This window comes from Botryllus schlosseri, chromosome 1 (assembly GCF_051294905.1).
Source record: "Botryllus schlosseri isolate E-star chromosome 1, Bs_hap1, whole genome shotgun sequence".
NCBI lineage: Eukaryota > Metazoa > Chordata > Ascidiacea > Stolidobranchia > Styelidae > Botryllus > Botryllus schlosseri.
The window spans coordinates 17,296,352-17,418,247 of record NC_137236.1 but is presented as its reverse complement, the minus strand read 5'-3'; the positions used below and the strand labels follow the sequence as shown (position 1 = coordinate 17,418,247).

Genomic DNA, 121,896 nt, shown 5'->3' with positions numbered 1-121,896 from the left:
GTTCTCTCTATTACTAATATCTGTATAGGCATATAATAATATGGGCATATAGACGGGGCTCACATACACAGTCATTATTTTTCAGATTTGTCCATATTTTGTTAGGCGATGTCTGATAAAGCTGCACATTTCCTATTTCTCATATAATCCCTAATTTGACCCATGTCCTCATTTGCGGCATGTTCGACTTTAATTGTGTGGGCCACGAGGCCGTGATGTGAACTGTTGGACAAAATAGTCGACTCCGTTCAGTAATCAGTTTACTAGTTTCGTGTTTTCTTCGGATTACCTTATTTTTTCCGCCATGTCGATGGGGAACCCTGCACTGGAGCATCCCAATTGCTACTTGCCGCTTGAGAGTGCATATTTTATACCACAGCAAAAAAAGTGTAAGGCTCCGTGGGGAGTCGTACGGTAATCTTGCGATAAACATAACTTCACCTGACATTTCTTCGATGAAAACATCAGAAAGTTAACAAGTATATTCCGAAATACTCGATGTCATATTGATTTACGTACTAGATGGGAGACCCTTTTGGGCTTGGTCCTTCCCAGTGGAGAGCAATGGGTTGCGGCTGTTACAACCCTGGTTAGAAACATATCGAAAGCCCAATACAACTAATTTCATATAACATATGTTCGAACAAAGCGAGAGAACATAACAGTCGTTTTAGGCCTTAGTCGGGGCTTATATTCCATTTAACGCTTCATTGTGGTGGACACTGGAGCACTCCAATACAAAATGCACAGCGCACATGCTTGCATACAGTCATAGGCATATATCTAGGGTTGCATTTAAAACAAAAATGTTCAAAACAAGGTCCTAATTTAAAACATTTTTTTAAGCCAGGACGTCACGAATGTTCAATTGTGACGTCATAGTGGATTGACATTAACAATTGAAAATATAGGGTAAATATAGCTCTTTTGACGAAATATCTGTATAGGCTATTATGGGTGTTGAACCGACTATTATGAGGGTTCCAACCATCCCATATCGACATACGTCGGCTATATCGGGTAGTAATTTTCCGTAGGCTCATAAAACATGTTTTTTGGAAACTATTTACTCGATTATGGCATAATTTTACAGCTGAAAAAAAACAATTTTGTTTTAAAAGGTTTTAGTTTAAAACACCGTTTAAAACATTGCGTTATTTCATACCTTTGGCTCAAAAGTCATACCAGTTCTTATTCCGAAATTGGATGCTCCATCCCCTCTGGCAGCGATGTACGGTCTCAAATAACGCATGATATCATCGTATTGATCCTCCGAATAAATGTTGCCAAGCTCAGCACCTCGTTTTTTGCAGCCTAATCTTGCAGCTTCTTGATTTACCTTGCCCGCATGATAGAACAGGGCAAAGAAGCAGATACCATTCCATTCAAGTGCACACTTATCTAGACACAAAATGTACGAGGTAATGGAACGTATTAGGTTCAACTTCTTTTTCAGTACTGCTGATACCTGATTAATATTTTTCGTATTTACGGGAGTTCAAGACAGCATTAGCGATAATTCCTTTTAATACAGAGATTACTTACTTCCTATTGCATGGAATTGGAATTTTAAAACTACAAAGTTTGGCGTGAGTTAGTACCAAAATATTATGATAGTACTGGGGTGGAAGGGGTTAAAGTAGTCCTCGTTGGTACTCAAGTGGAAGTTGAAAATTGAAAGATACGCGACTAGTACATTGATCACTAGGGCAAGTTTTTGTAGCTTTTACAACTTTTTACACCGCTTGCGGCAGCTTCCTAAATATTCAGAATTTATATGACATCATGTTATAAGCTGTTCGTACGAATTTTATAATGCAACATTTTGCAGCTTTTTTAATTTTTCATGCTTATTCTTACTGCAACTTTTATCAATTATTCCGAGATACAGAAAGCAGCGATTCAAAAACACAATGGTAATCCATATTCCTAGTATGGTTCTATTCTTTTTGATTTGTGTGATAAAGAGGTACATGATGGGTCACTGCATCTCAATGTGATTACATGCATGTGTACGTATTATCGATGATGCAACAGTTGGCTTGCAAGCTAGACGTTAAGCAATTTAAGCCCAACGTGAAAGTATGACTTGGCTTTGGGCAAAGCCCGCGTAAACTGAAACATATTGTGTATACAGTCTCTCGAGGTCAAGTTTTGCTGAGAAAGCTTTGATTGATATTCAAACTGTGTGTTTATAAAAGTTCAATGGTTATTTTTCAAGTAAAAGGCGATAACCTTGATATCATGTAATATGACAGTCTAAGGCAGAGAGGTCTATCCTATCGACCGCCTTAGATTTTTGTGCCACCCGTTGGTAATTTTCCCTGCAAGTTGTATGTTGAATCGTATAGCTATATTAGCTTAAGTGGTATCGCCATATCGTCCGTGAATAGACGGGAAGGTAAAAAAATTGATAGCTCTGCAGGGTCTTGCCCACGGGAGTCTGGACTACAGATTCCTAATATTCTGAACACGCTACAATCCTCGTTAACTGAAATATCTGTATGGTGCCGAAAATGGGGCCTGAGGGGGAATGTTAACAAATCGGCGGCTATCATCTTTACCAGACGGCGTAAGGTGCCGGAAGTGTGTCTAACAATCGATAACGCGTGTCTCTCAGTACAAAAGAAACATAAATATTTAGGTATTACATTTGACTCTCGACTCAGTTACAACACGCATTCGCGTTTGGTATTAGCACGTCGCGCAAAACGACTAAACGTATCTCGAGAACGACGTGGGGTGCCTCAACGACAGGTCTACTTTCACTGTACAGAGCTCAAATACGTCCTGTTATCGAGTATAGTGTCGAAACATATTTTATGTCCATGAAGTCTCTGGCGCAGACTATCCAGAAGATACAAAATAAACCCGTCAGGATATGCGCGGGAGCTATGGCTACGACACCCGTATACGCGCTTCAGCACATGTGCTGCGAAGCTCTAATACAGTTACGACATTACCAGGCATGCGTGAATTTCCGCGCATCAATACTGTCGCAAAATGAAAACCCTTGGCAGCCCTGGTCGAAGAAGCCGGCCAAGAAATCTTCCCAGATTCTACGAACTTTATTACACTTGATATACTTACCAGAAACGGAGTCGTAGATCTCCACTTTGAGTAAATAGCGCTATTGGCCATCGCCCCTTGGGAAAATCACGGATGTACAATAGACATAGGCCTTTCACGAGAGATCAAGAAATCAGATCACCCGGAGATCATTAAACAAACTGACGAAGAATATATATACGCTAACTACCGGAATAGATTGCACGTTTATACGGACGGTTCAAAGACTTTAAATGATTGTGGCGTCGGTTAAAATATTTCGCACTCCGCGCCATTCACCTACGGCAGTGGTCGGGAACCTTTTTCGTCTGAAGAGCCATGTTAGCCCTGTATTTTCGACTTGAACTCCCAAAGGGCAATACATGTCAATCAAGTGTCACGTCGCAATTGAAAATTCGTGACGTCGTGGTAGTACAAATTTGAAGTCACAAAATAGGAATAGTCATGAGTGCCATATTTTCTCTGTAGAAACAGGTAGGCTACTAATCATTCTGTGATAGCGCAATTCATCGTAGATAGCTCAGAATTTATAATAATTGAAATTAATCTAATATGACTGTAGCGCTGATCCCGAAAATCCATATATTATTCGACTTCTCAATTCGGCGGTCACAAAAACGTTGCACTATACACGCCTACATTTTAACGTTGTTTGTAATTTGGATTTGTAATTGGAATGTCACTTCCAAGGCAGTTTTTGGCTCAGATCAGGAAGACAAAGTGTTTCAGAAAACTAGATTGCCGTGTTGGCGTCCCCATGTCTGCTAAACACTTTGAACAACCAAAGCACGGTGCAATCCAAGATCACGCTGCGCGCGATGCCGGGTACATCGCATTCACGAGGGATATTGGCCGCTGGCGTTACAGCAACTTAAATTTGAGGATTCTGAAAAGGGCTCCGAGCCCTTAACGCTGGACACGCCACTGTCTTGACATCTCGAATACATATTTATGCTGCCACGAGAATAATTATTCTGGCCGTTAAGAAAATTTACTAAGAAGTTGCTGCAATATCGATAGAATTATGAACAAAATTAAAAATATGTCAAAGAGCCATATCTTATACCCAAAAGAATCACATATGGCTCGCGAGCCATAGGTTCCCGACCACTGTCCTACGGTGTCTCGTTCTTGCTCTGTGTATAGTCCGAATTTCATATTGGTAAATTCTCTGATCAACAGTCATAACCTTCAATGCCATCAAACTAGCTATTCATTGGCATTACCAGCTTTCTGGTTGCATGTTGTCATATGACGATAAGGGGGCGTGTCTGAAACAGTTTGAGAACTACTTCCCTTGGAAATGACGGTTAATATCTAAGTTGTTTACCAAAACGTTTGAAGTTTCAACTTGAATGCAACAGACCAGTTTTGTGGTGGTGAAGGTAGGCTACCAACTGATAATCCAAAGCCACGCACGGAAGCGGAGAGAGTTATTTTTCCGACTTGCACTGGAATTGTAAAAAATTGTTTGCGACCAAAGCTTCAGATGAATTGAAAACGATTTTCATGCCAAATGATACCATTCGTAGACGTATCTGGGACATGTACAATTGTACAGAGATATTAGCATATTTGGTAGATATCTTTGACCACCTATAAGACAAACTCCAGTATGCAAGCAAGAATGAAATCTTTTATCTTCAACGGACAAAATAGAGATTATAAGAGAAATTTAAAGTGTGGTCAGTACGAGCAGAAGCAGGAATTTGTAGCATGTTCTCCCATTTCTCAAAAACGAATAACAAGGAACTCGCGCCATTAGTTGTTCGGCATCTCAAATGTTTGAATACAAATATAAACGCTTAATTTCCAACACACCAAAAACTATGCATGGGTAAGAAACCCATGTTTGCCGCAGGAAACCAATTTCATTTTAAATCTCAAAGAGGAGGTATATAGCTTATTGACATCCGTAATGACGGAAGCTTGAAATTATGGTGCAATGAGGTGGCTGTCGACGAATTTTGGATGACAAATCAGGAGGTATATCATTGCATTGGAGAAAAGGCAATTGTGATTTTACTTAAATTTTCCACGTCGTATCTGGGCGAAACAGGATTTCCGTTCTGGTCAACATGAAACCCCAAAACTAGAGCGGTTACTTTCTATTGAAGATGCGCATCGAGACATCGGAAGGATATTCGCTAGAAGTCAAGCGCAAATTTCGCACAGACTTTGTTTGTGATGAAATTAAACATATTGTTTTGTTTTCGGTAAAACTGTTCGATTTAATACAGATACATTTCGGATTGACTGCCGAGGTTGTCACGTTAGTCGTCTTTACTACTGGAATGGGTACTGCTAAGTATTCTATAGTAGTTTACAGGTGCCATAATCTGAAAAAATCCACAATCACTGTGCTGGTGTGCCGCGAACTATTTTTCGTTTCCAAAGGTGTAGTATTATCACCGAGCTTCTAGCTCTAAGACTGACTACTTAGACAGATACCTTTACAAGCCGAACTCCAAGTGTATTGCCAGCAGACCACATGCTTTTCTGTCATCAAAACAATACCGAACCCATCGCTATGATCAATCAAGCATATCATAATACCACATCTCCCTTTTTTAGTGGAAGAGACATCGACACTACTTACATTATATACAATTGACAATACAGCAGTGATAACAATATATACAAGGTGACACTACCCCTGCAAGGTTAGCAAGAGCAGGGCATTTAAACTTAACAGACAGAGTCACCAGGGAGGTAGACTACTCCCGAGGTGTACAACAGGTTAGGGGATTATTCTGCCCCTGATCTTGAAACCTGTGTATGATTAATATTGCTCTATAAATCGTTGAGGCGGATTTCTAATTCTCGACGATCGTCTCGCGGGATTCTCTCCGGCAAGTTCAGTTGAACCGTTGGCTTCTTGATGGTGTCCTGGTTTCTTCGGCGCTACAAGACAATATTCAACCGGTTTATTCTGATGCGGAACAGATGGTTTTGGTTCCTCCGGAGGGTTGTACTTCCGTAAGTGTTTTCGGTTACGCCTCATTAGTCCATTGTTCGTTTCAACGATGATCGCTCTAGGATTTTCATGCATCTACTTGATGGTACCCATTCTTTCGCAATCAGGAATGTATACATGGTCTCCAATTCCGAATCTATCATTCTCAACCACACGATGTCTTTTATTGTAACTCGCAGCCATTTTCTGTCCATACTCCGTCTCCCTTTTTCGAAGATCTTCGGCATCAACAGTCTGTGGTCGTAGCTGGTCAGGATGACAAATCACATTTGTCTTCAATCTGCGCCCCATGCTCAATTGGGCGGGCGATAACCCAGTGTGCAAGGGCGTGTTCCCATAGTTCAGTAGCGTCAGATAGACATCATCTGTTTTCTTGAGCAGGGCCTTTATAGTTTGCACTCCTCTCTCGATGAAGCCATTGCCCTGGCTATATTTCGGAGAAGAGGTGAGGTGCTGAAACTTCCAGGCTCTGGAGAACTGAGAAAATTCAGAGGAAACGAAGACTGAAGCATTGTCAGTAAGCAAAACATCACAGATACCATGATGAGAGAACATATTCTTGAAGTTCGAAATTGTGTCCCGTGACGAGATCGTTTTCTTCACTGAGAACAGTTCTATGTCTCTGGAGTAGTAATCCATGATCAAAAGGTAGTACTTGTCCTCCAGTTGAAAAAAATCTGCAGCAATTCTACTCCATGGGCGTCTCGGAAATTCGGTCCCCATCATTGGTTCAGTTCGATCTCGTCGATGCTTTTCACAGCGGTTGCAGTTGAGTACTGCATGTTCAATGTCTTTTGAATAACCCGGCCACCAGCAAGCTTGAGCTGCAAGTTGTCTGGTCTTGGTTATTCCAAGGTGTGATTGGTGAAGGTGCTTCAGAACATCTTCGCGCAACGACGGTGGTATGACGAGTCTGTTGCTTTTTAGCAAGAGATTGTCATGTACTGTTAACACGTCTCTGAGATTCCAGAAGATACGTAATGGTCCATTTAAAGTTTCTTTGTTCTTTGGCCATCCTCCGACAACATATGTCATAACAGTCGAAAGTGTCTTGTCTTCTTTCAGAGCGTTCTTTATTTCTTCCAGGCGTCGGTCAGTAGCAGACAGCCCGCTTACTAGAGCACGCACACATGCTTCCGCTTCCTTGTGAAGATCAGTGTCTTCGATGCCATCTGTTGTCGGCAAAGGGCATCGTGATAGCGCGTCTGCTGTGTACATTAGGGTTGTCCATAATTTGGAAAATCTTACGAATCCTCCGTTGTAATGTCTTATTCTATAGATTATTGATAAAAAACGACACTGAGCCTGAAAGAAGCTCACAGGAAGACCGTTTAGATTTCGTGCAAAGCGTTTGAAAGTAGCTGCCGAAGAATGGGCGTGCCACCGACCATAGAATGGCGAGAAGACTAGCAATCACGAAACCACGGCTCTTGGTTGGCTAATCGGCTATGCTTCAATGACCACGACAGCAGCAGCTTGCTGTGTAGGTGATCAAGGAGTCTGCTACCGGCGGCGATTCTGAAAGCGCATCGTATGTAGGTTGACAGATAATGATTTAGGATTGATTCAGGGTATGTTGAGGTACGAAATACATGATGAACAACAACAGCTGCTTCACAAAAACGTCTAAAGCGTGACCGCTTTATTGTGAAGGAAACCGCCGTAGCCTATATGCCTCGTTTTCAACGAGGGAACGCATAGGCGCTTATGCAAGTAGCGACGGATTCCTAGTTTCAGAAAGGCTATATCATTATTGAATACAAAGATAAAGCTTAACAATGACACTACAATTTGTGTGATCTTATTGGGCTCAGGTTGCAGTACATAATTGAAGTTTTCAATGCTCTAGAGATCGGCTGAATCAAACGTCGCTTAGGCTTGGCACTTGTCAGATGTTTACAGCAAATTGAATTCACTTGTAAGTGTTTTCAAAGTCCCTAATGATGCCGCAGAAACAACGTTTAAATGCAAGCACAGACTATGCTTGATATGATGTACAAACTATGCTGGGTGCAGTGCACTATGCAGCATTGTCTGTGCCTACTTTTACACCCCTTTTCTGCGCGACATTAAAAACTTTGCCATATCATGTCCAGCATAGTATGTGCTTACTTTTACACCTCTTTTCTGCGTCATCATCAAGGACTTTGACAACACTTGCAAGTGAATACATTTTGATGCAAGCATCTGACAAGTGCCAAGCATAACCCGCTGATTCAGCCGATCCTTAGAGCTTTCAAAACTTCAACTATGCACTACAACCTGAGCCCAATAAGATCACACAAGTTGTAGTGTCATTGTTAAGCTTTATCTTTGTATTCAATAAGGATATCTTTCTGAAACTAGGAATCCGTCGCTACTTGCATAAGCGCCTATGCTTTCTCTCGTTGAAAACAAGGCATGCAGGCTACGGCGGTTCCCTTCATAATAAAGCGGTCATGCTTTAGACGTTTTTGTGAAGCAGCTGTTGTTTGTTCATCATGTATTTCGTACCTCAACATACCCTGAATCAATCCTAAATCGTTATCTGTCAACCTACATGCAATGGGCTTTCAGAATCGCCGCCGGTAGCAGACTCCTTGATCACCTACACAGCAAGCTGCTACTGTCGTGGTCATTGAAGCATAGCCGATTAGCCAATCAAGAGCCGTGGTTTCGTGATTGCTAGTCTTCTCGCCGTTCTGTGGTCGGTGGCACGCCCATTCTACGGCAGCTACTTTCAAACGCTTTGCACGAAATCTTAACGGCCTTCCTGTGAGCTTCTTTCTGGCTCAGTGTCGTTTTTTATCAATAATCTATAGAATAAGACATTACAACGGCGGATTTGTAAGATTTTCCAAATTTTGGACAATCCTAGTGTACATCGACTTTCCAGGCGTGTGAAAAATGTCAAAGCTATAGGACATCAACCTGATTTTGAATCTTTGAAATCAGACAGGTAGTTCGTCCAGCGATTTCGTTGACAGCAGAGGCACTAGTGGTTTGTGGTCGGTTTCAACTTTCAGGTCAGCAATACCCAGTAGCAGTTCTCTTCAGTGCTCCATTGCCCAAGTGATTGCCAAAGCCTCCTTTTCTATCTGGGCATACCGTTGTTCAGTATCGCTCATTGATCCACTGCCATATGCGACTGGGCGAAGGTTATTGTCATCTTGTCTTTGCATTAGAACGGCACCAAGGCCGTAACTGCTGGAGTCAGCCGAGAGCACAGTTTCCCTGTCTGGGCAATACATGGCTAACGTAACATCGGTAGGCAGATCGCGTTTCACTCTTGCGAACGATTCCTCTTGTGACGAGCCCCAGTACCACTCAACCTTCTTTGCCAACAAGTCTCTTAACGGCATAGTCAGTTCCGCTAGGTTAGGGCTAAACTTCATGAGCTGGTTTGTCATTCCCAGGAACCTGCGAAGTTCAGTCTTATCAGTAGGAGCAGTATAATTCACAATAGCCTGCACCTTCTTGGGGTCTTTGCTGATACCATCTTGGCCAATGACCTGACCGAGATATTCAAGTTTAGTTGCAGCAAAGATGCATTTCTTCTCATTTAGAGTCATGCCAGAGCATTTAAGACGGTCCAATACAGCCTTCAGTGTCTCATCGTGCGTACTTTGAGTACCAACTACTAGGATGTCATCCATATGGCAAATCACGTTTGGAATTCCATGGAGGATTTCACTGATACGTTTTTGAAACGCTTCCGGTGCACTCGAGATGCCAAATGGTAAGCGACGAAATTGGTATCTCCCAAACGGTGTGATAAACGTTGTCAACTTCCGACTTTCAGGGGCGAGCTCAATTTGATGAAAGCCAGAATTCGCGTCTAGCTTAGTGAAGACCGTCCCCTTTGACAGTTGTCCCAATGTACTTTCGACTGTAGGCATAGGGTACAGCTCCCTTTTTACCCCATTATTGAGCTTGGTTAGGTCCACACACAGTCGTACCTTTCCGTCTGGTTTTGCTACGACAACGATTGGAGCACACCAATCTGTAGGTCCCGTAACTTTTTCTATGATATCGAGTTCCTCAAGCTTTTCTATCTCCTCTTTGAGTTTCTGGCGCATTGGGATTGGCACACGACGTCGCGAATTCAAACAGAAGGGCTCAACGCCGTCTTTCATGTGAATAGTAAACGGTTCTCCCAGTTTGCCAATGCCCTTGAATAGCTCTAGGTATGTTTTCTTGACGTCATCTTTGCTCCGCAACCAACTCTCAGGGGTAAGTTTGACTGCCCTGATGGATACTTGAACGTCCGGGCACTCTTGAAGGAGTCCAAGTTCGAGTATAGCAGCAGCGCCAAGGAGTAGCTTATCTGCATCTGACACAATGTAGACTTTCTCTGTTAACGTCTTGAAGTCGGAGCGGAGTTTCATCCGTACATAACCAACAGTATTGAGAGGTTGTCGATTAACTCCAATGAGCCGTCAATCAGATTTCTGTATAGGCCCATATTGTCTCTTGTACAATCGCCGCGGCATGACGGACACTTCCGCTCCAGAGTCAATAATCCATTTTAGAGTGTTAATAACGACTCTCAACATGATAGTCCACTGGATAGTCTTAGTAGCCTGTGCTAAACCTACCGATGCTTCTGCTTCTTGGATTTCGCCCACACTTCCACACATTGCATCTGGAAGTTCTTCCTCGTCATGACACCCAGCGGTTGGTTCTTCCTCAACCGTTTCGCTATCCAGCACGCGTACATTTCTACTTCTGCACCTTTCGATATAATGGCCAGTTTTACCACATCTGTAGCATTTTACTGACGATGCTGGACAGCCTCGTTTGTGCCGTCGACCGCAAAATGTGCAGTTTATAAATGGCACGGTTTCAACTGCAGGCTTCTTAGAGGTTTGATGTCTTGATTTGTTTGCCACCGCTTCTATTGCTGTAGGTGCAGACCTCCGATCAGCATTGCTCCGTCTCGCCTCTCGGGCAGTCACAACGTCGATAATTTTCTGAGGCGTTAGCTTATCAAATTCGATTTCAGATAGCTTGTCCAACATCTCAGTATCATCTACGCACCCGACTATAAGTTTAGCCCGAAGAGTTGCGTCATTATACTGCTGGAGGGAATTGGCATTTACGTGCAGCCTTTTTGACTGTATGTACCCACGATGCAAATGACTCACCCTCCTTGCGTTGTAAGAAATGGAAGAATTGAAGGTGTGCTTCAAACCTGCCATCCCGAACCTTGAAACGCTCATCAAACTTCTTCAAGACGGTATCAAGGTCAGTTTTGTCTTCTGCTGCAACTGCTTCCACACCGTCTGATGCTGCGACTCCTTCAGCAAACACGAATTCCTCGTATACATCCGATCCTTCCTTGCCTATATGAATCAGCAGTAATCCAACTTTCTGGCGCCCAGATGATTCAGCATGACCTGCCGCATCGATAAAGATCAGGAATTTCTTTTTCCATTCCAGCCAGGCTTCTGCCTCATTCACGGCGCCTATTATTGTGAGATCCCCCGGACCTAATACAATGGCCGCCATAATCTGGTTATTAGACTAGTTCGAAGTTATCCGCTGCCACCATGTAGTATTATCACCGAGCTTCTAGCTGTAAGACTGACTACTCAGACAGATACCTTTACAAGCCGAACTCCAAGTGTATTACCAGCAGACCACATGCTTGTCTGTCATCAAAACAATACCGAACCCATCGCTATGATCAATCAAGCATATCATAATACCACAAAAGAGTGCCGCGAGGTCGAAAAGGTTGAGAACCACTGTGTCAGGATATCGATCCTGACAGCAGAATTAATAGATACAAACGCGAGTCCTAATTGGATAATTGATGTCGTGCGCCGAGGATCCATACAGACCTGCGGGATTGCAGTTTTATCAGATAGTTTGAGCGCCTTAGCTATGCTCGAAACTAGTAGGCTAAAACCAGTAATGTACGCGCTATAGTCGATGATATTTTAATGTCTTGCAGATATCTTTAGCATCCAGGGACCTGGACTTAGGATTTGGGTTACAGGTCACTGTTGGGTTGGAGTCAAATTATCAAAGAACTGATTCACATAAGATGGAAAAACGAATTTGAAACAAATGATTCCGAAATCTCTACAAGCGAATTTACGCCCCACATGATATGTCGCAGCCACTGGGACTATCAAGAAGGGAAACAGTGATATTGTTACGGCTTCAGACTGGGCATTGCAAGCTGAACGGACATTTACATAGAATTGGCTGTCATGACGATGGCCTTTGTGCAACATGCGGCGTTATAGAGACGGTTGGGCATTTTTTACTTCAAAATTCTCGATATAGCTCGCAGCGAAACTATTTGAAGGACATAACACTACGAAACCATGTGCTCATAGACATTGTATAACATCTCGGCAACCCCTGGCCTACACCCTAGCTTTTACCAGTGATTGATTTTGTGTTCCTAACCAAGAGCCAACTATAATGCGGTGGGAAAATGGAGTGCATATTCCAATAACAATTTGGTCTGATACACAAGGCCGTAGCTGCTAAGCACCACAACCCCCAATATACATACATACATATACGATATACATACATATGCAGAATTTGAAAGTCAGAACGTCATTATTTCCCAAAAGCGTAGGCATTGATATTATCATGTCGTATTCGCGAAATTTGAAAGTGTCAATCGGTCAGCAATAATATTCTCAAAACATCTAGCTGCATCAAGTCTTCGCGATAGTCTAGCGGTGATCGCCGTGAAACTAGACCCACTCAAAGTCCAAAGTTCACATCCAGCGAAGGTCACTTTTGAAAAAATAACTCTTAGAATGTGAAATAGGCGAGGTAATTCGGATGACATGACGCAATACGATTGAGGGCCACAAAAATTGTTTCCCATCACTACTTATAGAGCTTAAAGATCATTGGTACGGAGTGAATGTTCTGATGATAACGACGCCGACCGTAAAAATGCTGTAAGACGATGTCGTCCTAGCCTGGTTAAGGTCCGCATATGACAGGGGTTGGAAGCCTATTTTGTCAAAGGAGCTATATTTATCCTATATTTTCAATTGTGAATATCAATCCACCTTGACGCCGCAATTGAATATGCGTGACGTCACGGCTTAGAAAAAAAAGTATGTTTTGAATATGTTTGTTTTAAATTGATTTTTGTTTTAAACACAACCCTACCTACTTCTCCTACGTCGCTGTTGTATGACGTGAGCACAGAAAAATACTCGTTTAATAACGACTAGGGAAAGCGAATGAAAGGAATCGGTAAAAACAGTAATCATATATATAAAGAAAACCATGTCACTGAAATCGTGATATCATTCATAGACTCCGTTAATTTTTGATCGGTATATAGAGCCGAATATGAATTATATTTCGAAGTAACTTATTATAGTAATTATAGACCGTGGCACACCAAGCCCTTACGGGAGATGAGCGCCACTACTACTTTTACCATATTAATAATAATAAAAAAGATTAACCAAAAGAAAAGATAACCGGAAGATCGGGAATTAGACCGAGGTGGATGTTAGATTGCAAGACTGTACTTGGTAGTTTCGATATCCTACTATCTGTTCGTTACATCACATCGTATCGTACATACATAGAATATTAGAGCTGTTGACTATGATGAATATTATAATTACGAATACAGGGAATTTCATGGATAAAATAAATAAAACACACAATTAATAAAATTGGAAACGTTTATGCTCAAGCAAACGAATACCTGTGTGTTGTAGTATCTTCAAATTGAGGCGATATTCCAAATCGGAGAGTCTCTGTTCCAAATCGGAAAGTTTCTGTATGACTTCTTCGATGGTGGGAAATTGATTGCCATCGTACGGTAACGCGATAATTGAATTTGCGAACAATATAACCCCCGTAATAAACAACATGAAGGTAGTCATAGTAACTGCTACTTGCTACGATTTTCTGAATTCAACATGTTTCATTTCAGATGATGAGGTAGCCTGTGTCACGTGCAATGATAAGAATTCCTCAGCTGATGCATATATCTTTTCTTGTTTGGAATCGATATATTAGACGACGGGACACGTTGCTTCAGTGCGATTAATCAGCAATGATAGTTTGCCGAATCGTCATTGGGAGTTCACGCTTTCTAGGTTTTGAAGACGCTGAATAAAAGGATATCCACGTTATAGCTCGGGCGGCATTTGCAATCGTTTAGTAAATCACCGGACACTTGACTCGCTGACACATGTCCCATCTTGTCTCCAATACTGAAGTAATGGAGCGTGAGATAATTTTCAGACTTCAAGTTACCACTGTCCATGCTATGGTTATAGCAATAATCGGACTGTATCCCATGGTAACAAACATTTGACAAATATTTACAGGCTACTTTCGGCTGGGAATGATGACGATGAAGTAAGCATCGTTTCTACCTACCACACGAATCACAGGAGATCAAAGTATAGTGAATTGAATGGTTCAAGAGTATATTGAAGATCGAAGCACGCCCGATGTTGCCTCCTACTGCGATGCCAGTTCTTCATTATAAGTATAGCTCAATCTGGTAATTTTTGTATATGGCTCTATGCTTATTTCATTTGTCTATACTTTTTAGGAACTAACGATGGAAAAGCCTATATCCCAATACCGATCAAGAAATGTTAGATAGTTGATGCTATAAATCAAGAGCATCCTAAATTTACAATATCCGAAACGTGCTATCGGCCATAGAATCCGTACCTGTTGCGCTTCATCAATTTGACCGCATGTCGAAGCGGGGCGCTAACAATTATGTTAAAGCACCATTACACCGTGTTACATGTCTTTCCATTCACATAATGCAAGTGATTGCCGACAATGTCCCTACAGCAGGATTGTTTGAAAATAAAAAATTTACGGATTCCGGGAATTCACCGATAGAATTGTTAGGCTACCTAAAAAATGCTGCGCAGCAAATTTGGCTCAATTCCAAGGTAGATGTGAACGCACAGGAGTTTGAAACTTTTAATTTACTATAAAAAAGTTTTTCAAGTTTACTGTGAACTTCTCATTGTAACTAGAAGCTTTGCGTGCTTCGACACTTAAGATTTTGAGAATAAGATATGCCACGATTAAAATTTATTGCGAGGTGGAATGCCAAATGGACATGGAACCAAATGGAAATGCAACAGATATAGTTTTGACGATCGAGTCTGAATCAGATATTGTCAAGTGTTATCTGTACGATTTCGACTGTACTCTAATTACGATATAAAACTCTCGAGTTCATCTGCGGAAAGGAAATGTGGCGTTGAAAGTGTTCTACTGCCATGGTTTCAATCAACATATAGTAACGGCCATGTCTGCCGTTTCATTCCCATAGCATCTCATCTCCAATACCGAGAAGATGGATTGCTAGATCGTTTCCAGGCTTGCAGCTACCGTCAATTCTATTCCACTATGTCTGACGGTAGCAAACATTCGAGGTACATTTACAAGGTACTGTCAGGTGAAAAAGATGACAGTAAATATAATTGAGAGTATATGACACTGTTTGGTTTTCCTACTTCAAATACGCAGCCAATATTTGCTACATCGTTTATACTTACGAAGGTGGAAGTATGTTTGTTTTTTGTTTTATCCACAAGACTGGCGCAAACAGGGCAATTTCATTAACATCGTGTCTTTTGCGGTCTTCGTGTCATATTGCGGATGACTACCACGCTCGCACACTCCCACCATCGGTCAATCTCGTTTTCAGTTCGTCTGTATCTTAGGTGTTTGCTGCCGATTTTTGGCTCGGCTGAATTTCACACTGCAGCACTGATCCCAGATAAACATGCCACACAGCACGCAGGGAAGTTGGTCCGTACAGGTGTTCGAACCACTGTCATTCGGGTCGTGACGCCGGCGCTTAACTAACTGCGCCACTAGCCACTGCTGCGGCTCCTTTCCGCGTGACAGGCATGATACTTTTATGTAATGTTCGCCTATGCTTATACCGACACGACACTGTTTTAATGAAATCTACATGGGAGTTCCAGCATACCAATATTGATTGGGTGAATAATCCTTAATTTGCGATATGGCAATCGTGCTATCGGTTTTCAAATTCGTGTCTTTTGCGTTTCATCAAAGTGACGGTCGAAGAAGAATTTTAATCGCAATATATATTTTCAGTTGACGAAATGACACAGCGACTTGTGGGTACGGTTCCAAATTTTAAATTCCATGTTAGGCAAATGACAAATTGGGGTTCAAGTGCTCCCGCGACAAAACAAAACTGTACCGAACACATAACTAGAGAAAAGGATTTCGCTATACTTCAAAATGCTGACTGGTGCAGCAGGACTGATAATTTCCATAATTATAATCACCTCGTGTTCGATTTGAGTAGCCCTACCTATGCTACTCATACATGCCAATCATTCTAACGTCATTTTATTTGAATACCGCTACTTTTACGGAATTCAGTCTTGGCGATTGGTACAAATACAAGAGAGGATTTCTAAGCTGTTGATAAGATCCTGATTTTCCAAATAAAGCCTGATTCCAGTGGTACTCATCAAATATGTTGCGGCACATCAATAGACGGTTGAAAAAATCCCGAATGCTTGAAGAATCTGGCAACATGTCGCAACAGCCTCAATAGTGGCCTTGTTCGGAAAGTTCAAATGCACCCCTGATTTCTGTGAGTTCCGAATGAACCTGTAGGCTACTTCAAAACACGAACTGAGTGACGCAGCATCGATACCTAAACCCCGTACATCGGTAAATAGAGCGAGGTTATATTAACGTCGGTTTCATTTAAAATACTGTAGAGCGACCTGGAACGCCGAATATCAACGAAATGATCGAGGAGGTCACTATCGAAACTTCCACAGATCATTGACTGATGGCCACTTTCCGTCGATGCATCGACATAGGCTTTACGAACGATTAATATTTCGGCTTCGTTCAGGCCATTGCCGCCTGAAAGCGCATTTATATAAAATTGGATGTAGCGACACCGACCTATGCAACCATTGTACAGTACCTGAAACAGTCGAGCATTTTTGCTGCACTGCAATAGATATGATTTTCATCGGAACTTTTTATTAGACAGGACGCGCGAGCTCAAAATCACTACAACTCTCGAAAATCTACTGATCATCCCCGAAATGTTATCCCATGTTGCAGAATTTGTGCTATCTTGTGGTACTTACTTGTAAATCCTATATTGATCGCTCATTCTAGTCCGTGACGCACCTGGCCTCACAGGAGAAAAGCGTCACTCAACTTTTCATCAATAATAATAATAATTTAAAATGCATGTGAAATCGATGCGCGAAAATGTATTTCAATCAATCCAGTACGAAACACAGCAGCATGTATTCAAATATGTATTTGACATAGAATCGCCGCAGCTAGACTCTCAGATCTCATGTTGTACATCCCATTATACGTGGATCCTGTAGGCTGCACTTCGAGCAACACAGTTTTCCTGTCAGATTCTGCTTTAGGATATAACGAGTGCCAGTGCACGAATGGCGCCTTGGTACCATCAGCCAGGTACACGATTTGAGACTGGAAAACAATAATCGGATTGATCACAACTTTACAACAAGGTTGAACGAACCTATGCGACATAAAAATCGTGAGCTATAGCTATAACATCTGAGAATTTATATCCATATATGATCCATACGTCAACAACTAACTATTACTCAGGACAGTGACTGACTATGCCGCACCATTTTGAGAGGTTGGTAGATAGATGGGTACCCAAAATTATTCGCATAACAATATCATGTTTAGTTATTTTGGGGACGATTAAATATACTTGAATTTTCTATTCGGACTTGGCGCGATTTAGTGGCACTAAATTTCGTGGTTTTCATAAAGGCCCACTCCAGTAAAATGATAACAAAAAGACGAATGATACACGCAAATGAGAACAGATTCGCGTTGCTGCTTCATCATTAATAATTTTCGATCAGATATTGAATATTTGGTTCAATTTATCTGTTATGTCGCTAACAATTCGAATTATAAAAATTTGCCAGTTTAGTAGCCGATAAAAATGGACTGTCGGCGATGTGCATTCGCCCAGTAACCAAACTAGCATGAATATGGAGGATGTTCATTTCCGCTTTACGCTACAAGGGGGCCTATGCTAGAAAGTAAGTCGGAATGCGGTCATGAATGGCACAAAGTTTGGACACCTTTAGATTGGCTTGTAGTATTGGCTTTTGCGTGTAATGCTTATAAAGTCATCACGTTCAGCAACTCTACCCGGGAATTTATTAACATAGATTGTTGAATGCGCACAGATAAAGCAAGTACCAGTTTTATTGAAAAAAATTCATTTATTACCTTTTAAATAATTTTGCACGTAACTAGAACAGAATTGAACAGTGTAAGCCGATACAGCCTACATACATATAAATTTGTATTTATTTAGGTTATGCATTTACTGTCCATTCCGATTCGTTTGTGGATCGTGTAATGCCTTACTTTTTGACCTCCTGTTATTATCGTCATTATTGTTGGTAATATTTATATTGAGTTTTAAGTGGCGTCTTTCGCCGTTTCCGATCATGTGCACAACGCACAATATTATAATGCTAGTGTGCGTCCGCGTGTGTTTTGAATGTTGGTATAAAGATCCGTAATGAAATGACCCATAGTCTGATAGAGGGTGTGGGGGAGAATCGCACCAGGAATTATGTCGAACATCCTCTGAAGGGCCAATATAAGGATGGGCAGGACGAAGTGTTTTTTTGTTCTTTCTATTACTAAGGTGTATATAGGCGTATGGGTTCCAATACAGTCATTATTTATCAGATGTGTCCTTATTTTTGTTAGGCGATGTCTGAGAAAGCTACGTACTTATTATTTCCCATATATGCCAATATTTTGACCCATGTCCTCATTTGATCAATGTTGGTCCGTATTTTCGCGGGCCACAGGACCGTGATGTGTACTGCTGGGCAGAATACTCGACTTCCATTAGAAATGAGTTCACTAGTTTCACGGTTTGTTCGGATTTTCTTATGTTTTTCCGCGATGTCGATGGGAAACCCTACACTAGAGCATCACAATTGCTATTAACCGCTTGAGAATGCCTACTTTAATACCACAATACAAAAAGTGTAGGTATCAGTGGGGGCTCGCTCGGTAATATTGCGATAAACATAACTTCACTAGATATTTACTCGAAGAAAACATTTGAAATTGAATAAATATATTCCAAAACACCCTATAGTCTATTTCATATTATGTAATGAATTTTGTTCCATTTTAGATTGGCCCTACCCAATAGAGAGGACTTGGTTGCGGCTGTTACAACCGTGGTTAGAAAAAGAGCTATTAATAGCACAATACAAAAGCGAGATAACTAACAGTCGTTTAGGTTTTAGTCATGGCTTATATTCCATTAAACGCTGATATGTGGTGAATGGATACTTGCTTCAAACGACATCTTTGTTAGGTGATTTAGGCACACCCAAGTCAAAATGTTAAACTGCTATAAGTTTCATTCAGATTTGTAACCATTGTTTACCACTTATCAGTACCCATAATTTAGAGTACACAAGCTTGCATACAGGCATAGGCAAATATCAATTGCTTATATACAGATCCCAGGCGTTAATTTATACCTTTGGCTCAAATGTCATACCAGTCCTTAGTCCAATACCGGATCCTCCATCCCCTCTGGCAGCGATGTATGGTCTCAAATAATTCATGATATCATCGTATTGATCCTTCGCATAAATGTTGGCAAGCTCAGCGCCTCGTTTTTTGCAGCCTAATCTTGCAGCTTCTTGATTTACCTTGCCGGGATGATAGAATAGGGCAAAGAAGCAGATACCATTCCATTCAAGTGCGCACTTATCTAGACACAAAATGTTCGGGTTAATGGAACGGATTTAGTCCAACTTCTTTTTCGGGACGGCAAATATATGATTAATTTTTTTCGTAGTTGCGTGAGTTTAACGCGGCAGTAGCCAGTATTCTATTTGATACGCAGAATACCTATTTTTAAAACTACTGAGTTTAGCTCGATTTGATACCAGAATATTGTGATCGTACTAGTAGTGGGGTTAAAGCGTTAAAGTAGTCATCGTTGGTACTCAAGAGAAAGTAGTAATACCACCGTATAGATATCTGCTAAAGGTGGTTACCTTGGAAATTGAAATATACGCGATTAATTCATTATTCCTATAGAGCAAGTTTTTGTAACCTCTGCAAATTTTTATACCGCTCCCGGCAACTTCCTAAATATTTAGAATTTATGTAGCATAGGGTCACCGGAGGAAAATCCTGAAAAAATGGTAAATTATTCCCACTTCGTGGTCGGTTGACTAACAAAAATGGTCAACTTTTCGGCTCAGCTCCCGGAATAGCCGCCGGAGCGTTACCTCAGTGCGGATGTACTGTATCTCAGTCGGATTTTGCCCTACATTTAACCGAAATCCTCAAAAAAGAGGACAAAATCTTAAAAATAGGACATTTGGGCGTCCTCCGAGGACACTTTTATAAAAAGTCAAAACAGAGGACAAATCCTCTGACGTATGGTAACCCTAATGTAGCATGATGTTTTAAGCTGCTTGTAAGAATCCTATATGGACACTTCCTGCAACTTCTTTTCATTTAATTTCAACTTCTTTTATCAATTATTGTGTGAAATATGAAGGAGTGATTTATAAAACAAATCTATTTCTAGTATGGTTGTATTCTCTTCGATTTACATAACAAATAGCTATGTGATGGATAACCAGCATCTCTATATGATTAGCTGCATGTATATGTTATCAATGATGCCACAGTTAGCTTACAAGCTCGAAGTTCAACAACCCAAGCGAAGCACGACAGTGATATTGTGAATGCGTTTCCTTCAATACACCACCGGGTAAGAAATCGATATAATATACATCTACACTTGTTGAATTGATATGTTAGCAAAAAGTAGTGATGAAAATAACGAGAAGAGTTGCCTCTGACAAGAACCGATCTTCATCATGGGGAACACTTCTCGATGTGGTCAATGTATCGAACAAGTTCTCATAACTCTGTCGCAAAATAACTTACATGATTGATTTTCTGCAGTGACTATACAGACAATATGGTGGAATCACTTTCAAAATGATGTTCAAGTGGCTGAACCTGTGCTGGTATGACAGCTATAACCATTAATTTACTTATATGCACCATATTATGGATATAATTAATGTCTGCAAACTAACCTTGAAATAAATAGCACCGTCACCGGGTCAGATACCATATCTTCAGTCACTATTCCAATTGAATGTTCTGAAGGCCTTCTGTCATTTTAAGTTTTGACACTTTCTCTTGTTTTGAAGCAACCTTCAATTGCTGCTCTGTTTTTTTGCCATGTTTGGTGATGTGGCATTTCACGGCTTGGTTGATTGTTTCCAATGCAAGAGAACGGCAGAACTCGTTTATTACATAGTTTGTATGAAATTATCATTAAACATTCTGTAATAACATGATCATCAGTCAATAAGGAGAAGCACAATTCAGTACCGGTAACAAAGTATCGCCAACATGCAATATTCACTATCTTTATAATGAACCTCAGATAAGCAAATTCAATCTACAATTTCATAACTATTACGAACCTCGCCAAATTTATGTGCTTGTGTACCTTAATCCAGACTTTGATCCTGGTGGCGACCAGGATCAAGAAGCAGCAGTCTATAGTCAGTCGGTTCTGACAGAATCTTACTAATCTACCTTTCTGGTCCGCAGAAAATCCAGCAACGTGCAAAATCCCCCGATCTTTTATTTGATCTATATATATTTGGCCTCCACCCTAAAAGTAGTAATAATTCGTTAGCGACTATATCTGGTGATAGCATTATAGATACTACATGCTGATGCTCATACAAGCACTTACCACTTACCAGTGTCTTGTAGCATTTTCCTGCTGAGACGATATTCCAAGTAGGAAAGCCTCTGCATGATATCTTCGGCGGTCGGAAATTGATCACCACCGTACGGTAAGGCGTCAATCGGATTCGCGAGTATTATAACTCCAGTAACAAACCATGTCAGCGGATTCATAGTCAGCATAAGTTATTTATTTTCTCTAAATTCAAAGTTTGTGCGATTAATTTTTCGTGCAACAAGGATATAACGATAGGAATTATTAAGGTGAATAATTATGACAATGTCACGTTGTCGATTTTTTTACCTTATCGCAGGGGTGGGCAAACTACGGCCCGCAACACCGTTCTGTGCGGCCGCAAGAGTCTAAAGAAACTTTTTAGAAATATTGATAAAATACGTACTAAAAATCGAATTGATGCAGGGACTTGATAAACTTTTTCTTAGTATATTTCACCATGATAATTCTAAGACAGTGATGGTTCTCAAACTGCTGGGCGCGCTCCCTAGGGGCCGTGAAAGCATCTGATGGGGGCGCGAAGCTGAGCTCAACTGAAAATATTTTTCGCGCTCCGCGCGATTTACAAACTCATTAGAGTTTGCGCTCTGTATTTAGTCTCAATTAGATATTAAAAATATTTCTCATCCATAGTCGTACGTTCAATGCCATCAACATACCTGTTAGGTTTGCTAGCATCCTGGTTGTGTTTTGTGATATGAAGATAAGGGGGGGGGGGGGGGGGCGAAATCTTTAACCATCATAAGGGGGGTGGGGCATGTCCTAAAAAGTTTGAGAACCACTGATCTAGGGTAAATACTTGCTATCACAGCGGGATAGCTGCAACGGGATTGACATACGGTAATTGGATCACGAGTGGGATTTCAGATTGACCACTCTATTTGGAATTATTTCAGCCTTGTGCTTATAAAAAACGATAGGGGCGTGTCTTAGGTAGATTCGTTGTCTGTATGCGTAGAATTGGGGTATTTATATTTTGTTTAGACATAATAGAAGCGTGGTTGAAGCTAATCTGGTTATGATGCTGCCAGCATCGTGTGCCCTGGAACTGAACCAATAGTGGAATTAGTAAATCTATGAACAGATCGATGCTAACAGATTTAAATTTCAATCCTGTTCTAAGAATCGGGCCAACCGATTTTCAACTCTACAGCTTTGACAAATTGGTTATTGAGGTCCACCAGCCTATGAAATCCCGCCACTATATGTTTCTGAAGCGTGTACGATACCATCATTGAAGAAATGTTTGGCTTGTTTTAAATAAGCACATATATTATCTCACTGTCCTCACTATAATCAAATATCAATATTCCGTTTTGGTTTATAATCCCAATTTTATATAGTGCGGCCCGCGAATGGATTCAGATGTTGAATGCGGCCCGCGAGCTCAAAAGTTTGCCCACCCCTGCCTTATCGTCTATCAAGCCTGTGTATGAGGTCTACAAGGACAAATTGTTGTCGGATTGATTGCATTGATTAACATTCTATTTGATAGATAGACTTGTGCTTCCTATCTGATCGTTTTAATTTGAATAGGTACAATTGTGAATATATAGTGTTATAGTATTGCATATAGGATTGAGACGGGTTCTACTCAACTTGAATATTTATTGAAAAATCATATGCAGTGCAGCATACTTTATGGAACACAACCCTGTTACAACGATCTACCGGAATAATGCTATGACGGTGAGTAGCGATTGAAAAGAAAAGCAAATATATACGATGTGATTGGTCCGTTAATAGTTCAAAATTTAGGTCAGGGTACTAAAATTGTTATTTACCGTAACGCGATATAGCTATGCCGCAACCGAATGCGTTTCAATTAATTGTAAACAGCGGGTTAAGGGCTCACTGCGTTATAAATAGGATCTGTTCTGAACTTAAAGCTCCAGGTGTGTAAATGTTACTGGCAGAAAGCCAATGTTCCCCAAGAGGCCATCGTATATTCTAGCTGCGGCTAAATATTTCTAGGAGTGTTATTATCCGCTCCTGTGGACTCTGTGTTGTTGGGATTACTCGCTATTGCGCGTATAACAGCTTGATAACCCGTTGCTAAATTTTGGCCTCCCCTTTGTCCGTTGCTGCACTTGCTCATCTCAACTGCACCTTCAGTTCGAATTTAATATAACGCAATATATCAACATCTTCAAAATCTGGGTTGAGGTGGATATATTGGACAAATGGTCAATTCAAATGCGAAAATGAAGCCATAATAATATCCCAAAGAGTCATGGCGCGGCCACGCGTTCAAGCCGTTGAAAACATTTGTACCGGACATCCTCTGCGAATAATATCTGAGATGACATTGTAAATCACCAGAAACAAATACCGTACTCGCTGATATGTGTTCTTTACCCGCCCGAAGCACCGCAATAATGGATTATTAGATCATTTACAGATTTTAAGCTACTATTAAAGGTAACTATATTATGATTGTTTGCCATGGTAGCAAATATTCAGTAAGTAGGGCGACCCATAGGCTACTTTTAGTTTGGAAGAAAATGCCTCAGATACGTGCGTGGATTCCTCAATGCTCAATTAGCCTACTTATAAATATATGTTACAAAAGTTGTAGAGTATAGAGTAGCCTCTATTTATTATATGATGGCCTGAAATGATTTCTTCATGTGAAATGCTACCTCATACTGAGATAAGAGTCATTCATCAGCATACAATATCCGTGATATTCGATCCATCTATATGTTTGAACAGCAAACAGACACTCCTTAAATCTTCACAGGAGTCCAAATGCTCATGTAGCAAGTGACATTTCGTAATGTTGAAATCAAGCCTAACAACTATGTTATTGGTACCGTGCTATCAGTTACTGAACTACCATATTCTGGCATATTTCAGCGAACAGCAGACAACTACTAATCCCGCGGATATTGAGTTTCATTTGGTGACATTGCTGATTTATACAGCGTTTCATTACCTTGATTTGGGTAGAAAATTCGTCGGGAAAGAACGATTGCATTCTAACGGGGTTATATCGTGCATTATGATGCGGTACTTGTTGCTGACGCAAGCATCTATCAAAGAGATGTAATAGTGCGTGATCTGCCAGAGGAAGACCACTTAGTAGCATACAAGTCTGGAGAGCGAATGATGGGCCTGGTGCAGAAATATGATAAACACAATGGAATTGAACAACAGTGTCATAATAAATCATTATAATTTACGTTTTTTCCAAATCGTTACACATTTAGAAGCGAAGATAATTGCCGATTGACATCTGTAACCTGATGCAACCATACTTACGATGAATAATTCCTATGTACACACATTTCCGCGGATTAGATCACGAACAGCGCAATATGATATCTCATTGTCAGACTATATTTCTCTATTAAAATCAGGGTAAGCCGAACGGTGTTTGATCAAAGAATTCATTAGACTGTGGGATCAAACTCACGAGTAACTGCTTACAGTGCAACGCAGTGTTTAGAGACGCTGCTTCGGAAGAGAAATCGAACTGCATATGTCCAAGCTGAACGACGTAATAGACCGACACATCTGGAGCGCATGCAAGAGATTGCCGTATCAGCAGTTGATTTTTAAGCTTTTATTAGTCAGAGGCCATTGTCCGTTTCGTAAATATTCAGAGTTCCAACTGTTGATATTCTGTTTGAGACATAGAGATAACTTTCTGGATGTCACTTAATAGTTCAAGCTAATAGACTTTAGTAGATTGCCAATAAACTGGGGCGGAAATCAATTGCGATAGACCTGTCATTCATAGCCACGATAGGACAGTGTGGAATTCGAATGCCATTTCGTGCTTTGATAGCAACCATCGTTACGTAGCTTCGTTCTGTCACTAGTAGCTTTGCGTGCTTTGACACTTTGCATTTTGATAATAAGATATGCCATGATTAGATATTTCATTGTCATTGACGCAGACTTGGACAACTAGATAATTCTAGTTGTCTAATTTTACTAAATTAGAGCAAAATGCCAGTAATTGAATCCTCATCTAGTTTGTGTAATGTTTCTATGCTCTAATTCTAATTCTAGTCACATTCGTGAAATTTTCCTCTAATCTAATCTAATTTGTTAAATGTTTCTTTACTCTAATTTTAATTGCAATCTAATTTATTGATTTCCGGAAAATGCCTCTTTTTCCGTGACATTTTGGAGCGAATTAACAAGAATAGTCCTCTCGCACAGAGAAATAATCCAGTGCCAAGCCTCCATCGCATTACTTTCACCGTGCAGTCATAGTAATTATTGTGACGAACGATAACCATGATATAGTAGCTTGTAGTCTGCGAGCAACCTTCTAGTTTCGTTCATAAATAGAACAGCAGCAAAGAAAAAAGATAGTTAACATAGACTTGTACATTTCATGTCCTTAACTACATCAAGAAAAAAGAGGATGATTGCTTCAGATCTAACCAAAGAAAACGATGAAGTGGAAAGATATTTCGCAGCCGACCGTGAGAGCATGCTGGACTGAGATGTTTTTAGTTACTGGAAAAGCGTGGCGAGACAGAGTAGTGGTATAATCCACAGTTGCAACACCAATGGGTTACGGGTTCGAGTCCGACCGGGTTCGACTCCAGAATTCCTATCCGAGTGTTGGAGGTTCATCCAGGCTCCTCCTCGCCATCTTAACCGTGTTAGCGGTGTCTTATAAAAGCCTAGAACTGCGCTCTGTTATAAGTCGGCAGCTGCGGAATTTATACGAAGAAAGTTGACCTGGTGTAAATGACCATAGTAGTCGATAAACACCATGAATATACCTCAAAACAAAGAAGTTACAGTAAAAGAGAGAATCGTTCTCCTCGTCCCAAGGCTTTCCGACATCAGAACGCGTCGCGGGTCAGTTTTTAAATTCCGTAGAGACCTCGGACCACGAGAATGCAATATCGAGACAACATACGCAACACTGTTGAGCAACCACGTTATTAAAACTTGCCGTTGGTACAAAGCCGTAATTAACAGGGGCGAAGTGCATGGTTACCACAAAAGAAGTAATATTTTATTGAAGTACAAATACAGCAAGAAATAACATGATCTTAAACCCGCGTGTTGATGACCCCTGGTATAGTGCAAAACGAGCCAAGCTTGGTGTACAGACGTTAACCATTCTTATCCCTATCGAAATATACTGGTATTGGATATGAACCGAACTTGATTTTTGCTGTATTTCTCAATCATTCAAGTTTTGCCAACTCAGTAATTTTAATTCTAATTCTGTATTCTAATTTGGAGAATAAAAACTGCGTAGCTCAAATTACAATTTTAATCTTGTTTGGAAAAAGCTGGGTAGCTCAAATTCTAATTATAATCTAATTTAGAAAAAATTGTGTAGCTCTACTTAAATTCGTCCATCGGTACACCAATGGTAAATAAATTAATCGCTTTATTCACTTAATCGCAATTATCACTAACAAAATTTTACAGTGATCATACCATTGTGTATCAAAAAAATAGATGCATTCACGTGCTCTATATATTTATTTGGCATAAAATAGCAAAGCTTCCAGCCGAGGACTTCAAGTTGTACATCCCATTATATTTCGATCCTCCAGGAAACACGTTGAGTAGTACAGTAGTTTGGTCAGATGCTGGCTTAGGATATCCCGATCTCCAATGTACGAATGGCGCCTCACTGTCATCGGGCAGGTAAACGACTTGAGACTAGAAAATGATATCGAAGGCGCGTCATGTATTTTCATGTCAGATCGCAAAATAAACTGCGAAACAAACTTCGTCACAATTATTACATTCACTCCTTGTGGCACCAAACTCAAGCGCCAGATCAAAGAAATAATGTTCGATTTCAAGCATCAATGAATTCTATCATCGATGCGTGATTACAGGAAAACATTTGGAACAAAGAACAAAAGAGAACCGTGTAACGATAAATTGGAAACCATCAAATCTCCGGCAAATTAAAAAGGTGACATTTATGAATCGCTAATTTCCAATACTAACGTGATATCAATTTCAGAATGATGGTATATTTTGTCGGTGTCTCTTATGAATTGTTCGAATGTTCAGCCCGGCGATTCGATATGTAGGTGTGACGCTTCTGCGTTTGTGTTTCAGTAGCGATTTATTAATATAGTCCAATATAATAATATTTACCTTGGGCTCGTATCTCATGCCGGTCCTGACTCCAATTGAATTTCCTCCATCATTTCTGGTGGCGATATACGGTCTCAGATTATCCATAATACTGTCGTATTGCTCCTTTGCGTAGATGTTGCCAAGTGTAGCGCCTCTCTTTTCGCACGCCAATCTTGCGGCCTCTTGATTGATTTTGCCGGGATGATAGAATATGGCGAAGAAGCAGATACCATTCCATTCCACTGCACACTTATCTGAATACAAATGATCCTGATCCAAGACGGCTAATATAACGATCAGTGTTTATATCTATAAACATCACGTTAACACAGCATTTGTGATATTAGTTCAGAAGTTGGCGTTGTTAGTACATCCATCGCCATCGGTTCGTGAAACCCATTTAGAGTCTCGGCAGTAGCACGTTTCGAAGTTACAGCGGTAATCTAGACTTCTACTCATCGTACGTTGCGATTATATGGCATCTTCACGAAACAGCACAGAAAAACACCCCGTGAAGGACAACAATGAGGGAAGCGAATAAAAGGAGTCAGTAAGATCATATATAAAACAAAAGACAGCCGAAATTTCAAAATCGTGCAGTGCTAAATTGTGAATTAAGTCGTGGCGGATGTTACATTCCTAGACCGTACTTCGTCGTTTCGATATCCGACTATCTAGGGTTGCATTTAAAACAAAAATGAATTTAAAACAAGCAAGTTTGAAGCATGATTCTTGTTTAAAACATGTTATTTATTGTTGTTTTTGTTTTGTTTTTATCCCGCCTTCACGAATATGTTATTGTAACGCCACATTGGATCGACATCGACATTTGGAGTTGTGGCGTAAGTATGGCTTCTTTGACGAAATAGGTTTCCGACCATTGTAGTAAACGGACAAAAAATATATTTACGTGAAGCCACGACTACGTCGTTATGCAACATTATTAAGGTCGGCGGTAATCATCATCAGAACACCCATTCAATACCAATGATCTATACGTGCTGTAATTGTTGAACCGACCACGATTTCGAGGGTTTCAACCATGCCATATCGTGTACGACGAATATATCATATACAAATCTTTCATAGGCTTATACCACATGCTTTTCGAAAGTATGTACACAATTATCTCATTATTAATATACAACTCAATATACAACGAATTGATAAGATGCAGTATATTATCGATTTACAAATTGATATGATACAATTCCAGCCTGCTCCGATGATTGAGGACTATATACCTATATATGCGTTCAATTTCAATTAAACAAGAGGTTTGGTTAAGTTAGGAACAGAGAACAGAAATAGACATTTTGCTAATAAATTCCTTTACCGTACTACTTTACGACAACGTAAGCTGTGAGCTCCGATCACTTCGTTTGCGATCAATTTATTTGTGAGAGAACAATGGAGGCTGAGTAAAACGCACGATCATGGGCTCTCATGGGTTACACCAGGGTTTCGCGTACAATTCGAACATATCCAAGATACAATGAATTTTATCGACATCGATTGCTTGATGACTCGAAATTGACTCGTGGATTTTGCTCCGAGTCACGAGTCAATCCACATTTTCGATACGCCGAGTCAAGTCAAGTCAAGTCATTTTAGCAAAGTGACTCGAGTCGAGTCAAGTCATAAGAAAAAGGTGACTCGAGTTTGACTCGAGTGAAGTCATGACTCGAGTCATCCCAACACTGCGAGTACTACGCGGACCGACGTGGGGGCCTCAACGGCATGTCTACTGTCACTGTATAGAGCTCTAATACGTCCAATTATAGAGTATGGTTTCGAAGCATATTCATGTCCACGAAGTCCGTGGCGCAGACTATCCAGAAGATACAAAATACAGCTCTCGGATGTGCACGGAAGCTATGGCTACGACACCGCACGTGTTGCGAAGCTCCAATACATTTACAACATTACCATGCATGCATGAATTTCCACGCATCAATCCTCTTGCAAAAAAAAAAAAAATGTGCAGCCCTGGTCGAAGAAGCCTGGCAAGAAATCTTGACAGATTCTGCGAATGTTATTACGTTTAATATAATTACCAGAAACGGGCTCGTAGATCTCTACATCAAGAAAATAGGACCATCCGCCGTGGCGCCTTGCTAAAAGCACGGATGTACTATAGACATAGGAAGAACTCATATCACCCGGAAATCATCAAACAAACTAGTGGAGAATATATATACGCTAGCTACAGGGATAGATTGCACGTTTATGCGGAAGGTACGTGGCGTCGGTTTTTATATTAAATCTTTCGAGGTTTCGCACGGATCCTCCCTTAATGTCAGGATATCTATCCTGACAGCAGAATCACTAGGTATAGACGTGACTCCTAATTGGATAATTGTTGTCGTGCGCCGAGGACCCATACATACTTGCGGGGTTGCTGTTTTATCAGATAGTTTGAGCGCCTTAACTATATGCTCCAAGCTCGTAAAACCAGTAATGTATGCGCTATAGTCGATGATACTTTAATTTGCTGCAGATATCTTGACAGTCCTAGGATAAATATTGCATTTATTTGGATTCCAGGTCACCGCGGGGCTAAATTCGGCGGTATCGCCGATAAACTCGCCAAGGATGCTACTACATTTCCAACACAACGATTATCCAGTGGCATCCCAATTTCCCTACCATAATCTATAATAATTATCAAAGAACCGACTCACAGAAGATGGAAAAACAAATTGGAAACAAATTATTCCAAAATCTCTACAAGCGAATTTACACCGCACATGATATCCCGCAGACTCCTCCTCGCCACCTCATCCGCGTCAGCGGTGTCTTACAAAAGCCTAGAGGTGGGCCGTGCTATAAGTCGGCAGTTACGGAAAATAAGAAGAATATCGGCCTGGTGTAAATGACCATAGTAGTCGACAAATACCATGAATACCCCAAAAAACAAACAATATCCCGCAGATACTGGACTATCGAGAACGGAAACAGCGATATTCTTGCGGCTGCAGACTGGGCATTGCAAGCCGGACGGACACTTACATAAAATTGGCTGTCCCGATGATGGCCTTTGTGCAACATGTGGCTTATAAAGACGGTTGGGCATTTCTTGCTTCAATGTTCTCGATATAGCTCGCAGCGTAACTATTTCAAGGACATAACACTACGAAGCCATGTGCCCATAAACATTGTACGACAGTAGTATAGATCGCTCTGGGGGTGGCAGGGGTTCTTATGGGCGGGGTGGCATGCTAACGAGAAACCGGGGGTGGCATGCTAACGTTTTCGTCTTATGGCGGGGGTGGCATGCTAACGTTTTCGTCTTATGGTGGGGGTGGCATGCTAACGTTTTCGTCTTATGGCGGGGGTGTCATGCTAACGTTTTCGTCTTATGGGTGCGGTCGCATGATAACGCGAAACTCGTGGTGACATGCTAACGTTTTCGTCTTATGGGTGCAGTCGCATGATAACGCGAAACTCGTGGTGACATGCTAATGTTTTTGGTATACGTGCGGCGACATGCTAACGACGATAAATGTGTCTGTCGTGTATTCTTACGGTATCTGTGGTGATTCACCATGTGTTCTTATGGGTGCGGTCGTGATTCGCACTTTCAGACATCTCTCGCGTGGTGTTGAATATGTACGAGTCACCAACAATAACCGCGCGGACGGAAACGTGGCTTGTTGCGAGGATTAAGCAGTGCGACCTATATTTCGAATGACCTGTGCGCTGAATTGTTGTCCGTACAGTTTTGTGCTACTATCGTATCGATTATTACACTAATCCAGTCGGTGCTATTACATTCAGCAGTATTCAGTATTCAGCAGCGACACGAAAAGCGAGCAACAAATAACCGCGCTCGTAAATTAACACTTCAAAAAGTGTAAAATAGATTGCAAATCCCGCGATCGCTAACAAGATAATGTCTCGAACATAACCATTTTTTAGTGACTTGGTGTTAAAGACATACCGATCGCTCACAAGGTAATATTGTCACAATAAGTTTGTCACAGAACCGGCGCAGACGGTGAGTCGTAAACCAACAATTTGACACTTTCTGGTGGTCGCTATATGTTTTGACACTTCGAACAGCGGCTGACTTTAGTTGCGCGATAAGAATTATGAGAATATTCAATCAATGTATCAATTTGCCAACTCGAAATGAAACTTACTACACAGCTCAAGTTGATTCGTATCTGAATGTGTTAATTCGGTACAATTCTAATTATTTCGAGAAATCTTTTCGTGATCTTTTGATTCGACCATAACCCGAATATTACTGACACCGACTTTCAGCCACATTGAATTATTCGCACACCCGCGCCGCTGTTTTCACAACTATAACTCTACAAGAATCAAGAATCACAAGTATGTGCATTATACAGTTATTGTCTTTATCAACATGAAATCAAACTCTTAACAAAAACACGCATCTTATCACTCGTCAACTCTATCATGAAAACCCTCGAGTCCTTATCATCAAAACTGTTATAGCGCGGCGTCGGAATCCATTCGTGGGATGTACTAAAGGTAAATCCAAATAATCCAGAATGAAATATTTGGACTTTGACATTGTGTGAATTGGAATATGTTTAACAAACATGACTACCAACTTTCAACCAGTCACATTTCGAGATTATACGCATATTGATTTGAAACAAGTAATGAAACATTACAACTCTATTCGCGACCTGTCTTTACGTTTGTCAAAGAGAGTTTCAGAAATATTATCACCATGACATCTCAACATTTTAACATCTTGCCACCAACAAAAGAGTAAAATACAAAAAACCTTGTCAAGTCAATCCGCTTGTAACTCACCGAACCAAAGCAAAAAGTGTCCATACGAAAAGTAGACAAGACTACGCAAGTAATCACTAACCCACAAACATCAAGTTCGGTTTTAGGCATATACCACCAACTCGTCTTTTTTGTTCAACTGTAAAAGTCGTTACTAGGCCGCAAGACCAAGAAATTACTATGCGGTATATTTTGTAAGACAAAAGTAATTACTTCTCGGTGTCGGCGACTTGAGATTAACATAATATATTTGAGTATACGACATTTGAAAGTATGACCATCGTAGTTTCTTACAATCGACCGCAGGTGTTATATCGAAAATTATCGTGATGTAAACATAAGGATTGTCACATCGATTTAACATATGAGATTTTGTAATGTTCTATCATGACTTGATTATTAAATTATGACATTATTAGACCAGAGTTGTGTTGAAGGTTATTTTGACATCAACAAACTTTTCAGTGCCATTGTTATTAACACATCGAGTTGTAAAACTATGCGTGTCTGAAATGTTCTTGAATGGAAAATTATTCCACCTTGGTACATATCACCCTGCGTATCGCGGATATCAGAAAATATTTTACAAATGTAATTGTCTCCACTAACCAAGACTAAAGATGAAACAACAATTTCCTTTGTTAAACAATAACCGGTACAATACTTTATCATCGTAATCGGCAGTGAGAATTGAAACACTTTCGCACATTATCCAGCGTCAAGATATCACACTAGGTGAATTGACATACCGCCGCTTGATTAATACCTAATCCATTCGCACCATTTCACATACTTTGATCATTACAAAAGTAAACTGGAATATGTTTGCTAGATGCATTCAATTCAGTTACAAATGTCTGTTACACAACAATCGTAATATCGAGGAAGTACTTGCTACACTGTAATTCACTTAACGTGTTTTGTATTGTTGTTCATTTGTAGTATTGATTGTTTTTGAACCCCCAAATAATAATTCCCGACATGAGACCAAACCACCGAAAGTCGTTATACCACCACAACGAAACAATTTGTACGATGTTTGCCAAATGTATCCTATAGTTAGGTGTACTAGAATTATTTGTCTAACACATACACCGACAATGCAACCGAAAATTTTTCCGTTATCATTCGCTAAAGTAAATGTCATCACAATACTCATCAAGCTGTCATCTGTAAATCAAGATTACATCCAACTTGTAACTGTATCGTTTAACTACCGGGCTGCATCAGTTTGCTATTTTTGTCATTTAGTGACTGCTGAACATACCGAACGATACACAGTCACTTCGAAATACTCCGTTGATCGTAATTTCCATCATCATAATAATCGAAGTACAATTGTTTCGAATCGCTGGAGTGGTTGAGCTTTACATCATCAGACTGCCATCTGTACATCAAGAATACATCCGAGTTGTAACTGTGTCGTTTACCTAACCGAGTTGTATGCACCGTTTGATATTTAGCGATTGCTGAACATACCACCTCGAAATACTGCGTTGATCTCAATTCCTTTGTCGTGACAATCGAAGTACATTTGTTTCGATTTCATAAAAACCAACTTTTCTATGACATGATAAATTTTTGAAAAGTTATGCTTAGAAGATTGGTGCATCTCGCGAAAAACTAATATACCACTCATATTGATACTGTTACTCCATTGACCGGTATTTTCAAACGAGTCGATTTTCAACTGAGCAAAATTTATTACTTGAGTTGTCCCGCTTACTATATTTAAATGTAAACTCACCCGTCTTTCAACAACAAAGACATGGATAAAAAGTACACAAGCAAACACAACAAGTTTTACTTTTGTTGGACACCAATTATTATTCCACGCATCTCATTTCATACTAAGTGTATATGAAAGATATTCATGGCACACGAAAATATTCGATATTCCATGCTACGAACATACACAATGATTGGTGACGCTTTCACACTATTTCGATTTAGTGTAACAAAAACAACAACAACAATTTTCGCTGTCTTGACTTATGAAAACAACAGACGAACCTTCATTCAATATTTTGTTTTTGTCAACTAGTTACTTTTTCATGAGACCCCCACAACTCTTACAGACGTACGAAAGATATTTACATCACACAAAGTAATCAACTTTACTCGATGTTCTCACATTACGAAACTAAAGAATGGTTGGTTTGACTCTACAAACTGTTTCGTCACCTCAAGAACTTTATTGTCTGAATGGTTGTTCATGTGTCTTAAGAACCAAATAGTTCAACACAGCACTAGTACCAACAGAAACATCAGAGTTGTTTACACAAAAGTTTGTATGTGTACAGTATGTGAATACCATGTGTAAGTCCAGCACAATTGTGGTATCCATCCGGGTTTAGTTAACACAATTTACGACACCGAGGTCGCCTCATCTTTCGTAAGACAACAAACCAACCAAGGCTTCAGGATATGTCCATGTCATAGCAATACATCAGCTACTCCAACAACAGAGTACATATGTTTTCTAGTTACGGTGCTTACATCTTACACACAAATCAATCTACTTTGCTAACAAAAAGTGCTGAGTCATCAAGTGATTGTCCTCACAACAATACAACTAAAACATACTAACATACAAAATGATCGTTATAGTTTGCACCCCAACGATACATCGTAAAAGTATCAAGTTTCAAGAATCGAGTTATTGAAAAACGTGAAAGTGTTTCTCCTGCGTCAAGTCGTTATGTTGATGAAAGTGTATATTGTAATATCATGATCAATTTGCATTCGTTGGTCACAAACTGTCACTACTCTAAATAATTATTTTTCACTCAAACACAACAGCATACTTGTCGCCATTCGTTTTCATCAAGCACGAGTTCAAGAAACTTACTTACTACGACATGAATTGATATTTTTATGATGTGTAAATACGTAATAATTAATTTTAGTAACACTATATCAACATCATCGAGTTGTGCGAATAGATTTTCATGTGGTCTTGCGGTTTTAATCGAAGCACACATCATGGTCTAATGTAGAGTCGTCTCTATTGTACAACAACTCGGTAATCGAAATGCATGCATTAACATTTGAACAACGATCTTGTTTCGTCGCACCAAAAACATGTTCACTGTCACAATACTCTGCACAAGACGTGGAAATCCTTTTCACCCTCATAATAGTATACCAACGACCACCGACGACAACGTTTAACAATACCAACGACACTGGAAACACTGAACCCACGACACTTACCCGAGTAAAAACACATTTTCCTTTGGCTACATGGCGCTTACCAGAGTAAAAAATATCATTATCACCTGGAGATCCACCGTTACCCGAGCAACAAAACCATTTTCCTTTGGAGATCTATCGTTTACCCAGTGTAACAATACATTTTCACATGGCGATCCATCGTTTACCCAAAGTAACAAAACCATTTTCACTTGCAAATATATTTTTCCCTGGGTTACAAACCATTTTCACTTGCAAATATATTTTTTCCCTGGGTAACAAACCATTTTCACTTGCAAATATATTTTTTCCCTGGGTAACAAACCTTTTTCTCTTGGTAACAAACCTTTTTCACTTGGAAATATATTTTTTCTCTTGGTAACAAACCTTTTTCACTTGGAAATTTATTTTTCCCAGGGTAACAAACCTTTTTCACTTGCAAATATATTTTTCCCCCTGGGTAACAAACCTTTTTCGCTTGGAAATATATTTTTTCCTTGAGCAACAGACCATTTTTACTTGGAAATATATTTTTTCCTTGAGCAACAGACCATTTTTACTTGGAAATATATTTTTTCCCTGAGCAACAAACCATTTTTACTTGGAAATATATTTTTTCCCTGAGCAACAAACCATTTCACTCGGCGGGTCGTCGTTTACCTGAGTAAAAATATCATTTTCCTTTGGAGATCTGGCGTTTACCCATTGTAACAATACATTTTCACTTGGAAATCTGTCGTTTACCCGAGTACCAATACCGTTTCACTTGGAAATCTATCTTTTCCCTGGGTAACAATACCATTTTCGTTTTGAAAACTGACAACCACACCGGTCAATTTGATATTTTTTGTATATTGTTACAACAGACAGCGACAAAATATACACCAACAACGACTCCGATACATTTGTCTAATCAAATATTCACTTGCTCTGATGCATCCCATCAAAATCATTGGTTACTCACATACAATAACAATGTGCTGTTGTACATCGACATGTATGTTTTCGGAATTGGTGAATAAAGGGGTTTCCGATATGTCAGTGATGTCCGGGTTCGTGCTTTGGATTTTCCAGAGTCAAAATGTCTGAATAAAACACCTCCTCGACTTTGGTAACTGGTTGATACACGGATAATGGTGTTCGGAAAACGGATGAATTTATGTTCCCCATCGCGCTGACAACATCGGGTTACTTGTGAGTTTCCCCGGGTCTGTTTACTATATTGTGTCTTTACTGGTCAATACATGTCGCTCCAGTCAGCTGAAACCGGATCACCAATATGAGAAAGTGTGGGGGCCGGATCCGGATATTCACTCATGACCCAACGACCGATATTCAAGTAAACATGTTACAGACCGTGTTTTGTCTCCATGAAAAATACCTATGCATACACCATCACATACAAGTAACGTCACGATTGTTCACAAGTATTCGCGTGAACGACGTATACATACAATGTGTCGGTGTACAAACATCATGGAAAACAAATTCATGTTCTCAAGTCTCATCATGCGACGACTCTGTGGGTATAGATGACACACGACATGATACAACGGATAGTGCATTATGCATACCGATATATTCTCAGTCAAATATGCGAACCATATACAACCATATACCCTGATTTTCGCTGAATATCCACAACACCAACAAATCTGTACATTTCTTTTCCCTTGACCTCGACGATAGAGTTGTCCTCCCAATGTACCAATCGAGTGTATGGTTCATCAGGTGTAAAATCCAAATCAAATGTCACCAAGGTATCGTTTTTCATTTTTAATATTTCCACTGCCGCATCTTGTCTGTGTCGTAAAACCACGGCGTGGGGCCAAAGGAATCTATGGACAGTTACGCGTAGTCCCATATTTACTCGTGGATATGGTTAGGTTACGACAACGTTTTCTCAATGGTTTGTGTGGGTGCACCGTTTCAATACGTAGCTGGATCAACTAGACCGAAAGTTTCCAACCGCGTTTTATAACGACCTATAGAATTACGAGATAGCTCCCTCTTGCGGTGTGATTAACACGAAATAAGCCTTCAACTCACAGAGACACACCTTGGATTACATTATCTAATCGTAATCGAACTCGAGATTCACACACACACACACAGAGAGTCTCTGTTTACGATTCCAATCCGGAGTCACTGCTCACGATGTTTATCTGTAGTCGTTATGTGGGAGTAGCGACATCTGACATATTCATCGCGTGAAAGATTGATAACGATGGTGATCGCCAAATACATTATACCATGTGAAACACTGCGGCCTCAGCAAAAAAGTTCGCAGGTTAGGACGAACAATACGCGGAGGGATTGAGCGAGTTACGCAATCCGATTATGTCGAAGTCTGGATCACGATACAAGTCTACCTGAGAATCCGAACAATCTTACAAAATCAAGGTGTGAATCCGTGAAAGGGCTGTACTCGTGTGAGATTGATTTTTCACAAGTTGGGTGGAAGTCGGTTCAAACTAAGACCATGTTACGTCCAAATATGGCTGCTTGCCTGTCTCCAAGTCATCTATACCCACAGAGTCGTCGCATGATGAGACTTGAGAACATGAATTTGTTTTCCATGATGTTTGTACACCGACACATTGTATGTATACGTCGTTCACGCGAATACTTGTGAACAATCGTGACGTTACTTGTATGTGATGGTGTATGCATAGGTATTTTTCATGGAGACAAAACACGGTCTGTAACATGTTTACTTGAATATCGGTCGTTGGGTCATGAGTGAATATCCGGATCCGGCCCCCACACTTTCTCATATTGGTGATCCGGTTTCAGCTGACTGGAGCGACATGTATTGACCAGTAAAGACACAATATAGTAAACAGACCCGGGGAAACTCACAAGTAACCCGATGTTGTCAGCGCGATGGGGAACATAAATTCATCCGTTTTCCGAACACCATTATCCGTGTATCAACCAGTTACCAAAGTCGAGGAGGTGTTTTATTCAGACATTTTGACTCTGGAAAATCCAAAGCACGAACCCGGACATCACTGACATATCGGAAACCCCTTTATTCACCAATTCCGAAAACATACATGTCGATGTACAACAGCACATTGTTATTGTATGTGAGTAACCAATGATTTTGATGGGATGCATCAGAGCAAGTGAATATTTGATTAGACAAATGTATCGGAGTCGTTGTTGGTGTATATTTTGTCGCTGTCTGTTGTAACAATATACAAAAAATATCAAATTGACCGGTGTGGTTGTCAGTTTTCAAAACGAAAATGGTATTGTTACCCAGGGAAAAGATAGATTTCCAAGTGAAAATGTATTGTTACAATGGGTAAACGCCAGATCTCCAAAGGAAAATGATATTTTTACTCAGGTAAACGACGACCCGCCGAGTGAAATGGTTTGTTGCTCAGGGAAAAAATATATTTCCAAGTAAAAATGGTTTGTTGCTCAGGGAAAAAATATATTTCCAAGTAAAAATGGTCTGTTGCTCAAGGAAAAAATATATTTCCAAGTAAAAATGGTCTGTTGCTCAAGGAAAAAATATATTTCCAAGCGAAAAAGGTTTGTTACCCAGGGGGAAAAATATATTTGCAAGTGAAAAAGGTTTGTTACCCTGGGAAAAATAGATTTCCAAGTGAAAAAGGTTTGTTACCAAGAGAAAAAATATATTTCCAAGTGAAAAAGGTTTGTTACCAAGAGAAAAAGGTTTGTTACCCAGGGAAAAAATATATTTGCAAGTGAAAATGGTTTGTTACCCAGGGAAAAAATATATTTGCAAGTGAAAATGGTTTGTAACCCAGGGAAAAATATATTTGCAAGTGAAAATGGTTTTGTTACTTTGGGTAAACGATGGATCGCCATGTGAAAATGTATTGTTACACTGGGTAAACGATAGATCTCCAAAGGAAAATGGTTTTGTTGCTCGGGTAACGGTGGATCTCCAGGTGATAATGATATTTTTTACTCTGGTAAGCGCCATGTAGCCAAAGGAAAATGTGTTTTTACTCGGGTAAGTGTCGTGGGTTCAGTGTTTCCAGTGTCGTTGGTATTGTTAAACGTTGTCGTCGGTGGTCGTTGGTATACTATTATGAGGGTGAAAAGGATTTCCACGTCTTGTGCAGAGTATTGTGACAGTGAACATGTTTTTGGTGCGACGAAACAAGATCGTTGTTCAAATGTTAATGCATGCATTTCGATTACCGAGTTGTTGTACAATAGAGACGACTCTACATTAGACCATGATGTGTGCTTCGATTAAAACCGCAAGACCACATGAAAATCTATTCGCACAACTCGATGATGTTGATATAGTGTTACTAAAATTAATTATTACGTATTTACACATCATAAAAATATCAATTCATGTCGTAGTAAGTAAGTTTCTTGAACTCGTGCTTGATGAAAACGAATGGCGACAAGTATGCTGTTGTGTTTGAGTGAAAAATAATTATTTAGAGTAGTGACAGTTTGTGACCAACGAATGCAAATTGATCATGATATTACAATATACACTTTCATCAACATAACGACTTGACGCAGGAGAAACACTTTCACGTTTTTCAATAACTCGATTCTTGAAACTTGATACTTTTACGATGTATCGTTGGGGTGCAAACTATAACGATCATTTTGTATGTTAGTATGTTTTAGTTGTATTGTTGTGAGGACAATCACTTGATGACTCAGCACTTTTTGTTAGCAAAGTAGATTGATTTGTGTGTAAGATGTAAGCACCGTAACTAGAAAACGTATGTACTCTGTTGTTGGAGTAGCTGATGTATTGCTATGACATGGACATATCCTGAAGCCTTGGTTGGTTTGTTGTCTTACGAAAGATGAGGCGACCTCGGTGTCGTAAATTGTGTTAACTAAACCCGGATGGATACCACAATTGTGCTGGACTTACACATGGTATTCACATACTGTACACATACAAACTTTTGTGTAAACAACTCTGATGTTTCTGTTGGTACTAGTGCTGTGTTGAACTATTTGGTTCTTAAGACACATGAACAACCATTCAGACAATAAAGTTCTTGAGGTGACGAAACAGTTTGTAGAGTCAAACCAACCATTCTTTAGTTTCGTAATGTGAGAACATCGAGTAAAGTTGATTACTTTGTGTGATGTAAATATCTTTCGTACGTCTGTAAGAGTTGTGGGGGTCTCATGAAAAAGTAACTAGTTGACAAAAACAAAATATTGAATGAAGGTTCGTCTGTTGTTTTCATAAGTCAAGACAGCGAAAATTGTTGTTGTTGTTTTTGTTACACTAAATCGAAATAGTGTGAAAGCGTCACCAATCATTGTGTATGTTCGTAGCATGGAATATCGAATATTTTCGTGTGCCATGAATATCTTTCATATACACTTAGTATGAAATGAGATGCGTGGAATAATAATTGGTGTCCAACAAAAGTAAAACTTGTTGTGTTTGCTTGTGTACTTTTTATCCATGTCTTTGTTGTTGAAAGACGGGTGAGTTTACATTTAAATATAGTAAGCGGGACAACTCAAGTAATAAATTTTGCTCAGTTGAAAATCGACTCGTTTGAAAATACCGGTCAATGGAGTAACAGTATCAATATGAGTGGTATATTAGTTTTTCGCGAGATGCACCAATCTTCTAAGCATAACTTTTCAAAAATTTATCATGTCATAGAAAAGTTGGTTTTTATGAAATCGAAACAAATGTACTTCGATTGTCACGACAAAGGAATTGAGATCAACGCAGTATTTCGAGGTGGTATGTTCAGCAATCGCTAAATATCAAACGGTGCATACAACTCGGTTAGGTAAACGACACAGTTACAACTCGGATGTATTCTTGATGTACAGATGGCAGTCTGATGATGTAAAGCTCAACCACTCCAGCGATTCGAAACAATTGTACTTCGATTATTATGATGATGGAAATTACGATCAACGGAGTATTTCGAAGTGACTGTGTATCGTTCGGTATGTTCAGCAGTCACTAAATGACAAAAATAGCAAACTGATGCAGCCCGGTAGTTAAACGATACAGTTACAAGTTGGATGTAATCTTGATTTACAGATGACAGCTTGATGAGTATTGTGATGACATTTACTTTAGCGAATGATAACGGAAAAATTTTCGGTTGCATTGTCGGTGTATGTGTTAGACAAATAATTCTAGTACACCTAACTAGAGGATACATTTGGCAAACATCGTACAAATTGTTTCGTTGTGGTGGTATAACGACTTTCGGTGGTTTGGTCTCATGTCGGGAATTATTATTTGGGGGTTCAAAAACAATCAATACTACAAATGAACAACAATACAAAACACGTTAAGTGAATTACAGTGTAGCAAGTACTTCCTCGATATTACGATTGTTGTGTAACAGACATTTGTAACTGAATTGAATGCATCTAGCAAACATATTCCAGTTTACTTTTGTAATGATCAAAGTATGTGAAATGGTGCGAATGGATTAGGTATTAATCAAGCGGCGGTATGTCAATTCACCTAGTGTGATATCTTGACGCTGGATAATGTGCGAAAGTGTTTCAATTCTCACTGCCGATTACGATGATAAAGTATTGTACCGGTTATTGTTTAACAAAGGAAATTGTTGTTTCATCTTTAGTCTTGGTTAGTGGAGACAATTACATTTGTAAAATATTTTCTGATATCCGCGATACGCAGGGTGATATGTACCAAGGTGGAATAATTTTCCATTCAAGAACATTTCAGACACGCATAGTTTTACAACTCGATGTGTTAATAACAATGGCACTGAAAAGTTTGTTGATGTCAAAATAACCTTCAACACAACTCTGGTCTAATAATGTCATAATTTAATAATCAAGTCATGATAGAACATTACAAAATCTCATATGTTAAATCGATGTGACAATCCTTATGTTTACATCACGATAATTTTCGATATAACACCTGCGGTCGATTGTAAGAAACTACGATGGTCATACTTTCAAATGTCGTATACTCAAATATATTATGTTAATCTCAAGTCGCCGACACCGAGAAGTAATTACTTTTGTCTTACAAAATATACCGCATAGTAATTTCTTGGTCTTGCGGCCTAGTAACGACTTTTACAGTTGAACAAAAAAGACGAGTTGGTGGTATATGCCTAAAACCGAACTTGATGTTTGTGGGTTAGTGATTACTTGCGTAGTCTTGTCTACTTTTCGTATGGACACTTTTTGCTTTGGTTCGGTGAGTTACAAGCGGATTGACTTGACAAGGTTTTTTGTATTTTACTCTTTTGTTGGTGGCAAGATGTTAAAATGTTGAGATGTCATGGTGATAATATTTCTGAAACTCTCTTTGACAAACGTAAAGACAGGTCGCGAATAGAGTTGTAATGTTTCATTACTTGTTTCAAATCAATATGCGTATAATCTCGAAATGTGACTGGTTGAAAGTTGGTAGTCATGTTTGTTAAACATATTCCAATTCACACAATGTCAAAGTCCAAATATTTCATTCTGGATTATTTGGATTTACCTTTAGTACATCCCACGAATGGATTCCGACGCCGCGCTATAACAGTTTTGATGATAAGGACTCGAGGGTTTTCATGATAGAGTTGACGAGTGATAAGATGCGTGTTTTTGTTAAGAGTTTGATTTCATGTTGATAAAGACAATAACTGTATAATGCACATACTTGTGATTCTTGATTCTTGTAGAGTTATAGTTGTGAAAACAGCGGCGCGGGTGTGCGAATAATTCAATGTGGCTGAAAGTCGGTGTCAGTAATATTCGGGTTATGGTCGAATCAAAAGATCACGAAAAGATTTCTCGAAATAATTAGAATTGTACCGAATTAACACATTCAGATACGAATCAACTTGAGCTGTGTAGTAAGTTTCATTTCGAGTTGGCAAATTGATACATTGATTGAATATTCTCATAATTCTTATCGCGCAACTAAAGTCAGCCGCTGTTCGAAGTGTCAAAACATATAGCGACCACCAGAAAGTGTCAAATTGTTGGTTTACGACTCACCGTCTGCGCCGGTTCTGTGACAAACTTATTGTGACAATATTACCTTGTGAGCGATCGGTATGTCTTTAACACCAAGTCACTAAAAAATGGTTATGTTCGAGACATTATCTTGTTAGCGATCGCGGGATTTGCAATCTATTTTACACTTTTTGAAGTGTTAATTTACGAGCGCGGTTATTTGTTGCTCGCTTTTCGTGTCGCTGCTGAATACTGAATACTGCTGAATGTAATAGCACCGACTGGATTAGTGTAATAATCGATACGATAGTAGCACAAAACTGTACGGACAACAATTCAGCGCACAGGTCATTCGAAATATAGGTCGCACTGCTTAATCCTCGCAACAAGCCACGTTTCCGTCCGCGCGGTTATTGTTGGTGACTCGTACATATTCAACACCACGCGAGAGATGTCTGAAAGTGCGAATCACGACCGCACCCATAAGAACACATGGTGAATCACCACAGATACCGTAAGAATACACGACAGACACATTTATCGTCGTTAGCATGTCGCCGCACGTATACCAAAAACATTAGCATGTCACCACGAGTTTCGCGTTATCATGCGACTGCACCCATAAGACGAAAACGTTAGCATGTCACCACGAGTTTCGCGTTATCATGCGACCGCACCCATAAGACGAAAACGTTAGCATGACACCCCCGCCATAAGACGAAAACGTTAGCATGCCACCCCCACCATAAGACGAAAACGTTAGCATGCCACCCCCGCCATAAGACGAAAACGTTAGCATGCCACCCCCGGTTTCTCGTTAGCATGCCACCCCGCCCATAAGAACCCCTGCCACCCCCAGAGCGATCTATACTACTACTTACGACTACACCACTTTACCAGTGATTGATTTCCTAACCAAGAGGCAACTATAATGCATTCCTATGTGTACATTCCTATAACACCTTGGTCTGGTGCACAAAGCCGTAGCTGTTATAAGTGGAGCCCGAGCGATATCGGATTTTTGGGCCGATACCGATAAAACCAATATCTAACACCTTCACCGATAACACCGATATATTCAGCCGATAATCAAATAAGGTAGAATCTACCTCAAAAGCGCATTTTCAAAACTGCAGAGCATTCATATCAACAGCTTTACAGCCATTGTCATATTCGAACATGAAATAAACTAGGAAGGCTGCATCTGGACACCTTGAAAGTGGAAGCTATATGAAATACAGCAATCTTACCAGTCTAGAGGTCAAGGATTGTAGGTTTCTGACTTACTACCACCATGTTGTGACGTCACAAATATTGCCGATACTTTTTCACCATCAATGACCGATACCAATAATTATTTCTCAGTGTGATATCGACTCGATATTATCGGCGAACCGATAATCGATCGGGCTCTAGTTATAAGCACCACAATCGCCAATATACATATACATACATAAACAAAAAGCGAACATACTAAATACTTGATCGTGCGAGATTCACGCAGAATTTGAAAGACCTTATTACTCAGTTATTACTCCAAAGCGTATGAATTATTATTGTCATGTCGCATTCGCGAAATATGAATGTGTGAATCGGTCGGCACTGATATTCTCAAAACAGCTTGCAGCGTCAAATCTTTGCGATAGTCTAGTGGTGATCGCCGTGAAATTATACTCAACCAAACTTAGTTCATATCCAGCAGATATCACTTTTGGACAATTTACCCTTCGGGTGTGAAATGTGCTTAGTAACTGGGATGGCGTTTTGCAATATGACCGGGTGCAACAAAATTGCTTCTCCTCACTACTTTTCGTAAATAGAGATCATTGGTACGAAGTAAATGTTCTGATAATGATGACCACTGACCGTAAAAATGCTGCAAGACGATGAAGCCCAAGCCTGGTTAAAGCTATTTTATGATCGTGACAGAGATTGAAAGCCTATTTCGTCAACGGGCCTATATTTACCCTATATTTTAAATTGTGGATATCAATCCATTATGACGTCGCAATTGAATATGCGCGTCGTTATTGCATAGGAAAAAAAAGAAAAAACATCAAAGCACATGACTCAAACAAGTCAATTTTAAATTGATTTTTGTTTTAAACACAGCCCTACCTACTCCTCTTACGTCACAGTAGTACCCGGTGAAAAATGACTAGGGAAAGTAAATGAAAGGAATCAGTAAATACAGCAATCTTACATATGAAGAAGACCCTGTGGACGAATTCGTGATATCATCTCACAGACTCCTTTAATTTTTGATCCGTATATAGCCGAAGATGACTTATATTTCGAAGTAACTTATACCAGAAGATGATTACGGATCGAGGCTCACCAGGCCCTTATGAGAGATAAGCGCCACTACTACTTTTACCGTATTAATAGTAATATTATTAATACAAAAAAGAGAAGGTATGAAAGATCGGGAATTAGACCGAGGTGGTTGTAAGATTGCGAGACTGTACTTGGTAGTTTCGATATCCCCCTATCTGGTCGTTACATCGCATTGTGTCGTCTGCATCGTATCGTGCATAGATCGAATATTAGAGCTGTTGACTATGAATATTATTATAATCTCGAAAACATGGAATTTCATGGATGAAAGAAAGAAAACACACAATTATTAAAGTTGTGAAGACTTAAAACGATTACCTGTGTGTTGTAGTATCTTCAAATTCAGGCGGTATTCCAAATCGGAGAGTCTCTGCTCCAACTCAGAAAGTCTCTCTATGACCTCTTCGGTGGTGGGAAATTGATTACCATCGTGGGGCAACGCGGTAATTGAATTCGCGAATAATATAACTCCAGTAATAAACCACAAGAACGTATTCATAGTAACTGGTACTTGCTACGTTTTTCTGAATTCAACATGTTTTATTTCAGATGATGATGTAGCCTGTGCTATATGCAATGATAAGAATGCCCCAGCAGATGTATATATCTGTTCTTGTTTGAAATCAATATATTAGACGACGGGTCACATTGCTTCAGTGCAATTATTCAGCAATGATATTTTACCGGAACGTCATTGCGAGTTCACGCTTTCTAGGCTTCGTAAACCCTGAATAAAAGGATATCCCGATTATAGCTCGCGTGGCGTTCGCAATCGTTTAGTAAATCAACAGACACTTGACTCGCTTACATGTGTCCTACCTTGTCTTCAATACTGAAATAATGGAGCGTTAGATTATTTTCAGACTTCAAGCTACTACTGTCTATCTATGCTATGGTTATAGCAATAATCGGACTCTATCCCACGGTAGCAAACATTTGACAAATATTTACAGGCTACTTTCAGTTTGGAATGATGACGATTAAGTAAATTGAGAGTGTAATGTTGTCTGGTATTCGTTCACGCAACAATGTGTGGTGCAGGCATCGTTTCTACCTATCACACGAATCATAATAGACCGAAGTATAGTGAATTGGATGGTTCAAGAGAATGTTTGAGATCGATGCACGCCCAATGTTGCCCCCTATTGCGATACCAGTTTTATTTCATCATAAGTGGACCGCAATTGAGTAATGTTTGTATATGGCTCTATGCTAATCCAATTTATCTATACTTTCGAAGAACAAACGAATTTTGTCAATGGAATCGCCTATATCCCACCATCGATCAAGAAATATTAGATGGTTGATGCTATAATTCAAGAGCATCCTAAATTGATAATATCCGAACTGTACTATAGGTTTTTGAATCCGTACCCGTAGCTCTTCATCAATGCGACTGCATGTACAAGCGGGTAGCTAATAATTATGTTAAAGCACGATTACACCATGTCACATGCCTGTCTCTTCACATGCTGCAAATGATTGCGGACAATGCCCCCACAGTAGGATTGTTCAAAAATAACGTTTCTCCGGATTCCGGGAACTCACTGTATGGATTGTTAGGTTACCTAAAAATGCTGCACAACAAATTTGGCTCAATTTCAAGGTAGATGTGGACGCACAAGAGTTTGAAACTTTCAATTTACTATAAAATAATTTGTTAGACTTTACTGTTAACCCCATAAAATTGTGGAGTTGTCTAAAAACTGATAAAAAACAAATTTTACGCAATTCCTATCTGTAGAAGAAAAATTATTAGATTTAGTCATCACTACATCTCCGTTTACCCATCGACAAGGCTATTTTGGCGAATCCAAAATTTTTACCTGCAAAAGCTTCTTTCTTTAACTAGTAGCGTTGCGCGCTTTGACACTTTGGATTTTGAGAATACGATATGCCACGATTAAAAAATGGATGGTCATCGACGGAAGTTGATGGGAGTTATAATTTGTTGCGGAATCAATAAATGGAAATGCACTAGATATAGTTTTGAGGGACGCGTCTGAAATGGAGATGATCAAGTGCAATATATATGATCACGACTGTAGTCCGATTACGATATAAAACTCTTGACTTTATATGCGGAAAGGAAATGCGGCGTTGAGAGTCTTATACTGCTATGATTTCAATCATCATAGTAACTACCATGCCCACCGCCTCATTCCACTGCATCTCATCTCCAATACCAAGATTAGTGACTGCCAGATCGTTCCACGCTTGCAGATACCACCCCCAATGGCTATCGCCGAATTCTACCCCACTATGTCTAGTAGTAGGGAACATTCGACAAACTTTTACAAGCTACTTTCAGTTGGTAAGGATGAAAGAAAAGTAAATTTAGATTATGACATTGTTTGGTTTTCATACTTATAACACGCAGCCAATATTTCCTACAACGACTTTATTTATCAAGTTAGACGTATGCTTGTTCTTGTTATATCCAAAACATTGGCGCAAGCATGGTCATTTCAGCAAGATCAGAGTCTTTTGCGGTCTTTTTGTCATATTACGGACGACTACCACGCTAGCGCTCTCCCATCATCGTTCAAGCTCGTTTTTAGTTCGTCTGTATCATCTTGTAGTGTGCTGCCGATTTTTGGCTCGGCTCAACTTCACACTGCATATAAGTCGGCGAACATTAATGAGGCTTGTGATAACTTAACACAGAAAATATTCCAGGCGGCTAGTATATCTATACCAATGAAACGTAATCATAAAAAGAACCCAGTTCCCTGGTGGAATGAAGAATGCGATCGGGCCGTCAGATGGAAGAAAGCTGCTTTCCTCAAGATGAAACGTACTTTCGGCGTCAAACATATTATTGAGTTCAAACGTCTTCGCTCACTCTGTCGGAGAACAATATTGAAAGCAAAAAAGTCATCATGGAAAGCGTTCTGTGAATCACTCGGCAATAAGGCGAACCTCCGGCAGGTCTGGAATATTGCACGATCCATATCCGGAAAACGAACAACTGGTGCAATCCCTGATCTACAGGTGGGTACAAGTACTGTAAAGTCAGAGAAGGAAAAAGTAGATGCAATAGCCCAAGCTTTCGAAAGCGTTAGTAGTAACTCTCAACTTTCAGAGGAACTCAGACTTAGGAGACAACAGCTAACCATTGGACATTTAATCAACGACAATAGCAACCACCAATTAGACTGTCCTTTCACGATAAATGAGTTAACTAAAGCCATCAAATCCAAAAAAAGCTATTCTCCTGGCAATGATATGATCAACTATACTATGTTTAAGCACTTGCCGACATCTGGCTTGACAGGCATGTTAGACATTATAAACCAGTCTTGGAACTCTGGACAAGTCCCTCGGACTTGAAACAATCCACAGTTGTTCCTATATTGAAGGGAAATAAAGACCCATCCCTTACAAATTCATACCGCCCAATCGCCCTAACGAGTCATTTCAGTAAAGTCATGGAATCTATGATCGCTCATCGTCTATCTTGGTTTTTGGAAACCAACGATTTACTTCATACCTCTCAATGTGGATTTCGACGTGGTCGGAGGTGTCTCGATCATGTACTCGCTCTGCATGATGAAGTCTACAAAGCAATTCACAACGGACGTTCCACAATCGCAGTGTTCATCGACATTAAGAAAGCCTACGACACGGTTTGGCGACAAGCAGTTATTCACAAACTTTTTCTATTAGGAGTCCGAGGTAAGATCTTGAATTGGTTGAACCAGTTTCTCACTGACAGGTCGTTTCACGTAAGGCTCGGTACTACACTATCAGAATCGTTTATTACGGAAAACGGAATCGCCCAGGGAAGCGTCCTCAGTACTTTACTCTTCGCGGTAATGATTAACGACCTCCCCGCCACTGACTTCACACTGCCGATTATACGCCGACGACATTGCATTATGGCAAAGTGACCTGAACATTGAAGCTATCGCTTCTGAGATACAGGTATCTCTAGAACAGGGGTTCTCAGCCCTTTCTTGGCCGTGGCCCATTTCCCGGTTTAAAAATGTGCTGTGGCCCACCTGATATCTTAAAGTCATAATCCTGTTTAATGCGTGGTCATGGACAGCGCCGATATGCCTATTTCTCTCAAATATGCGCATTATTCTCTAACTGATGATATTTAAATCTCGATTTCCCAGGATATGACATCGCGAGAAGCGCGAAAAAAAAATCCAAGTTGAATAAATATCCTCCAACAAACGACCAACGACATAATCTTGCGCCCCTTCGAGTTCCGCAATTGGGGGTGTGGGTGCGGTAGTTACGGCCCTGGTAGATTATAAGCTATAGCTCCTCAGTAGATTATTTTCGTCCGCTGCTCGCGATTCGCGTCCCATCCGCGTCCCATCAACGTCCCATCCCGCACTTTGTGATTGGGACTTTAGTAATACTATTGTGGGGAATATTATAATCGTTCTGGGACAGCATCGAACAATTCATTGGTGGATGGGGTACTACAGAGAAGTGAAGAAAGATTTTTCAATATGCATTATGTACTTTGTATGCCTTGTACCAAAACAACTGAAGTTGCGATGTCAGAATATTCAAGCCAATGATACAATCAATTCCTGTGACTCTTTCATTATGTACAATGATTTCCAGGCCGGACATTTTAAACCGACTTCAACGATTAATACGCTCCGATAAATCCTCGATCCATTAAGATTTGTCGAGGTGGTGCGGTATACCTTCGCCAGAAGTTGCTAATAGTTTGCAATTATGGCTAATTTAGCTTACAATAATACGGCCTGCCGAAGTACAGTAAATCTGTACATCAATTTTACTTCATTGCGAGTTCATTGCATACCCCTTTCAACAGCATACGGCATATGACGCTGCCGTAATACTTGGTTACTTCAGCATTATCTTCCAGTTATTATACGCTTGAAATTATTTTAGTTGCTGTTAACCGCAGGTTGTCATAGCCAGTAGAAAAAGCCACCGTTTCTCCCTAACGTTTTCGATTTGTACATGCTGACTTCATACGTGCCACTACATATAATCAGAGTCGGATGAAATCTTTGTAGCTATGTAGCCAACGTATAATTAGATAATACGAATATATTTTTAGCGAATAACATATAAAATATAACTAAACTTACATTAATTCAGAAATTTTCTAAATAGCTCTGTGGCCCCCCTCAAAATGCTCTGTGGCCCACCAGTGGGCCATGGCCCACCCTTTGAGAACCCCTGCTCTAGAATCAGTACACCAATGGTGTAGGAATTGGGGATTTGAAATCGCAAGTCAAAAAACTGTGGCAATGCTTTTCACCCGGAAACGGGAAGTAATTCTCCCCAATCTACGTATGGGAGATCACGTGATAACTTTTGCGGATACTTACAAATACCTTGGAATAATATTTGACAAAAGACTAAACTGTAAGTATCATATTGATTACATAGCTCAAAAGTGCGAAAAACGGATAAATTTCCTGAAACTGATGTCTGGAGCGAAATGGGGGGCTTCGAAACATGTAGTTCTAACTTTATACAGAACTCTAGTAAAATCCGTGATTGATTATGGAATGTAGGCGTATTTCTTCGCGCCTGTGACGTACCTGAAGAAAATCACGGTAATCACTAATAAGGCATTACGGGTGTGCTGTGGTGCGATGAAAAGCACTCCGATATGTTCGATAGAAGCGTCGTGCAACGAGATGCCAATACACATAAGACACATGTTTCTTTGTTTGAAATACCGATATGAAACTTTAACTAAGTCGAATCACCCAAACTCTGAGTTACTCCAGACATCGTGGGAAGACACATACTGCCTATTGAGAAACAGATATTGTACGTTCAACTTCTTAACAAGATCGAACCCACTCGACGACCAGTGTATTCACGGCTAGGAACTCGTTCGAGCAGCGCCTTGGACAATCGGTGATTTACAGGTTGATTTGTCATTATCACGAATTATCAATCGACACTCATTCCGATACATTGTGGACGTAGCCTATACTGAACTAATGGGCTCATACCCAAACCATTTACATGTTTTCACAGATGGATCGAAGACCACAGATGCCACTGGTTATGCGATATTCGTAAAGGATCGGAATATAACAATATCCCACAAATGCCAAGGAGCTCTGTCGTCATTCTCAGTAGAATCATATGCCATATTATCCGCTCTTCATTGGATCGAAACGAATAACGTTAGCCGAGCTGTTGTTCTCAACGATTGCCTCAGTGCGCTGGACTGTATAGCCAATTATCGAACAGATGGGCCTTTTATCGTTAATGTTCTCAACAGGCTGACGAGTGAAGGAAAATCAATCACGCTCATATGGATTCCGGGCCACGCTGGAATTCCCGGCAATGAAGTAGCCGATCGTCTGGCCAAGGAGGCGACATCGTCACACCGTGCCATCACAATTCATGACACCCCTATAGACGATACAAAGAAAATCGCTTTACATAAATGCAAAGCTATTTGGAACCGGGAATATCTCGATTCAGAAACAGGAAGCCATTACAAAATCTTCCGACCAAATCTGGAGGTGAAATTACCATCAGTCCCACCAAGACGCAGCGAAGCTACGTTGTTTCGACTACGCACCGGTCATTGTGGACTCAATGCACATCTCCACCACATTGGCTGCTCGGAATCACCATTGTGCGAGCATTGCGGCGAATTGGAAACAGTCGAACATTATATTATGACCTGCTCACATCTGACTGAGATAAGAAGAAAGCTACAACGTATCGCGCAGACCAAGAACGTACCTTTCCAGCTATATAACCTTTTAACGGACAGCAACATTATTGCCGATCTACTGGACTTCATACGAGAGTCAAAGCGTCGCATTTAGCTACGAACTCATCTTGTATTTTCATGACATTTCATGCTATCATTTTGATCAAAATGTCTAAATCGCCGTGGTGCAAAAAGCCTTCGATGCGAAAAGCACCACTAAATGTTTTTATACATAATAATAATAATAACATGGAGACACAATAGGATTGGTCACTACATTCATCTTGAATTATGCAAACATTTTAACATCACCACTTCGACAAAAAATTGGTACGATTACAGCCCAGCACCAGTGACAGAAAACGAACAAGTAAAAATTCTGTGGGATGTACCAGTTATAACTGACCGCGAAATCAGGAGCAACCGCCCGGATATAATCGTCAAACTAAAAAAGAAAAGAGAATGCTTATTCATTGAACTGGCTGTCCCAGCTGATCACAACCTACTGCAAAAAGAATCAGAAAAATACTCCAAATACGCAGACCTCAAAATGGAATGTGAGAAAATGTGGCGATGCAAAATAAACATTGTACCGATAGTCATTGGTGCTACGGGGGTCGTGAGCAAAAAACTCATGAGACATATCCAACAAATTCCGGGTAACGTTCGATTCGACATGATCCAAAAGATCACATTATTGGGCACTGTGCACATTCTTCAGAAGGCCTTGAATGCACCACTGGACTAAAATTACGCTTGTGAATCACAGCATAATTTCTGTAATTTCGATTCTTCATCTTCAATCATCTCTACCTCTGCTCTGTAACCCTTGCCAATTCTTCATCTGCTGCAATTCTGTAATCTGACTTCTCCGTGTATTGCATAGGAATAACAATTTGAATGTATTACTGAAATTTTAAAAATTTACTCCAATCTCGCCATTTTCCTTTGGGGGCAGGTTGCTCCCCGGATTATGTGTGTATCTACCAGTTTTACTGTGAATAAAGAATAAATAATAATAATAATGTCACAGAAATTAAATTGAAAAATACCAGTAAATTAATTAGAATGGGCGATTAGTTAGTCGCACGTTGACTTTCCTACGTTCTCCTGTATGACGTCGATTATATTGCGTCTTTTCTATAGGACCCTACATTTTGCGTTTTGCGCGGATGAATATTCTGGTATCACAGATGGGTTGTTTATACTTAATTAAATTTGAATAAGAACTTTTTGAACCTTGGCAACGCCACAGTACCTACATTAGGGTTATGACTTGAATATAAATTTCGCCTGCAGCAGGAATCAATGAAGATTTTTGTATAATTTATGAAAATTATTATTATTTTGTTCAAATCGAAAAAGAATGTCCCACACCAACTAAATTCAATTTTCGACATTGGTCCAAATGTAAAACAATTAACAAATCAAAAGTCATTCTTTGTAACAAATTTATATTATATTATTATAATATTTGTGCTTTTCTATTTCTATTAAAGTTTTTTCAACAATTTCACTTACCTTCCTGCAATTATGTTAGTGCGAGGGACAGCTAGAATGGACTTATTATAATTCCGATTAGATTTAAGACACTTATCGCTGCAGGACAGTTTTACCTTTTGAGAGTTTTTAAATCAGGAAAAAAAGTTCATCATTTCCGACTACAGAACATACAAAATTTTGAATTTTTTGTCAAGTCATAACCCTAACCTGCATCCTGATCCGCGTCCGTGAGTGACGCCTGCATATAGCATTGTATATGCATCGTTTCAGTCTGAGTAATATAACGGTCGATTTATTCCGTATATGTATTTCCGTTCATTTGTAAGATTGCTTGCATTCTAAATATTTATTTCGCACAGAGCCGCGTATCTTGCGTTCGAAGCTTTCGCGGTAAACATCCCATAATTCTGCGATCTTTCGGGTTTCACGGAGAGTGCTACGATAGTATAGTCCGATCCTGTCGGAGGATGCCCCGACATCCAATGTACGTATGGCGCCTTGGTGCCATCGGACAAATAAAGGATCTGGGACTGGAAATTAAAAATGAAGGTGCGTTATGATTTGTATGGCAAGTCGTCGTAAATACATTTTGCGAAACAAACTTCCCCACGATCGTTTGATTCGCTATACCATTTGTTTCTACTCTATAAAGTAGTATATTCAATATGAATATACCATTCAATTGTATATTGAAGTTCTGTGCCTCCAGAAGATTTTTTATAAATAGATATCAGCATGTAGGAAAACTGGTTTGTTTTAAGAGAGAGGGAGAGAGAGGGAGAGAGAGAGTCAGAAAGAGAGGGAGAGTTTGCCTCATCAACAATTGCATTCCATATTATGTGGCCATTTTATGACATCTCCATGAAAAAACGGTGTAAAAGAGTGGTAATCTGAAGAAAACGATAGGGTAACGGTTAATTTGTAAATTCACATTACTGGAATGAATCGGAAGTTTCGAATACTGTCCTGATCAGGATCCGGTTACACGGGAGAAAGTGATATGCCTGATGTAATGTTATTTTCCAAACATGCCGGATGATGTTTAAATTCCAATGCTAATATGATCTTGTGTTTCCACCTACTATTTCAATGGCCCATATGGTGTGTCAATACGCTGGTAGTATTCGAGATTACTTTATATATGTGGGTCAATTTTCGCGCGATTTGTCGTAATTGGAATATTTGCCCATGCTTGCACTGCCTTTTCTGCTATTCCATTGCAAAACATGGATATACAGGTATATGTGATTAAAAAAATATTTGACATACCTTGGGCTCGTATCTCATACCAGTTGTGATACCGTAACTGGTTACTCCATCAGCTCTGGATGCGATATACGGTCTCAGATATTCCATAATATCGTAGAATTGATCCTCTGCATGAATGTTGCCGAGCTCGGCCCCTCGTTTTTTGCAGGCTAATCTTGCGGCCTCGTGAGTAAGTTTGCCGGGATGATAGAATAAGGCAAAGAAGCAGATACCATTCCATTCAACTGCACACTTATCTGGACACAGAGTGATCGACTTGTTCATTTTTTCCCGGACGCACAATTTATTGCTTAATATTTCTATATATTTGTGGCTTCAACGCAACATTTGTAATATTCCGCAAAAATGATACGGAATATTTTTTCCCGTATTGCAGAAAATGGAAATTAACATATTAGCGACGGTACGGACGTTCGCTTCACGTTCTAGTTCGCATGCGAACCTCGATAAAGCAGAAGTTGCGATCGCAAACGAACTTATCGTATAGTCTACCCCAGTGGTTCCCAGCGGGGGCGATTTGGCGGTCTGGGGCGCGAAAATAACGAAGGGGCGATAGGGGGGCGAAAACGGACGAAGGGAGCGATAAGGGGCGAAAACAACGAAGGGGGCGATGGCGCGTTAAAACGGCTATATGCAGTCAGGACCGTAACTGCCGCACCCGAAGGAGGCCTAATGTTATTTGGTGAATTAACATGAATTATAGAGTAATTTTTTAGAAATTTTTAGAAATTCATGCAACTTTTTCAAAATCTTTCGCGCTGCGCACGATTTAGTATTGTCATATATCTTGACTTGGAAGCACCTTTCCCCAAACAAAAATACGCATGATTTAGGGAAATGGAGACTTCGGCGTCGGCCATTACTGCGCCAGGACACACTAAGACAGGTATCACCAACACGCGGCTCGCGGGCCGCATGCGGCCGTGAGGTCATATTTTGCGGCCGGCGACCAGCAGATTTTAAAATTACGGAAAAACGCTTAGTAAAACATTTTGAAATGCTGAAATTGATTTCAGTTTAAACATATTGTCGTTGTTTTTCAAAGTAATATATCATCCTGTGCCCAATGTCACTATTCCTCACTAGCTTTTACGGCTTCGGCGATTGTGATATCATTCCATGGAGGAAGAATTTGCTGATATGAATAAGCATATTGACTTGACGTGTAATGGCCCGCCACTGCCCAGACCGAGACGCCTTGAAAACGACTTCGGGCTCCCCAAAAGACCAAACTTTACGAGGAGATAATTTTCAAGCAAGTACAGTGTATAGTAGGCTTACCATACGTCCTCTTTTAAGAGGATTTGTCCTCTTTTTTGACTTATTTGAAAGTGTCCTCGGAGGACGCCCTTTTGTCCTCTTTTTTGAGATTTTGTCCTCTTTTTTGAAAATTTAGGTCAGATTTTGCGAGTGATATGCCGCAAATTAGCGCAGAAGTGAAGCTCCGGCGGGTATTTCGAAGGGAAAAGTGGTGATCTCAGCGCTGAGCGAAAAGAAGACCTTTTTTTTTTTTTTTTTTTTTTTTTTTAGTCATCCACCTGGCAATGTGGAGTGAAAAACGTGTTTTTGAGCTCTGAGCGGAAGTGATGACCTTTTTTTTTTTTTTTTTTTTTAGTCAACCGATCATGATGCGGGTGAAATTTACCTGTTTTTGAGAATTCTTCTCCAGTTTTGCTTGTCTGAAATTTCTGAAAAAGTGTCCTCTTTTTTCATTTCCGAAATATGGTAAGCCTAGTGTATAGCTAACCACAATACCATGCAATACAGATGCGAACTGCAGAGGAAAATGATGCGTCCCGTAAATAAATAACAATTTGTAATCCGTGTTTTCCTCGCCACGAAGGAAATTTGTTTCTGATAGGCCTATGTTTGGGCGAATCCAATATCTATACACTATACCGACAATGCTGATGAGATGTCGAGAAATAACAGCATGCAACAGAAGGGACTAAAACAATTTGCCCACCCATAGATGCAGCGCAGAATTGATAACTTCCCTAAATCAACTCTACCGATGAATTTGAGAAAGGATAAATATTTGATGGTAAGTGAAAATTCACTAATATTAATGACGAAATTCACTCGAGAACGTGAAATGTTTTTCGCGCTCCGCGCGACTACAATGCGAATGCTTGTGGTTATTCATAACATGACAAATCATGATTTGCACGGCTTCCACGTTAGCGTTGTACTGACGTAGAGTTATATAAACATGGCCGTTCAATAGTGTTGCCTCGATATAGAAGTCATGCGGCCCGCGGCGTCGACGAATTTTGAAAAGTGTCCGGCGACCCGTTTTAAGTTGGCGACCCCTGCACTAAGACATATGAAGTTATAGGCCATGTAACATACGACTCCGAGAAGTATGCCAGAACGTCCAATAGCGAGAAGAACTTGGACGAAAAGGAATGCCCTTGTGCTGACCAAAAACTTCGATATATGTTTAATTGTCCATAGGCACCCTAATGGATGGCCTCGAATGTTCCTGTACTGGCGATGTGAACCCTACAGGACAAATGCAATCACGCGGAGAAAAATTATTTGCCAGTTAAATACCAATTTGAAATCATGTGCGTCATTTAGTTTGGTACGTTTTTGCGATTTCCATATATTTTGACAAAGCAGATATAGGAGGTCACGGAAAATCATCATGCAATGAAGTCAATATAACAACGGGTCCGCCCGAAGATGTATAATTACTACTTAGGGCCTGGGGGTCCTACCTTTTCTAACACACCACACTCAGCTCTACCGTTAAATCTTATTAGCCATGAGCAGAGAGAGGATAAAAAATTGATAGCAATATATAATCAATTCCCGACCATGTTGACCGATTCAAACATGAATTATATAAATTTTTCGTGCTTTGCGCGTTCAGCCTAAATACGGTGACTCACCAAACAGTACATGAAATAGGGTATAGCTGATATGTAGCGACAAAAAGCCCACTGGCTGAGGGGGGTATGTGGTATGGTTTATCAGACTATGGGGGCCCAAGACCAACGATTTTTTTTTTGGGGGGGGGGGGGTGGGCTGACGAAGTGCTGTTACGGTCCTGATTGGAGGCAAGCTGGAGATTCGACTTTTTTAGTCAACTCATGAAAATTTAGCTGCAAAAGTGTTATTTCGAGGTCGAGCCGAAAAGTTTACCTTTGTTTTATTAGTCAACTCGCCGGTGATCCCAGTTTGTATACCCATGTTTGGGTTCCCATTAGTTGGGGGGGGGGCTATGATCGGTGTGGAGCTTCAAAAGGGGGCGATGAGTCGAAAAAGGTTGGGAACCGCTGGTCTACCCTGTGACCAATGTGGTGGTCACCACTGCTTTCGGCAATGACTATTAAAATACCGGAAATTAGAAAGTGATAACCAATCTGTATTCATGCTGACTTCGACAGGCCGGCTCGAAAAAATAGACTTACATATATATATCAATCGTAATAAATATAGGCATAGCTGTGTTGTGTATATACATTTGTACAGTGTATGTATATTGTATATACAATACATTAGAGTTGTTCAAAAATAACTTTTGTCAATTTTTTCCGTTATTCCAATGGTTCTTAACTAGGGCTGGGCAAAATCGAGAACATGAGTGATTCGATTGTGAATATTACACATTGAATTATTATATCGTTAATTAATCTACTGGTCCTCGCGCTCGATTCAAGTGCGAAATATTTCCAATAGTATAAAGTCCCAATACGAAAAGATCGACCGGACATCAACCTCCCCCCGCTTGTACTATACTACAGTTCTTAAAATATGTCGGGTGCCAGACCTAGGCAACATTAATAAAATGGGCGCTGGAGGGAAAAGGTTAAAAACCACTTGGTCCTTCGATAAAAGTGCTAGCTTCGCTAAAAACATTGCATACGAAATTTGTCTATATTGCAGGCGTTTCTGACCTTTTTATGGTTGCAACCACACATTTTGAGATGACAATTTACCGCGGCCCACCTATTAATTTGACGTGCTGTTTACTAAAAAAATGTTCGCCACCTTCGCTAAGATCTACTCACCGTCTATGTGCGCAGTAATATGAATTTATGCAATTATGAACTCGTCAACCTCAGTCTGTCCCAAAGGTCTCAAGCTCAAATGTGCTCGCGGGCCAGATTTCCAGTTTTGACGACGCCGCGAGTAGTATATAGGATCGGTCTGGGGGTGGCAGGGGTTCTTATGGGCCCGCTCGCATGTCACATGGAAAACTCGTGTTGGCATATCATGCTTTTAGACCCCCCTATCGCTCGCACATCGCCATTGGTTCTTATGGGTGCGCTCGCATGTCGCACTTTCCGGTATAGGCATCTCTCACACATCGCATGGAAAACTCGTGTTGGCATATCGCGCTTTTAGACCCCCCTATAGCTCGCACATCGCCATTGGTTCTTATGGGTGCGCTCGCATGTCGCACTTTCCGGTATAGGCATCTCTCACACATCGCATGGAAAACTCGTGGTGGCATGTCGTACTTTTGGGTATAGGCGGTGGCGGTGATTCGCCTGTCGTGTATTCTTACAGGATCTGTGGTGATTCGCCATGTGTTCTTATGGGTGCGGTCGTGATTCGCACTTTCAGGCATCTCTCGCGCGGTGTTGAATATGTACGAGTCACCAACAATAACCGCACAAACGGAAACGTGGCTTGTTGTGAGGATTAAGCAGTGCGACCTATATTTCGAATGACCTGCGTGCGGAATTGTTTCCCGGCCAAATGCGTGCTACTATCGATTATTACACTAATCCATTCAGTGCGAAATAGTTTGCTAAATCTAGGAGTCACTTCCAAGGTAATATTTTGGTAATTAGTTTACCACAGAGCCGGCGTAGACGGCGATTCGAATATCAGCAATAACCGCGTTCACAAACTAACACTTCAAAAATGTGTGAAATAGTTTGCAAAACCCCGCGATCGCTGACAAGATAATGTTTCGGACATAACCATCTTTCGCGACTTGGTGTTACAGGCACATCGATCGCTCACGCGGTGAAATATTCGTAAGCATCACTCGCAGAATTATATTTTGGTAATTATTTTGTCACAGAGCCGGCGTAGACGGCGATTCCAACACCAACAATAACCGTGCACATAAATGTGTCATAAATGTGATGATTCTTTTCGTGCCACGCCTGAATTTATACAAGAGTAAATCACATTTGACGATACTGTCAGTCTTTTGGATCGGCTCATTTTCAATAGAACAATTAATTCCCGCCAAATAAGGCCTACTTGGAAAGACATAGACCAGGGGCGGGCAATATACGGCCCGCGGACAGTTTTTCGTCTCACATGATAATATGGCCCGCCGGCCCCGGTCTTCCGAGATTCCCCACTACATGCTCACATACATCAAATTTTAGTGGCTGTATGGTATTATACACACATGTATGCGCAGCGAGCGAGGGTGGAGCTTACGCGTAAGTTCGTCGAAGCGAACTTCAAAAAAAGGTGTGAAATATTTGTAAAATGCTACGATCACTCACAAGATAATGTCCCAGACATAACCATCATTCGTGACTTGATGTTACATACATACCAATCGCTCACAAGGTAATATTTTGATAGTTTGGTACGGAACTTGATTTCACTCGTAAGATTTATTAAGTAACGAATAACAGACCGCCAGTGTCGGTAACTTGAATAGCGACAAATTGTCACTTATTTCCGCTCTAACCCTAATCCTTTGTGAAGTGAACGCTTATTCAAAAGGGTGTGATATAATTTTAAAATCCAACGACCACTCACCGGATAATGCTTCAGACATAGCAATCCCTCATACGCGCTCACAAGGTAATATTTCGGTAATTAGTTTGTCACAGAACCGTCGCAGGCGGTGATTCGAAAACCGACAATTTGTCACTCGCCCGCGATCGCTATATGTTTCACTCCTCCAGAATAGTGGCTGACTTTAGTTGCGTGATAAGATCCATGAAAATATTCAATCAATGTGTTAGTTTATCAACTTGAAATGGAACTCACTACACAAATCAAGTCGATTCGTATCTGAATGTTTTAAATCGGTACAACTCTAATCCTTTGACAAATCCCTTAACGCGTTTTTGTTGAATCGAACGTAACCCGAATATTGCTGACGCCGACTTTCAGCCGCATCGAGTTATTCGCGCATTCCGCGCCACTGTTTTCACACTTATAGAATCAATACCAACTATAACTCTACAAGAATCAAGAATCACAAGTATGTGCATTACACAGTTATTGTCTTTATTAACTTGAAATCAAACACTTAACAAAAACACGCAACTAATCATTTGGCAACTCTAGCATTACCAAAAAATTCCAGTATTGTTGATTGAAAATCCTTGAGTCATTATTATCAAAAATGTTATAGTACCGCATCGGAATCCATTCGCGGGATGTACTAAAGGTAAATCCAGATAATCCAAAATGAAATATTTGGACTTTGACAAACATGACTACCAACTTTGATCCAGTCACATTTCAAGATCATACTTTGAAACAATCCTTGAAACTTACAACTCTATTCACGACTGAGTTTTCCGTTTATCAAATAGAGTTTCAGTAAATACTATCGCGATATTTTAATGTGTTACTACACACAATAGAATCAATCAATGAAATAGCACCTGTTGTAAATATTTCTAACTTGACAACCACTTGTGCATACCGCGATCGACTTGTGACGCGATGAGTTAAATCGTAAATCGGAATATTTCAATCTATTTGTCGAAACCTTGAACAAACTATCAGGTTATTTTTTGTTGTAATCGAGTGAACGGAAATAGTATTACGTCTCAACATTTTAACATCTTCCCATACACAAAAGAGTAAAATACAAAAAACCTTGTCAAGTCAATCCGTTTGTAACTTACCCAACCAAAGCAAAAAGTATCCTTATGAAAAGTAGACAAGACTACGCGAGTAATCACCACAATCCAAAATCCATAGCAAGTTCGGTTGTATTAATAGTCCACCAACTCGTATTTTTATTCGACTGTAAAAGTCGTTACTATTCCGCAAGACAAAGAACTTACTATGTGGTATATTTTGTAAGACAAAAGTAATTACCTCTCGGTGTCGGCGACTTGAGATTAACATATGTTTTGAGTATATGATATTTGAATGTCTGGCCAACGTAGTTAAGAATTCATTTCTTACGATCGAACACCGGTATTACATTGAAAGTTATCATGCTGTAAACATAAGGATTGACACATGGATTTGACATATGTAATAGTTGATCATGACTTGATTATTAAATTATTCGCGTTAATTAGACCCGGTGTTGCGGTAAAGGTTATTATGACAGCAACAAACTTTTCACCACCGTGGTTATTAACACATTGATTCGTAAAACTATACTTGTCTGAAATGTTCTTGGTTTGAAAGATATTCCGTGTTGGTACAAATCACTCTGTGTATTACGGATATCAGAAAATATTTTTACAAATGTAGTTGTTTCCTGTAACCAAGACTAAAGATGACACAACAATTTCGTTTGGAATATCTTTACTGGACGCATCCTATTCTACTAGACTTGAGTAATACACAAAACTCATGGCATTAACAAAATCACAATAGGCGCTACACTGAAATCTACAAAATGTGTTTGTATTGTTACTCAAAGTAGTGATCATAAATTATCATTTAAATAAGTAATTGTAATCATAAAACCAAACTTGTGAAAGTCATTACCATAACAAAAGAATATTGTAGGTTGCTTGCTAAATGTATGCCGGAAATATTTGTAGAACGCTCACGACCAAAGAAATCGGAAATTTCTCCCCATTGTCATTCGTCAAAGTATATGTTGTCACAATACTCATCCCGTAAAAGATCTTACTTGTATGTGATTGAATCGCCGGTAATTAACTCGCTAAATCAAACCATAAGGAAATTTCACTCAGTCATCGGATTATGATATTAAACAGCGTCGCTTAATCGGCGTAGAGCGTTTTTCTAAATGCAAATCATACCTGACCAACAGAAAACAATTTTCACTCACCTTGTAATGAAACCAAGTGGTGGACCTTCGTTCAATATTTTGTTTGTGTCAAATACTTTGCAATAAACACACACACTGGAGTGGTTGAGCTTTACATCATCAAGCTGTCATCTGTAAATCGAGATCACATCCGACTTGTAACTGTATCGTTTACCAAACCGAGTTGTATGCACAGTTTCATATTTTTATCATTTAGTGATTGCTGAACATACCAAACGATACACATTCACTTCCGAAATACTGCGTTGATTTCAATTCCCTTTGTCGTGATAACCGAAGTACATTTGTTTCGAATTCGTAACAGCCGACTTTTCTATGACACGATAAATTTTGACAAGTTATGCTTAGAAGATTGGTTGCATATCGCGAAAAATAACATACTGCTCATATTGATACTGTTAATCGGTATCTTCACGTGAGTCGATTTTCAAATGAGTAAAATTTATTACATGAGTTTCTCCGCTTAATGTAAATGAAAACTCAGTCGTCTTTTAACATCACAAAGACATTGATAAAAAGTAAGCAATCAAACACAACACTTTGTACGACACTAATTATTGTTCCACACATCTCATTTCATACTAAGTGTATACGAAAGATATTCATGTTACACGAAAATATTCGCTCATGCTACAAACCTGTACAATGATTGGTGGTGTAAGTCCAGCACAATTGTGGTATCCATACGAGTTTAGTTAACACAATTTACGACACCGAGGTCGCCTCATCCTTCGTAAGACAACAAACCAAGGCTTCAGGATATGTCCATGTCATAACAATAAATCAGCTACTCCAACAACAGAGTACATATGTTTTCTAGCACGGTGCTTACATCTTACACACAAATCAACCTACTTTGCTAACGAAAAGTGCTGAGTCATCACATGGTTGTCCTCACAACAATACAACTAAAACATACTATCATACAAAATGGCCGTTATAGTTTGCACACTAACGATACATCGTACAAGTAGCAAGTCTCGAGAATCCAGTTATTCAAAAAACGTGAAAGTGTTTCTACGCCAAGTCGGTATGTTGACGAAAGCATATATTGTAATATCATGATCGATTTACATTCGTTGGTCACAAAATGTCACTACTCTAAATAATTATTTTTCACTCAAAGCCTACTTGTCACCATTCGTTTCATCAAGCACGAGTTCAAGAAACCTGCTACGACATGAATTGTTTATGTTGTGTAAATAGGTAATAATTAATTTTAGTAACACTATATCAACATCATCGAGTTGCGCGAATAAATTTACATGTGGTCTTGTGGTTTTAATCGAAGTATACAGCACGGTCTAATGTAGAGTCATCTCTACTGTACAGCAACTCGGTAATCGAAATGTATTAAAATTTAAACAACGATCTTGTTTCGTCGCACCAAAAATATGTTTACTATCGCGATACTCTGCACAGGCCGTGTAAATCCTTTTCACACTCGTAATAGTATGCCAACAGCTACCGGCGACGATGTTTAACAATACCAACGACACTAAACATACGATACCTACCCAAGTAAAATTACCATTTTCACCTGGAGGTCGGTCGTTACCCGAGTAGAAATACCATTGTCCTTTGGAGATTTATCGTTTACCCAGTGTAACAAACCCCTTTTCCTTTGGAAATCTATTTTTTCTCTGGTTAACAAACCTTTTTCACTTGGAAATATATTTTTTCTCTGGGTAACAAACCTTTTTCACTTGGAAATATATTTTTTCTCTGGGTAACAAACCTTTTTCACTTGGAAATATATTTTTCCCCCGGATAACAAACCTTTTTCCCTGAGCAACAAACCATTTTCACTTGGTGGTCCGTCGTTTACCCGAGTAAAAATATCATTTTCTTTTGGAGATCCTGCGTTTACCCAGTGTAACAATACATTTTCACTTGGAAAAATACTTTTACCTAGAGTAACTAATCATTTTCTCCTGGGTAACAAACCCTTTTCGTCTGGAAACTATCATTTACCTGAGTACCAATACAGTTTTCACTTGGAAATCTACCTTCTCCCTGGGTAACAATATCATTTTCGTTTTGAAAACTGACAACCACACCGGACAATTTGATAGTTTTGTATATTGTTACAACGGGCAGTGACAAAATATACACCAACCACGACTCCGATACATTTGTCTAATCAAATATTCACTTGCTCTGATGCATCCCATCAAAATCATTGGTTACTCACATACAATAACAATGAGCTGTTGTACATCGACATGTATGTTTTCGGAATTGGCGGATAAAGGGGTTTCCGATATGTCCGTGATGTCCGGGTTCGTGCTTTGGATTTTCCAGAGTCAAAATGTCTGAATAAAACACCTCCTCGACTTTGGTAGCTGGTTGATACACGGATAATGAATTTATGTTCCCCATCGCGCTAACAACTCCGGGTTACTTGTGAGTTTCCTCAGGTCTGTTTACTATATTGTGTCTTTACTGATCAATACATGTCGCTCCAGTCAGCTGAAACCGGATCACTAATACGAGAAAGTGTGTGGGGGCCTGATCCGGATATTCACTCATGAACCAACGACCAATATTCAAGTAAACATGTTACACCCTGTGTCTCCATGAAAATAACAAGACATTACACATCAAGTACGTCACGATTGTTCACAAGTATTCACGTAGACGAGGTGTACATACAATTTGTCGGTGTACAAACATCATGGAAAACAAATTCATGTTCAAAACTATCAAATTGTCCGGTGTGGTTGTCAGTTTTCAAAACGAAAATGATATTGTTACCCATGGAGAAGGTAGATTTCCAAGTGAAAACTGTATTGGTACTCAGGTAAATGATAGTTTCCAGACGAAAAGGGTTTGTTACCCAGGAGAAAATGATTAGTTACTCTAGGTAAAAGTATTTTTCCAAGTGAAAATGTATTGTTACACTGGGTAAACGCCGGATCTCCAAAAGAAAATGATATTTTTACTCGGGTAAACGACGGACCACCAAGTGAAAATGGTTTGTTGCTCAGGGAAAAAGGTTTGTTATCCGGGGAAAAAATATATTTCCAAGTGAAAAAGGTTTGTTACCCAGAGAAAAAATATATTTCCAAGTGAAAAAGGTTTGTTACCCAGAGAAAAAATATATTTCCAAGTGAAAAAGGTTTGTTAACCAGAGAAAAAATAGATTTCCAAAGGAAAAGGGGTTTGTTACACTGGGTAAACGATAAATCTCCAAAGGACAATGGTATTTCTACTCGGGTAACGACCGACCTCCAGGTGAAAATGGTAATTTTACTTGGGTAGGTATCGTATGTTTAGTGTCGTTGGTATTGTTAAACGTTGTCGCCGGTCGCTGTTGGCATACTATTACGAGTGTGAAAAGGATTTACACGGCCTGTGCAGAGTATCGCGATAGTAAACATATTTTTGGTGCGACGAAACAAGATCGTTGTTTAAATTTTAATACATTTCGATTACCGAGTTGCTGTACAGTAGAGATGACTCTACATTAGACCGTGCTGTATACTTCGATTAAAACCACAAGACCACATGTAAATTTATTCGCGCAACTCGATGATGTTGATATAGTGTTACTAAAATTAATTATTACCTATTTACACAACATAAACAATTCATGTCGTAGCAGGTTTCTTAAACTCGTGCTTGATGAAACGAATGGTGACAAGTAGGCTTTGAGTGAAAAATAATTATTTAGAGTAGTGACATTTTGTGACCAACGAATGTAAATCGATCATGATATTACAATATATGCTTTCGTCAACATACCGACTTGGCGTAGAAACACTTTCACGTTTTTTGAATAACTGGATTCTCGAGACTTGCTACTTGTACGATGTATCGTTGGTGTGCAAACTATAACGGCCATTTTGTATGATAGTATGTTTTAGTTGTATTGTTGTGAGGACAACCATGTGATGACTCAGCACTTTTCGTTAGCAAAGTAGGTTGATTTGTGTGTAAGATGTAAGCACCGTGCTAGAAAACATATGTACTCTGTTGTTGGAGTAGCTGATTTATTGTTATGACATGGACATATCCTGAAGCCTTGGTTTGTTGTCTTACGAAGGATGAGGCGACCTCGGTGTCGTAAATTGTGTTAACTAACCTCGTATGGATACCACAATTGTGCTGGACTTACACCACCAATCATTGTACAGGTTTGTAGCATGAGCGAATATTTTCGTGTAACATGAATATCTTTCGTATACACTTAGTATGAAATGAGATGTGTGGAACAATAATTAGTGTCGTACAAAGTGTTGTGTTTGATTGCTTACTTTTTATCAATGTCTTTGTGATGTTAAAAGACGACTGAGTTTTCATTTACATTAAGCGGAGAAACTCATGTAATAAATTTTACTCATTTGAAAATCGACTCACGTGAAGATACCGATTAACAGTATCAATATGAGCAGTATGTTATTTTTCGCGATATGCAACCAATCTTCTAAGCATAACTTGTCAAAATTTATCGTGTCATAGAAAAGTCGGCTGTTACGAATTCGAAACAAATGTACTTCGGTTATCACGACAAAGGGAATTGAGATCAACGCAGTATTTCGGAAGTGAATGTGTATCGTTTGGTATGTTCAGCAATCACTAAATGATAAAAATATGAAACTGTGCATACAACTCGGTTAGGTAAACGATACAGTTACAAGTCGGATGTGATCTCGATTTACAGATGACAGCTTGATGATGTAAAGCTCAACCACTCCAGTGTGTGTGTTTATTGCAAAGTATTTGACACAAACAAAATATTGAACGAAGGTCCACCACTTGCACTCTTAGAAATATTCGTAGATTTACCCAAATTATACCGGTAAATTTGTCCCGTCAGTTATATTAACGGTAAATGCCCGTTAAATTAATATACGGGCACGTCAAAAGTAAATTTACTTGTTTTTAGAGGGTAAAAAAATTACAGATTAAATTCGTAGAAGCAATTTACGGGATAACCAGTATTTCAGATTTACTTTTGGATTTGTAAAAGCAATTAACTGGATAATAAGTATTCCGGATTTACTTTGGCATTCGTAAAAGCGATTTACTGGATAATCAATATTTGCAACATTGCTATTGAACTCACAGTTCGATCATTTTACACGCTTACGGTCTTATGTACATATATATATGTGATTTTCGTAATTACATCATGTTTCAATCATCAACCAAATTACGACATCGATGGCCGTGCTGATTGCTAATCGGTGAATGGTATCCGAACATTTGGGCATTGCAGATACCATCGTTTATATCGCTTCATAAATAGTATCCTTTGAGACATTAAGGTCTAGCAATAGTAGCATGGCAAGCGAATTTGGTATGTTATGTAGTTTTACTGCAGGTATGATCTTTTGTGTAATTATCTGTTGGACCAGTTCTGCCACCATTGTAGACTCCTTAACGCATGTATGATGCAAACTATATATCGAAACACTGGAACTGGTGTTTAGCCGCCATGCTCCTTTGCCATTGAGACGAGAGTAGTAGACGTCCTTTACCTTTTTCCTGCGAATGGCCTTGTGAATTGTTTGATCATGAATTCGTAGCTGCTCGAGCGAACAGTACATTGTGACGTCATACATTTTCCAGACATAGTGGCGTCAGACGTCAGACATATCTGAGCCTGAGCACGTGCGGCTGAATGTTCCGAGATAGATATTATATCGACGCGATGTTTTCGTATTGGATAATAACAAGATGTGTTGCTGTAAGATATTGAGGGTTTCGATGCCACAGCTTAACTCTAGCTTTAGAATATTGCAGGTGTTGATAGCAGATATTGTAGGTATAGCAGTATCCGAGCTCAAATCTGGCAAGTTATTCTCAGTCCTGTTTCTGAAGACGTATGTATTTTCGTTACAGTTTAATGGTGAACAGAAGCTATGGCTTATAAGAATGTATTACATTTTCTGACATTGAACTACACGAAAAGGGAAGCGTTATGGCATTATGAATCATGACGTCGAATGCTTATGTGATAGAAAGGGATCATTTCGCCTCTCGCTTCTAGCACGATGCCGTGCGAAATACATTGGACGTGCGATGCAAAGGAGTATTGCCAGAAAAGTTTGCAATCACGCTGGAAAAGATGATTCAGGTACGAAGTCCTAGGCCAAGGGTATCCGTATCAAACTCAACTTGCGTCGCTGGCCAGATTCAAACTTTCAAACCGCTCGCGGGCCGGATCAGTCAAATCATTCCAAAATGTTAAGGTACATCAAAACGCCCGACCTTACTTTTCGCTTAAATAGTTTATTATCAATCCTGTATACATTTTGGTATATTACATAACATTCACGATCATATCATATGGATATATTCTAGCAGCACCTTTACTCGCAAACAACGGAAGTTTGGCAAAAATTCAAAGATTGATCGTTTGAATTCAACCGCTTAAACACTGACTCTAACCACGGAATAAGCTGACATATTTGTATGCTCCCTTTGTTTTAATCGTAATCTGCCGTTAACTCATCGTATGCGCTTTGAGGAACACAAGTGATTTAATTGTAAACGCAGACGTTAGAATGTGGCTCATTATTAATCGTCATTCGGGTTTCTCTGTCTGTCTGGGGCCTTACAGTAGAAGTGATACAGCAGTGCGACCAAATATATTTGAATTGTATTTTTTATAACTATTATATTTTCCATGCGACCTGCATATAACAGTTTTTTTTCACTTCACGAATAACTACTTTTTGGCTCATTTCTTCATAAAAATATGAACTCAGTGTGCACTTTCTGGAGTTTTTGGAATTGGATGTCAGTATCACCAACTTGTTCCTGATGATGACTAGAGTAAAACCATAACACCACTGTCGGATAATTATATCACGGTCTATGATCTTGACATTTGTGGCCTTGCGGGAAGCATTTCTTACAATAATATCTCAACATTTGTTAGAAAATGTGCTGGGTAATACAGGGGTTTTTCAAACTACTCAGAATTGCTTCGCAGGCCGCATGCGGCCTGCTGGCCTTATGTTCGACATCGCTATCCTAGGCCATCATTATGTAAGAAATTGACAAGAATATGAAAAGTCGCAGTATGTCATACTATAGCATCTCAAAGTTTCCAAATTTTAACGGTGTTGATGACAGCATAATCTTTGTTCAGATTAAAGAAGAACCTACAAAAAAGCATGGCCCAAAGTACAGTCCTTCAACTGCTGCTGAAGTTTTGATGAAGCCTTCTTCATTCAGGCAGTTGCTGACCGATGATCTCCACAAGAAAGACTGGATTTTCGTCATTATCCACACTTACTTTTTTTTACGTGTTCCTGCACCAAATAAACCTGATTCAAATTTACTGGTCTCAGGAACGTAAAACTGCTGCAAGGGACCAGACGAGTATATTGATATTACAGCAGATTTCTGTTACCTTAGGATACGGAAATTTTCCGTAAAATTTCCTACGGTCAGCATATGTAAAATCATATTACGGGGAGAGTTATTTCGAATTTACTGGTCTCATCAGCGTAAAACTGCTGCACTGGACTAGACCAGTAACTTGGTATTACAGCCGTTTTCCGTTACATCAGGTAACGGGAATTTTCCGTAAAAATTTTAACAGTCAGTCTTTGTAAAAATAAATTACGGTCAATAATATTTACGGGAAAATATTTTTCAAATTTACTGGTCTCAGAGTCGTAAAACTGCTGCCAGGACCAGACCAGTAATTTGGCATAGAATATTTTTAACAGTGTGGTTTCATTACAAGGTGAGTGAAAATTGTTTTCTGTTGGTCAGGTATGATTTGCATTTAGAAAAACGCTCTACGCCGATTAAGCGACGCTGTTTAATATCATAATCCGATGACTGAGTGAAATTTCCTTATGGTTTGATTTAGCGAGTTAATTACCGGCGATTCAATCACATACAAGTAAGATCTTTTACGGGATGAGTATTGTGACAACATATACTTTGACGAATGACAATGGGGAGAAATTTCCGATTTCTTTGGTCGTGAGCGTTCTACAAATATTTCCGGCATACATTTAGCAAGCAACCTACAATATTCTTTTGTTATGGTAATGACTTTCACAAGTTTGGTTTTATGATTACAATTACTTATTTAAATGATAATTTATGATCACTACTTTGAGTAACAATACAAACACATTTTGTAGATTTCAGTGTAGCGCCTATTGTGATTTTGTTAATGCCATGAGTTTTGTGTATTACTCAAGTCTAGTAGAATAGGATGCGTCCAGTAAAGATATTCCAAACGAAATTGTTGTGTCACCTTTAGTCTTGGTTACTGGAAACAACTACATTTGTAAAAATATTTTCTGATATCCGTAATACACAGAGTGATTTGTACCAACACGGAATATCTTTCAAACCAAGAACATTTCAGACAAGTATAGTTTTACGAATCAATATGTTAATAACCACGGTGGTGAAAAGTTTGTTGCTGTCATAATAACCTTTACCGCAACACCGGGTCTAATTAACGCGAATAATTTAATAATCAAGTCATGATCAACTATTACATATGTCAAATCCATGTGTCAATCCTTATGTTTACAGCATGATAACTTTCAATGTAATACCGGTGTTCGATCGTACGAAATGAATTCTTAACTACGTTGGTCAGACATTCAAATATCATATGCTCAAAACATATGGTAATCTCAAGTCGCCGACACCGAGAGGTAATTACTTTTGTCTTACAAAATATACCACATAGTAATTTCTTTGTCTTGCGGAATAGTAACGACTTTTACAGTTGAATAAAAATACGAGTTGGTGGACTATGAATACAACCGAACTTGCTATGGATTTTGGATTGTGGTGATTACTCGCGTAGTCTTGTCTACTTTTCATAAGGATACTTTTTGCTTTGGTTGGGTAAGTTACAAACGGATTGACTTGACAAGGTTTTTTGTATTTTACTCTTTTGTGTATGGGAAGATGTTAAAATGTTGAGACGTAATACTATTTCCGTTCACTCGATTACAACAAAAAATAACCTGATAGTTTGTTCAAGGTTTCGACAAATAGATTGAAATATTCCGATTTACGATTTAACTCATCGCGTCACAAGTCGATCGCGGTATGCACAAGTGGTTGTCAAGTTAGAAATATTTACAACAGGTGCTATTTCATTGATTGATTCTATTGTGTGTAGTAACACATTAAAATATCGCGATAGTATTTACTGAAACTCTATTTGATAAACGGAAAACTCAGTCGTGAATAGAGTTGTAAGTTTCAAGGATTGTTTCAAAGTATGATCTTGAAATGTGACTGGATCAAAGTTGGTAGTCATGTTTGTCAAAGTCCAAATCCATTTTGGATTATCTGGATTTACCTTTAGTACATCCCGCGAATGGATTCCGATGCGGTACTATAACATTTTTGATAATAATGACTCAAGGATTTTCAATCAACAATACTGGAATTTTTTGGTAATGCTAGAGTTGCCAAATGATTAGTTGCGTGTTTTTGTTAAGTGTTTGATTTCAAGTTAATAAAGACAATAACTGTGTAATGCACATACTTGTGATTCTTGATTCTTGTAGAGTTATAGTTGGTATTGATTCTATAAGTGTGAAAACAGTGGCGCGGAATGCGCGAATAATTCGATGCGGATGAAAGTCGGCGTCAGCAATATTCGGGTTACGTTCGATTCAACAAAAACGCGTTAAGGGATTTGTCAAAGGATTAGAGTTGTACCGATTTAAAACATTCAGATACGAATCGACTTGATTTGTGTAGCGAGTTTCATTTCAAGTTGATAAACTAACACATTGATTGAATATTTTCATGGATCTTATCACGCAACTAAAGTCAGCCACTATTCTGGAGGCGTGAAACATATAGCGATCGCGGGCGAGTGACAAATTGTCGGTTTTCGAATCACCGCCTGCGACGGTTCTGTGACAAACTAATTACCGAAATATTACCTTGTGAGCGGGTATGAGGGATTGCTATGTCTGAAGCATTATCCGGTGAGTGGTCGTTGGATTTTAAAATTATATCACACCCTTTTGAATAAGCGTTCACTTCACAAAGGATTAGGGTTAGAGCGGAAATAAGTGACAATTTGTCGCTATTCAAGTTACCGACACTGGCGGTCTGTTATTCGTTACTTAATAAATCTTACGAGTGAAATCAAGTTCCGTACCAAACTATCAAAATATTACCTTGTGAGCGATTGGTATGTATGTAACATCAAGTCACGAATGATGGTTATGTCTGGGACATTATCTTGTGAGTGATCGTAGCATTTTACAAATATTTCACACCTTTTTTTGAAGTGTTAGTTTATGTGCACGGTTATTGTTGGTGTTGGAATCGCCGTCTACGCCGGCTCTGTGACAAAATAATTACCAAAATATAATTCTGCGAGTGATGCTTACGAATATTTCACCGCGTGAGCGATCGATGTGCCTGTAACACCAAGTCGCGAAAGATGGTTATGTCCGAGACATTATCTTGTCAGCGATCGCGGGGTTTTGCAAACTATTTCACACATTTTTGAAGTGTTAGTTTGTGAACGCGGTTATTGCTGATATTCGAATCGCCGTCTACGCCGGCTCTGTGGTAAACTAATTACCAAAATATTACCTAGGCGAATCACCGCCACCGCCTATACCCAAAAGTACGACATGCCACCACGAGTTTTCCATGCGATGTGTGAGAGATGCCTATACCGGAAAGTGCGACATGCGAGCGCACCCATGAGAACCAATGGCGATGTGCGAGCGATAGGGGGGTCTAAAAGCGCGATATGCCAACACGAGTTTTCCATGCGATGTGTGAGAGATGCCTATACCGGAAAGTGCGACATGCGAGCGCACCCATAAGAACCAATGGCGATGTGCGAGCGATAGGGGGGTCTAAAAGCGCGATATGCCAACACGAGTTTTCCATGCGACATGCGAGCGGGCCCATAAGAGCCCCTGCCACCCCCAGACCGATCCTATATACTACTGCCGCGGGCCGCTGCATTTATAGGGGTATTCTATATCTTTCCAAGTAGGCCTTCTTTGGCATGAATGAATTGTCCTATTGAAAGTGAGCCGACCCAGCAGACTGACAGTAAACACACATCGTCAAAATGTGATTAACTCTTGTATCAGTTTGGGCTTGGCACCAAAAGAATCGTCACATTTATAACTACTGGAATAGAATTGTTGTTGTATACTTGATATATAATAATTATGAGATATAGACACCATATGGGCAGAAAATGCATAATGCCACCATAAAAGCTATCGGGTTATAATTTTGCAGCTACTATGAATATCTTAAATTTAACAGATTGATAATAGAGACTGATGATCTGATATCAAAACATTTTTAGGTTGAGGATTGTAATTCCAATCCTGGATTCGGGTATACTTCTGATAAGTACTTAAGTAGGCTATTAATCTCATGGCCAAATATCTTTAAATATAGGAGCAGAAAAAATATAGATATAATATAGATATATTAATGAATGTGTCCTAGTGATTGGAATATCTAAACGCCGAACGGCCAATTGTTGTTACATCATTGGAGCGTACCACTACTGTACTCGGTACCTTTAAGTAACCTTAATAACGTGGTATAGCGACCAAAGATGTAACTTACAGATTGCCACTGGTTGCCATAACTACTTGCTTAGTTAGCGAAATACCAAGCTGCGACCATCTGATCTATTACTATTCCCCTGATAGGCTACGCGATTAGTTTGATGCGTCCATGGTTCTAACAAATTCACGGCATTCCGAATCACTCCGAGTCCACTCCAGTCATTTTCATTTTGCCATCGAGCTAGCCCGAGTCTGAGTCGCGTCCAAGTCCAACTGACAAATTTGAGTCGCGAATCGTCTCAGGGTCAGGTTTTGTCATCATGAATTGGAAATGTGGCGAATTAGTAAGTCTTCCACTGCATGGTAGCGTTTGCAATTGATGTGATAGTGGAGTTTGATGAATAGTTTCAGGATTTCGGAGCATTAAGAGGGAATTTTCACTTTATAACCTGAAAAGATATATGTGACTCTTATATATTGTCAAATTAATAAAAATTTAAAATGTCGTCGCGGGCCGCACAAAATGCTCTGTCGGGCCGCGTTTGAGACCTCTGGTCTATCCAGGCCACGATTTTGATCTGTATCCAATCGAAGTAGTCAAGCAGTGCTACGTGAAATCGCGAAATACAGAACACCGTACGTTATTGGGTCGCGGCGAGCGTGTGCGTATGTATGTTTACTGTTAACAACACAGCAGTACCGGATAACTCGTAATATTCCTGTAAGGATAAACTCCCAACCTAGTTATTTCTATGCACCTACTTTGTCAGACACAATTCCTACCAGGGCGGTGGAGTCAGACTCGGTGGAGTCGGAGTCGGTGGAGTTGGAGTCGGAGTCGGAGGCTAATTATTCGCTTAACGGAGTCGGAGTCTCGAACATTTTTAGCACTACTTGGAGTCGGAGTCGCAGTCGTGAAAATATAATGGCTGGAGTCGGAGTCAGAGCTTGTGAAAATCACCCTGACTCCGACTCCGAATCCAACTTCTTCATTATGAAAACAATTGCTCTCAAATGTATCTTTAAATTACTAATAATGACTAAAAAAGGATTATTATGCACCATCAATCACTGTTATTTTTATTGACGATATTGATGAAATTGGACACTATTTGCAAATTGCAATTCAGTTGCGTCGCAATATGCATTATCGTGATGCAGTCACAAATTATGCAAATTTTGCAATTACACCATAATACTGTGACAGAGTAAATATACATCGTCTGGTTTTGTGAAATTGTAAGATTGACGTGAATGTAGGCCTACCATATTTTGAAAATCTAAAAAGAGGACACTTTTTCAGAAATTTGAGACTGGCAAAACCGGAGAAGAATTCTCAAAACCGGTGAATTTTTCCCCCTTTGTGATCGGTTGACTAAAAAAAAAGTAATCTTTCCGCTCAGATCTCAAAATACCGTTTTTCTCTCCGCATTGCTAGGTGGATGACTAAAAAAGAGGACAAAGGGCGTCCCCCGAGGACACTTTCAAAAAAGTCAAAAAAGAGGACAAATCCTCTCAAAAGAAGACGTATGGTAACCCTACGTGAATATAACCATACGCTGCTTCCCACTTGACAAAATTAAAAATATTTCTATTGTAGCTCAGCTGCTTGACTACACATATGACATTTGACTACTTCCTAAATTTCATTTCTGCCCAATGTTTATTAGTAGTGAGAATGTGTGTGCTTGTAATCCGTAGGCTATAGTATGTAATGAGGAAGTTGGTAAATTAGATCTCTGTATTAGTTGCTGACTCATACACAAGAGCTACACTTCAATTGTTTTATCGACATTTTAACTATACATTATTGGATAGACGCCATGTTTGAATGATTCATACATATCAGGGTATTAAAGAGTCCATGTCAAGAAAACCTATAAAATATGAATAAACCGAAGGATATTTAGAAATGCATTCTACCATGTTAGTTGCATAGTGAATAATTAGAGCTGCGCCACAATGAAACAATTATGCACGCCATCGTTAATAATATGTTCGCATCTTTTTAATGGTTATACATTAGTCATTTAACCGTCACTGTGGCATATAATTTTCGAAGTAAATTGGGAATACTATTGCAGACGGGTTGGGGTCGGAGTCCTCTTAAAGAAAATAGTCGGAGTTGGCGACGGAGTCGGAGTCGGTACGTTTAATGACTCAGGAGTCGGAGGGCGAGGTTAAGAACCACTGGTATAGATGCTCAATTGCTCATGACCAATGCCCATACAAACGCTTACCGTGTTGTTGTAGTATTTTCATACTGAGGCGATGTTCCAAGTCGGAAAGCCTATCCATCATTTCTTCAGTGGTCGGAAATCGATTGCCATCGTACGGTAACGCGATAATCAAACTTGCAAATAATGAAACTCCAGAAATAAACCGCACCGTCGGATTCATAATATGCGGTATTTGTTAGGATTTTCTAAACTTTAAGTTTCAATTTCATTCTGTTTTAGATTATGGTCTGATGATGAGAATCCTTTAACTGGATAGTATAGATATACGAAGAAGATTTCTGACATCATCGTTGATCAGTCTTTTGACTGCAGTCACAATTTCTAAAATTACTCGGAGGTCCCACTTCTGGATTCTAGTGTACACAATCCTCTGAAAACGCACATCTTCAATCCACATGATACCACATTGCGAATCGCCCGATACCACATTGCCCTATTGGTGCCACTTCTTTGTCTATACCGAAATGACGGATTGTTCGATCATCACTAGACTTATAACTACTATTCCCTATATCCATTATCCGATAGTTTTGCATGATTGGTGACAAACAATGTACAAACATTTTACTTTCATTTTGTGCGAGATGGAAGTAACGTCGGATTGAATATATTTGGATTGCATTTCTTAATTCTGCAAGCAGTGACGTATTTGTGGTAAACATGGTTTCTATGTATCGAGAGAGTCAGATGGTGATCCGACAGCGTATGGCCTATCTTTAATATAACATCTTAAGCTACCTCCTACTGTGATATAATTGACCGAAGCTTATGTCGCTTCTTCATGATTGGCTATCAGACTAAAGGGTATGTAACTATGTAATATACACAATTACATATTAAGGCGACTGCAAATGTTTGTTTTGTTACTAATCTCCATATACTTCAATAGAACAAACATTTTGTCGTCAAGGGATATGACATTATGCGACATATTGTGCGCCTTGTAAGCAGGAATATTCTCGTATCACAGCATGACGGGGATGGCTTATAATCGAACAAATAACAATGACACACTTCGTGTACAATTCTTTTCAGTGCTTCAGCGTCCCAGTACCCGGACCATGACCACGAGCCCATGAAAAACGTTTGTACATATTACCAACTCCTCACCAATCTCATCCGTGTAAGCCAGACCTGGGCAAAGTGCGGTCCACTACGCCATTTTGAGCGGCCCGCGAAAGTTACCTGGAATTCAGAACATAAAACCTACTTTTGAATGTCAATCCGTGGACTAAAATCATAGGCTGTTTAAACTAAGTAATATCTGTGTCTAATGACGATCTCACCAGGAGAACAGGATTCCAGGTAATCTAGCCAGCCCGCCAACCTATATTAATTTGGTTAGCTATACTTCTACTCCCAGGAAAACTATAACATCTCTGCATGATGACCCGAGTGTTATCTTAAACCAGGGGCGTGCAACTTCTCCAGTCGGCGGGCTGGATATAGGAAAAGTAGGTGTTTGGCGGGCGGCCGGATTGTTGAATCGATACATTATTCGCCCATTTATCCACATGTGCAATGAATAAATCGTATTTGATGAATGTATTTCAACGAAAGCGATATCACTTCAAATCCATTTCTCGTCAATGAGGATTTGAGAACACCATTGTCGTACAGGCGCCACCATGTCTGCTTCTCTCTGATCGATCAACACACCGTGCAATCATAGTGTCATATAGGCTGTGGACACAAGAAAATCTCACGGCTCTGTAAAATTGGTCTACGTCACACTTTCAATTTGGTCAAATACAATTTGACGGTAATTTTGACCGGCTTGCCAAGCACTAAATTTGATAAAATTGGTATCAATCGAAAGCTATACCGTGGTACTGATTGCGAAAATATAAATTTTCTTCTGCTCGTGCTCCCGGAACCCTCCAAACCCAACCTGGAATATTGCATTGCAACGGAGTTTGGTGACGCAACGATGCCGTCTGGGAGCAGGTGAGAAGCAGCGTGAACCGCAAGCGTATTGGCCATTGTTGCGCAACCGATAGAGCATTCACACTCTCACGCCCGTGTGCACTTGCTCCTGAGCTGCTCATGCGGCATATGGTTCGTCGCGTTATCTTATCTCTCGTACGCTGCGCGCACACGTATATAATAACATACTGTCACTAAAATTTGACGAAGTTATAGCAAGTAGTGGAGGATCTCGGCATACTGGGCCGCTATGGCCACATTATCATGTAAGATGGTAAACTGTCCGCGGGCCGGATCCAACCCGCGGGCAGTATGCTGTCCGTCCTGTCTTAAACGCCACTACATTGCATACGAGGACTTTCGACGTTCGCCATCGAACTACCAATTTACCGGAAATTATTCAACCCACGGTTCGTGTTCATTTGTCATTTTTGGAATACGCTATCGCGACAGCATATTCCCTAGCCATTTCGTATATTGCAAGTTATATATTGCTATATCTTTGTGTGCATGCTATGTCTCCTTGGCTAGTAACTACACCGACAGTCATTAATCCCAACGTTGGCAACCCTAACATTGTTAAGCCCGTAAGAATTTTTCCAGGTCAGCCCGACGTAATGAATAACGATGTGCCTAACTGCGATAACAACTAACATTTGATCTTTCCTGTTGCATTGCACAAGTCCGATGTCATTAATGAGCATAAATTAGATATTACAACTTTGCGTGACGAATTAGTTCATAACCACGCAAACGTTGAACCTTGGTTGGCTAGGTCACTTTCAAATGTTGAATCACCATTTGATACCAACTCCGATCATGACAATTTTCTTTTGGACGGGAAATCGCAGCTGACTAAAAATGCGCGCGTTAAAACCACTCACAGTTTCGGATAGATTAAGATTGCGTGTAGCTTACGCGCCGCTCGCTATAGCCCATACAATATCTCATCAAATGTTAAATAGTGCACGGCAGAGTAAGGCGGCGGTCCAGCGCAATTTGGTTGCAACCCGAATGATTTATGGCTTTAGAAAGGGCCCTCAGTAGAATTAGGAGGGAACAACAGCTTTTTAAGTCCATCAATTGCTCCATTACGTATTCAGCGACAAGGCACATTCTGTGCTGGCATCTTAAGACTTTTGGGCAACAAGCAAGCCATTGCAGCAAAGTGCGATCTTGTCAATGGATTGATTATTCCCAGAATGTGACTGCACCAGCACAGACTCAAAATATTTAGTCATGGTAGAATCTGCATTCAACATCCCTGCATGTGATTTAGTCTGCTGACTCTGCCTGATCTGGAGTTAAACCGTGTTACTTGTGTTTATATCTTCCGTTTTACAGGGTCCATTTTCCGTGCGACTGTTTCGTGAGAATTATTTTATGTTGGCCTGAAAAGCGCCATGTTTTATCTTACCGATTTCAGCCATTGGCAATAAACAGTCGATACCAATTGGACGTTGCTACTTCAAACACACGTCTGACATAGTGTCGCAATTTCCATGCCGCGGGAACATTCATATTTTTACCGCAAACGACCGCATGTTTCGATGAAAAACATAAATGTTCAACGCAATTTCCAATACATGAAACCTTTTCCTGTTTCCCGCGATACCGAACACGACGTATGCGTGTCGTGAACAGGATAAACAGAGGTTCAGCTAGCGCCGATAATTCAAAAAACGTGATTGTTTTTGAACGGCGACCTGTCCCAACACATTTGGCAGGTCTTGACAGAGTAATTCCGAGCGCGGTAAATTGCGAAATCGTTATCAAACTTGTTCAAACGGTATCGTCATTCAAATTTCTCAGCGATACGGCGTTTCTCGCTACCTCAGGACGTCGTAATCATGAATTACGTGCGTCCATTGTTCACTTCTTCTAGCGGAGTGCGTATTACGCAACGTGTACAGGAAGTAGTTTTATTTTCGTTGAAGCCTCATGTTAGGCGTGAATTCACTGACAAGCAATTTATATTGTTCTCTGCTGAATATTCAAATTTTGAGATACCAATGATGTCCCAATATGACCCGTTGGTAGTCAATTGCAGTAGTTAGGCGCTCCTACGCGTTGCTAGATCCAGGTTGGCCGGATCTCAATACCAACACGATTATCCCCTAATCCATATTCATTCAACTATGTCGGATCTGACAAGATGTGTCTCAGATTTAAGATATTGCTTAGATGGGACCAAACCGCAGTGGCTTGAGAAAGAAACCACCAATAGTTTCCTTTGAACTGATTAGCCTTCATACACACCGACCGGCATATACATTAGACGTGCATGATCAAGACATGCGCAGTGCGCACCGTATAGTCGGGCGTTTCTAGATGCGAAATACCGCCGGTCATTCGTACCCTCAAGAAGTACGTCAGTAATTTATTACTATCATATTGCATTTCCAGCAGGATTCGTAAGTCGTAAGAATGGACAGTCTACTTTTAACACCCCTTTCTATTGCCTCGTGCATCCCTGCGATTGTCACACCGGTTATTTCAATATTATGAAAGCACATGTTTCGTTAAAGGGGACTAGCAACCCAAAAACCTAAATTTCGGATGGCTACGCCCATCGCCTTCTTTAGGAAGTACTAGAACAGTGCCGTGCTATGCTAAAATTTGAAGGATTACATGCATCCCACCTCGGAGAAATTTCATTTTGAAATTCAAAAATTCAGAAAAATCCAAATTTTTATCATAAATTTGCTGTAAGTTCACTGTGACGTTCTGTACCTCTTGACATGGTAGACCTATGACTAAAAACTTTTAGCATAGCACAGGCCTGAATCTCAGCTTTTCAAAAAACCTTGAGTGACGCATTTACGACAAATATTTCAAACAAATTTTTGGTTTGCCGTGATGCAACTTAACAAAATTTTACAATTGACAAAACGACTATCAAACACTTGAAACATATAAAGCCAATGAACAGGTGTTACCGATGTAATGATAAGAATTATTGCCAGAATGCTAGAATGCCAACTGACAACAATCAAACAAATTTGTACCCGGAGATATTATAGATAGATATATTTTATAACTGTCAAACACTATATTTTATAAAGTCATCGGACGAAATATGCGATCTTTTGGTAGGAACTTGAAAAAAAAACACCCCCCCCCCCAATTATCAAAGGAAAATAAAATCGAAATTTTGCATTTTTAGTTATTGTTTGGGTAAAAAATGGCCATGAGGTGACAGCAGAGATACAATGTTAACATTTCTTGGCAGAAAAAAAAATCAAAAATTTTGATTTTTTTGGGTTGCTAGTCCCCTTAAGGAATTTCTGAAGTTAGATGTCGTATCTTGATACTTTCAGTCGGCAGCAATATTGGAACAGCATGTAGACTCTCGTCGCCTCGAGTCTATTAGCTACGCAGCTAAATCAGCAAGCTGTTCTCAGTTCTCCCACCGATAAAAACCAGCGCTCTTCGTGGGAGAGCGCCGGTTATTCTCTAGTATTGAAGAGCTCTCTATAGGTACGAACTTCAATATACGAATAAATAGTAAAGTAATGTAAGTCTTTGTTGAACACAAACATAGCCTTACAATAAACCGTACATTCGCCATGCGAGAATGACATCGGCATCGCATCAGTGTTGGGATCAAGTCACTACCTTCAAGTCACGAGTCATTTCGAGTCATTGCACATTTTGACTCGAGTCAAGTCAAGTCAAGTCAATCGATTTTCGAAGGTGACTCGAGTCAAGTCACTCGATTTTTGGAGGTGACTCGATTCAAGTCGAGTCAAGTCAAGTCAAGTCAAGTCACGAGTCAAGTCATATTTCAAGTCAAGTTGCCTTTTCGAACTATGAGGCATGCTTACGTCATTGCATGTCACTAGCTGTCTGAAATACAGATTGAGTGGTCATTGATTCTGAACCGATAAAAAAATATGAAGTTAAATATACACGCAAGAAGGCGCTGCATCGCTCACATATACGTAGAAATGCTAAACTACGTAAGTAATAGTATAGCGTCAGCTTATAGTTACCAGCCAAAATAGAGAATAGAGAAACGAATTGGTAAGATGCAATACATCTCCCATTTACAAATTGATATGATATAATTCGAGCATGCCCCAATGGTTGAGGACTATATAAACTATCTTCGAATTCAATTTCAATAAAATAAGAAGTTTTGTTCAGGTAATAACAGAGAACAGTAATAGCATTTTGCTATTAAATTACTTTACTACGCTAGTTTACGACAGCGTAAGCTACAAACTTCGATCACTTCGGTAGCGGTCAATTTATTTGTGAGGGGACAATGGAAGCTCAGTAAAACGCACGATCACTGGATTATTGGTCGCTTTCACGGGTTACACCAGCGTTTCGCGAACAATCCGATAGCAAGATACTGTGATTTTTATCGACATCGATTGCTTGATGACTTGAAATTGACTCGTGAATTTTGCTTCGAGTCACGAGTCAATCCACATTTCTGATACTCCGAGTCAAGTCAAGTCAAGTCATTTATTAAAGTGACTCGAGTCAAGTCAAGTCATACGAAAAAAGTGACTCGAGTCATCCCAACACTGCATCGCATGGCATTGAAATTGTTACATTACAACGACCTGCAACTAAACCCATATCGCCACAGCTTCCCCTTCAAACCGACCTTACATCCATATAATAGAATCCATGTTCTTAGTGCATGCTGTAGGATTTAATGTTTTATTTTAGTTACTAGTTAACGAGGGCACACAGCGCCTTCATTCCCCTTAGATGCCATTAGGCGCCGCCTTTATTCATTTTATCTGGAATTACCGTATTTTCACGACCTTACGCTTTGTAATTTAGTTGTCCTTCACTTGGGTGTAGTTACAGGGCTGCGGAGACTTTATTTGCTATTTTATTGTTACTTGTTTTTCTTTTGTCGTATTCGTGCTAAGCCTAGTTATTACGCCTTGCACAGAGTGATGCTGGCTGTTGTGTCCTATTTCAGAATTGGCGCGCTCACTTCCGACATCGCAATTCGCATATCCGGTGCATAGAGCTCTCATAGCGGAATGGATATCGAAATACCTTCGATCGACCTGGGGTGCCGGATCATGCATAAAATTCGAGCTCGACCAACCGACTCGACCTCGACCGACGTAATACCGCTCTCGACAGCAATCAATCGACCGCCGATTAGCGTCGACAACGCATTCGTAGCCAATCAATAGCCACGAATGGAATACCAGGTACGGTACTGCGAGATCCCAATTCCCATGAAGCCTGTTCACAGCCAGACCAGCCACCGATTTCAAACAAATATTGCGCAGTTCACCAGGCCAGAAAGAAGAGCCATGCCCCATAGGAAATCTGCCTTGGACATGCTACAGCATGCAGTTGTCAATCCGCTATTGAGTAGCAGACGTGCATCGCGGACCCAATTGTATGTTGATTACAATGGGTCGTGCCCCCCACAGATCGAGGTAGGGGTACAATTTGAAAACTAAAAGTTATAAGCAAAGTGAGAATTTATTTGTATGGAGCTAGAATCTGGATACTAAGAGTAGGTGTATTTTAAAACACATTTCAAAACATTACTAGATCAGAATGTATATATCTATATTAGGGATGGTGTGAACGTGGTGTTCAGTTGTTCACGTTAGCTTTCTGCGTGTGAAACCCAGAAATTTGAATGTTCGCGTTCGCAAACGACCCTTGGTAGGTTTTACACTGCTAACCTATTTCATGTATCACTCCTTTTTACGTTATAGTAACTTTCGTGGTTGACATTCCTTCTATTTCAACTGTGGACCACTCTGCACAGTGCACAACTGCACATGTTACTGGCACCATGAAAGGAACTTCAGCACTAAACGAGGATAAACCTTACCATGTCGAAACAATATCAGCTTTGTTACAGAAGTTTGCTCGAAATATTCAGCTTTCCGTTTGTAAATATTTAGTGATTCTCTGCTGTGAGCTTTGCCCGCAATCATGTAATAGCAAGAACGAAATACACTACATAGGTAGTCAGCGAATCAACCAATCAATAATAAATGTTAACATCAACTAAATTAAAATACAGAATGCTCCGTGGTGTAGTGTAAATAATATAGCACGCTTATAGGATCTATCTTGTTTGGTGACTTTACTGCATCATAGTAACAAAATCCGTCCGATTGCTGTGTTAGCTACAGCATCTCGCCAGCTATCCGACAGTCGTCGAGCATGTCCGCATTCAAGTCGAAATACAAGCAATTTCTTCTAAATCAATACTAGCCAGTCTTCGGGATTACCGGACCACGACCAAACATCGACCTCGCCCTTCGCAAGATGCCACCTCATTTTGTCGCTTGCCTCTTATATTCTCTGCATTAATTTTCATTCAGTGTGCATGCCTATTATTTACTTCGCCTAGGCTAAGGTGGGTGAATGATCTTAATGGCTACTCCAAGTCGTTTCGAAACCTTCCTATCTTCTCATTGTATCGCAGACTTGTGATGTTATGAAACGATGAAAATAATAATAAACCTGATTGATGATCTACTGTATACATGTATAGTTTCTTTTTTCGGGTGATATGTTTATTTGTCGCAAGTTGCTCTGATCAATATCAATGTATAGCAACAGCGTGACCGCGCCTTGAGGATGCATTGTTCGGTCTTGCCTAGACCGTCAACTTATATTTCGTTGCAAGTCCATGTCCAAATCATTGGCAAAGCGGCGAATGATATTGATTTCATGGGATTATTACAGCATTTGTCTTTTCCAGATACACATTCGGCGACATTTAATAAGAAAGCATGAAGGCTATCACAGCATTGTGACATAATGTGGCGTAAGTCGTTGCTATAGGTATCGTCTATAACAGAGGTCTCAAACACGCGGCCCGCGGGCCGCATGCGGCCCGCGAGAGCATTTTGTGCGGCCCGCCACGGCATTTTGGAATTTCAAGTATTCGACAATATATTACAGTGCCACACATCTCTTTTTTAGATATAAGAACTTGAAGTTCAACCTAAAACTACTATAAAACACTGAAATCTCAACAAACTACACTATCACATCACTTTTAAAAGCTACCATGCGGTGGAAGATCAGTTTTACGTCACATTTCTAGTCCATGATGATAAAACATGACCCGTTGATGATTCGTGACTGAAAATATTGTGATTTGGTTTTGTGCAATCTTTCGTAAAATTACTCGATTTCGGATTGACGGGGTGACTAAATATAAATGAATCGAGTTGAGTCGAGTCAAACGTTAAATTCGGTGAAGGACTTGCGACGCGGAACGGTGACTTTGCAATCCTACGGACGTAACAATCTATGAAACTGTCACGGGGAATAGTCATATATCAAAAGGTGGTAGCTTGCGTTGCGTAGGGTAGCTATCTAATCAGGTCAGTATGGCAACCATTGGCATTATGTGACCCCGTGGCGTATGATTGGTTAAATGCTGGGTGTTGTCCGATCTCTTTATCCATATTATTATCGGTTGCGAGTAAGGTACGCTCCACAGCTGTAACACCAATGAATTCATGGGCGATTGGACATTTCTATTCTTAACCAGGGTCTGTAGACCCCTCCGGGATACGGAGCACCACATCATGGGGTAGCCTACGATATGCATTGTGGAATTAGGCCTATGCTTGGGAATATTTTTGACCAATTTACTCAACTGGAAAATGGTCTCCGCGCTACTCCGTGATTTTATGTGTATGGGCTTTCCATTTTTAATATATAGGTACAATCAGAAATTGTGTTGAAAATGAACAGGGGCTACGAGAAATCTTATTGGAAGCACGATAGGTACGATCGCTAAGGTTAAGAAACAATGCTATTACTGTGGCTCAATAATAATTATATTCAAGGTGTTATTGATATGTTCCAATAATAATCGAAGGCAAAATCTGACGCTTATTTAATTTGACTTTGGCAATTACATAGTAACAATAGCCTACTTATCACGGCTATATCGTAACCCGGATTATGCTACACCGCTCAAATGCTCTGATATCAGATCAATCTTCAGTATAGATTTTAAAATATTGTACATAAAATTGTGGCACGTCAAAGGTGCACTGGCTGCAATATTATAACCCGACAGTTTGACGATGTCATGAGCAATGCTCCCTCTAATTTTTGACGCATCTGCCCAGACTCGCTAACTCACTGCGCAGACCCTTGGACAACACTAAAACGACTAAAAAAATGTCATCACTTCGAATTTTTTTGTGCACAACCTAGATTTTTTGTGCGCAGAGACCTGGTCAGCTCTGCGCATTTGCGCACGTGCACAGCTTGGGGGAAACATTGGTCATGATGCATCCTCTCGCATGGTGTCTATAACTCATTATTTGAACACATAATGCCCGGCACAAAATCAATTTTATTCAAATATTTGAGAATATGATTTTTTCCGTGTCAAGCGTGAATAGTACAATAGTAAATTACATATTCATGATGTTTCTGGAATGTCTGTCTTCAAGCTCCCGTCAAATAAGGCCTACTTGGAAATTCTGCGTTGAATATCCCTGTTATTGGTGGTGCGGCCCGCGGCGTCATCCAAACTAAGCAATTGGCCCGCGAGCACATTTGAGTTTGAGACCTCTGGTCTATAATAATATATGACTTTACGGAAATGTAGGGTTGGAATTAACAATATGACGTCACGTGCGTTACAAAATGATCGCGTTCACACCAACCAGAACATTCTCAAAGCGATCAGATGTAGCTATATATTATCAAAGTCCGGGCTACCCATCTAAGCTTAGCCAATATCCAGCTTTATAACTGTAAGAATTGATAAGAGGTCCATTATGACGCTCATGAAATAAGTTACAATCATGCAAATGTATAATACGGTATAGCTATCTTCCAGTAAATCGGTATTACCAAGAGCAATAAGTGAATCTGTTAGTCACAGCTGCAGCAAGAATTTATATATCATTTATTTCTTGCCACTTCTTCAAATATTGATTGGAAAGTCGTGAGAGTGCGTAGAAGGCAATGGTGACGGTTATCACTGGCCTGGTCAGTGTTGATACAGAGGCGAAATCTATTCCCTATAAAGTTCATTGTCGAAAACGCTGACTCACAGCTGAAATGGCGTATAATAGATTTGGTTTTTATCAAAACTAAGTAAGAACGGAGACCGCGATAACGCCGAAAGGCTCCGCGTGCGGACCTCGGTCCCCCAGTTGAGTAGCCCTGCTTTACACAATAGGGCCGTTTTCAGAGCAGTCAATAATGGTGCCTGCGATACTTATTTAACAACTTCTATTCGAGAGCTCTTTGGAGGTATAGAACTTCCATATACAATTATATTAGGCTTACCATATTTTGAAAATGCAAAAAGAGGACACTTTTTCAGAAATTTGCAAGATACAAAAACCGGAGTAGAATTCTCAAAAACCGGTGAATTTTTCCCACTTTGCGGTCGGTTGACTAAAAAAAAAAAGGTCATCACTTCCGCTCAGATCTCAAAATACCGTTTTTTACTCTACATTGCCAGGTGGATGACTAAAAAAAAAAAGGTCATCTTTTCGCTCAGAGCTAAATTCACCGTTTTTCACTCCGAAATATCCGCCGGACCGTCACTTCTGTGCTAATTTGCGGCATATCAGACCTAAATTTTCAAAAAAGAGGACAAAATCTCAAAAAAGAGGACAAAAGGGCGTCCTCCGAGGACACTTTCAAAAAAGTCAAAAAAGAGGACAAATCCTCTTAAAAGAGGACGTATGGTAAGCCTAAATTATATAGTATATTCACATTGAAATGAACCCGAATATTATTAGCTCACACTCGAAGGCTAATCATCAGCAACTAGTAGAGAATTGGAAAAAACAATGTATGTCAACAATCGTGTCACAAAATATGACTTCACTGTCACGAAATTTCGAATAATCGGCGCTAAGAGACAGCTTAAGCTTAAAGTGGCACTGCACTCTAAAATGATGTGGTCTCAAATTGAATGGCAAAACGAGTAAAAATTTTTGGACGCAGCCATTTCCTTCAGAACGCCACCGTAATGGAGCTGCAATTTATTGAAATTTCAACAGGACCTTCATGCTCCAGCTGCCGCAGCTGCTTAACCCGTTACATGGCACCATGTCTTCAATATCCGTCTTATCTGAACATTGATGCCCGTCTCAGCCAAATGCATTCGAAATTGCGGAAAAATAGTTTATCTGTTTCTCTCGTCCGTGGACATATGAACATTAGAGATGACCGAAACAGGATTTTTTATTCTAACCGGACAGAAATCCGGCTAGTTTTTCAGATCCGGATTCAAATTTTTGCACGACAGCTGGATCCGGATCAGGACAAGATTCTACATTTCTCGTTCATAAAAGTGACTTTATGTTGTTTACTTCTATATTTTGTATAAACCTAGACTCAGCAGGCGTAAAAAATCCCTGATAGCAAACTTCAATGCATTGCTAAGGAGTAATTAGAAAAACTTCCACGTCAGGGTAAGTTTATGCTCAACATCGTGCAGGACATTTTTAGACATGGATGTTTTTTACATTTGAGACGAATACAGGATCCGGAATGGATTAGGATTCTATTTCATTGAACAGGATTGGGTTCGAAAAACCATGATCTGTACATCATCTACTATTCCGAGACGCAAGTCCTTTTCTGATTTCAACTTTTGACCCGACTCAACTTGAGCCATATTTACTTTATCACCCAGTCAATCCAAAATCGAAAGGTCGCACCAAACAAAATCACAATTTTCAGTCACGAATCATCAACGGGTCATGTTTTATCATAATGAACCTGAAATGTGACGTAATAGAGATCTTCCAACGCATGGTAGATTTTAGAAGTGAAGAGATGGTGAAGTTTGTTTAGATTTCCGGTTTTTGTAGTAGTTTTTGAGTGAGCTTTCAGTTCTTAAATCTAAAAAAGACTTATAACACTTAAATATAATGTCAAATACTTGAAATTTTAAAATGCCTTCTCGGGCCGCGTGTTTGATACCTCTGGATTAGAGTAAGAACAGGCAACACTTCGTTAATTTGTCACCTCGAAAACCAATTCTCTGATGTCTTCGTTACTCGTCATTAGGACCAATCGTCGGTTCCGTGATTTTGATCGAAAAAAGGAATAAGGCTCACAACGAACTAATTCGTTACTTATTATATTTATGATTCTTATTAAATCTTTCCAGTGAAATCAAGTTCTGTGACAACTAATTACCAAAATATTACCTTGCGAGCGATCGGTATGTCTTTAACATCAAGTCTTGAGAGATTGCTACGTCTGAGATGTTTTCTTGTCAGCGATCGCGGGATTTGCAAACTATTTCACACCTATTCGAATAAGTGTTAGTTGGCGAGCGCACCTACTGTTGGTTCCGAATCACCGTCTACGACGGTTCTGTGGTAAACAAATCACCGAAATATTGCCTTGCGAGTGATTTCTGCCTCTGTAACACCAAATTACGAAAGATTTAGCAAACTATTGCACACCTATTTGAATACACGTTCGCATGCGACCGCATGCATAAGAATAACGATATATTGGTGTCACACTCACCGTAAACGTTAGGATTAACTCGAATCGCTCATATAGAATAATATGCGATAAGCACAACACCACCTCACCGCCACAGCCTATACCAGAGGTTCCCAACCTTTTTCGACCCATCGCCCCCTTTCAAGCTCAACACCCATCATCCCCCCCAAAAAAAATTTTGTGTACCGAAAGTTGGGCATGCAAACAATTATAATCACCGGCGGGTTGACTAAAAAAAGTCAGCTGTTTTGACGCGTCGTCGCCCCCCTATCGCCTTCTTCGCCTCCCATCACCCCTTTGTCCATTTCGCCCCCCTATCGCCCCCTTCGTCATTTTCGCCCCCCCCCTAGACCGCCAAATCGCCCGAGTTGGGAACCACTGGCCCAGAACGTTAGTTCACTCCCACATAGCAATCTGTGTCAGGTCATCACCACAGCCTATAACTGAAACGTTAACATGCCGCCGCACCTATACCTCAAAACTTTAGCATGCCACCCCCAGTTTTCACGTTATCATGCCGCTGCACCAACAGCTTAGAGCAGTGGTTCCCAACCTTTTTGTCTTCATTCCCCACTTCTGATTTATTCCGAGCCTTCATTCCCCACCAGAACCGTAACATCCCCTCAGCCCCCTGAGGCTGTACGCTTTCCCCCCGCTACTGATCGGCTACATTGGGTCTACTGTTTAGTGCGTCGCTTTTTTCCGACTAAACGCGCGAAGCGCAAAATTTTATATAATTCATGTTTGAATCAGTCAATATGATCGGAATTGCATATATTTTGCTATCAATGTTTTATCCCTTCTCTGCTCACATAATCAGATTTACCGGTAGAGCTGAGTGAGGTGTGTTGGAAAAGGTAAGACCCCTAAATAAGAATTAAACATCTTCGGGCGGACCCGTTGGTATATTGACTTCGTTACATTATGCTATTTCGTGACCTTCTATATCTGCTATGTTAAAAGATATGGAAATCATCAAAACTAAAAGGCACGCACGATTTCAAATTGGTATTGCTTTACAGGCAAATAACTTTTTCCCTGTGAGATGGCATTTGTCCCGTGTGGTTAAAATCACCAGGACAGGAACATTCGGCGCCATCCATTTATCCTCCTATAGACAATTAAACATTTATGTATAGTATATTGTATAATGTATATATATCGAAGTTCTCGGTCACCACAAGGGCATTCCTTCTTGGCCAAGGTCTTCTCGCTGCTGATCGTTCTGGCACACTTCTCGGAGTCGCATGTTACATTGCCTATAACTTCATATGTCTTGGTGCGTCGTGGCGCAGTAATGGCCGACGCCGAAGTCTCGTTTTCTATAAATTCTACGTATTTTTATGGGGGAACGGTACCTAATATTCAAGATATTCGGCAATATTAAATCGAAAAAGAGGCATAAATTCTCAAAAAAATACTCTATCATTTTTGGTATTTCACGAAATAATTTTGGGCCCCTTCGAGCTCGCCCCCACCGTACTATGGTGCGGCAGTTACGGTCCTGTTCCCCACCACCCAGCACTTTTGTCATCACAGAGCAGCTTTTTGCTGGTTCGACTCACAAGACACACAACCACACCAGTACCCAGGATAATCGCCTATAACTGCAACATAAAACGTATTGAAAACCGATACCAGTAACGCTCAAAAGTTCGCGAAAGCATTATTCCACGTCCAACTAGTCGTGCTGGATGCATTTGTGACGCCATCAATGGACAGAGTTAAAAATGAGGTTTTGTGAACAACACGCAATATAATTTTCGATACATAGCCTACATTCCAGAGCAGTTAACTGGTAACGGTGATTGCGCATGTGTCTCCGTGAATATGTAGACTGTCCTGTGTATAATTTTGAAGAAATGCGTCTATTTCCCACCAGAAACCATTGAATTCCCAACCAGTGGGGAATTCCCCACGGTTTGGGAACCACTGCCTTAGAGGGTCACCTCATGAGCGATCCCCCTATATCTCCGGAGCGCTATCATGCCACCGATCGGGGACGTCTTAAAGGGCCACCATGCTACCACGAGTTTCGCGATAGCATGCTACCGCGCCCATAAGAGCCCCAGGCAGGCCACGACCGATCATACTAACTATTGTCCTGTCGCTGCCTACAAAAGCTGACGGAAGCAAATACTAATGTCATGATAGGAATTAAACGCAATATATTTCTAGCTTACGTGTTGAATGCATGAATTAGAATATTCTTGTAAGTTCAGCTATAACATGAACAATCACTCAATAAATTGACTAATAACTTTTTGTTGCCGCTGTTCTAAAATGATCATGTGAAAACGTGGTCCTACAATTGTTAGTTCTTCCATCTAGGCTGCGCAATGACGCCATTGAGCAAAACCAACCCGTCATGAACATAAAACAAGGGTAACTGCTAATACGCATTCTTCAATAATTAGCGTATAATATCCAAGTGCCACTCGTTCTTCTTGCGTCGTTGCTTCGAACCCCAACGGGCTACGGGGAATCATTGCTTGCAGTGAATAATATTTGACTTCAATTACGGACTATATCGTCGTAGATTCCGTCGTTATTATCAGCGCACTTTTTCTCATCTTCTGGAAATTCGTCACCTGACAGTTTTAAATGTAGCTGTTATAAAGAGCGATACTCGTTTGGGGTTATTTCGATAAACATATTTACGCGAGACGCCTCCGAAGTTAAGTATTTGATGAACGGTCTATCTTGACCTGATTCGACGAGGCTTGAGATTTATCTTCAATCGAACTAATTTTATTACACAGAAGCAGATAATCTGTTCTAACAGCAGTGGAGCATCCAGCTAATACTACAGGTGACTCGAAGCAAGGGCTAGTAAAAACACAATAAGATGTATACAGTAGGTCCCAACCTATCAACCAAAAAATCGTTGACCTAATCACCAAATGAGACGAATAAATTTTTTTTTTCTGAAACATTAAAAAATTTAATTGCATCTGCGGTGTCTGATACTCGTTAGAATTGAACCAAATTTCGTGTGTAGCGTTTTTTAGGGTAATCGGACAATCTAATTAGTGAATGGCTGAAATCCGGGAAAAAGGTATTTTTAAACAGCCCTATTGCACAATGCACATGGGAAAAGGGAAAGTTCACTCAAGAGTTCTTGTTTGGCATAACTTTGCAATAGAACTCTCGAATCGAGTTTCACCAGCAACAATTGGGCATGGTCAGGGCTTTGGAGTCGGAGTCGGTGGAGTCGGAGTTTGGCTGATTTTCGCTTGATGTAGTCGGAGTCGCAATAACTGTACTGGCTGTAGTCGGATTCGGAGTCGGAGTCGTGTAAAAAATACTGAACGGAGTCAGAGTTTGTGCAGATGACTTTGACTTCGACTCCGTCTCCAACTTTTTTATCATGAAAACAATTGCTTTCAGTTTATCTTTTAAATTACTAATAATAACTGTAATATGATTTTTAGGTACAATAAATCATTATTATTACTAACGATACAGATCAGGCCAGCCAAACCACGACCCACACGACAAATGTGACCCTTGAGAAGGTTTTGTGTGGCCTGCGAGGTTATTCTCGAGATTAGTTATAACAACAGGCAAATTGCAACGCCAACCAAAATCTGATAAGCCTGACCGCGAAATTTGATGATGACTAAAACACCAGTTTCGACGCGTTGGCGTAACCAGGGGCAAACGGCAAGCCACATTCATCGCATACCTTCGTCCTTCGTATATGACCATGATCATAAAATAGAATATTCAGAGGCAAATTTTTTTGACTTGAAACTTTGCACTTTGTATGATTTATAGTAACATTTCATGCATCCAGTATTGGAACCTTCTCCTGGAAATTATAAATACGCGAATTTACAGAATTGAGTCTAACTATACTCCCAATTAGAAGATAACGTGTCGTCCAACATGCGACTTCGCTTATGCGCTTATCTCTAAACGACAAATAATCCTGTCCTTGCCAAATGAGGCCATTGCTGTACAGAAGCGACCCCCAACATATGCAAGTAATATATTTATAGATCGAGTTCATCCATTACCTTTGAAAAATATTTCGTGCTTCGCGCGACCAGGGCATGACTGCACGCTGTACAGTTGCACAAGGATTTTTCATGACACAATTATTATCAATTTTAAAGCGTAGTAATATAAGTCTTGTTTTTAATCTTACCTAACTTGGTTCGTTCCTATCGGACGACTAAAGAAAAGGTTATCAACCTTGAAGTTGCCAGCGCAATGGTTCGTAAATCTCACGTGACCCTTTTATCGTAAAGGTGGGCCACCCCTGATACAGATAAAATTGGACATTATTTGCAAATTACATTTCAGTTGCATAAAATAACAAAGAAGCAATATGAATCTTCGCGACGCAGTCACAAATTGATGCAATTTTTAGAATTACACCATGATATTGTGACGGAGTAAATGTATCGTCTGGTTGTAAAACTGATGTAAATATAACCAAACGCTCATTCCAACTTGACAAAATTAAAAATAATTGTAGTGTAGCTTAGCTGCTTGGGTCGAACAAATGATTGAGAAGGACTGCAAATCCTTGAATACTTGGCTAAGTGTATATAGACTAGACATATGCTATTTGACTACTTCCTAAATTTCGTTTACGACCAATGTCTATTAGTAGTGAGTTGAGAGTGTGTGTGCTTGTAATCGGTTCAGTGTGTGATGAGAAAATTAGTAAGTTGCATCTCTGTATTAGTTGCTGACTCATACACAAGAGCAAAATTTCGATTGTTTTAACCACATGGTAATTATACAGGATGGGATATATGGCGTGATTGATGCGTAGGTATGGTTCATACATATTATGTTATTAGAGAGTCTGTGTTATAAAACTTATAAAATATGAAAATGGGAAGATATTTGAAAAGGCAATCTTTCATGTTAATTGCATAGTGAATAACTTGAGCTGTGCCACAATGAATCAATTTTGCCTGCCATCGTTAATCATATTTTTGCATATGCTTAACGGTTACATGATCGTCATTTAACCGTCACTGTGGCCTATCATTTTCGAAGTATATTGGTGATACTGTTCGAGTCGGGGACGGAGTCGGAGTCGGACGCTTAAAGACTCAGGAGTCGGAGTCGGTCCATTGAAAATGTGTGGAGTCGGAGTCGATCCTAAAATACTCAACTGGAACTGCTCCCTAGTGCTTTGACGTCATGTGAACATGATTTCAAACACCTTGCAGCCAGGAATTTGTGTGTTATGTCTTTTTTCAAAATAAGATTTTCGATATGTGGCTCCCGCGTGCAGCAGGTGTGACCACCCCTCCTCTATAACATCCTACGAAAATACGATCGTACCGGTAACGTCGGTAAAACTCATATTGGCCATGGCACCAAAAAGGAGAAAAGGAAAATTCAAACGTCGAAAATAACGACTAAAATGGTCGAAATTAGAAACAATGTTTATTTAGAATTAATCTAGATTTAAAACAATATTCGACATGCTGGTTCAACAATATTGACTGATACAGTGGTCGGCCACCTGTGTTCCGTGGAGCGGTGCCCACTTCAATCGCACATTTCACAGGTTGCCTACACCAAGGTATACATAAGAAAATCATCCCAAATATTTGAATTACAGTATATATTTGTATATAGCAGGCTTATGTTACGAAAAATAAGGGTCAGATTGGGAATGGATACTTTTAATATTTCAACTATCAAACGGAATACCTTATCATCAGGAAGCATTAATAAATTATTTTCCAATTTTACCACGCCGTTGAATAGAAATCAGTTCTTCGGCTCTGGTTAATAAAATACTATTTTATGAATTAATACGAACAAAGGTTCGACAATACCAATTTATTCTTCTAATAATTATAATGTCCATTTCAGACATTTTAAAGACACCCAATGTAATATTACCGTTGCTCCGCAGGAGATAGTTGAGTAGTTAGAGGGCGCTGATTTCCGTAATTGGATCCTGTGACATACGGAGATGAATATTAGGGTCACGTAAATATATAGAAATATATATATAAGCCATTCTTGTTTAGAACCATATTTTGTGCGCAATATTACATATACGTTCTGACACAGTGCTATATACCAGCGTTGTAACCAAGTCACAAGGCTCCGAGTCACAAGTCAATCTCACTTCTATATTTTTGACTCGAGTCAAGTCGAGTCATTTTCAATTCCCACCGAGTCAAGTCCGAGTCCAAGTCAGCGAATAGAGGATCGAGTCCGAGTCATGGTATAATGACTCGAGTCCGAGTCCAAGTCATTGTGTTGACTGCTCAGATTCCAGTTAAAGTCTTCCTAAACCCACTTTTTTTAACTCTGTTTGGTGATATTGAATGGTTCGCATTTATAATATATCAATTTTCCTCACTTTTAGCAGTTTGTGGTCGCATTTTCAAGCAGCAGTACCAACAAACGAAATCCCAATAATGTGTTGGCTTCGAAATTACAATGAAATGTAGGTCTTGGTCGTCTGAATCTCGAGTCAATGACTTGTTTCGAGTCATGCGCAATGACTCGAGTCCAAGTCGAGTCAATACACAGATTGACTCGAGTCGAGTCGAGTCATTTCCGTATTTTGAGAAAATGACTCGAGTCGAGTCGAGTCATCCGAAAATCGTGACTCGAGTCTGACTCGAGTCGAGTCATTACAACCCTGCTATATACTATATAATACAGTGGTTCTCAACCGCCGGTTCGCGACGACTTTTCTGCCGGTCCGCGATGTATAGTAAGATCTTATACCTTAATTTCAAGATGCAAGAAGTTGAAGGCTTGTCCATTGGTAAAATAATAAAAGGTGAAATTTTAAACCGATGCAGAACTTCGTGCGGTAATGTTAGGTCCAGAAACATGTTCGATTTCACTTAAAGTCCAAGCTGTCCCCGGTAACGACATGTTAACGACTCGCTAAGTACAAGCTGACTCGCCAACCGCACAATCCGTACGCTCATTCGTTCTCGATTCATTAATTTTATGGATGGCCAGGTATCGCTGTAATCAGGTGTGTTCGTGCGGTGCATTGTACTCGTAGTAGGCTACGTATGGCAGTGGTGGGAAATGAGCAAGGTAGCTCGAAAATGTGCTTGGTCCTACTACAAAACGCTTGATCTCTGGATGTTGTCGAAGAGAAGAATATTATTCCAGTTGGCGTGGTCGGTTTTAATCCACGCCCTTCGGCGCGAAATTTGCCTATGTTTATCTGGGCAAGTCAATTTCACTCAGCACTCAGCAGACAGTACGGTAAAATCAAATGAATACCATCATAAACATATTTTATTACGAACAAAACCCTCGCAATTTCACTCTCTAGTACAGGGATGGCCAACCTGCGGCCGTAAAAGGAAATTTGTGCGACCGTGGACATGAAAATTTAGTTAATGAATTGACTCCCGAATTTGAGATATTTTGCTTAACCTTGAAATTTTCTTCGCGATAGGCGCGATTCAATGCGACTACATTTTTCGATTTTAATATAGTCGTAGCTAGCGCCCTTCACAATCCGAGCCCCACACAAATGAGAACAGTGGAGGAAAATGATGCACACCATGTGGAAATAACAATTTCGAATCGTGCACTCCTTACGAAAAAAAATGTTTCTGGTACGTTGTGGAGATTCCAACATATGTCCACTATACCGACAACCTGATTGGAGGTCAAGAAATAACAACACGCCCCAAAGTGACTATACTACAACACGCCCCAAAGTGACTATACTAAAAATTGGCCCACCCGAAGATTCATCATCATATGTTCTAAATTTTCGACATCACTTTCACTACCAACTCTACCGATAAATTTTGGTTGAATCACTTTGGTTAAGAAAGGATAAATATTTAATAGTAAGATGTGAAACTACGAATATTTTGGCGACATTCATTTGTGAATAAGAAAAATTTTCGCGCTTCGCACTACCATCACCGGTCCCAGTCATTATTCATAACATGACCACTATGTGCTGATTTCGATGCATATAGTAAGACGATATGCATAAAGAGATTAGTCCGGAGTTCACAAGAAATGGACATGGACAGTTTAACATGGGTATTTGATGTCAAGTTAGTCCACTGCTACTATGTCCTGGAATATGGCCGTAGGCCGTATAAGTAATCGAAATGCGGCCGTGAATAGCAAAAAAAGGCTGCATACATTACATTTGGGGTTGATTTCAATTTTTAAGGTCCGCCGGTCCGCCAAATATCTTCTGAAATTTTACCGGTCCGCGAGGTGAAAAAGGTTGAGAACCACTGATATAGTATACAGTATATAGGCCAGTGGTCGGGAACCTTTTTTGTCCAAAGAGCCATATTGGCCCTATTTTTTCCATCTCAACTCCCTAAGAGCCATATATGCCAATCAACTGGTATGTCACAATTGTAAATTCGTGACGTCATGGTAGCACTTATTCAAACTCACTGCATGGGATCCCTCGTGTGCGTCATATTTTCTCTGTAAAAACTGGTCGAAAACAAAGGTCGAAACGAGAGGTAAGACGCAGACGCGCCAAGTCTCACCAATGATAACGTTATTCATCGTAAGTAGCTTAGAATTTTTCAACTGATATTAATCGAATGAGACCGTCACACTGATTTCGAAAATCCAAATACTTATCGATTTCCCAATTCTCATCGACTTCTCAATTCTCGAAGTTTTCGGCGGTAACATAACGTTACGCTACGGCTACACGCACACATTTTATCGCCAGTAGGCTACTACACATAACGTGGAGAACGTGGATAGCTATGGCGTTGTTTGTAATTCTAGTTTGTAATTGTGAACGTGACATCCACAACAGTTCATTTCGCGCCGTAGATCAGGAAGACAATGGGTATTTGAAAACTGCGTTTTGAAATGGGCATCGCCATGTCTGCTATGCTATATGCTCTTTGATTCAACGTATCCCACAATTCAAGATTTCTATTAGGATACATCGCGAGGAGGTTTGAGTCACATCGATTTCGATGGCGTGAGTTCGAATCGCATCGCTGCCACCGCACCAGGATACAGAACCTGTACTCCCAAGTCGCTTCAATATTGATCAATTCAGTACAAAAATAAATATTTGGAAAAGAGCCACTTCTTATACTCAAAAGAGCCATATATGGCTCGCGAGCCATAGGTTACCGACCACTGATATAGGCCAACCAGTGTTTCTCAAACGTTTTTAGACACGCCCCCTTTATGATCGTGAAAAATTTCACGCCCCCTGATCGTCATATCCAAAAATGTAACCAGAATGCATGCAATCCCAACGGATAGTGTTAAAACACTAGGGTTACCATATTTTGGAAATCCGAAACGAGGACACTTTTAAAAAATTTCAGACTTACAATACTGGGGTAATACAACAAAAAAAACATGGTAAATTTTTCCCGATTTGATTAAAAAATAAGTTATTTTTCAGGCTCACGTCCCGAAAACTTCGTCGGACCGTTACTTGGCCGCTGATTTTTTTTTTATCTCTATCAATTTCCATGTACATTTTACCAGAATTCTCAGAGGACATTTTCAAAATAGTCAAAAAAGACGACAAATCCTCTTAAAAGAGGACGTATGGTATCCCTAGATAACACGGAAGGTTATGACTGTTGATGATAGAATTCTTAAGTATGAAATTCAGACTATCCACAGATGAATAACTATGCATTGGAGGTAAATCGCGTGAAGCGCGAAAAAATTATTCAGTTGACCACAGCTTTCTACCCCCCTGCAGATGCTTTCACGCCCCAAGTTGGAGAACCCTTTGTATATACTATTGCATCCTTTATCGCATCCATACAGATATCGCATACTTCGGGTAATCTTCAACAAAGAATCGACCTCGATATGTGTAGAACTATTTTAAAGGTATATTACGTACATATTATAGATGCATACTTAAAGCTACATGATGCTGTGAACCATAAGTAGAATCTAAGAACAGATCGTTCCTCACAGATTCAACTTTACATTCTCTTCTAAAAATCGGCACAACCGACTTTCTCCCATAATTTTAACGAATTCGTTATTGATGCTCAAATCTTGCCAATGTTTCTGACGTGCGTACGTTATCATACCTTCAATGTTTGGCTTGTTTTAAATATGTGCATCCATATGATCTATATATTTCCTCAGTCAGTATATCATTAATCAGAAAAAGTGGGTTTGGGCTAATAAACTCAATTTTTTAAAGTGCAGCCCGAGAGCTGAAAAGTTTGCCCATCCATAAATAGTCGCTGCTCATAAGGAGTCGGCCATAAAATTTACAAGTTTCACTTCGAGCAAGTGAAGCTATAATTTGTATTCTTACCGTTGTCGCGTTGGAATCTTCCGGAAGGGGTGAGCGAGGTGGAGAAGATGAGCTTTCGTCGCGCGATTCTGAAAAATTAGGAAATCTATTTTTTCTGCATTTTGAATGTTGAACTCATATAAACGGATATCTTTGTTCATAACATAATCAAAACCGAGAACTGTTAAGATTCAATGGCATCGATTCACGCCGATACGTTCATTCAACGAATCTATGCATGTGTCGATTGGATGGATGGGCATAGGCATGGAACGACGCGATCGTTGCGTTTGCTTTCGTTTCAATTTGCGAACAGCGATAATTAAGAGATTTATGTTCGACAATAATTGTTTCCTATGCATTTGAGCTGAGCGTTTCAGTGAAATTTCGGAATTTTACAGAATTCGTAACGTTTGACACCAAATTATTTGAATTCTACTTTCCTCTCATTCGATGAATCCTTTTTACATCCCGGAAGGACGCTAAACAGAAAATCAAGAAAAATATTGAACCGTCAGAAATATACTGATTTTTAACCTATTCCGCTGGAAATATCACGCTGCAGCGGTTGATTATATCTAGTTTCGCTATCTTCCACCACTTTTTTGTATTCGGTCTGAAAAATATATTTCCTGCAAAGTAGCAGAGCAAGGCCTGATCTTCAAGTGCTACATCGATACAAATTCATTCTGGTCTGCGAAGATTCTCAGAGCAGCCCAGCAATAATGGGTTTAAATTAGGACACTTTTGCTCCTGATAGGACATTTAGCTGCATCCACCAGCACGAAAAGTACACTGATTATACTGGTAAACACAATTATTGTTGACTTTGATCAGACAATTGATTATGACTAACTTTTGGGCGCTGAATTCAAACATAACTTCAGTTTTTCTCGATCAAGTCAAGTTTTTGGGTTAGGGACCCACCACATTATCTCATACCCACACTAACGTACTACTTTAAATATTTTGTGTTAACTGTATAAAACGTTTCAAAAACCACAAACAGTCAGAAGTAAATCAATTGACTCCAAATAAACATATGCACTGCTTTATTTGATTGATTTAAACCAGTGGTTCTTAACCATGCCTCCAGCAGCGCCTCCCAAGGGCTGATTTGGATTTTGAAGGAGGCGGAAACGCTCCGCGGGCGAAATGGAGGGGGGTAAAGAAAAATTGCCTCGTAGTACATGGTGTAGGCTAGTAAGACATATGATTATGAAGTAGAACAATACTTCTTTTAACAGTAAATTCATATTTATGGACTCGAAATACTTTTCGCATGTCTCTTATCTAGAGCAGCCGGCACGATAAAGGATACAGAACAGAGATGAATTCAAAACCAAGTGGCGAATAGATGACCCGTTTTTTTACCTATACATCAAGAACTTGTAGGGAACTGTTTTGTTCTTTATCTACAGTGAATTTAAGGGATTGATCTATTGAATTTGTTGTCCGTGTTTTTGTTCAATTTTTCTTCTGTGTTGCTGCATTGTCTCATTGTATTTGCATGTTATTCCTAACGCGTACTACTTTTTCAAGTTGCATGTTGCATGTTGCTATATACGCTGCCTAGTTGCTATGGTTGAATTTCAATTCATGTTATTTATAAATCCTAATTATTGCGTCACAATTCGCCATTTGGTTTTGAATCCAACTCTGTTCTGTATCCTTTATCGTGCCGGTTGCTCTTGATAAGAGGCACGCGAAAAATTCTTCGAGTTAATAGATATGAATTTACTGTTAAAGGCCGTGTTCCAGTTCTGCACCACCAATCAGTTCTTCAACAATAGTTCTCATTGCAAACTAACATTCGGCAAAATCTGTCAAATGATGTTTTCGCTGCGATCATCGCAAAATATCGTCAGAAAATGTTTCCATGAATGCAGTGGTTTGTTTTAATTCATGTAAAAGTAATTTGGCGTACGTTTGGGTTGCCAATTTCATGTTATGACACTTCCGTCACGCTAGCAACTTCAAGTCGTTTCGACACCGTCCTATCTTTTCAATTTTCATTGTAGGGCAGTGGTGTCGCGTTTTGAAATGATGAAAATATTATTAAACTGATACTCATACCGATAGCTGGGCTATTCTAAACCAGGTATTGAAAAATGTTTTGATCTAGGTGTTGTATCCTACAGCACACTGCATGTCGAAAAGGTACTGTACTGTACAACTTTCAGTGATGCCCTTTTAATCCGGGATGTGTAGGCTACATCGATCTCGAATCAAATGCCATACCCCCGTAGGTCTCGCGCGATGGTTGTAATAACAAAAGCCTGGATTTGATGCCCGAAAATAGCCCATACAATACATACAATTAGACCAGTGGTTTCTAACCTGGGAAGAGAGACCCCCTTGGGGGGCGTGAAAGCATCTGAAGAGGGGCGCGAAGAAGCGGCCAACTGAAAAAATTTTTCGCGCTTTGCGCGATTTACCTCCAATTCACGCATGTTTCTCTGTATATACCCCGAATTTAATATTTTTTGAATTCTCTCATGGTCATCATAACCTTCCATGCGGTCAAACAATCTGTTGGGGTTGCTAGCGTCCCGGATGGATTTTGTGATATGACGAAATTTTTCACTATCATAAAGCGCGCCCCTAAAAAAGGTTGAGAACCACTGGCCTAGATTACCAGTACCCGTTTTCCTAATAATTCAATCGACCCTTTGTATATATAACTTATTATATGAAAAAAGCGTGGTTTTCCATGTGGTATAGAGAAGTAATATCGCTAAATTCGTGAAAATTTCTATAATTTTGTATAATTTGGGCATATGTATAGTAGAGCAAGTTGTTGCCCAGTATTATTGACTATACTACTTCGGAAACAGACGAAGTCGAAGAGAGTATTGCAACAATAGATTCGCGTTTGAATTAGCATTGAGACATCACTCAGCGCCATGTGTTCGTGTTCAGGTTTTGCGTGGTAAATAACTTTTTTTAAACGATTGCGTTATTAGGAGATCTACGGTCCCTATTAAACCTAAATTCGGCGTTCGATGTCACAAAGATAGCGTCAAATGAATTGATGCATGGTCACGGAAATTGGTAAAGGAGAGCGAATGTGGAAAATTCCATTATGTGAAGTTTATTGTTCAGGCGAAGTCATAATTGCATATTCTAATATGAAAATGAGACTTTGCGGTGGCCAAATATTGTAAACGGAAATCGTGTATTTCATAGATTCACACCATAGCGTAGAGGCGTAGAGGTACAAATCAGGTAAACGGGATTTTTTGATACACAATTTAGATTTCATACTCATTGCAACGGATGAAAACAAGGCAATTACAGGTAGATTCCGCGGAGGAGGATTCTGTTTTTGTGGATTGACCCAGAAATTTCTAAATAGTACCCATTGCATCCCTGAGATATATCTCCGGATGGGTTGTTTTATGTGTTTCCCTCTCACCATAACGAGTGTGAAATCAAGCATTTGTACCAGAGAATACCGATTGACTCATTTGCACATTACGCTATATTGGAAATCTTGCGAACAAGCATTTTTCCACCCTTGCATTCACAGTGCACATGTGAGTGGTCTTTGAAGATCGGAAGCGATCACGGGCTCCGAAACATATAGGTGGTTCCAACCTTCCATACAGTGGTTGCCAACCTTTTTGCTGCTTGTTGCAAACTAAGAAATTTGTGAACGTTAGTAGCATACCATATACCACGTTTAAAGAGTCATCTCTATGTGGAACACCGTCGAAATCAACCATGATCAGCTGCGGTTGTCACTCAGTAGTCAGGGCAGAGTTCAGCATCAAATGACGTTTTTGTGTCATAGGTGAACAAAAAAATCCTGGGTATTTTCTTTATAGAGAACGGCTTCGAAAGAATATATATGTAAGGCCAGGTATAGACGCTACTGCATGGGGTTGAAAATGTTTGCCCGTCTGCATAGGCATTTGCAAGCAAAAATACAAGAAATACTCCGATTTTCGCTGCAATGCGCTATTTTTATTATTCTAAATCATGAGATCTCAACCACCAGTCCGCGGATTGGTGCGATGGCATGTTTCCTGTTGGTCAGCCACATATATTAGGATTTTTTATGACCCATTCTAAAATTAAACACGTTGGACGCTTGACCATTAATTAGAGAAATTAAACATATAATTTCAGATTGATTCAGAAATTCGTAACGTGTTTTACTACCTGGTTTCGTGATAGGGAAGAAATAGTATACTTTGAGCGTACACCACGATGGTGCAAGAGATGCAAGAAACTGCATCAAACTAGACTAAATGTCGTTTCAGACAAGTTATGTGTGAAAGCTAAGGTTACTTTTAGGCAAACTTCGTTAGATTCCGACAGTCCAATCAAACGATAATAGTCAGCAGTATAATACAGGTCATAGCAAACAGCAAAGTCACGTTTCCTTTTGAGGATCCGAACTACACAATCGAGTTCGAGTCAGGGCTGTAATGACTCGAGTTATGTCTCGACTCGAGTCAGACTCGAGTCACGATTTTCTGATCACTCGACTTGACTCGAGTCATTTTCTCAAAACTCGGAAATGACTCGACTCGACTCGAGTCAATGTGTGTATTGGCTCGACTTGGACTCGAGTCATTGCGCATGACTCGAACCAAGTCATATGACTCGAGACGCAGACGGCCAAGACCGATATTTTTTCGTAATTTCGAAGAATAGTAAAGTATCCACCCTATTGGGATTTCGTTTATTTGTACTAGCACGTGAGAATGCGATCAGAACCTGCTAAAAGTGTGGAAAATCACAATATTATAAATGCAAACCATTCAAAATCATCAAACAGAGTTATAAAAAGTGAGTTTAACAAGATTTTAGCTGGGAACTGAGCAGTCAGCGTATTGATTTGGACTCGACTCGAGTCATAATACCATGACTCGGACTCGACCCTCTGAACGATGACTTGGATTCGGACTTGACTCGGTGGTGAGTTGAAAATGACTCGACTTGACTCGAGTCAAAATTATAAAAGTGAAATTGACTTGTGACTCGGAGCCTTGTGACTTGGTTAGAACCCTGGTTCGAGGTCATTAACGGAATTTTTCCTTGCAGAAATTTAAATAGAACCGCGTTGTCAAAAAGGCAGCATTAAGCGAAGTTTCCAACATTGGATATCAATTGCATACATTTGCACTGATTAAATGAAGGGTTAATTTCATACGAAAGTCAGACATACGAAAAAGGTGACTCGAGTCTGACTCGAGTCAAGTCATGACTCGAGTCATCCCAACACAGCCACTGCTCTGAATAACCAATTGTTGTTCTTATTGTTATGTCACAGACTTATAGGGGGTAGAGCAGTTGCCGATTGGCTTGCCCGATGGTCAAATACCTTCTGAACTAAATGTATTCATAGGTATTCAAGGTTTACGCGTATTCGTCAAATTGCTGTCACTGGAATCGAGGTATGTACTGCTGGTTCCAAGTGGAAACTGTACTGGACGAGGAGCAATTGGGGGAGGAGGTAAATCTTGATTTGACGTCGGTGAAGCTGCGTGAAAAGAAAATAACGGTAAAATTTACAATTAATAATTTAGCTTATGTACGAAGCCTATATATACGTGAAATCTCTGATCCTTAGCAATAGTGAACGTATATAAATAATGATTGGTAGCCTATTCATCTGAAACAGGGGCTCAGTTCATTACATAAAATAATAAATTCGAGTCGTGCTAACCAGTCGCAACAGGCAACCTGCGCATAACACACGGTTGAGCCTATTTGGCGAAGCAGATGACTTTGTACCTTATAAGTATGTTTTGATTCACTGTCTGATGTCCCAAGATCAACAAGTCAACAACAACAACAACAACATCATTGTACTTGAATGATTTAGGACATTAGCCGTATTGAAGGAAATCAGGGTGTATAAACCGTCTGGATTTTAGAAATATATGGGCAACCGTCACATCCCTATTCTGCCACAGCTTTTTTTTTATAACAGGAAGACTTTCCTCATGTCTGCCTCACCTTTATCGCTGGGCTTCGATGTAGCCTACTCAACTCAGCTTACTATGTCAAATTTTGTTCGACGAATTATTCCGTTGTTAATAACATGACCGTGTGAAGGCGGATTCAGCCCAATGAGTATACTTAACCGAAGGCTCGGAATATATTGGAATGAGAGCCGAGCTACTGAAAAACTCGCAAATGGTATGCAGGCACAACCGTCACTCTAACAGTGTAAACTTGAATTTGAAATAAATTTACAATTTCATGTCTTAATGGCAATGTAATAAAATTATTAACTTCGTGAAACTTTTGTTTATTAACAGCACTCTATAAGAGTACATATCTAACTCCTTTTATGTATCTTAAACATTACTTGAATTATGTATGCGTATTGTGTATAATGTATATTGTGTATTAGGGTTGTCTAAAATTTGGAAAATCTTGAAAAATACTGCCCAATCAGATCACACAACGTATAGTGTAATTGTTAAGCTTTGTATTTGTATTCACTGATGATGGATCTCTTCTGAAACAAGGAGTTCGTTGATCATGTATTTCGTACCTCAACATGTCCTGAATTCATTTTAAATCATCATCTGCCAACCTACCAACAATGCGCTTTCAGAATTCCCGCTGGTAGCAGACTCCTTGAACACCTAATCAAATCAGCAAGCTGCGCGCTGTCGTGATCGATGAAGAATAGCCGATCAGCCAATCAAGAACCGTGGTTATGTGATGACTATAGTCTTCTCGCCGTTCTATGGTCTGTGACACGCCCATTCTTGGGCAGCTACTTCAAAACGCTCTGATCAAAGTCTTAACGTTTTTTTTTATATTCTCTCATGCTCAACGTTTTTTTTTCAACAACACTGGCCAACAATTTTGAATGAAAAATTTGTTGACTTAGATTTTGCACTTGATCTAGGCTAATGTTGGCGTGCTGATTCCAAACAATGCCACTGGCTTTCTTATATCACGTCAACTTTTTTCTCAACGGCATATGCCCAAAATATGCAAATTTTCACGAATTTGGCCATATTACTTTTCCATACCATATAAAAATCCGCATTTTTACCGTATAATAAGTTATCTAGCCCAGGATTCAATTGAATTATTAGGAAAAAAGGTACTGGTAAAGATGGGCTGATGCCTTCTCCCATTTTTGGTTCGAGAATGCAACCATCTGAGGATATGTCACACACATATTTGATGCAAACTGCAGGATATCCCAAGAAAAATAAACATTACATTTACTATCAGCGATAGGTCCATTCAGCTTATCTAGTGTAAATTTAAACTGCTATATGTTCGATAATTCGGATCAAGATGAAGATCTTAGGGATAGCAGGCTTAATGATGTAGATTTTGAAATCTAAAATGATTTAGAGCGTAGAGTAGTCAATCAACAAAAGTTATTGAACTGAAATAAGCTTTGGGACTTGGAATAGAAATCTTTGGAACTGTTAACATCCTTACGAAATGAGAAAAGATTACATGGCAAGTTAGAGAAGATATGTCATTTTCGAACAGGAGAATCAGCCTTTTCTTTGACGGCCTACTTTCGGTAGCTTTTTGTATTGCCGTGATACTGGTATTGGCATGATACTGTCACAATGAATTACTGGAGGAGTTATGAATCCCAGGGTTGTACTGACACGATTTTTTTGTGACTCGACTATTTGGATTGACTCGACTTGTACTCGAGTCATTACGCATGACTCAACCCAAGTCATTGACTCGGCTTATTTTATATGACTTGAAGATGAAGAAATTTGCGAATCGCAATGGTTAGATCAGCGCATCTGACGAATTCTGTCGACATCGCTACGTGTCACCACTGCTTTCGTTGCACTCGTCTGATATCAGATATGCCGCCGTAAAAACGAAAGACAATGGTACTGTTTGCGATTGCGCATGTTTTTTCTATCCTTTATTTGATAACGTTTTTAAAGGAATCCGTTCGCCTTTCGACTGTCCTATTTCACGTTTTTAGAGGAATCAGTTCGACTTTCGACTGTCCTTATTTGTATTTTGTGTCTGTACTAATTGTATTTGTACGATTTTAGTGATTTGATTGTTTGATTACTGTTTTAAATTGTATTTTTTTTCGCTAGTATAAATTGTCCTCGCTACCGTTGTCTACGCCTCCATACCATCGAGCAACGGACGAGCGAGCACTATTGCGAATCTCACTTGCTTGTATTAGCATCTTTGTATTCTCAAAGCAAATCTGAATTTCTCGTTGTGTATTATTCGACTTTGGTTGCTTGATTCGTTTGAAATACAAGACTGATACGCAAGGTTAGCGAGTCCAAGAGCAGATTCAGCTGAGCAGACAGGATTCGACGCCTGCTAAATCGGCACTCATTGATGTCTAGAGCGCCGCGTCGAAACAGGTACATAGTAGCAATGCATTGTACAAGATCATCCAGTGATGAAGAGGTAATAGATTCTCCGTAATCGAAGTACTCAAGACTTTTCAATTATACAATCAAACAATCGAAGCAAAGTTCAATTAGAGCCAATGAAATGACTCAGATTGTCAAGTACTTGGAAGAGACTGATAAGCTCATGTGTAGATTTGAAGGCGATAATTCTCAGCATTTTTGGACGACTAGAATGGATGAGTATCCAATGCTCTTCAGTGTGGTTCAAAAATGTTTTTCAATTCCTGCATGTAATGCACCAGTGGAGCGTGTATCCAGTGGATGTGGATTTATTTCATTCTAAGCCATGCCACTTTAACATATCTGCGGATCTCCTTTCCACATTAGTGTTTTTGAAGTGTAACTCATTGATTTGATCTGCTGTCTGCGAAAACACACAATACCCTCCGTCCATTTGACGTTTAGTTAGGTATGTGCATTGTTCACGTGAGTAATAATAAATGGCTAATATTGTGCGATGTTTTTACAATATGGCTATTCAAAAATAACTTCTTGTATATTCTACTGGGTAGCTACATGATAAAATTGTTATGTTGCATAAAAATAACACTGAATCTGGCTTAATTTTAAAATGTAGAATCAATGATATGAAAGGAGAAAATTTTGGATTTGGAAATAAATGAAGTATTTTTGATGAGAAATTCTTTCATATATTATAATTATATACTAGTAGTAAGTCGACTATTTTTTCATATCCAAAATATTCCACTCCAATAACTTCGCTTCTTCTAGTTGGAATTGAGCCATATTTGCTATGAATCATATTTTTACACAATCTACCAATACCATGTGGTAGACGGTGAAATTCGGAAGTCTCTATTTATAAGTAATCCGAAAAAATTTCTCTTGACATTACTTTATACTGGTTGGAATTGAGCCAAATTTAAATTCTTTCAGTAAATCTAACAATTTTAAGAAGTAGCTTCCTTTTTGAGATTTTGTCCTCATTTTTGAGAAATTTTGGCAAATGTAAGGCAAATTCGACTAAGATACAGTAAATCAGCACTAAAGTAACGCTCCAGTGACTATTTTGGAAGCTGAGCAGGAAAGTTGACCTTTTTCGGTCAACCACCTGATAATGTGAAACCAAAACTGTATCTCTACAGAAAAATGCATCTGTTGATCCTCTACCAGCTGGTATCTAGACGTGAATTCGTTTGTTCTCCATCAGATAGTATGTAGACGTGAATTCGTTAATTCTCTATAAGCTATTTGTGAGCGGTCGTCGATGTTCTCGTAATAAAAACTGAATGCTTGTATTTGTGATGTATCAGACTGAGAAGACAGATATTTGTTTCAAAGTTCTAAGATTAGTAAAGTTATCATATTGGTGGCCTGTCTCGTCTATCTGTAGCATCGGTAAATGAGGACAGAAACTGTCCTTTATCTGCCTAAATAAACATGTGCCAAGACTATGATAGGGACAAAATAAACATGCTTGTCAAGCAAGGAATTCGATATCACCCAAGCATGATTGAAAACATAAGTCGAACATGACATCAATACTGTGACTTGGACTCGGACTCGAGTCATAACACTATGACTCGGACTTGACCCTTTAAACGGTGACTTGAACTCAGACTCGACGCGGTGATGAATTGAAAATTTCTCGACTCGGGTCGAGTCAACACCACAAAAGTATGATTGACTCGTGCCTCGGGACCATGTGACTTGGTTACGACCCTGATGAATCCGAATTTGGAACTCAAGTGAATGGCAAATGCCTATATGTAGGCCTATCTCAAAAAGGATCGTAAAGTGTGGCATTCTCCAAAATGCCAACGTCTTGGGTGAAGTAACAATTGCATACTTAGATAGTCTTCGTTAATAACACAGAAACATTGAGAACAATACAGAAACACAGAATTGTTGCAATATTGCGATCACGATTGGATCATATGTGTCAGCTTTGAAATATTGTTTTTTCTTAGTTTTTATTCAGACAATAAGGATGTACAGCACATGCAACTCTGATACACCTTGCCACTGTTATATGTTTTTGTCGGACAGCAGACATTAAAAAAAATATTTTGATAATTTCTCTGAAAATCTTGAGTCAGAGATGGTCAAGAAGAAAATGTCCCCTAACATCTGAAGATGATGGGGATAAGATACCAGAGTAGATTAGAGCTTACATATGTTAGCTGACTATTGCTCGAGTATCAAACTATACAAACTACAGAATTATGGGTTATTAGCGTAAATTCGGACCCTGAAACTCGCACTTTATTTTTCCTGTACAAGCAATATCAGTTTAAATCAACCAAATAAAGCAGTGCAAATGTTCATTTGAAGTCTAATGATTTACTTTCAACTGGTTGTAGTTTTTGAAACGTAATATACAGTAAACACAAAACATTAAAAGTGGTGCTATTATGTGGGTTTTGAGGCAATGTGGGGGATGCCCAACCCAGACACTTGACGTGATAGAGAAAAACGGAAGTCATTTTTGAATTCAGCGCCCAAAAGTCAGTCATAATCATTTGTCTGATCAAAGTCAACAAAAATCGTGTTGACTAGTACAATCTATGGCGTGAGACATAATCGTGGATTATTTTAGATTCTCGTGGTGGGCTTCGTCGAGGACGGACGTGCAGCAATCAAGGAGATTGGCATCCTCGCGAACACAAAGCAGATTAGTCTGGGAGACTTCGTATAAGGTGTGGTCGTTCTATTTTTTCTTGCTTGTATAGTAGGGCTGTTCAAAAATAACTTTTTTTTCCTGAATCTTGCGGGTTACGTGATTAAATCGTTAGGTTGCCTTAAAAAACGACGCACATCAAATTTGAATTCATTCCAACCAATATTCGCGGATTTCGTAGAGTTTGAAAATTTCGAATTTGCCTATGAATGCAAAAAAAATTTTTTTTAAATTTTTCTTCCAACCCCATAAAATTGTTGCGCTGTCTTCAAAGATGATGCAAAACAAATTTGACTCAATTCCAAGCCGCAGAAGCGGAGTTATTTGACTTTTTCGATGGTAATTCGTGGATTATCCTTGATTGGGGGATAATCCAAGAATTGTCATCGAAAAACTCAAATAACTCCGCTACTACGGCTTGGAATTGAGTCAAATTTGTTTTGCATCGTTTTTGAAGACAGCGCAACAATTTTAAGGGGTTGGAAGAAAAATTTGAAAAAAATTTTTTTTGCATTCAATGGCAAATTCGAAATTTTCAAACTCTACGAAATCCGCAAATATTGGTTGGAATGAATTCAAATTTGGTGTGCGTCGTTTTTTGAGGCAACCTAACGATTTAATCACGTAACCCGCAAGATTCAGGAAAAAAAGTTATTTTTGAACAGCCCTATTGTATAGTGATACTGCAGTAGATAGGGAGCCTTAATGGCAGGTAAAAACGGGGTGCATACGCGCTCCGCTGAAGAGGAACTCTCTGGTCCTGCTTCTAAAGAGGCTGCATCTAGTAATTCGGTCGGTGGAAATCAGTCGGTCATAGTGACAGGTGTGACTAAACAGCTTCGCTCTTATAATCCAATTCTTGTCAACAAAAACCTTCATCAAGTACTAGGTGGTGCATATTAGGAGGTCAGGATACTTCCATCCGGAGATTTGAGCGTATTATGTAACAACTACGACCAGGTGACAAGACTTTTGGCTTGCAATAACCTTGGCACTGCGGTAAAACCAATAGAAGTCAAAACTGAATTATACAAGACAAAAACCCCAGAAGTATGTGCTGTCATAACTGATATACTTCTAGACCAGTGGTTCCCAACGTGAGCGATATCGCCCCCAAGGGGGCGATTTGTCGGTCCAGGGGGTCGAAAATAGCAAAGGGGCGATAGGTGGGCGAAAACGGACGAAAGGGGCGATAGGGGGGGCGATGGCGCGTCAAAATAGCTATATTGGCGTCCATGACAGTAACTGCCGCACTGAAACCGCCAATTGGGATGGGGCCCGAGCTCGAATCAGGCCCACAATTTTTTTCGTGACTTAACATTAATTATAGAGTATTATTTTGGAAATTTACTTTTTCACAAAATTTTTGCGGTGCGCGCCTTTTCGTGGTGTCATTTTTCTTGCTTATTGGACACCCTTCCTCCAAGAAATAATACGCATGAGTAGTAGAAATGGGCATCTCGGCGTCAGCCATTGTCACACTAAATAGGTTCCTTGTGGTACAGAATTTGAATATTGCAACGAACAAGAGGGTCCAAAAATTTTTCCTGGGAAGTAGCGGTAAAGAGGTATCGGTGGGGTTAGGTCTGAGGGGTGCAGAAGTTTGCTTTATCGCCCCGTGGGAGGGGGGAACAAGACTAACGTATTGGGGGAAGGCTGACGAAGTGCTGTTACGGTCCTTTCGCTGTGGAGTTTGAAAAGGGGGCGATGAGTCGAAAAAGATTGGGAACCACTGCTCTAGACTTATCCGACAACGATATTGAAGAGGAACTGTCTAACCAAAATGTTATATTTGTTCGTCGGTTTTCATACAAATCAAATGATGATACAGTACTGAGTCGATCCGTTTTGATCTGTTTCGCGTCAACAATCATTCCTACCGTGGTCAAAATCGGGTTCATGCTCTTTAGTACCAGAACATACAACCCGCCGCCTTTAAGATGTTTCAATTGTAATCGGTACGGTCACAGATCAAAATTTTGCCGCAGGGCTTACAGATGTTCCAAGTGTGGAGATCGTCATAATTACAAAGATTGTACTAATATACATATATGTGCGTCAACTGTGGCGAAACTCATTCTGCGGGCCATGGAGGTTGTAAGCGATACAGACAGGAAATTCAGATCAACGCGCTAGCAGCTAATCGAAAAATCAATTATTGGGAAGCCAGAAAACAGATCATGCAAAACTCGACACCTCCTGATGTGAGGTCGTATAACGAATTCCCAGTCTTGGCACCTTCACCGACATATATTCATCCGCAAATGAATATTCCGAGACGCAGCGCTAACGTAACGCCGGACAGTAACACTTTCGTGTCCCAATTAGGACACGGCCAGGTCACGACAACTCCTTCACAATCTACCAGCAATCCAGAACAAATCTCAATAGCCACATAAGATTTCTTACTATTTATTGGGGAAGTTATAAAATACGCATTGATGTGTGTGACGGAAAAGAGACAAATCGACATCGAAGCAATCGTAACACAGTCTGCAGGAAACGCAACTCTTCCAATGCCGTCGCTGAACGACAAGTGAACGAAGTTGACTCCGCAGTTACCACCGTCACGACTGCAGTAGAAAATACTTCACCCATGAACCTGACACATCGTGAAATCGGCATGGACCTAACGCAACGAGACTTTAACCACCAAAATTCGAAAAGTTGAAAATCATGCAATGAAACTGCCGCAGGATTTACCGAAAATTGAACGAGCTGAAAAAATAGGTTTTAGACATGCATGCGAAACCAGAGCTTATTGCCCTGCAGGAGACCCATCTTATCACTAAATATTCACCGAAAATTCACGGATACACCCTATTAGGAAAAGATCGAAACATACACGGCGGTGGCATATGCTTTGTTATTAGAAACGGTATACCTTACGTTTAATTACTAATAGAACAGATAAGCCCAATGGAGGCACAAGCGCTCAACATCCCAGGTCTAACAATCATGAACGTCTATATCCCTCCGAATAGAAACATATCTCGTTCGCTGATGCATAGATCTTTACCTACCTCGGTCCCAAATTTATATTGCTCGGGGATTTCAATGCCCACCATCCTCTCTAGGTAAGCAACTCAATGAACACGTGTGGAAGACATCGCCATTATTTCATCGATACGAACGATATGGTCGTGTTAAACACAACGTCGCCAACTAGAATAGACCTATCTCTTCCGAACCCGGGTCGCACCTCACTATTGGATCTAGTCGTGACCTCAAAGTGCCTGCCGGCGAAAGTAACTACCGTAGTCACGGAAAATCTTTTTGCCAGCGACCATTACGTGATCTTGAGTCATCTTGATCACGCAATCAGCGTTGCAGATGATTTCCACAGGTCCTGGTCGCTGAAGAAAGCTAATTGAGACAACTTCAGTCAAATGTGTGAACAAATGTTGATCTCCGAAAGAGAAGAGTCCCCAATTTCGATTGCAGAACTTTCGCGATCCATAATAGCAGCAGCAAACGCTAGCATCCCGCTAACCAAACCCTTCAGAAAACCAAGCGATCGCTGGTGGAACTCGGAGTGCTGTAAAGCAGTCAGGCTAAAACGGGCAGCGTTCCTTAAAATGAAGCGTACATTCGATATTCACGATGCCGTCAACTTCAAACGTCGCCGCACCGCCACTAGAAAGACCATCGAAATCGCCAAAAGAAACTATTGGCAGTCGTTTTGCAGCTCACTCGATCGAACCGCCAGTGTATCAAAGAGATCTGGCACGTTATTCGAGCGATATCAAGAAATCGGACTTGGAACAACATCAACTCACTCAAATGCGGTCGTGATGTAGCTACTGACAGGAAACAAATAACTAACGAGCTTGCTAGTCACTTTGCCTCAAATAGTGCAAATCGACATTTGGACGAGTCGTTCAAGACCAGACGAGCAACGTTCGAATCTGAGAATCTACCATCGATTCTACAAGAAACTACGCATAACAATGAATTTAATTCGCCCTTCACAATGGAGGAACTAATGAGGGTTGTGCGTCAGCGAAAGGGTGCTGCACCCGGAAGTGATAAAATCTGTCACGCAATGAAAAAGCATCGTCCTCCACAGTCCATACGTATACTGTTGCAAGCACTGAACAACATTTGGTCTGATGGAGAGTGTCCACCATCATGGAAGCACTCCTTAGTGGTCCCGATACTAAAAACGGCAAAATAGCGACCGAAGCAGCCTCGTATAAACCTATCTCACTTACAAGCGATATGTGTAAAATTATGGAACGCTTGATATGCAATCGTATATGGTGGAATGGTGGTGTCTGGAAACTGGCAACCTCCTGCACCCTGCTCATTGCGGCTTTCAACCCTGCAGATGGACCAGAGACTGCATTATCTCTCTACATGATGAAGTTTATAAGGCCGTTTCGAACAAGAGATATACCCTAGCGGTATTTTTAGATTTGGAAAAAGCCTATGACAGGGTATGGCAGGGAGCAATAGTGTATAAACTCCATAATCTTGGTATTCGTGGTAGTTCGTTACGTTGCTTGAACTCCTTCCTTAATCATCGGTCATTTCAAGTTAGAATTATAGATCAGCTGTCCGATACTTACCATACGACAAATGGCACACCACAAGGAAGCCCAGTTTTGTTAGCAAATATGATGAATGACTTACCCGTAGAAGTCACTTGTCATGTCAACCTATACACAGACAATATATGTATTTACGATTCAAACTTGAATGCGTTGGACCGCCAGCAAATTATACAGCACTCCTTGAATAAGGTTGCTAATTGGTGTAAAAAGTGGGGATTGAAAATGAACTTGAGCAAATCGGCTGCCATGCTATTCACGAGACGGCGCAAGCCCGCAAATTTTGAGCTATTTCTCGATGGGTCGCGGATCCAGTTCGAAAGAGAATTCCGGTATCTTGACATCACGTTTGATTCTCGACTTACCTACCGGCAGCACTCCCGCCAATTAGCTGAAAAATGTAGTAAGCGCCTGAATATCCTACGGTGTCTGCGAGGCACATCCCGGGGTGCGTCTACGTCATGCATGATATTACTTTATAGAGCCATTATTCGCTCCATGATGGAATATGGATTGGAGCCATATTTTATAGCACCGAAGTATGTCAGTCAAACCATACAGAAGATACAAAACTCTGCTCTTCGGCTCTGTTGTGGGGCAATGATTAGTACCCCAACGATCACGCTACAGACTTTCTGTAACGAATTACCGATACATCTTCGGCACCTGCAAGCATGCGCCGCATACCGGTGCACAGTATTGTGCCAAGCTAGACACCATTGCTTATCGGTAACACAACACTCCTGGTACGAAATTTTTCCAGACTCGAAAAATTTCAAGACATTCAATGTGATATCTAATATAGACCCGCTCAGAAACATAAAACTCACCCGAATTGAACCCGCTTCCGTACCCCCATGGATTCCTTTGGAAATTTCAGTAGACCTAACTCTTGGCTCTTAGACCTTAAACATCGAACACCCCGATGCGATCAGAATTGTGTGCAAAGAGTATATGTCTACCCGCTACAATCATCATTTGGCTATATATACTAACGGTTCAAAAACTGACCTGGGATGCGGTGCCAGCTACTACATCCCAACACTTGCTGTCTCTTTCAATCTTTCCTTGAGTAGTTTAAAAAGTGTGTACTCTTCGGAGCTTATCGCCATCAAGGAAAGTCTGTTTTGGGCATGCAGTAACTGTCCATCAAACTCAAATATTGCCATTTTTACAGACAGGCAAAGTGCGACCAAAGCCATCGAACAAAGACTCAACGAAGGCAACATGGTTATCGATGACATCATTCAGTGTATTTCTAGCCTCTCGTCAAGCGGCAGCCGCACAAAAATTATATGGATCCCGGCTCACAAAGGAATAGTAAACAACGGAGTGGCGGATAGGCTTGCAAAAGCTGCAGCGAACATCATCAACAATGGGATGGAAGAGATTTCGCTGACGCTTAGCGAATGCAAATCCATGATATCAGACTTTTGTCGCACAAAATGGCAAAAGGAGATACGGGATCAGGAATCGAGCTCCAGATATGTTTACCTGGTGAATTTGGTCGGTGCAACCTCCCAACTACACGAACTGAATCAGCGTGAAAACTCTATCCTTATTCGGCTTCAAACAGGTCACTATCGACTAAATGCACATCTGCACAGAATTGGCCAGCATGACAGTGGTCTCTGTGAACGATGCCATGTGCCCGAAACGTTAGAACACTTCATATTTACATGCACGCGTCACCGATCACAAAGAGGTTACCTACTCGGTAGATGTAATCTACAACAACTTCCAACGGACTTTCATGTACTACTGAACAATCCTATAATGGTACGTCCAATAATAGATTATGTGATATTGACCAGAAGGGCAATATAACCCCCAATCAACCCTCCCACTCAGGCCTGGCGCACAGAGCCCTAGTTGCTGAGCGCCATAATACCCCCTACTCACCCACACACGGGGTATTTAAAGATTTTCCAAATTTTGGACAACCCTGTGTGTACATATATGTGCTCATGTTTATGCATTTCTAGTCTTAATTCCATTAACAGTTCCAAACCTATATCCTATATCTGACGTGATCTTACCGTTTCTTTGCTTGAATTCTAACGAATTAGGTGGCGGAGGAGGTGGAGGAGATCCTGGAATATATAAAGGTGGCGAATAACTGAGAAGGCGACGTTTATTTCCGTATTGCAACAATGTGACATTCGGATATGTATATAACGGTCTCATAAATTCGTGTTTAGAACCATTATCCCTAGGGATTCATTTAAAATTAATGGATGTTTAAAACGCTTTGTTCAAAACATGTTTTAACCATTGTATTAAACAAAGGCCTAAAACGAAATTATAATTTTTTAAGTTGTAATATTATGCCATAATTGTGTAAATACTTTTAAAAAGATGTGTTGTATTTGCCTGCGGATTACCGCCCGATATAGCTGACGCGATATGGGTCGCTTAGAACCCTCGAAACAGTCGGTTCAACAGCTGAAATACGTAGATTTAGATCACTGGTACGTAATTAAGTTTCTGGTGATGATGACTGTAAAATTGCTGCATGACAATGTAGTCATGGTCATAGAAATTTTTGGTCCAGAGGTTGAAAAGCTATTTCTCAAAGAAGCTATATTTACCCTATATTTTCAATCGTCAATGTCAATCTACTATGTCGACACAATTGAATATTCGTGAGTTCATGGCTTAAAATAATATTTATAAATTATAACATATACAAAATGAAATACAGGGTTTCGACTGGTGCAGTGCCGTAGAACCTGTTAAACATTGGCTATAGCGAATACCTTATTTATCCTTCGATATTCCACGCTAAAAATTTGTCGTTTGCCCATTATGAGTTAGTGACCACTGGTTTATATCTTCCCGCACAGTAAGAAAGCAGTATGATCGAGCTTAAAATGCCACTTTCAGTGAGTGGGGAGTGTTGCGTACTCACTAAGTTCATTGCATGACATATCTAGCTAGAGGGTTACATGTGGATTGCACATGTGACGGTCTGGGACTCGAGCTGATGCAAACCGAAGTATGCACGGTATTCTGTAAATAGCAATATCTTGACTGTAAAAGACGCGTGTATTCACTTGTCTGAATCCTTAGCAAGATAGTAAGGATAGAACAGGGAGGAATCTATATTGATATAAAAAGATCATCCGAACAACCCGAGGACATTGGTTCGAACTAAGGCTCTTTCGGTCCGTTATCTAACCACGGATCCTATGACATCATTATGGAACATTTAGATCTAAAAATAGATTTGCGTCTGAGTTAGGATTATTACATCTCTCAACGGCATATCACTTTGTTCACATTTGTTCATAATTGAGTTTTCATGAACGTCTGCGTTCTTATGAAGCCTACCACCCTTACCAAACATATATTTTTGATTGCATGAAACAATGATATGGTGTCAAATGAAGTGGTGGACAGGCGTACGTGATCATTCTGACATGTGAAAAGAAGTCATATACAGACATATCCCAGGGAAGAAGGGTCCTGTTTTCGTGTACCACCCCATAAGTCGCTCCAAGGAGGTACCCATTGTACGCTTTGTGTACAACTTTAGCAGTATTGATGTATGTGACTCGTTTCCACTCACTATTAAAATGAGGTTGAAATCAAAATTTTGTACCAGTGGTTAATGATGGACTGATTTGGACCCTACGCTATGTTGGAAATCTAGTAACTACACCCCTTTCCACTCCCTTCAAGAAAGGGCAAGAAGGTGATACACGAAAAGTGAACCAACCGCACCGCTGAGATATACCCTCGTTAAGATTGATGTATAAGATTCATTCATTCATCCATTGGAATAGGTGTGAAGGTAGAATTCATTACTAAAAAGTGCCGATGGCGGGATTTGCACGCCACGCAATAATGGAGCATGCTAAATACACCTTATTTACCCTCATTTTACTAACGCGACGGTCTGTATATATAAATTCAAAAGGGTGCATGAAAGGGTCTTTCATAATTTGGAAGATGTTTGGAATACTGCTTATCAATGGTTTATTCTGTAGATTATTGTTTTAAAAAAAGCAATAATAGGCCCGAATGACGCTCGCAGGAAAGTCTGTAAGATTTTTCTAAATCCGCTTGAAAGTCGTTGTTGAAGAGTGGGCGGGCTACCAACAGCAGAGTTGCGATAGGCGGGCGATCACGAAAGCACAGTTTTGATTGGTTAATCAGCTAATCTCCAAGGATTACTGCAACAGCTGACTCGGATTCGGGTGCTTCGCTTTACTAATTCCGAAGTCTGTTTTGCTGAGTTCGAGTGTGTTAGTAGCGGCTATGGTTCTGTACAAGCTATTTGTGGATTGATGCCAATAGAAATGCAAGTTTTTGTTATAGTTGAATCCGTGGAAAGATGCATTTATTTTTGACAAAACTTGCAGTAAAAAGTTACAATTATTTTTTCACAAAAGTTGCACTAAAAGACCACATTTTGCTCGGTTGACTAAAAAAAAGGTCAACTTCCCAGTTCCAATACCGAAATAGAGTATTCCATCCTCATTCTCTATTGATTGACTGAAATAAAGGTAAGCTTTCCGGCTCAGCTCCCGAAATACCCGTATGAGCATTACTTCAGTGCTGATTTACGGTATTTCAGTCGAATTTTGCCGTGTATTTCACCCAAATCAAGAATGCTTTCATTGAATTCGAAAAAGCTGCAAAATTTTGCAAAAAGTTGCATGAAAAAAAAAGGACAAAAGTTGCAAAAAATTGCACTATAAGATTCCTTCAAACAGCTTAAAACAGCATTTTACATATCTTTCGAGTATTTAGGAAGCTGCCGGAAGCTGTAAAAAAGTTGCAAAAGTTGCAAAAACTTGCCCTCGTCATTAGCAGTACTATAACACGTATTCGTTGAATGCTTTAGATTCAATAGCAGTAGTAGGCTATATGATTTGGAGCAACCATATTGCAGTAATGACAAGGCAAAACGGCGAAAGATTATACACATGCCGCAGCGAAGAACAAGGTCTAAATCTGAGTAGTACTTCGATATACTTGCAATTACATGTGTGGCTTGAGATCACCTACTATACGAGAAGTAAAGAATTACTTGCTGCATATGAAAGAGCATTGTCATCAGTCAACCCCTACCCATGAATTAAGTAATGTGGTGGCGGACCATGTAAGGACAGTGCGGAAAATGGCGAGAATTGCGACAATGCAGAAGTCACATGTGGTGCAATTACTTCAAAACCTGCACTAAAGATGGAGTGAATATGGTTTGCTCACTTTAGGAAGAGCTGGAGCAGTCTTGACAGAAAGCAGAAATTCAAGACTCTGA

The 121,896-nt window shown here is 39.9% G+C and overlaps 3 protein-coding genes and 1 long non-coding RNA gene across 4 annotated transcripts; 1 reads left to right on the top strand and 3 right to left on the bottom strand.

The window, feature by feature from the left end:
• Window positions 1-1,087: 1,087 nt before the first annotated feature.
• On the bottom strand, window positions 1,088-22,045 carry LOC145439127 (uncharacterized). The gene is made up of 3 exons (XM_080316608.1): window positions 21,865-22,045; window positions 1,166-1,401; window positions 1,088-1,093 (listed from the first exon to the last, which is right to left on the bottom strand). The coding sequence occupies exons 1-3, from the start codon at window positions 22,031-22,033 to the stop codon at window positions 1,088-1,090; spliced, it is 411 nt and encodes a 136-aa protein (XP_080172734.1). The 5' UTR covers window positions 22,034-22,045.
• Window positions 22,046-27,245: 5,200 nt separating this feature from the next.
• Window positions 27,246-47,261, bottom strand: LOC145443474 (uncharacterized). Its single transcript, XM_080321441.1, has 3 exons — window positions 46,512-47,261; window positions 27,966-28,201; window positions 27,246-27,515 (listed from the first exon to the last, which is right to left on the bottom strand). The coding sequence occupies exons 1-3, from the start codon at window positions 46,690-46,692 to the stop codon at window positions 27,324-27,326; spliced, it is 609 nt and encodes a 202-aa protein (XP_080177567.1). The 5' UTR covers window positions 46,693-47,261; the 3' UTR covers window positions 27,246-27,323.
• Window positions 47,262-54,671: 7,410 nt separating this feature from the next.
• LOC145443485 (C-type lectin-like) lies at window positions 54,672-77,892 on the bottom strand. The gene is made up of 3 exons (XM_080321449.1): window positions 77,391-77,892; window positions 55,654-55,889; window positions 54,672-54,914 (listed from the first exon to the last, which is right to left on the bottom strand). The coding sequence occupies exons 1-3, from the start codon at window positions 77,548-77,550 to the stop codon at window positions 54,723-54,725; spliced, it is 588 nt and encodes a 195-aa protein (XP_080177575.1). The 5' UTR covers window positions 77,551-77,892; the 3' UTR covers window positions 54,672-54,722.
• On the top strand, window positions 68,015-70,934 carry LOC145443495 (uncharacterized). Its single transcript, XR_013916446.1, has 2 exons — window positions 68,015-69,722; window positions 70,743-70,934. It is a non-coding gene; the product is annotated as an uncharacterized LOC145443495 (long non-coding RNA).
• Window positions 77,893-121,896: the final 44,004 nt, after the last annotated feature.

Coding starts and splice junctions, on each gene's coding strand:
- LOC145439127 (XM_080316608.1), bottom strand. CDS start 22,033: ATGCTGACTATGAATCCGCTGACATGGTTTGTTACTGGAGTTATAATA. Junction 1,402..21,864: donor GAAAATGCTACAAGACACTG/GTAAGTGGTAAG, acceptor TTTTGTGTCTAG/ATAAGTGTGCACTTGAATGG.
- LOC145443474 (XM_080321441.1), bottom strand. CDS start 46,692: ATGAATACGTTCTTGTGGTTTATTACTGGAGTTATATTATTCGCGAAT. Junction 28,202..46,511: donor GAAGATACTACAACACACAG/GTAATCGTTTTA, acceptor ATTTGTATTCAG/ATAAGTGTGCAGTGGAATGG. Junction 27,516..27,965: donor GCATGAGATACGAGCCCAAG/GTAAATATTATT, acceptor ATCATTTTCTAG/TCTCAAGTCGTTTACCTGCC.
- LOC145443485 (XM_080321449.1), bottom strand. CDS start 77,550: ATGAATCCGACGGTGCGGTTTATTTCTGGAGTTTCATTATTTGCAAGT. Junction 55,890..77,390: donor GAAAATACTACAACAACACG/GTAAGCGTTTGT, acceptor CTCTGTGTCCAG/ATAAGTGTGCAGTTGAATGG. Junction 54,915..55,653: donor GTATGAGATACGAGCCCAAG/GTATGTCAAATA, acceptor TTTAATTTCCAG/TCCCAGATCCTTTATTTGTC.